This window comes from Ictidomys tridecemlineatus, chromosome 3 (assembly GCF_052094955.1).
Source record: "Ictidomys tridecemlineatus isolate mIctTri1 chromosome 3, mIctTri1.hap1, whole genome shotgun sequence".
Lineage (NCBI taxonomy): Eukaryota > Metazoa > Chordata > Mammalia > Rodentia > Sciuridae > Ictidomys > Ictidomys tridecemlineatus.
This window is the reverse complement of record NC_135479.1, coordinates 190,522,297-190,666,475: the sequence shown is the minus strand read 5'-3', so window position 1 is coordinate 190,666,475 and position 144,179 is coordinate 190,522,297. Positions and strand designations below refer to the sequence as shown.

General features: G+C 35.5%; 1 protein-coding gene across 6 annotated transcripts; it reads left to right on the top strand.

The window, feature by feature from the left end:
* Window positions 1-43,075: 43,075 nt before the first annotated feature.
* Nrip1 (nuclear receptor interacting protein 1) lies at window positions 43,076-125,463 on the top strand. 6 transcript variants are annotated; one of them, XM_078044472.1, is made up of 5 exons: window positions 43,076-43,214; window positions 60,947-61,028; window positions 80,601-80,718; window positions 110,929-111,133; window positions 118,205-125,463. In XM_078044472.1, exon 5 carries the CDS (start codon window positions 118,547-118,549, stop codon window positions 122,018-122,020), a length of 3,474 nt encoding a protein of 1,157 aa, XP_077900598.1. In that variant the 5' UTR covers window positions 43,076-43,214; window positions 60,947-61,028; window positions 80,601-80,718; window positions 110,929-111,133; window positions 118,205-118,546; the 3' UTR covers window positions 122,021-125,463. The 6 variants fall into 6 exon arrangements, with proteins under 6 accessions (XP_077900598.1, XP_077900597.1, XP_077900596.1 ...); XM_078044471.1 differs by lacking the exon at window positions 110,929-111,133 and adding an exon at window positions 88,828-88,947; XM_078044470.1 differs by lacking the exon at window positions 110,929-111,133 and adding an exon at window positions 65,171-65,241.
* Window positions 125,464-144,179: the final 18,716 nt, after the last annotated feature.

Here is a 144,179-nt window from a genome sequence, read left to right as displayed (position 1 = left end):
GCTGATGTACAATGAATAATTGCTAAAATATTTAACTTCTGTTCTTTCTTCTAGATTTGTATGTGTTTGATGTTATGTGTATTTTATTCTTATTATTTGAAATTCATCATAAGTGTGTATTAGACTTAGAAATCAGAATATCAATTTAAAAATCAAACCACAACTTTCCCAGATGCAAATGGAATATTGTAGAAATGTTGACAGAAGCAGTAAGGGAGGAAGAAGAGAAAAGAGCCAGGATTAAGAGCCAGGATTTTGTCTAATTTAAACAGGGTATATATGGCTGTATGAACTCTGTATTGCCATTTTTTACTACAGCATGAAATTTTCTAATGTCATTAATTATTCTTTCAATACTTAATTCCTTTTAAATTTGCTTTTGGATTATTTCTATTTTTATATATAACAAATAATGCTTCAACAAATAATCTTATATAGAATTCCCCCTCTCTCATGCTACAGATTGAACCCAGGGCCTTAGGCATATCAGGCAAGTGTTCTACTACTGAGCTACACACCAACCCTCATACATAAATGTTGTCTATATTTCTAATGATTATCTTAGCAGGAATTTTTTAAAGTAGGTTTATTGGACCCATGGATATAAGATGTTTTTAAGAGTCCAAATGACTTTTGGAAAGAGTAGGCACAAATGAAACACTTGTCAAGTACAAACATTGAGCACTATTACCTCCAAACACTGAGCACTATGACCATTACGTAGAAGAATTTTTGAAAGAGATCACATAGAGTAATGATACCGTAGGTCTTTCCACTCCATCTCCCTCTCACATACTTCAAATTTTACATTTTGATATTTTACTGTTACATTTAAATGCATTAATAGATTTGATTGGGCATGTATGACTAAGACATGCAACAATTTGATGTCCATGAAGTAAGCCGTGTGACCCTAGTGCTGTAGCAGGAAATCAGTCAAGAAAGGTATGGCATGATGACAGGCTTCCTGGAAGGATAAGCTCCAGCTGTACCCTAGAGGACTGATAGAATTCAGGTTGGTGACAGTCTAGGAGCAGGAATTGCATAGGCAGAAGCCCTTGAGGTTCAAATAAGCATCATATCTTCAAGAACCATTATATTGTTAAACTGAGTTAAGTCAGGGCCGATTTCATTCTAATATCTCCTTGGTGGTTTTGCACTCTCATCTTGCATTTGGTGGCAGACCTTTGACTTGGCTGAGAAATCTCATAGCCTGTTAAGCTGTGCCTGCTGATTTAAAGAAAATCCAATGTATTCATGCTTTGTCAATTTGTTTTTCTTAATCAACATACCACTAGGCAAAACCTTCCTTAGGTTGCAGAATCTGAGCTGATAGCTTTCAATTTGGTGCTTCCGATAAAATTCTTATGCTAAATATAAGTTTTTTTCTTAAGTGAACAGAGGGAAGAAAAGTTTTTATAAGCCTGTTTTTAGAGTTATGTTTTAATGAGCTAGCTCAAGTACAGAGTACCCCCAATCCATCTGTAAACTAGTATTCAAATCTGACCACTAAATTATGTGCAAACAGTTAGATTAAAAAATGGAAAATAAAAGACAGCCATCTGGATATCTGATATAACACCAAAATTGAAGAGTCCTTAAAACACTTTGTGTTTACATTCAGTTTCCTCTTACTTATTTATTCATTCGTTTTTTGCACTTTTATAGTCTACATCCAGAAAGAATTTGGGGCTTTGCATGATCAGGTCCCCAGCACACCTCCCTTTGTGACCAGAATTTCCTTTTTCTCATTTCTTAAAATGAATTAGGGCACATAAATGTTCATTGTGGCTTTGTAATACCCACAAACTAAAACTAGCCCAACTGTCTTTTTTAAAATATTTATTTTTTTAGGTGTAGATGGATACAACACAATACCTTTATGTTTATGTGGTGCTGAAGATCAAACGGGGACCCAACTGTCTTTTGAAATGTGAATGATTCAATGCTGAAGCATCAATGGGATAGAATACTACTCAACAATAAAAAGGAGCAAATTGCTGGGTGTGGTGGTGCATTCATGTAATCCTAGCGGCTCAGCAGCTCCAGAGGCTCAGGCAAGAGGATTGCAAGTTCAAGGCCAATCTCAGCAACCTAAGCAACTTGGCGAGACCCTATCTCATAATAACAAAAAGGGTGTGGTTCAGTGGGGATGTGATTCAGTGGTTAAGTGCCCAGGGTTCAAACCCCAGTACCAAAAAAAAAAAGGAGCAAACTATTGATAATACAACTTTGATAGGTCTTAAGGGGATCATGCTTGGTGAAAAAAGCCAATCTTTTTTCATACCGATGATTTTAGTTATATAACTTCCTTGAAATTAAATACTATAGAGATAGATAGAGAACAAATTAGTAGTTACCAGGGAATAAGGACTGGGGGTGAGGGATTGGTGTGATTCTAAAGGCTAAGCATGATGAGATCCTTTGGGGTGATAGGACAGTTCCACATCCTGATTGTGATCGTGAGTACATGAATTTGGCATGAGATCAGATTGCATAGAATGAAAGCACATGCATGTGTGCTCTCACACACATACATACACATAACTGCCTGAAAAGGATGGTGGAAACAGATCAAGGACCATAGTCTAATTACTAGTATTGTACCCATGTCAGTTTTCTGGTTTTGATATTATACTATAGTCATACAAGATTCCACCATTGGGAGAGACTGGAGATGAATTTTCTGTACCACTTTCTAAGAGTATATAATTATGTCAAAGTTAAAGTATAAAAAGAGCCCATCAGTGTCTTCACCCGGGTCCTTCCCTCTGACGGCACTGTCAGTGTCTTGTCTTACCCTTTGATCATTGCCGAGAAAATCTGATTGGTTCTCCAGATTAGCTTCTTCTCTCACTGTTACATGTTTTCATGGCATGTCCTATTTAATACTAACAGCATGGCTATTAAAGAATTCCACTGGTGTAACATAGGGTTTAATACTAGCCTTCCTCACTCTATACATACTTTTAAAAGGCACCACTCCGTGTTCAGCAGAGCCTCTTTAGCTTTTCATATTTTCCCTAAAACAGAGAGGTGCCCAGACAATATTTCCAAGAATGACACAGCACATGAGCAATCATTTCTAGAGTCACAGATGAGGATTTAAGTGGCAAAATATGAAGACAAGGTCATTGAGAAAGTCAGTCCAGAGCCAAGAAGGAATATGTTGTATTTCACAAATGTATCTAGGACCACTAGAAATATAAATATTAATTCACACCTCTCAAGACAATCAAAAGTGGTTATTGGATTACTTCCATCTTGTCAAGAAGAACATTTCAGTTATTTTGTTTGACCTTGGTACAATGCAGTGTCTATTCACGTTCTCCTTTCTCTGGGTAGTTCCCCAACAAAACATGTTGGAACAAATTCTGAAAAAGAGGACATTACATGTAGAGATAGTGGTATTTTGGTTTTCAGGGGCTTTCACAATTCTTACTGCTCCCAGGGCCTAGATAAAACATCAAAGAGATAAGAAATCATTGACACTGTGATACCAAGTTTGTTTTCAACCCTGCTCCAATCTTGTAGAAATTTCATTCTCTCAACTCAAAATACTTCACTTCTTTATGCTGGCTGTTAAATACCCCCACTGTGGCATGCATATGCATGCTTTCTTGCTGTCTGTCAGTCTGTCTCTCTCCCACTTCCTTTTCTTGTATCACCACCAAATTTCAATTCCTCAGTGTGAGGTAAACCTATAGCAGGAAAGAATCTGATGACACAGATTAATGAACAAGCATAAACCCCTAAAACAATATGGAGAAGACATTTTGGAACAGGGGTGGTGGTTATCTAATCCTGATTACTATCCCCATTCCCCCGTCAGTTGCCAGAAGAACAGGAATGGGAGCATGGCAGCTCGTATCTGAAAGTTTTCCAATCCTTAAAGTATAAATCAAATGAAAAGTGTAGGAGACATCTGGACCTCCAAAATTTTGCAATGCTAATGTGTATGTTCTGGAAGCGACTACACAAAAAGACGGGTATGAGATCCCAGTCTCTTTCACAAAATTAGTTCAGGCAACATAGTGAGGAAGTCTAGTAGCAGAAAACAAATGCCAAGCAGCACCAGAGAAATTCTATAGAAAGCCAAGGGTGGCGCTGAAATATTTCTAAAATAAGTTCTTATGTAAGAAAACTTGATATTACTTTATTGGTAGTTTAGTCTGGAGTAGCTAGATAGAAGCGGGCTTATACCATTGCTTTCTCAGATATCCTTATTGTAACTTTGTAAATTGAGCATCTTATGATATTTTTGGTTTGCATGTGAAAATTTCAAATATTTTTATTTTCTGCTATTTGAATTCCCAATTTAGACAGTGGTTGATCCAGGTAAAAGGCTAATTTTGAATCAACAACAAAGTTACTCCAAACATTGTGAAAGAAAAAAAAGTGAAAGCCAATTTTCTAATTAGAATTTTCCAGACAATTCTTTTCTCATAGAATAACAATCAGCCTTTTGTGTTTCATTTCTCACTTGGCATTTTTCTTTTGAATGAGACAAGGATTATATTTTAATGTGCTGCCATGTACTAACCCATTGTGGTAGCAAATTATCAAGAAAGAGATAGACCACTTTCCAACTCTCTTTTGTTCTCCAGTTTAGATTATATGCAAGTCTCTTTACTACAATTTCAAACCATGTTCTGGAAAATTAGTTTATTTTCAAGTATAAACCACCCATCTGTCCCTTTTGTTCTCCTCTAAGACATTTTGGAACTTGCTATTAAAAATAAAGTTACTAGCTTAAACCTATATAATAACTATCCGGGGGGGGGGGGGAAATGAGCATAGGACACATAAAGAAAATGAAAATTTCAACATCTGTTCCACCACTTTCATGACACTCATTATCAGAAGGAGAAAATTATAATAACAATAATACAAATACAGACTCCAACCAGCAAGTGAAATGTGCTCCCAAATGTTATCTGCAAGTGGGTTGCTTCAAACATTAGCACGTATCATAGAAATAGTGTTCTACATCATAGTTAGGACCCTCAAGCATTTGCTAAATCCACCTAGGATGGAGTCACGGAGACCATATTAGATAAATGCACAGTGGGGCCCAGAAGAAGGGAAAGAAAGGAAGAAGGAGTGGAACGGGAAAAGCTTATTCCCATCTATTACAGGTTCTTATTCCAAAATAAAAAAGCTCACCTGTGGCTTCTTCCCTCCTTACCTGTCACATTCCTTGCCTCTCTTTATGACCTTTAACTTTCAGTTTTTAGGTATTTTCACCTTCATATTTCCCTGAAAACCTACATTATAAAAACCCAGACAGTTTGTTCTCATGGACCACGTGTTTCATGGTGAAAAAAAAAATTTACCTATCATTTCACAAAATGTCATTCTTTCAGGTAATTTTTATTCACTATTATATCCCTTGCATCTAGAATAATGCCTGGTTTACATTAAGCAGGCAATAAATGCTTGTTTGGTAAATAAATCAGCTATAGCTGATATCATCTCTAAATGAAAAAAGAATTTCTACAGTAGGGAGAACCTACATTTTCATTGGTTCAGAGTTCCTAGATTTGTTGGAGTTTATCCATAATTACCTTTGCTCTCACTGCATTTGTGACAAGCTAGAATAAAAAGTAATTCTGTTATCCACATGTTAAAATGGAAGCCTAGTGTCTTTCTCAAATTCTCTTAAAACAAGACACTACTAAACAATAGTAGAAGGTAACAACACATATACCATGTGCCTGGCACTGAAAGTGCTTTTCTTTCTTTCTTTCTTTTTTTAAACATCAGAAATTTATTAGTTGCTCAAAACATAACCTTCACATAAATCCTAGGAACATGTGTTAGCATTACTCTTATTTTAGAAATGAACAAACTGAGGCACAGAGAAACTTTCAGAAAATACACAACTACAATGTCTACCACACAGCTACCATGGCTAGCAGTTAGGCTCAGTTTGAGTTCTGAGCTCCTTTGCTATCTTTGTGATGGTCTGATGTCCTGTTTACCATTATTCATTCTTAATATAGAAGTTTCTTCATTTTTCCATTTTGTTTTTGTACTGGGAATAAACCCTGGGATGCTTTTCCACTGAGTTACGTCCCCCATCCCTGTCTTTTATTTTTTATTTTGAGTTAGGGTCTCATTAAATGGCCCAGACTGGCCTCAAACTTAAAATCTTCCTGCCTCACCTCCTAAGTTGCTGGAATTATTGACATCTCCCACTGCACACAACTATTAAAGTTTCTTAGTTGAAAAGGGATCATATCATGTAAGTAAACCTTTCTGGAGATGACATCATCCATGCATGGACAATCCCAAAGCAATAAGAAAAAGGGAGAGTGGAGTCACATGCAAAGGGACCATGTCATGCTTTTTGTATTTTAGGTTTCTCAACATTCTTCTCAACACTCATCAGAATGAACAATTTCTTGTTAATTGATAATTGATATAGGAAGTTTTTCTTTTTAAATGATACCTTTAATATTGTGTCATCCAAACCGGCAGCCTGGCGTGATAATTCTATTAAGTATTTTCTATACCAGTGTTATCTTCATTATTGGACTAACATTGAGAGAGCTGTGTCTTTGGACTTGATTAGCAAAACAAAATCCAATCCTGTATGTGCAATTACTACACATTTTCAATATATTGTTTCTTTTGTTTTAATCTTTGATCACTTATGTACTACACAAAGAAATCGAATAATAGTTTAGTGGAATCTCTCTTGAAAACATAATGATTTGGTCTCAAAATCTAGAAACCATAGAAGCTATTTTCCTATTTTGTGATACATTCCTTTATGTTATCTAAATCACAATATATTGTTTGAGTCAACATTTCAATATCTTTTGGTAGCACCCATACTGCTCCTCTACTGCTACCTTTATCTTTATTTTGCTTTTCTGCATTCCCTATTAAAGAAAAATAGACATCAACTCAAACCCAGTTTTCTACCAAACATATGGAATTTCATCTTGGTTCAATAATTAGCCTCAGCGACTGCTACTTGACACTTTTTAAAGTCACAACTCAATTTTGTTCATATCACCCCTTGTCTTTCCTGACAGATTCATACCAGTTTACTTATTTTTTTCTACAATATAATTATTCTTTATGTTTGAAGCAAACTGACTTGTGAATTCTTTCAAGCAATGCCAAAATGCAAAAATAAACAGAAAAAACATATTCATAAGAGAAATGATGACCCTGCCTAAGGCCTTGTGAATCTCCGTTCACAGAACTAAAGAAGAAATTGCATAAGTTCAAGATGGAGTCAGAGCCAAGGGACTTCCAGTACTCTCTTGAGTGATACTAAAGGAATATTCCTTTATCTTTTTGCTAATATTGTAAGAAAACCAAAACTATGACAAATACCTTCCAAGCAAAAATGAAAAAGGAGGACCCATGCTAAGTCAAGTAAAGGGAAAATTCTAGCTCACCCTGTTTCTTTTACCTTCTACTTCTGAAAGGCCAAGGAAAGACACAAAGAATACATTTTATATGACAAAGACCAAACCTAAAATCACACACAGTACAATATTGACGTTTACTTGATGACATCAGTATAGATACATAATCTAGATAAGTTTAGTGGTTCTTTTTTTTTTTTAAAGAGAGAGTGAAAGAGAGAATTTTTTAATATTTATTTTTTAGTTCTCGGCGGACACAACATCTTTGTTTGTATGTGGTGCTGAGGATCGAACCCGGGCCCCACGCATGCCAGGCGAGCGCGCTACCGCTTGAGCCACATCCCCAGCCCAAGTTTAGCGGTTCTTGTTCAGGATATTTATCATCCAGAAATTTACAAAATCCCCACTACACCTAATTTAAATGGAAATCAGATAGGATCCTCATATATTTTATTTACTCTTTGAACTCATGGATCTTTGAGCCTTTCTCTACTGGTACTTAGCTGGCAGCACTTTTGCATTAGTTCTGAGTATTAATACTTATTGCATATTCACCATGACAAATGAACATGTGAAAGATTAACTGTGGACTGATCACAGCATATGACTCGTATGGCTTCTGTGGAGGGGTTTAAAAAATAAATCACTGAGAAGAGTTTTCTTTGTCAAATGCAGGATAGAAGTTCTAACTATGGTTTTCTGATTAATCAACTCTGTGCCTAGAATGATAGGTTGGGTACCTTTATTTCAGTCAATGAATCTTTGGGTTGTTCAATTTCGGGTCTGTTTCATCATTAAGCAGTGACAAAGAGACTATTGTCTATGGAGAGGACTGTGGCATTTCTTCAATTTAGTCCAAGAACTAAAAACACTACATGCTTCTAAAGAGTAATTTAATAATACATAGAATTTAAAAATCAAATTGGAAATTTCTGTGTCACTAAAATGTTACCCTGTAAAGAGCGTTAACTTGAAGGCATTAGACCTTTAAATAGGTGTGAGTATTGGTTGTTACGACAGACATTGGGTTTTTATTGCTGCCATGTGGACAACAGCACCAATCTGTTGGCCTGGACTTTGACCCTGGCCCCTAGGGACTCATGTTCTAAATGTATAACTCTTATAGGAAAGTTTGAGATTAGAAGCTAAACATTGTAAAATGAAAGTCACAAACTGGGTGTTAAAGGAAAGAGATGTAATTTCTCAGTGTTGAGTTTATAAAATTGGCTTCTTTTCCCCCTCATTACTGCCTCATGCCATGAAAGGAAAAACAAATATTATTTTCTTATAAGATACTGAGTATTGAGCTTTTTCCTTTACTTTGGAGATTGTGATAATAATATGCTGTATTAAAACAAGTGTTTTAGTACCTGAAAGAATGCAAGTAAAACATGAATAGTTTATAGGAATTCATAAATTCCACATTAAATGTAAAGAAACTTTTGAATGCTAGTATTTACCATTGTTAACTTGCATATGCAGTAAATCTTTTTTCGGTCTTTTGGGTTTTACTTCGTAGACTTGGTTATAAAATGTAAACTGGGCAATTTAGAAATACCCAAGATTCTTTTTCTGATATTTTTTCCCATCCCACAATCTCTGTAGTTACTATGTTTCAATCATGAAATTGAAAAGATTAATAGGAAGTATAGTCAAAGATACAGCACAAAAGGTTTTCCTAAATTGACACCCATACAATTTATTTCATTTGCTACAGTGTAATTTGTAAAGCACTTCCATTAGTATGTTGGGCCAGTCTCTTTCCTATTTGATCTAATGGAAGGCACTGGGCAGATATTTGATCCTGCAAAGGCCTACAATTTAGTTCCACAGCAAGAGATTGCATCATGTATCTAAGTTTTGTAAATGGGTGCTGTTATTTGCAAGGTGGGGCTCAGAGAATGTGCATGGCTCAAAAAGGTCCTCAGCCGGGTTGTTAGGGTGGGGTATACACCGGGCAGCCTCCAGGAGTGTGGGTGTTGGCAAATACTTGTTCATATCTCACTATCCACTTGTCAGCTTGAAGACAAAGTGACTTTTTCTAATTTATCCACCCAGCAGAACACCTTCTTTTTTGAATGGTCTATTCAGGGGTCAGATGTGATATCTTTAATAATACAAAGATATCTTGTCAATCATGACTGTGGCTAAGTACAAATGACTATTTCTACTGGAGAAACGAATTCAAAATGCATGTCATGAAAATGAGAGCAGCTTCTCTTCTGCACTTAAAATATTCTAAATTTTAGTTATTGTTGAAAATTTAGATAATTAAAAAAATTTTACAATATACCTAAGTGTCTATTACATTTGCCCACATAAAATACATAAAAATAACAACATATTAAATGGAAATGAAATGTAATTTTAAAGTTAGAACAGCACCTGAAATATTACTACTCAGGGCTATCTCAACACAGAGAATAACTGAACTGTTTTTGTTTTTGTTTTGATTTTGTGTCTTTGTTTTTTAGTTACTTCTTGTTTTCCTGATAACTCAGTTTGTATGACACTGTTTCTTCCTCCAAAGAGTTGACATTTGCATCATGCTGGCCAATCAGAATACTCTCAATCAGAATACCCTATACTCTGTGTATTGATTCTATGCATAATGATTGGTTTAGAGGTTCAGAGCTTTTATAGGAGCAAACCACTGTCAATCAGAGAGGGAGAGAGGAACACAAAACACAAAACAAGAAATACCCCTCATCTCTATGGGTAAAGGTTGATTGGATTAAATATCAAATTGCCTCATACATATATTATAAACTGATTTATCTAAATTTTATTTTTTAAATTTCTTCCTATAATTTTGGGGATTTCAATAAGCATATACATTTTATAATTCTCTTTTAAGGTTGAGAAAAGGACTGAAAAAAAGGCAAATGTATAGTTTTTACAGAGCTACTTTTGGAAGGTTGGTATTTGGGGGAGAAATAACTTGGGAAGTAACTATGGTTATTATTCTTAAATCTCATTTTTCAGGTAACTGAAACTTGCCAGTCTACCCTTACACTTAAGTGAAAGTTTCTTCAAATTATATATATTCCAGGAAACGAAAGCTTGGGGTTCAGCATCTCTCTGTAGGGTGTGATTTGGTCACAAGTGAGGTGACTAGCTAATTTGGCAAATTGCTGTTTGAGCTGATTTTCAGTTGAACTTCTGCTGAGAGAAGAAAGAACAAGCAGGCGAGCAGAGAACATACTATATGCATCACTGAAACTTATTGCTTATCTTTATTGCATTTGAGTAAATGCTCTTTTTTTTGCTGTTGCCAAGTAAGTCATCATATTTTAGTTCTGCACTGAATCCCTCGGTAGGAGATGAGATTTGAATAGATCCAGAGTGCAGGAAATAAAAAGAATGCACATTTTGGCTAAAACGCTGCTCTCCCCAGGCTCTCTTCCACCTCTTCACTGGGAATTTGCACAATTCATACTAAAACTGCATGAACTATTTTATAGAAACAATAGTGGACTTTTTGTTAAGGTTTTTAGCTAATCACAATTACCATTTATTGTTCTGATGAAAAATAATATAAGCTCATTATTCAAAAATACAAAAATTTATAAGGAAAAGAGGAAGATTTATCTGAAGTTCCATTTCTCAGAAACCTATTGATGTTTCTGTAACCATCTGTTAATGCTTCTGCATGTATATAGACCTGTTGTGTTATCATTTAAATATAATCATAATATGATTTTTAAATCCCATGAACAATTATATTTGATTTACCTCCTCTCTTTTTTCCTTCGTTCTTCCATCCACAGCCTTCTCCTAATCAAACGTATGTACTCATATAAAGACTGCTATCATACTCCCCAAATGGATCCATTTTGCTTATACTTCTCTGCATCTTGATTTTCCCACCTAGCCATACATTATTGAAATCATTCAAGGAGTAAAATTAACACATTCTTTTGAATGTGCAATAAACCTCATCATGAATGTACCACAATTTGCCCAATAAGTCTTCTATTTATAGGTATTCAGCCTGTTTTCAGTCTTCTTGCTAGCTCAAATAATGATGAAACAGACACCTTCGGATGTTGGTACTTTTGCTTTTATAGAAATGTGTCTCAAAGCAAGAATGTTGAAAGAGAAGTACAAATGTGTGTGTATAAACACATACATATTTGATGTTAATAGATACTGCCAAAGTGCTTCACAAGGGAGCCTAACAGTTCACACGTCTACAGCAATGTATAAGGGCATTCTTTTCCTCACATCCCAAACCAGCAACTGAACGTAAACTATTTGTTTCTGTAATTTGATGGGCCAGCAGTGGTATCTCTTTGTTGCTTTGTTTTCCATTTTCCTTACTACTCATTAGACTCATGCAATATATTCTCCCATGTACTCACTGGCCATTTTGGAATTCTAATCTGTAAAATGCCTACTCATTTCCCTTGCCTGTCTTCCTCTGGCCTGTCTTTATTTTACATTACCATTAAAAACCACAAGGATGGTTATTTGAGGAGTCTGAAGGATCCTGTCTGTGAGCCCCATGTTTGTCTTTGCTGATATTACCCCAAGTTCTCATCTCTCCTTATATATGGCACCATTAACCAACTACCATCTCTTAATAATTATGTTTACTCCTTCACTGAGGGTCCTGAAAACTCTCATATTGGGACAGCTTGTTTGTGTTAAAATGGTTTACACTCTCCTTGGCTTTGGAGAATACTGCTAATGTACTAATTATCACAAGTAGATTATAAGCCTTTGGGGAAGTAAAGGACTAATTTCTGTTTTTAACATGTTATTTCTTATTTACACAGCTATTTATTTATAGTATAACCTAAAAAAAATCTTTCTCCAAAGCCCTAGAATAATCTGTGAATATTTCATTGATCCATTCCTAGCTGGCCTGGTCTGGTGGTCTTCAGAGCTGTTATTTGCAAATGGGCTGCATAGATCCTATTGCATGACCTTGTTCTTTTAATTTATCCCAGGTCATTGCTAACCTGATGAATTCTAGTTGGGTAGAATGTTTACTTTCTGTGTAGATTTGGGTTATGTATCAGGTACGTAGCTTTATTTGTAAGCATTAAATTTCTCAGTAAAGTGCGTAAAGGTTGGAGATTTTAAGGGCAATAGAAATATGTGTATATTTAGCTCTGTTCTGGAAAACTTCAGAGCACAGGCCTGGCTATCTCCACTCCCAGCAATATGTGACTAGACTTTACCACGCGTCTGATCAGATTTGACTTTTCACTTACCTAGCAGATACCTCATTCTCATTATTTCACTCAAGATGGGCCTCATACCCAGTTCCCTACTGACAGAACTGACAAGGTGGCTGATAAATCGTCAGTGTAAATGGCAGATTCCAAACAATATAGCCAAAAGAAGTACGTCAGAGCTGGAAATACAATCTGCTCTCCCATTCTCAGGGCTCTCCTGTAAAAGGTGGTTCCCACATGCTGACAGCAGGAGAACTTTTAAGAAACCCTGTTCAAGATCTTTTAAGATCCCTGTTCAAGAAATAAAAAGGGACTCTGGGTTTCCTCAGAGGCGCTCAGATACACCCAGCGACATGCAGCATGTGGCACCTGAATTGCGAAGCTCTCCTAATTTACTCATAAATCTTGCTTTTTTTTTTTTCTTGAAGCAATTCTTTGCCTGGAAGGGATCTTTTAATTACCATCCTCTGGACTAACCAACCAAGCTGTAAAACCCTTAAAGCAGCTGAGAGAGTCCTCTTTCCAGTAGTCCTGCAGCCTCAGCAGGTTTCCCTGCCTATGGAAGCAATTTCTATCAGCCACTTCCTGCCAAAGCACCCAACTGAATGGAGTAAGTTGTTTCAGATGCCACTTCATTATCCACGAGAAAAGAAAACTCAACAGAGAACATTATCAGAATGTGAAAATTAGCATTAGGCTCTTATTTAAAATAAAACAAGAGATACCACAGGCTGATTTGGGGTTAATAATACCAATTCTTTTCAGAGGATATTTTTTTTCTTCTCTAATGTGGTATTATGTTACCATAGGAAAAGTCAAATATGATTTTTTTTAATGCAGAAACAACCACAAATTTTTCCTCTTCTTTCCCCAAGATGATTGTGCAGCCCTACCTAAGTAAAGGCATAATACAATTATAAAAGGCAATGAAATAGTCACATTCCTCTATTATTAAACTTACTTTCATTAGCACCCTACTGTAACCCTCTGAGCAACCACCACGTTTCTGCTAAATATGGACAAAGAAAACATAAATAAATAAATGTGGGTTGTGCATTTTTTCAGGCTTTTGTCAGTACACATTAATACTAAGCCATACTGTCTATCAATGAGATATAGAGTCAGCTGGATCCAAGCCCCATCTCCATTAATAAACTTGCATTAATCATTTGTAGGTTTAAGCTTAATGAAAGGTTATGATTAGAGTATGTAATAATATGAGTCACTACACTAAACTTAGTCATGAAATAGTAGAGCTAGAAGAGGCTTGTAGACAAGATCCAGAGTTTCTGTCTGTCTCCATATTAGGTTAATGAAATCATCTGAGGCTTGGTTTTCCAAAACGTATTTCACAAAACACAAGCCAAGTGATATACTCTGCCAGAAAAAAAAAAAAAAAAAAAAGAGGTGGGGGAGGAGGAAATGAGGAGGAGGAGGAGAAGGAGGAGAATGGTAATCTGGGAAGCCAGGAGAGTGACAATAAATATTACACTGTTTAAAGCTTTGTTATAATTTCAGCATAGAATATGATTTAACTTGGCTTAACCTAGTGTTTCTTGAGAAAATTTGACCACAGAATCCTTTTTTTAAAAAATGTGATCCATTTGAACATCCCATGCAACCATGACTACAGAAACACACTTTGAGCAATGTTGGTTAAGTGATTGCAATTGCTAGGAGATCTCCAGAAAATTATAAACTGTCCTTCAGAGATTTCCATCATTCTCTTGGAAACATTGAACTTTATTCTTGGTTTCAAAAGAAGTCTTCCTTTTGGTAAATTGGCTTATATATCAAGAAATGGGAATCTTCTGGCTCTTGTACTTGAGGGGAAAGCTGTCATGCTTGTGTCTCAACTCACTATAATTTCTGCAGACATCAAAACCCTGGAGCTACCCTTCCTGGGAAAAAGCACTAGAGGACACTTCCAGTCTGTCCCTCTGTGTGTCTTTCTCTCTCTTTTTCTTTATTACTAATTATCTTATTGGCTATAACTGTCACAAAAATCAGTGCTCTGGTTTGGTCTGTTCTCGTGGTTCTCTGTTCATTGAACTACAAGTAAAGCTGACGCAAACATGCATGGGCCAGTGGATGTCTTGCCTTGTAGACTCAACTCCCTTTGATTGGGCTCTAGGTTAACATGTGTGGAGTTGAGCAGTGAACACAGGATTGAGAGTGGAAGAAAGAAAGTAAGCAAAGTAACAGAAAACCTTACAAGCCCTCTCTAACATGAGAAACCACTCCTGTTAAAAGTAATAAAGCTGGTTCTGTCGGTGAATTCTCACCCTATTGTTTTGATCTATTCTCAGCTTGGTTCTAGAAATTTGGAAATAGGAAGTGAGAAGAAAAATAATTAATTGGCACCCTCAGTCCCCGGCACCTATTATCCTTATGATACCCCTTCATCAGTTGAAAATGATTATGAAGTCACCCTGCAGCAATTTCTCCAGATCAAATAATTCCAAGTTCTTTCCCTTTTTGTTCCCCATAGCTCCATTTGCCAATACTAATTATTTTTGTTGCTCTTTCCTGGTTCATTTCCAACTTTCTAAATCACTTAAAAAATAGATATATATCCCCAAATGGGACAAAGCCTTCTGGGGGCCTGGATTCATCTGAGCTGAGCTTCTAGATGGTTTGCTGGCCACTGCAGCATTTTACACTTAGTGGTGGATGCGAGTGCATCTCATGTTATATTAGCTTTCATAACCACACCAGTGACTCCATTGGTGGCTTGCTATAATTTTCCTTCCTGTTCTGTAAGGATGCTTAACAACCCTGATATGATAATGGTGGCTCTAGCTAAGCATTTCTCCCTAAATATTGATATTGCTCACTTTTTTTTTCTAAGCGTTTTACTTGGTAGGTTATTCTTATTGGATTCTAGTGAGTTTCAAGGTGTCTCCAAAAATATTGCTTGTTTTGACTTTTCCTTGAGGTTTTGCCTAGAAAAACTTGTTCATTTAAAAACCTCCAGAACATTCTGTCAAATTTTCAAATTCACAAACAATCATTATAATCTGGAACTGATTCAATTTCTACATGTGGTTTCGCTGATATATGCTTAACGATAAGAGCTTTGCACCTATAATGTAAGGAATACTTATTTTATAGCACTTCCAGTTTCTAAATTGCTTTCAACAGTACATGTTCTTTATTCATTTACTGAAGAGATATTTATTGATAGTGTATCAAAAATTGTGCTGGGCACTAGTGAGATAAAAGATAGTAAAGTGCTATAACTGACTTCAAGAGGTTTGTAGTCAAGTGGGACCAGTGGGGACACACAATTGCAATACCACACGGTTAAAGCTGTGCAATAGGAGACAATGCTTTTCACCTAAGTCACTAGAAGAATTTGCAGGAAAATGAGCAGGTGAATGAGAGTCACCCAAGAAGTGGACTAATGAGCTGCAGCTGAGGAGGCACAGATTTTAAAGGATTTCATATGGTGAGTGTTCATGAAGCATACAGATTCACTAAATAGACTGTGCCTTATCCCCCAGTTTTACATTACACAAACCTGGAACCCAGAAGACACAAAAAGTCATCACTAAAAGAAAGACATTTTCTTGAATGTTGACTCCTAGAGCATTTTCCTTCCTACATGAGATGTCTGTTAAAAATGTTTATGATTTTGGTATTTTTCTAAACTTTATTTTTTTTTATCGTGTACATTAGAATGTGTACTTTAAGGACAGTTGTGAAATAGAAATGTATGGAGAGCAAATAAAAATTATAAGGTTAGCATATTTTATTATTTTCTCTATCATTTGTATATATAAACTTACATACATATTTTATAATATTAGCAACGTTATGTATCTATTGTATCCTGCTGTTTTCTTTGAATAATATGTATTGAGAATATGTTTCAATAGTGTAATTTTTAATGGGTGCAGAGTATTTCATTTTAATGGTTGTAGAATATTCCATTGGATGCTTGTGATGACAATTTGTCCATTTTACAATTACTCGACATTGAAGCCATTTCTATTAGTCTGTACTATGAATAACACTGTGTTAACAACTTCTTTGTATATCTGATTCTTTCTTTAGGATTATTCACTAGGTCAGATAATACAGTCTTTTAAAAGCTCATGACACTTATTGGTAAATTGCCCTAACTTTCATTCCCAGTAGTGGTGAGCAAAGTGCCAGTTTCACCACTATTGCCAATCCAGTGTATAACATGACCTCTTTCTGCCAAGAAATAACTTTTGTGTTTGATTTTTTGCTAATTTTGGGGAGGAGGACATGTGTCTTAGAGTAACAGGTTTAGGACTAGGAGTGATAGAGCAGAGTGGGATGAACTTTCCAGCCACCTTGGTACTAGATGACTATGACTCTTCTACTTCTGGCAGGCCTAGGGCACGTAGGAGATGTCCACTTGGCATTATTAGACATCAAGCCAAATCTGTATGATTTACGCCTTCCTTTTGACAAGTAAAATGTCAGAACACAGATCCTCTTCAGCTATAAGAAGATGCACCCTCCCTTCAGAAGTAATTTCTGAGAACCATTAGTCTGGATTCCCTGCCCCCACAACCCATCACCCATCATCCACCAAACCTTCTCAGTTCCCTCCTTTCTACCCACCTCCCCCCAAGAAACACTGTATTCTTTTAAATCTAAATTTACACTCTGACATTTTATAGCAGACTTTTTAAATAAATATTCAAGGCATATAAAAATGATAAAACAGTCAAACATGCATAAAACTACAGAGATTAGTGTAACTAATAAAGGGGTTTCTCAGGATCTTTGGGGATTGGTTTCAGGAGCCCTACTACCCACCCCATCTCAAAATCCACAGATGCACAAGTCTCATATAAAATGACATAGTATTCACCAATAACCTACATATATCCTCTCATGTACTTTAAATCATCCTTAGATTACTTATAATACTTAATCCAAAAATAAACTACATATATAATATGATGTGTATATCTACATATATGTTCATATATGCAAATAAACAATATGTAGATAGGAGTTGTTTTGTATTTATGTATGTGCATATATGTTTATATCTTAGAAAAAGGTCAGGATAAAAAACAAACTAAAGTATGGTAATTTAAGTAAGAGATACAATTAAATTTTGTTCTTCTTAAACTTTCAAAAATTTTGTATAAAGTTGTAGAAATATTGTTTTAACTTTAAATGTGTGCATGTGTGAATGTGTGTGTGTGTGTGTGTGTGTGTGTGTGTGTAAGAACGAAACAAAGCAAAAGAGTAGTTGAATGTTTGAATGTAATTAATTTATATATGGAATTTTTTCATTCCTTTGGCAATCTGAGAATAAAACAGTTTACCTGAGAATTCCTGGTCTGTGGTCATAAAATCCAGAAAATTTTTGGAAAGTTTAAATGAATGGATGATGGATATAAAGTGAATCTTTGTCCTGCATTCATGTAGAGGAAGTCCTGTGTATGCCAAATAGCTAATTGGGGATTTCAATTTTTTTTTTCACTGAATCAGGCTGAATAGGTTACTAATATGATCAACTGCACATAACTAAATGATCTAGATGGCAAAAAAAGAGATTCAACTAAAAGTAATTGATTCAGTGCCCACATGTAGACAGAATCAATTTCAGGATCAAGATAATGAGAAAATCAAGGTAAATATTTGTTTTGTAAAACTTATTCAAATAGGCTTGAGATCAATAATGGATAGTACTGATTTTTTAGGACAGCAATTATTCTAATTACTTAATACTATGTGTTTATAATGCTTGATGGCTGATAATGTATTTTTAAAGTTGTCATTTTGACAGGTTTTTAAAACTTCATTCATTCAGTTTTGAATGGCTGTAGACTGCCAATCAGCAGACAGAGAGCATCCCATCTTTCTTTCTTTCCCTACCATACAAGCCGTCATATTTCTCAGCTGGATCACAAAATGCCAGGTCCTAAAAATTTCCTGTGAACAGAAAAGAAGCTACATTCTTTCATTTACATTGCTGTTGAAAAAAAAATCATTCACAAAACTTTAATTTCTGATAACTGTAAATGAAAGACTAGATTAGTTCAAATGGAGTAGAAAATTTTTTTCTTACACATATACATGCACAGTATATGTGTTAAAGTTAAAACAATATTTCTACAACTTTATACATTTGCATTGTTACCCAAGATAAGATCACTTTTTTTTTGACTTTCAATACACACATGGCCACCGCTCACATATTAAGAGATATTAATGTGCATTAATAAAATCATAGCTTCTTCAAGGTGAGAAGGGAATTAAACATTGTCCAATTCAATTCCCTTCTCATCTTTTTAGATAAGAAAACCAAGGCCCAAAACAGTGACATGCTCAGACTGTGGCCAAAGATTCTTGAATTTTAATCTACTCTTTCCAAAACAAGCAAACAAAACACTCTTCCAAACAGTTGTGTGTGATCATCCTTTACATTCAATTTGCTACTGAGTCTTAGGTAGGTAATGCCAAGCAGATGCCACATTAGAGGAGCCAGCATGTTTAGGTGAAACAGACACCTCTCTGCATGCTTCTCTAACCAGAGGACCTTCCAGCTATACAGTCCACACTGCAACAGACTGAGACAATTTAGTTTGGACAGTAGGTGAATATGATGATGTAAAAAAAAGACATCACTTAAAATCCAATTTCTTTCAGAAGGGCTTCTTTAATATTGAAGTCCACTATAAAATTGGTGATTATTGTATGTCATTATAGGACACCAACTTTTATGTGAAAGATCTATTTTGTTGATTAAATGAAATTCTTTCTTGTGTCATTGGGTCACACATAACATATGTCCAGTCAATTATTTTAGGAGTAGTTGAAGATTTCTCTTTTCACTGTAATAGTTTTTTTGGCAATCAATAGGGCTTTGAAGAACCATTTTTCTTGATAATGACCTACATCTTTTCTTTAGAAATTTTCCCCCCCAAGATGGATAGAGCTGGGTCATGGGAAGGGGTGATCAAAAATGCTTTATTGTAATTTTTCCAGAAAGATCAATGGTTTTGCATCCTGAAATGATAGCATAAAACAATAGTTTTTTAATAACTTAGAATGACTAAAAACAAATGTGGGTTTGACTTGACAGATGTCAAATAAAAATATTGATACTGAAGAAATAGCCATTCTTTTTCCAGGAAATTTCATCCCTTTTTATCTTACTGGATCAATAAGATAAATGTAAGCTATATGGTGGTCAATAATCTAGCCAGGTAAAAGACTCAATATTGGATGTTTGAGAATTTAGTTTCAGGTCTAATTCTGATGCACTAATATTTTGTGGAACAATCTTTAACTTTGAATCTCTTCACAAGTGAACTGTTGGCTTTTAGCTACCATTTATATTTTATGAAAAAAAAATTACCAAAAGAAGTATTTACATTATAGATGGTTTGTGCTCAACTTAAAATAAATAGTTCAAGAAATTTATTGATCTTCTCCTCAGTCTGTACATGCAATTTACACTAGTGACACTTTGTTCCCCAAGAGTTGAAGGTCTTACACTAAATGGTTTAACTAGCAGGCCCTTGTTGACATAAAGAATACTATTTACAATTTGCTTAAACATGTCTACCAGTCCTGTTCGAATATCATTGCCCATTCTGTCTGTAACGTAGGGAACCTTGCCAACCCTAATGTACCTTGGACCTTCCTCCTATTCTTCAAGCAAGTTACTGAAGGTTATAGCTGATCTTCATACTTGGTATGTAGAGACTGTGGCACTAAAAAACAAAGTTAAAAAGTTAAAGACTGTTGGCTGCAGCCACTCCTAGAATAGAAGTGGTCAAACTAGAATAATGGGCTACTTTGTGTGCATGCTTCCAATCCAAAAGCCACCCAGCTTACTGAGGAAAGGAGCAGTCCAGACCCTGTTTCATACCTCATCACAGCCCAAGTGGAGAAGAGGAGCAAATGTTCTGAATCCCATGGAATTAAAGCTGGAGGGGAGCCACATCCAATTTTGATCCTTGATGCACTGAGAGTCATGAAATAACTACTTTTGGCAAGCACTGATCCAATGGACCTAGCAATTTTTCTAAAACAAATCAATTCCCAAGTGACTAGGCAATGCCACGGGGAATCCAGTTTGGGAAATCTGATAGCACAAACTTGCATGGGATCACTCTATGCTGGTGATTTTGCCTCTCACATGAGTGTCTCCTTAGCATGTATATTAATTTTACATATTCAAAGGCATATAGAAAACTCATGAGATCCCATGTCACTACTCCTTTTGAAAAGGAAAGATCTGGTCATTTACCACATCTGCCATAATGAAATCCTTACCTATATACTAGGACCAGCTCTATGGTAGTTGGGGTCATTTGGTTCTTTCTGATTCCTGAGGTTTTACCAGCCAAACCCTTGATCTGAGAGGATGACAAATGGATGATAATTTTTCAAACTTTTTATGCACTGTAATTCAATTAAGTGTTCCAACAGTTGACTCTAAGGATTCTGGACCAAACAGAATCACAAAAGTTGACACCTTTTGTATACATATCACTGAGCTTTCTTCAGGTTCCTGATTGGGACTGTTGAAAACATTCTATAAATAATCTCTGCACTAATATCAATAATACAAATTGAGCAGTTTGGAGGTGGATTTCCTAGAATGGCACAAGTATAACTAACTACTCACAGAAGGGAAGAAGAGTTGAGGGTCTTACAATTTCTGTGGGTTTATAAATATGAACAGCGGTTCACGCCCTTCCTTTTTTACTCTACAACCCCAGTAAAGATCTCTTCAGGAACTGAGATGGGTAATCTGTTCCAGGGACAAACCTGCAGCATTCCAACAGGTGTAAACTCTGACCCTTATGATGATATCATCTAACCTTCCACTAACACTGCAGCTGATGCTGCAAGAGCATCCTAACAAAAGACATCTCCATGCCCACATTTCTAGAAACATACTTCTCTGAAATCAACACTGCTTATAAAATAGGACATTCTAGCAACAGATGACAAATTCCAGGCAAGTGATGGCAAGACACCTAAACACTGTTGCTTAAGAAACCCAAGGAAAACAGAATTCTTATAGATAGGTGAAGGGGCTTCTTTCTTTAAATGCTTCTACCTGCATATTGTCTCACTACTGAGTAATCAGTACCAAACAGACACCAGGTCACAAAAAACAGAAGGGCCAATGAAACACAAATCTCTCTAAATACTCCTCAGACCTGGGGACCTTCTGCCCAGCCAGACCTTACTGCAACTGACCAGAACAATTCAGTTTGGAGAACATATAAATGACTGATCACATCAGTGCCTGACCAAGGTACTACTCAGAGTCTTTCCCAGACTTTGCAGGATCCTTATTATCTTAGAAAAGTGACAGTGTATCCCAGCAGAACCATTAACAACAGCTCCTTATTCTAGGCATGTCCTGGATTCCTGCCCAAGCCCTGATCTATTGCTCTGCTCTTTGTCTCTCTGGCTCCATTTTCTAGCTCTGGTATCTATAACCCTTATCATTTGGCAACTTTCCTTTTGGCATTTTGGGCCTTAGGTTCATTCTCATTGTAGAAAAATGAGGGAAGGAAACCAAAAGTGAAAATAATCCTACTTTTCCTTTTAGAGATAATAACTATAAGCATTTCTGTCACATATTCTTCTAGACCTATTCCAGGTCTGTTGGTACACACACACATCCATACGCACACAGCATCTAATTCTACGTGTGTGTGTGTGGATGTGTGTGTGTGGATGGGATCACACCTGACAGATGTGTTATAGTGACTGGCACACACTAAACATTCAGTAAACATGCTCTGTTGATATATTTCTGATTGGTAACTTGGTTGCATCACTCAGTAACCTATAATGAATAGCCTTCATGTTGGTAAATATTTTTTATGTCCTTATTTTTAATGGATATATAGGATGTGCCAAAAAGGAACACTTACTTGTTAGATACAAGTTGTTGACATTATTTTGCTGTGGTAAACACAGCTACAATAAACATTACTCTAGTTAAATTTCTATAATGCAGGATAAATTCCTAACAATAAGATTGCTGATTCAAAGAGTTTGTATAGTACAAGTGATAAAGTATATATAGAGTGATAAAGAGTATAGAGTTTGATGTAAAGGTGATAAACTCACAATGAGCTTATACCTGTTTACACTCGCCTCAGCTGCCCATCCAGAATATCAATTCATTTATTTATTCTTTTATTTCAGGATTATGAAAAGTGATATCAATATTTTTGGAACAAAACATACAATATTCTTGCTTTCTTGGATAAGAGGAGAAAACAGACATCCAATCAATAACACAATAATCAATTAAAAAGTTCAAATGGTACCATGACTATAAAAAACAAATTACTTGGGGCTGGGTTGTAGCTCAGTTAGCAGAGCACTTGCCTTGCATGGATTCAATCCTCAGAACCACATAAAACAACAAATAAGCAAAATAAGGCATATTTTTTAAAAATTTCCTATTGGATGGGTATTGCATATATATCTGTATGTAACAAATTACCCTAAAGCATAGTGACTTAAAACAAAAATTATTTTCTTACCATTTATGTGAATCAGGAATCCAGTGCAACATAGACACATCCTCTGGAAATATATCATATATTTACACACACACACACACACACACACACACACACACACACACACACATATATATATATGTATATAATATGTATATACCTTGTAACTTATACATGAATATATATGAAAAACATGGTGAGAATTAAGGAAAGATTAAATGTAGATGGAACAGAGATAAAAATCACAAATGATTCTCAGGTTTCAGCAATTGACCACAGGCATTATAGACTTTATTACTGTTTTCTTGATGTTATTCAAATTCATCAAGCTTTTTTGATAGCATATATATGTATATAATACGTATATATCATATATAGTATATAATATGTATATTATATACATATTGTATATGTGTATATATGTATATAATATGTATATACATGCACATATATATATAATATGTATATGCCATGTAATTCATATATGAATATATATGAATGACATGGTGAGAATTAAGGAAAGATTAAATGTAGATGGAACAGAGATAAAAATCGTAAATGATTCTCAGGTTTCAGCAATTGACCACAGGCATTATAGACTTTATTACTGTTTACTTGATGTTATTCAAATTCATCAAGTTTTTTTGATAGCTAACAATGATTTCTTATTGGGTTTTAAATTTGTATTTCTTTTCGTATGTTTATTATTCAACAGGTGTTTTGGTTTAATTATTTTATGTCTACTATCATAGCCACTGTAATGTTATTTTTCCAAATGTTAGAATTCATATTAGAAACTTGGTCTTTGTTAGTAATTTAACCATTAGAAAATCTTAATAAATACTATTATGAAAGTAAGGTATCATAGTGTGCTTATAAGTACAAATGTAATAATACATTTATGTTTGTAGATGTACATATATTTGCAAATGCTCTGATTGTTTATAGTAGGATACTTAAGAAACATTTTTTCTGTAGATAACTGGGTATCTGTAGACAGATTTGCTTTTCTTGTATACTTTGTCTATCTTTATATAATATTACATACAGCCATGATGTTTCAAAAACTATCTTACTAATAATAGGTATAGATGATGGTTTGTTTAAATGAATGGGACACACTTTATTACCCATTTTATTCTTATCTAATGGCTATTTTATCAAGTGAAAAGTAAAACTATATCCAAAGGTTTCCAGACAAATTCATTTTAGATCATGCATTTTTAGAACCATGGATTGTTTTATTTTAAGAACTGAATATAAAAAGTCATTATTGGTGGATGGTAGCAGGCAACAATAGCATTTTGCTCTGTGTGTCCGTGTCCTCTGTTTATGTATTGTATATACCCATGTATCAATTATTTAGCACTCACTATTGAGCTTGTGCATTATCTAGACTCTTTGATTCACATCCTTAGCTCCTCTGCCACCTGCCACTTAATCATTTTCCTACTCATTAACAGCTCCAGTGGGCATGGTCATAAAGGGGAGGCAAAACTCAAATAAATTTATTTGTTATTTTTAATTGCACATATAAAAAAGGCCTTATGAAAAGGTTGAGTGTAGTGATAAAAATGAGTTGTTCTAATAAGTATAAGTAATTATTATTCTTTTCATTCTAATTCTTTTACATCAATGCATTCTACTTACTAATAAGAACTGGCTTTTCTCCTTTGCTATCTTCCCAAATTATTATCTGCAAAAAGACTACTTAGATGCTTACTGGCCACTCATTCAACTTTCTAACTTTTATCCTTGAATATGGACAATAAAAAATGAAGAAACAAATGCAATAGCAGGTGTTGAAATGTGGTCAGGACTCAGGATGTTAACCAAATAAACCAATAGCCTCAAAAAGGCCAGATGTAAGATGACTGCTCAGAAGCAGTTAATCCAAAAGAAAAATAGACACAATTGTTTAATGTGCTTTTTAAGAGAGTTGGAAAGAGAAAATATCCAAAGATATAAAGGAATACAGTGGATAACTGAAATGGTACAACAGTGGGTAACTGTTGTTTAGTAAGTGCTCAATACTTGTTCAACCCATTTTGATTACTGTTTCCTATCTGGATAATCTTCTTCATGTCTTCTTATGGTTTCTGTGGAGAAAATGAACCCTGAATGCTGAAGTTGAATGTGACCAAGAACTGGTCTTTTAGAGCATCACATTTTTTCTTTTATTTCCTGTTTTTTGGGTTTTTCTTTAATAGGATTTTTATTAGTGTGGGGCAGGTAAGGGGTGAGGCCTAGGGCATCATGGAGGGAGTCTATTTTTTAAGCTCTGTCCTGTAGGTATTCAGGAGAAGGTTGCTTTGAGTTTCTCCTTCACTTTGTTTAGTGCCTGGGAAAAACAGTTCCAGGTCTTGGCAGGAATGTTGCTATTTGATGTGGTCCATGGTGCCTGGGCCTTGTCTTCAGGGTATTTCCAAACTCCTTCAGCTTATCTAGGAAGTATTCCAAGGTGCTGAAAAACTCGAGGGCAACCTGGGCTAGGGTTGGCCCTTCCAAGACCATGGACAGGACTACCATCAGAAACGAGGGTGACAGGAATGAGCCTTATAGTGGCTGGAGGGGCACTCTGGTTCTGTGATGGGATGGCTGGGGTGCCAACCCAACAGGAATTGGTTCCCAGTGAGCTCATGGCACACGTAGGCCAATCAAAGCTAGTTATACAGATTTTAGAAAATTTCTGTTGAAATTTGAGGAATGAGATTAGCTCTTTTCTGTTGGACTAGGAATTTGGGGACTTTTAAGTTGGACTCTGTTTCTTCCATCTTGTCTCTGTGAATGAAGCTGAGAATGAAGCTAACATGATGAAGAGTTGGGTCTTGCCACATGTACCAGAGAGAAGTAAGAATTGCACAACTCTATTTGAGATCTTGGTGAAATCAGCCCTACTTGAGCACATTCCTACTCCTGGACTTCTCAGTTACATAAGCTAATTAATTAAAAAAAAATTTTTTCCCCTCCTTTCAGCCAGTTTTGATTGAGTTAGGACAGCGAAGAGTCCTAATAAATAGATTTTATTCACAGCAGGCACTGAGGGAAAGAAAGATGATTTTGTTTTTATCTAACAAACTAGTAGATGTAGATAGGTTAGTGTCTTATGGAGGTAACTTGCCATTTGTTCCCTACACACAGCCTAGCTCTGTTAGGGACATGGGAAGCAGTCCTTTATATTGGGCAATAAAAATTAGTGGTTTTTGCTTTCAACTTTATTTCTTTGGGATCTCTAAAAAATATCTGACATTGACTTATTTAAAATTGGGGGATAGGAAAATATTGACATGTGGAAGAATGTAGATTCTAGACTAAATAAAAAGGTGAATGAAGTTGGGATAGTGCAATGAGATGTGATAACAAAATTCTGTATAGAAGTGTGGGAAATGTCAAATTATTTCCACCCTTAATATTATTGAAATCTCTGTGCAGGCAGTGTAACTGATGCCTGGAAAACATGGTAAATTTCACTGTGACATTGAAACTTGCTGAACTGAAACACTTTGCTTCCATCACACTTTGAAATCACCGTCCTAGACTTGAACTCTTGGGAAAAGTTGAACAAGATCAAAAACTCTGAGTCACTTGTGTGATAACTCAATGCCAGGAAGCGATGACCTTTTCAGAAAAATGGGATGGTGACATCAGTTTGCAATGGGTCACTAAGTATTGCTCAGGGTGGCAAGTTTTTGTGCACTATCCTGTAAGATGCTTCTTACATGAAATATGAGACCTCTAATTTTAACAATGTTATAAACAAACCTGTGCAATTAAGGCCTAGAACATGACTGGAAGCAAAGATAAGCTAATAAGATTATGAACCAACTAAATAGATCCTGAAGCCATATGATGACATCATGAAATTTTAGAAGATACAGCTGGCTTCTAGTGATATTTTTGCCGTTGAAAATATGTAGCATCTGGTGTTTCGCTTATCATTCTTTGCTGAAGTAGTCGTCATCTTAAGTTTCTTTTTATCATGTAGATGTGTTAAGTTTAAAAATAATGTTGGAAAATTTTGATAGAGCATGTCATCCAATTTCAAGTAAAAATAAGCAAAAATTAGTTACTGTTTCATTAACAAATTGTTTATAAGGATGGGCAGTACCCTGGGCCCTGATTTTTGCATTAACCAGCTTTGTGTCCTGGAAACACCATTAACCTAGAGAATGATTGCCACTTATCACGTGTGCAACATTCAGTCATTCATTTTTGTGTGTTCTCAGTATAATGAGGTAATACACTATATGGGTAAAGAGCTCTGGCACTGGGTATAGGTTTCTTTGGCTCAAATTCCAATTTCACCAACTACTTGCTATGTAACTTTAAACAAGTTATTCAGTCTCTCAAGTTCAAGTTCACTTATCCATAAAATAGGAATGATATTAATAATACTATTAAATTACACAATATTTATAAACTATTTTGCACTATGTCTGATATATATAAAATAAACCCCAAGTAAATATTACTTGTTATTAGTCACTCACTTAACAAATGTTTATTGAAGTTTACATGGGTCCTGGGCACCATGTTAATCCCCAGGAATACTTGGCCAAAAGGAAAGAAATAGTCATTTAACAATTAACTGGAGTGTGGGATATTCTCTGAGATTTTAATTGTTTGAGTTCCTGTTCCTCAACTAAATAGATTCATGGGAAATTAGTTTTCTAGTTAGGATGAGGACAGATTGATACAAGGAAATAATGTCAAAGTGTAAACTTTAGTAATGCCTCTATGACAGTATAGATAGATATAAACGTATATGTGTGTGTGTGTGTGTGTGTGTGCGTGCGCATATATATATTCTAAAGATATATAATTGCATGCTATAATCCAAAATTCTATTCTAGAAGTTGGCAGTGATGTGGAAGGAGACATGGAAATGTATTCTAGCATCTAAATATGTTCTTAATGCTGAGACCTAAACCAGTGTCACTAACTGCTCCTTTGACTCCACTTCTCTTACATCTTCTTTGCTTGATATTCAACACTACCCCCTCTACCATAGCCCATCGCATCTCCATTATGATACCCCAAATGTTGCCTTCATTATTTTAGCTTTTTCCGAATCTATCAAAGTTCCTGACTTAGAAGTGTAGCAACTGTTCAAAGTTAGCCTCAGCAACTTATCAAAGCTTTAAGTAACTTCCAAGGCCCTGTCTCAAAATTTAAAAAAAAAAAGGGCTGGGATGTGGCTCAGTGCTTAAGCACACCTAGGTTCAATACCTGGTAGCAAAAAGAAAAAAGGAAAAAAAAAAAAGTTCCTGCCTTCTATGAGCTTACACTCCAACAAGACAAAGGGCATACTAAATGTGACCATATTTAAATCAATATGAAGCTGACAAAAAAGTTTAGGAGACATTATACAGAAAGGAAAATCTTATGTAGAGATGTTATTTGCACTGACTCTCCAAGTAGAAAAGATCTTTAGAGACAAAGAATAAAAGGAAGACCATCTCAGGCTATGATAATGGCAAAAGCTACTAAATAAGGTCACCAGTCACCACTCTGCTCTTCTTTTAATAGTATAAAAACCCAAAAGCAATGAAGGCTTTCAACATGACACCCTAGCTGCTCTATCTTCTGGAAGGGCAGATGCAGGTCATTTTTTTTCATACTTGTTCATGCAAATGAAGCTTTAGTTTTACAGAGTGGCTGAGAAGCTGAAGGTATGGCTTTTTATTTTTGTGTTATTTGTGTATTCTAGCTACTTTCCTAAGTTGCTGTGAATGTTGGATATTGACAAAAAAGCAATTTATAATATGTGTGTGGGGGGGTATGCTATGTGTACATACACTGATATACTCAATTACATATACATCATAAACTTTAAACAGTAGTTCGGAAATGAGAACATTTTGATTTCGAAAACAGTCTAATTTTTTTTTTTTTTTTTTTTTTTGCAGGGAGGAACTGGGACTTGAACTCAGGGGCACTCAACTACTGAGCCACATTCCCAGAGCTATTTTGTATTTTCTTTAGAGACAGTTATCACTGAGTTGTTTAACACCTTGCTTTTGCTGAGGCTGGCTTTGAACTTGCCATCCTTCTGCCTCAGCCTCTGAGTTGCTGGTATTATAGGCATGTGCCTCTGTGCCCAGCTACAACAGTCTAACTTTTACAAAATAATAGCATATTGTGACAGTGTAGGTTATTTCTAATTTCTACTGTTTGTTTTATTTTCCTCAGGGGCTCTCTACTAGCAAGCCACCTCCCCAATCCCTGTTTACTTTTTATCTTGAGACAGGGTCTTGCTAAATTTCCCAGACTGCTTTTGAATTTCTGATCCTCCTGCCTCGGCCTCCTAAGTAGCTGGGATTATAGGCTCTACTAGTACTGTCTACTGGATTTATTTTGTTTCACATCCTAGAAGTATTGTGTTTGTATATGAACTACTACAGGTTAATTCGAAGAGCATTTACACAGTATATGAACATTAATTACTGACGTTTTTGATGACTTGATTAATATCATTAATCGTCATTACTCATCTGAGTCATGGTGCCTTTGATCCAGAAGGTATTTAGAAACAGGGCATATGGAATAGGACAATGCAGGCTCATGGCATTTAGATATGCCAACAAGAAACCTTAAATACCGCGACAAGGATGTCACTTATCTCTCTTCACCAGAGTAGAACACAAGAACAGATCATGAGAAATGAATATGCCCAGGTTTCAGCAGAGTCCATTACCATATTAGACTTAGTTGTGCTCAGTTAACTCTGAACACTCAAAATACAGGCAAATGATTCGCTGAGTGCCCTTTATTTCCAAATGTTGTCCAAATTAAAGAGATTATTTTAGCAAATGTTTCATTAGTGTTTGACTTAACAGACAAACCACTATTTTCCCTGTGAGCATGTTTTCATCAAAATGGAGAAGGAAACAGATGCTGTTTGATAGTTTTCAAATCTATACTAAAATTTCTCCCACCCTCAATGCATTTCAAGTCCTTTAAAGGTGATCTTAAGTACTCCTATGCCTAAATTATACAGCTCAGTTCGCTTCAGAGCTTTCTTGCTATTTTATGTCAATTCTTTTTCACATATCATTCAAACAGGATTAAATTATACATGCTTTAAACATACAATGCGTAGAAGTAATAAGAGTCATTTCTGGCTTCCTGGAAAGATTAATTAAGTGTATCAGCTCTTTCCTGGAGAGGAAAAAAAGTAAATTTGGTTCTTTGATACAGGATTGAGCTACTCTTTCCAAAATGGGCTGAGAAAAGTATTGATCACAGGTAAGCCAATCTTGAAATTAGAATGTCTTGTTCATATTATGTAATTGAGGAAATTTGAAAAAAAAAATGGCTGGCAAGAAATAACCCCTCCATTGTCTCATAGAATGTCTCAAATTTCTACTTTTCAATTCACTCCTTATGAATTTTCTAAGGACTCTTAATAAGGACTCTAACATAATAACTTGCCAATTATTAGCAGGGATTAGTGTATCTGAACCATTGGTATATCTGTTAACCTATAAGAGAGCAAGCTTCTCAAAGAGTAAATGAAAGCAAAGGTTTTAATTTGTTCAAGAAATAAAACAGTTGTAGCAAAGCTTCTTCTATAATATCCTGCATTGTTGCTCTGGTCAACTAAAAATAACTATATGGGTTGTTTTTTTTTTTTTGTAAATTTGATAACAGGTGAAACAAGGTTCTAGTATCATAAAATGGTAAAATAAACTAGGATTAAAGAAAAAAACATGAGAAAAGTTTGGTTTAGAAAACAAATAGCTGATTTCTGCCCCTGGGAGAAGATAACTATTATTTGATCTTAAAAAGCAGAAAATCTCGACACATTTATTTAGATCATAGTTTGTGAAGTGTTATATTGCACTTTTCAATAGGTAGGAAGTTGAGAATTGCAATGTAAGCTCTTTGAATTTCTAAGACAAATAATGACAAGGATCATACATATCATGAAAGATACTTCATAGTGGAAAGAGGCTGGGTATAAGTAAAATGCTCCAGTATTAACAAGTAAAATTCCAGCTTTATACATTAACTTGTGTCTATCACTGGGGCAAGTTACTTACTTTGGGAACATTCAGCACTTCATTTGTAAAATGATAATCAATGTCTATCTATCTATCTATCTTACACTATTATAATGAGACTGAAGAGGCATAATGTACACAATGTGCACAATAACACTTTGGAAGTATTATTTGATGTCCCTCTTTGATTCTATGTCACATGTTATTGACTTATCATTTGATTTTTTTTTTTTTTGATGGTGGTACTAGGATTGAACCCAGAGGTGCTCTATCACCAAGCTACATCCCCTTTTTCTTTTGAGGAAAGATTTCACTAAGTTGCTCAGTCTGTCCTACCTCAGTCTCCTGAGTGACTAAAATTATAGAAATGAGCCACCATGCCAGGCTAACATTTTATATTTTAACATCTTTGAAATGGAAATATATATTATCCTCACTGTCTGTTGGTGACATCTCATGTGCATCTACAAAACGTAACCAATGGAGGTCAGAGCTTGGAAAAAATTAAAATTCCAGAAAGAACAGCAGAGCACTATTAAGAAAGTCTCTACCAACAGCATTTTTTTTTTGATGGCACAAATAATACAATTATGTTTAAAAACAGTAGACATTGATGAATAAGTCAAAAAGTGGTTCTTAGAAGACAAACTCCATGTGAAAATGTTTTAAGAATACCTTTAAGAATGTCTTTTACTTATATTGTCTTTTTACTTTTACATCAGAGTGATATAAGATTAAAAATCTCTCTGAGAATAAGTTTAAGTGAACTTTTCAGTAAATATAAAAGTAGAATTATATGTGACAAGAAATTACTGTGTTATTGTTTAAATGATTGCAATCTCCTTTCTTAGGAGTCCATGAAAAAATTGGTGGTATGTTAGCAACAGAGAAAATTTGGTGCATAAATGTACAATGCTATCATGAAACCTCTGGGCATCTAAAAGAATGTTGCACAAACAGTGAATTAGAAAAATGTATATATTGATATTGATGGTAATGTTGTCACATTTCACAGCTTTGTCTAAGACTAATTTTGATACCATGGAAGAGACCATGGACATAACAACAACCACTACTACTAAAGACACCTGGAAAGTTCTGATGTGCATTAAGTCCTTGGGATATTAGAAAATCAGGCTGCAAGCCATAGGAGGGATCTGAATCTGCTTCCTATTGATCAATACCATTCTAGCCCTATATATGAATACACTGAGAACCATGAAACTTCCTGGAAGGGTAATAACACCTGAAAAATAGGATTTAATAATAAGATGTTATAATTTGTGTATGAAAACTAATCAGCAATGACCATAAGAAGAAGAAATGTGGATAAACTCATCATACGTGATTTTGTTCAAAAATCATTTCCTCAAAGGAAGAAACTTTTCCTAGAATTCCCAAAATGTGAATGATGCTTCCTTTCTCTCTAATACCCATCTTTACTATATCTTAATTTAGAAAAATCAAACAAAATATTAGCTATCTCTACTTGCAGGTTTTTTTTTATTTGATATCAAGAGAACTTGACCTAGTGTTTTTAGTAGGTAATTAGTAAATAACTGGTGAAAGAATAGGCATGTTTAATGTATTTTGTATACAAAAGCATAAGCACTAATTTATAAGCTGTTTGTAAATAAGATTAATGATGCTGTTACAGTGTCACAGTTTTTAATTGATGTGGTGTAGAAGGTAATGACTGTACCCGAGACATTAGTTTATTGATCTCCCACACCCATCTTACCCTTCTAGTTTTACTGACCCTATTCACAGACTTGGGAATGTCAGTCCTTTGTACTAAGTGAACTTTTCCTCACCTCCGCTGGGATGGCTGATGAGACCAATCTGGACACTTGCCCATAAAATAAGAATTCCATTGGCTGGGCAAAGTTCAATCAAATTTTCTTTTTCAAGTACTAACCAATAAACAGGGTCTGAGTAAATAAAGAATCAAAGTACATTATTGGTGGAGCACCAGGGTGAAAAGCTATGGTCTCCTAAGTACTGATGGGATAGTATTTCCTTCACTTCCATGAGTTTTATACCTTAAAAATTATTATTTTTAAGTAAATTGGCATTAGCCTCACTTTCTTACAACCCAAAGAGCCTATTCCAAGAAAAAGTATATTTTTTGTACTCTAACAAGATCAATATGTAGTATACTGACTAACAGTGTTAGTCAACTTTCCAAGAGCTAGAATACAATAAAACAAGTTTAATGCAAAATTTACCCAAATTTAATGGTCCTTAGGTGAGTTATTGTTTTTTTACAATCTAAAATAATACTTGCTTTGCTTTAGAAACCTTAGATCTTCTTCTCTCTACTGGATACTTGACTTTGCATTCCCCCTTGATTTTGACCCCATGTTTAGCTCCAAATGAAATTTTTCTCTTGCCATCAGACAGTCCCGATCCTCATATATACATATCAGCTCCACTATGGCTCCACACCATGGTTTACTCCTTAGGTCTCCCCTGGGGAAAGCTTGGAAGAATGGAATGCCCCTTATTAGAATAGAAAGTATGGGCGTGAACTGAGCGGTTCATTTACCTGCAGGAGGGAATATATATCAAGCATTCTTGAAATGTTATTAATGGCTTTAAAATATAAAGGTAAACCAAACAAACTGCAATAGCAACAACCCCCTCCACATACACAGAAAATAACAACAACAATAACAACAAAAAGAACAAAATGAATCCTAGATGAAAGGGGAAATATATTAAGTCAAACTATTTTACGTTATTTATTAATTTTAGTATAATTGTTTTCATGATTTCTTCAAATTTTAGTATATTAATTAAAATGTAATTAAAACTCAGAAATAAACCTTTTGCCACTGTGACAGATACTGCAGAATGACATACTGAACAACTATCAAAGCTCTTCTTATCATGCTTTCCTGAGAACTGGCAAGCTGAATGTTAGAGACTGGCAAGCTGAATGTTACATACAATCCTCACACTTAGTTGAAACTAAGATTCTTTTCAGGGAAACTGATTTCCTTCAACCAGAGGCACATACATAAGAGTGTGAGGCAGAATCTATAGCTCTGTTTGGCAAGTAAGATGGTTGAAGTTTGGGGTTCTATTGAATTGTAATGCAAGTCTCAGTGTCTGTATCTTCATTAGTTCTAGGTGACACATGGTTGGTGGAGTTTCTACTGGACAGACCCTTTCTGTAGCTAGACTTTTCTCCCGTGTTTAGTACAAGCCTGATTGTTGGGTCCCAGCGAAGTTATATATCTATGATGTTATAATAATCCCATTTTGGTTTTAAACTATCAAGAAGGAATTTTTTTTTTCTTACAGCCAAGAACCATGGCCAATGTAGTAACTGGTACCAGAAATGGGATGCTTCATGGTACAAATACCAATGATTTAGTGGAAACAGTTGGGCAGAACATGATGAAGGTCCCACTTTTTATGTGGTAGGTAGTAAAATATTTAGTTAGGCTCTTACTTGCTTACCTTGAAAAACAGGCTGAAAGATGCTATAATGCTAAGGAAAATAGTAGAAAACATTTGTAATGTTGGTAGGTGGGAGTTCACATTTGCTATTTTCAGCAGAATCCTATGAGTTAGATGTACTCTTACTATCCTAGAAGCAGAGGTGGAAGGAAGCAAAGATTGGCAAAGGAAGGTATTCTTCCTGCTAACTATTCTGATGGAGAGTCCAGTGATTTGGGCCTTGCAGTGTTAAAAGTTATCTGCTCTGTACCTAAAATTGAAGACATTTTGAGCTGTGGCCATGAAACTGCAGGCTTAGCAGGTGGTAAGACTCTTGCCTTGTCATAAAGCAGCAGTGATATTGCTGGCAGGAGGTGATAAATTGTATTGCTTCCCCCCGAAGCCTATTATTTCAGATGATCTCAAGGTAGCCACCATTAATTTAAGGGCCAGAAGGATGGGTGGAGTACAGAAACTATTAAATAAAAACTGAGAATCTGCAGGCTTCAAAACCATGTCTGGCAAGCCTTGCAACAATGGTAGCTTGTACATGGAATGAAATGGAAACAAATCAAGCTTGCTACATGCTTGAAGATATTGGCTTCTCTGAGAAATCTCAAAGTTTGTCTGCAACAGTTGGTGATTGTTAAAACAATCCTGTGTTGCAATATTTCAAAATCCTTGAAGAAAGTTATCCTCTCCTGTGCCTACCTTCAATATATTTACTGAGTCAAACTGTCAAGTTGAACTTCCCAAGGGCAGATCCAAGAATGACAATGGGAAAGCAAAAAGAAAACATTGAAGAGAAAAATATCAAGGTCTACCAGTTTGGTCAACCAAAGAAATTCATGCAACGCTAGGACAGAGAGTCCTGGGCTGTTCCTGCTTAGTAGGTTTGATAATTATTTTGAAATGGTGATTAGTTTCTCCCTATCCCAAATGGACAGGTTTAATGTAATGATTCTGTTCCTTCTTCACAACTGAAAATCTAAATGTGCTCATGGCTGAAAAAAAAGGTAGTTTATTGGTTGCCAGTCTACAAGGAACCTCAATCTGGGCCTCTTGGAGAGGATTGCATAAGCACTCAGGAATCTTGGGCAGTAGATTTGATGATATATTGGGAAGAGACTTAGATCTTCTTCCCTTGGAGAGAGCAGTGAACCTCTTCCATGTACAAAAACATTGTATGTTCATTTGAGAAACCAAAGAGGGAAGACAGAGCACCAAATGCTAATAGTCTTTGTTTTGTTTTGTTGGTAGGGGAGATTGAACTCAGGGGTGCTGTACCATTGTACCACATCTGGAGGCTTTTCTATTTTGGAACAGGGTTTTACTAAGTTGCTTAGGGACTCACTAAGGCTGAGGCTGACTTTGAACTCAAGATCCTCCTGCCTCTGACTCCCAAGCTGCTGGGATTATAGGTGTGTGCCACCATGCCCAGCTTTTTCATATTCTTGATGGTATTCATTAAAGCTCAGATGCTTTATGTTTAAGTCCAGTATACCTATTTTTTTTTTCTTTTGCCACTTGTGCTTTTGGTGTCATATCACAGAAGATTTTGCCCACAAGATAACAAGGACTTACTGCTATATATTCTTCAAAGAGTTTTCTAGTTCTTATATTTGGATTTCTGCTCCATTTTGAGCAAATGTTTGTACATGGTAGGAAGGACTACAGTGGTTTTGTTCTTTTACATGCATGTAACCGGTTATCCCTGCATCATTTGTTATAAAGCCTACTCTTTCCCTATTGAATTGTATAGAAGTTAGGGACTGTGAGTGCACAGTTCTGTGTGCTCAAGAATATGTATATGTGTATTGAGGATAAAGATAATTTTGGCTTGATGTTGTGAAAAGATATGTAAAATTTTTATATTTCTTAAACAAATCTAAAATAGGTATGTCAGTGTCTCTATTTTTCAGTCAAACAATTTCACAAATAGTTAACATATACATTATCTTTCTCTATAGCTGTCTTCTTTATAGAATTCTGAGTAATTTGGAAATGCAGACATGTACTTTGCTTTAGTTGAAGACTATCTGAAAATAATCTTCAAAAATCAACAGGATCATGCTTTTACTGAATTGATTCATTATATATATATATTGTTGAAATCACACACCAAAACAACTTTGATATTCGTTTTCAATTTTTTTTTTTTTTGTAGGGGGTGTTAGTAGGAACTGAACTCAGGAGCACTCAGCCACTGAGCCACATCCTCAGCCCTCTTTTGTATTTTATTTAGAGACAGGTTCTCACTGAGTTGCTTAGTGAATCACTTTTACTGAGGTTGACTGAATTCTCCATCCTCCTGCCTCAGCCTCCTGAAGGGCTGGGATTACAGGCATCTGCCACTGTGCCTGGCTTGTATTCATTTTTGACAAGACTACTTAATGAGAGCTACATGCTTCATTTCTACATAGAAGGTTAAGGTCCATGTAATATTTATGTTCACTGGTTTGGACATGTTAAACTGATATGTCATCAGAATTGACAGATTTTCCTTGCTTCATTGGGATTTCTTGGCTTTTTGAACTCCTTAACCATTCTGGATATTTCCTTGTTTTGAGAAGGAATGAGAAGACATTTGCATTTCATTGAAGTATCTGTTTTTTTTAAAAAAAGTTTTTTTCTTTTTTGCAACTTTGAACTGTTCATATGCAATCATTTTCAGACTTTTTTTTTTGAGATCTAGTTTTTTTTTTTTTTTTTTTTTTTTTTTGAGATCTAGTTCTAGTTTTCAGGATTTGTTTTAGTGTGGAAATTGAGTGCCCTGGTTTTGCCAGTCCTTGGCATTCAAGTCCTGCTGAAAATAAAAAGGCTCCAATCTCATTAGGGAAATTGCACAGTAACCTGCAGAGCATGTGTTTAAATATCTTCATTTTAGTTCCTTAGACCTTTCTCAGTACTGAGAGAGCTGCATGTGCCTTACTGCTATAGCTTTAGATAGGTGACTGCCTCAAACAAAGGCCGGGTGGATTTTTGTTGTTCACAATAAGTGGCATGAAGAAATTAAAAAGCAATTCCCTGGGCTTCTACAATTCGAAAGATGCTCAACAGTAACTAGTATAGAGGTAGTTTTGTGTTTTAGGACTTTTTTTTTTTTTAAAGCTTATTCAACCCAAAATTTATAGCATTTTATTTCTGCCATAAAGACAGTTTACATTTACAGTCCACCACCAGAGTTAATAGAGATGGGAGTAGTTGTAACTACAGTATGGTTAATGAAGACACAGTACATAAAATGTAAACTTTGCTGATTCTCTAATTGGTATAAAAGCCTACATTTAGTAGTAGGGCACTCGCCTAGCATGTGTGAGGCCCTGAGTTCGATTCTCAGTGCCACATAAAAAATAAATTAGTAAAATAAAAGTATTGTGTCCAATTGTAAGGGTCCGGCGAACATCGGAGGAAGAGACCACCAAGAGACCGACTCATGAAACAGCAAAAGGGGATTTATTGAGGATCCAATCCAGCACGCTGGGGCTCCAGGCTCACTCAAGAAGGGAGAGTGGCCAAGAGCCCCGAGCAGGGGTTAAGCAGTGCTTAAGTACACTTTTGGGGGAGGGTGGGGGCTTTGCATACATCAGAGCAAATCATCATGATGTGCGGGAAAATTGAACAACAACTCTCAAACACTATTAGTCCATTCATTGGCGGGAACAGGTCAGGAGGGGGTGATAGGTCAGTCCTAAAGCGGGTGTGGGGGGTACATTCAAACTGATTGGTTTGGGCCCTGAATGCCTACGTGCCAAACTGCACAGGGTCCAGGTTATTTAACAACTAAATGGTCAGTACTGGGCATTGTCTTAACTGCCTCAAGAATTTCAGGTTCTGTGTGCAGTTCAGAAACTTTAAAATACCTAGTCCTTTACATTTTAACTCAGGCTTTGCAGTTTAGAAACTTTACCCTTTCACAATTTAACTAAAAAATAAATATTAAAAAAGTGTGGTCTTTTTAACATAGTATAGTTAAACACTGGTTTTGGACACCAAATTTACTTTATAAGATTCAGATTTCATTTTTAAAAAATTTTGACTATCCCATTTCAGATTTCATATATTCTTTATATTATTTGGAGCTGCACTACTCAATATGGTAGTCAGCAAGCGCATATAGCTTCTGAGTACTTGCATACTAGTCTAAATCAAGATGTTCTGAGTATAAAAGACACTGGATTTTGAAGATTTAGTCTTCTAAAGAATAAAATAATGTAAAATATCCAATTAACTATTTGTATGTTATAAACACATTGAAATATTTTGACTATATTAATTAAAATACACTATTCAGATTAACACTACCTATTTCTTTGGACTTTATAAATCTGGCAACAAGAAAATTTTAAATGATGCATGTAGCTCATACTTGTGGTTCACTTTGTTTTTATTGAGCAGAACTACTCAAGAGACTAATGATAGCATAAGTGTTATGGGGTTACTGGGGTTCCATTTGCATACAATCAGTCATATACATCTTTTACCCTCAGGTGTCATGGTTCACTCTACAGTGTATAATGTGGGTTCAATCATTTTCAATGCATAGTTTTATTTTCTCATACCTTTCTACTGTTCAATGGTCTATTTTCTGTCTAGAGAACCTCTTTTTCACTTTGTCTACTTGGAAAATTCTTACCTTTTAATAGCCAGCTAAAGCATTATTTTCTCTATAAAATGTTTTCTGAATTCCTTCTCTGCTGAAAGCCATTGCCAAGTAGGAATGACGCATGGCATGACCCAGGTCATTTGAAGTGACATTGCATGTAAGATGACCTTGCTCAAGGACCAGGGCGGATCCAGGTTTAGGGCGGATCCAGGTTTAGGGCGGATCAGGGTTTAGGGCGGTTCCAGGTTTAAGGTGTATCCTGCTGGGAATAGGGCCTATCCTGCTGCCTCAGGAACGCTGGCTCCTTGAGTTCCCTTTGAGTTCTCCCGGGATTCAGAGAGTATTTGGGGATACAGAGCCCAGTGGGGGGTGTGGATTTCCCCAGAACGTGTGTGTAGAGTGCCGGTGACAGTTCGAGAATAAAGAGTTGCTGTTTGAATCTACAAGGTGTGTGGTGGCTCGTGATTTTGTGCCCAGCCAGACTGCAGCACTTCTCCCCACATCCATACTCCAAATAGCAATACCCTGTCCTCAGGGCTGACAGCATCTTGGCCAATATCTACTGAATATCTCCGGTTACAGGGATATATGGTTGGAGATATCCAAAAGTGAATAAGAGAGAAATGGACCCTGTGCCTGTACTACTCACATTTTAGACTGGGATGGGATACTGACAAGTAAATACAGTTTCAAATGGTAAGGAAAATGCCATACAGGAGAGATTTAGAAAACACATCCAAAATATATCTTTCTCAGACTCTTTGTGACAGGCATACTGAACCTGAACTACATAGCATCTGATCTCATAGAAACCACAGGCTTATAACAGTACTCACATATTTAAGTATACAAACTGAGTGGCATCTTTTTCACATCACAAATGGTTCAAATGGGAGTTGGTTTCAAAATACAAACTACTCTCTAGGCATTCTTATATTACATATATGTCTAAACATCTTTGCAGTGATTCTCTTAGGCTGGAAAGTTAGATATTGATTAAAAAAAAACAAAGACAAAACAGTCTCTACACAATTAACATGATTAAATTAAGATGAACTCTGCAAGGGGTATACAATTTACTTAACACTAATGTACTATCAAAAAGAGCTCAGGATTTCAATGGTTGTATTTCTGAGAGGTTGAGAAGATAAATTAAAAAGTGAGCAGCTTTGGTAAGCCTTCTAACATATGGCAGTAGATTTTTAACACTAATGTTGGAAGGCGGTACCAATACTTGGCTTGGTGGGCAATCTCAATGATCCAAAAGTAGGTTAAGAGGCAAGAATGCTCTTACAATCAACATTTGAGAGTCCAAATAGTCATCCCAATGTCTATCCACCACGCAAGGTGCATAGACATTGGGATGACTATTTGGTGAGCACTTCATTCCCTTAGGTGGAATCCATTCATTTTACTTTAGATAGAATGTGACAAGTGAGGCTATCTGTATTATCAGAGTAGAAGCTGCCAATGCTAAATGCAACAATATTGTTAACAGAGAAAGGACAGCAGATTGTCAGTCAAGGGGTGGAGATGGGGAAGAACTACAAATGGCAAAGATCATCAGTAAGTTACAGCATCTTGGAGTTCTTCAGTGCAGCAATTTATAGCTTATATACCGCCTGGGAAAATCCTTCACACTTGGGAAGAAGCCTGATATAAAATAGGAAATCAAAGTATTTCTTGAGTCCACGATAGCCTTTAATTACTTTTAATGAAATTAACACTGATTTTTCAAGAAAATGCTAAATAAAATCCAATACACTGTGTAAGAAAATGTTAACATTTATAATATATCTTTGTATAACGGTTAAGCTTTTCTTTTTTTAAAAAAAGTTTGAGACCCCCATCCCAGAGGGCCGAGTTCTAATAATGCTGATCATTTAATTGGACTAGTTTGCTTTTTATCAATCCTAAATAAATGACACACTATAAAACAGCAGCCTTTACTAATTTGCCTTAAGCAGATTTCGAACTGTGATATATGCAAATATGCTATTATATGAGGTTTAGACTATATTAGATGGCAACAGATTGCATAATTGAATCACTAGGATGATGTAAAAAAAGTGTTTAAAAATGTGCCATCACTATTAAGTAAACTATACCTACCATGTGCCCAGCACTGTGCTAGCTAAGCTAAATTTATGAAGAATTAATTTGAAAAACTGCTTTCATGATTGAGAAAGCATTCCAAAAATCATTCATATTTTTAGAGGTTAAGTGAAATGTTTAATGCACAATACAGCCATTACATAACGGGCATAGAATACAGTTTTATGACTGGATAATTTTTGTTTTTTAAGTGCATTAGCAACTCTTTATTTCCGAATGCTACCAAATGCTTAAGGATATGAACACCTATTAAGAATGGAGCGCCTCATCCACTCGTTTTTCTCCTCTAGTAAGTGTTTTAACACAGGCATGCCATTTCAGAGTTTGGGGTGAGACTAAGCTGTACTTTATCGTTTTGGTGTGAAGCAAAAACAATTTCGGCAACGGAACTCATTTCCCCGGGTAATTTTTTTTCATGGCGAGCTACCAAATGCTAGATGTTAGCGTCAAAAAGAAGCCTGACATCTGGGAGGTGTTGGGGGGTGGTGTTAATAGTTCTACTTAGATTTGGGGAGGGGGGCGCTGAGGATACGATTTTTAAAACTGCAAATACAAGGAGAAGAGGAAATTATGGTTTCTTAAGATTCTCTCCTCCCTCCACTTTCTCGCTTCACCAATCCGTAGCCCCCTCTCCCCCCAATTTAGAGGCGGGTTCAGCGAGATCAGGCTGCAGGAAACCTAGAGGCTTCTTCGCAGCGCAGACGCCCTGGCCTCGTGATGTAATTGTTATTTCTTACTCGGATACCGAACCCAGAAGAGCTGCTGAAAAAGTAGCAGCCCTGTTCCTTTTGCCTTGTCTAGTTGGGTCAGATCCTTCCCGGGGATGGTGTAGATTGGCTGGCAGACTCCGCTGGAGGTTTCGCAGTGACAAAGCAGCAGAAGATAAACCCTGCTCCTGGGTCCTACGTCCGTCCAGGGAGCTTGAGCGGGCGCTCCTCAGGTCTCCTTCCTAGTTTTCCTCTCCGAGTACTCCACGTTTTTTACTGGGTGCCTACCCGGTGCTGTACGTGGGGACAGAGTGACCTAGCATAATAGTGCCCGTGTACCCCAAGAATAAAGCAGGACACAGATTACAAGAAGAGGGATTTTTGTGGTGGGTGAAAGGGAGCCAAGAGAACGCGTGCTGTGGGGTGAAATGGGAGGAGGGAGACACTTAAGGCGCCAGCACCCAGGCGGGGAGGGAACCTGGAGCGTCTAGGGAGTCCAGATCCCGTGCCGAGCTCCAAACGCGTGCCTTGGGGCTTGGGTAAGGAGAACGATCGCTGGCCCCCAGGGAGGAGCTGTCCAGGCGGCTGGACAGAGCCAGGACCCAAAGAGGACAGCTCGGGCGCGCCAAGCACCCACCTCTCCCGGCCAACCCGGTCCCCTCGCTGCCTCTGGGCCCTGAAACCATGGCCAGCCATCCGTGGGGCGGGCGAGAAAGAAGAGGGAGAAAAAAAAAAACAGAACAGAAGGGGTTCCCCAGCTCACGCGAGCTGCTGGGACCCGAGAGGCTTCCTCCGGCCTGGGTGACAATGGGAGGGAGGGGAGAAAAAGGGTTAAGAAACTTGGCTGAAGAGCTGAATGGCGTGGAGCGGCGAGGGGAGGGACTGGGCCGCGGCGGACTCGGCGGCGGAGGGAGGAGCGCGGCTGCGGGCGGGCGGCGAGCGAGGCGCTCAAAGTCAGCCTCGCAGACATTGCAGCAGAGCCCCGAACTCGGGAGGCGGCGGCGGCGGCGGCGGAGGCGGAGGCGGAGGCGAAGGAGGAGGAGGAGGAGGAGGCGGCTGCGAAGGCGGAGGGACGACCCGGCCCCACACCCGCCCGCCCGCGCGCACCCGCCAGTGGCCTCGCGTCCGCTGCTGCGCTCGGTAGCGCAGCTAGTCGGAGGGAAGAGCTAGCCGGGCGGCGGGGAAAGACGGGGCGGCGGGGCGCCTTCGTGGAGTGAGCCTGACGGAGCCGGAGGCTTGGAGCCGCGGCGGCCTCGGGTGAGTGGCGACCGCGACCGGGGGGCGGGGGACTCGGAGGAGCGGCGGCCGGCGCGGCCGGAAACGGCCTCGGAGCGCGGCCCGCGGCGGCGCTGGCGTTGGCCGGCAGGGCCGCGGGGGCGTCGGGGCGGCGAGGGCAGCGCGGCCCGCGAGGGGACCGAACGCTGGCGGCGGGGAGGGCTCGGCGGCGGCGAGGAATCGTTGGCGGGGAAATCCCGCCTCTCCTCCCGGGTCCTAATCACCCCGGGAACTCGGGGTCCGGGCAGCGGCGCCGCAAGTTGTAGAGTTAGCCCTGGGTTCGCCTGCCCGTGCGTGCCAGCCCTGGGCCCAGGGGCCGCCGCCGAGTGTCGCTTGCGCCGTGCGCGGGGACGACTCGGGTGGCCGCGCCACCGGGCTGGGGTCGCGCCCCGCTCTGCTGTCCCTTTGGCCCCAAGTCCGGGCGCTTCTCGCCGCGCGGCTGCCGATCCTGCTGCCCAGCAGCGTCCTGGGTGGCGCCGGGCACAGCTCCCCGCCTTTCGCTCGGGTGCCTTCCTGCCCTGTGCCAGCCGATTCCCGGCCAGAAAAAAAGTGAATAGGAAAAGGGACATCGCTCCCAGCCTCAGGCCCGGCCTGCCGGCACTTGCTCGTCGCCTCCTGAGGGTGAGGCTCCCTGGACCCGAGGCCTCGGCCCTCGTTCTACCCTGGAGCCAGGAACCGGCTCGCGTGTAGGGTGAGCCCGGTGGAAGTCCGGGAGGCTGCTCCTCTCTCTCCCGTGTCCTCGCTACTATTTGAGTATTGTAGTTTTAGGAAGGGTTTTATGGAAAGATTCTACAGACTTTCCATCCTTTCCAAAGTAGTTCTTAAATTTTAATCAAGAGTTGGTGTCCAGTCTGAAGGAACAAAGGAATCAACTGTGTTTTAGAGGCGGACAGGCTGGGAGTCTGTGACACATGTTGATCTCTGAAGCATTCCATGAGTTTCTATGTTCTATAACGTTAGTTATTTAATTGGATGCCGAAGGTAGTTAGAAAAAATAAAACCAGAATTGCAAATGCTTATACGTTAAAAAAAAAGTTTTTAATGGGACGTTTTATTTTGGGAAAAATTAAGACTTAGGTTCAAGAACTTTTAACTTGGTGGAACTTGGGTGGACGATTGTCTCCTGTAGTGCAAATAATTAAGTGTGGGATTGTGAGGGGAAAACTTCTAGAGTAAGAGAGGCTATCTATAGGTGTCCAAAGTAAAAATAATTATGAGGTTACATACACCTATGCTGAATATACTTTCTATTTCTTGGGGGAACTTGTGAAGCCAGGGACTTTGCTAATTCATTATTTATGAATTGCACTGAACCTGCTTATTAGTGAATCATGGGTTTAGCAAGTGGGTGGCATCTTCCAGATGAGATTATTCAGTGTTTAATCATCAGTTGCTACCTTTGTTGAAGAGACAGTGAAATGAGTAGACTTTTTAAACAAATGGTGCTTCATCTGACTGGCCCCTAAATATGAGTTGCTGCCTGGAGCTTGTTGAAATGTTTCAACTTCCAAGTCAGTTCTGGTTTTGACCAGGGGATTTGGTAATGTCCATAAGGTTTATATGTTTTTAGGGAGTAGTGGCTACATCACCAATAGTTAACTTTCTCTGTTTGGACTTAGTTCCTGGAGACAAAGAAGGAGAATCAATCAATGAAGCAGCTACTACCCTTCAGGCTATAGGATTGGTTACTTGAAGCTGTTTCATACTTTGGTGAAGAAATGCTGCTTTCCAAATTTACCCTTAGAAGTGCCCTAGATGTGTGTACATGCAGGTCTATATTTTTTAAAAAGGATTTTTCCTTGTTGTTTTTACACAAATGAGTTCTTACGGTGCCTTTGATGTAGCTGAAAGTCAGGCTTAATGCCTATAGGAACACATGACTGATTTAAAATCACTTCTTAAATGCATCTTCAAACTCTGTAGAACTTGCATTTTCCTAATTTAAACATCCTAAAACATGTGAGTTCACAATAAAGACATGTGTAGTAGAGGCTAAAGGCTCTTCTGTCTCTTGCAGATAGAAGAGCAAAACAACGTGATAAAAAAATAACCTATACCACCACCTAGAGTCTGTTTGTTAGTTTATTGCTCCTGAAGTTTGTTTAAATTGACACGTCTCTTGTGGTCTGATATAGTAAAAAAATGATTAGGAAGTGCAGGCTTTCAAAAGGCCATCCAAGAGAACAATTATTTAAGTAATAAATAGCAAGTGCCAATTTGAATTATCCATGCCACCTTTAGAATAGAAAAGTGTGACATACCAAGTTGAGTGGGCTATTCTCCAAAAGATATTAATTCAAAAGAATTTAAAACGGAATTTTCAGCTTGTGCTCCAAGGTAGCTCTGACTGCTCAAAAGATTTTCTGTGTTGCTATCAGGTATTCAAGAAATCTTACAAATTAAATGCCAGTAGGTCTTTCTGAAATCCAGGTAGAACAAAAGCTATGATAAAAATACAGGGAGCATTATAGCTACAGATATTCTGGAAACTCATAAGGTTAGAGAGAATATAAGCTATAAAGAGTTATGGTTCAGAGATTTAAGAGTGAAATCTGTGTTAAATACAGCAGTTATCTATTTTGCTGGTAGTTGATGTGTAGTTAAGCAGTCCGCTAAATGGAAGACCTCTGGGAGGCAGTTTTGTTGCCCGAGTGTCCAAGGAGGAAGTAATGTTCCTCCTTTAGAGTGTAGTCTCAGAGAAAGATGGCCTCCAAGATCTTTAATTAAATGCCAGTTGAACAGAGAGAACTAGAGCACTGTATTAATTCTGTCAAACATCACTATTTTAGAACATTGAGGACAACTAAAAATGAATTAACTCATCTCTGAAAGCAGAGTTTTATGAAAGGTGACAGATGAGGCAAAATATGTCAATCTAATGGAACAAATAGGAAGATAAGGAGATATGCCATTCCTTGGCTTGCAAGAAAGATGAGTGGGAAGAAGTTTATTATTATTGATCGTGTCGATTCCATGCATACTGGCCCTAAAAAAGGCCATGATGGACACGTAATTTTAAATTATAGTGGCATAGGATATATGAATTTAAAGGGATTAGTTTTCTAATTTTAAAACATAAAGATTATTTTGAGTGTTCTGGAAAGAATAATAATTTTGTGTATCAAGTTAAAATATAATTCTGTTCAAATTAAGTTTAAAACATCTAATTTTTATCAAGAAAATTGTTTAAATTGCGATAGGGTTAGTTTTGCTTTTTAGACTTTAGATTGTTTGATACAGCTTTAAAGTGTAGGTTCATAGTGAAGAGTTTGGTTTCTTTTGCCCCTTCCCTCTCCCACCTTCCCTTAAACAGCTTCTTTGGATGTTTTCTTCTCTTCTTTGAAAATTGCCTTAGTTTGTAGCTTTGCTTTTTGTCTGTGGTGGAGTGAAGTTTCTTACTCATGTGCTTTTTTCATCTGCCTTTTGAGGTGATTGATACACAATCAAGAGTGGATTTTGTTTTTTGGGTAATGACCAAAGAAACAGTATTTGCTATTCTTAATAAAGACCTGTGTACTTATTTCTTCCAACTGGAGAAATGTTTTTATTTAAAAAAAAATCTTGACTACTATGGAAAAGATAAAGAAAACATTTTCAACAGACTACAATAGGGTGAATTTCAGGATGTTGGAATTTTAGTCTGGTTTGAATTGTTCAGGATTCATTTCCTAAAATTGCAGTCCTTTCAGGGGACAGTCGGGATGGGAGAGGAGCAAACTCATTCAGTAGGATTTAGATAACACAACTATCAGAAATATAATACCAGGATGATCACCAAGACTTTAGAAGGTGAAAACCAGGAGTGTCAGATGATGAAGCCTACAGAGCAGTAGAATGGAGCTGAGGATTATGTCGAGAGGTTGGACTGAACAAAAAGTAAATGGAGGAGAGAGATCTTGTTTCCCTATCCTGTTTGCATCTGATGCTGAAGCGGGGACATGAATTGCTGATGGTAATGGATTCCTGCTTATGGGGCCAGCAATAGTATATAAATAATGGTTGTTTGAGGGAGAGAAACGACAAGTATCCCACTAGTGCATAGCACACTCTATTTTCAAATATCTCAAGTATATCCAACATAGAGGATAAAAAATGGGTACCACAATGAAACCAGGAGTTGGAAAAAGATGAATGAATATTAGATCACCTTTTGTTTGATCTGTTCTTTTAAGATCTGTAGTTTCCCAGGGATCTTTGTCAACATGGAAAACAGTGGTAGTGCTGAGGTTTGGGTAGTAAACTGGATAATTCTTTTATGGGACCTCTGATAGAGATAATTTGATAAACAACTACAGAAAGATCCTTTCTTTAAGAACATTATCTTATTATTCAAGGTAGGGGGAAAAAATTAAGACCTAAGAGACCCGGGTCTTATTGTGTTTTCTTGAAAATATTTATATCGCTGTACACCTATTTTTTTCTTACTTGAAATTAAGTTTTCAATTTGATGGATACTGAAATATGTAGGGTTTTAAAGATTGGAAGTTTATTTAGAAGTACACTTTTATTTCATTTTGCTACAGCTATGAAAGTTAGTTTTAAGTTTTCTTTCAGGCCTTGAGAGGAGTAGAAAGTTACATTAATTTCTAAAACTTGTTAACAGTAAATACTCAAGTCATAGAACCTTGAAATTCAAATAGAACTAATGCTTTCTTGCAAATGTTACAAGTATTACGAAACTTATGGTATTATGGGTTATCAATACAAATGAAACATAATTTGCCTTAAATTCATAAAACAGAAGAAAAAATTTTAAAGTGTGATAATATTTTACAATTGTATTAGAATGTTGTTAAAATAAATACCCTGAATTATGCAAAGGATATTTAGCCTGGATCTTTAGCAGTAATATAATAAGAAATAGATTTGAAAAATTTCAAAAGTTGGCAACTTAAAAATGGAGGGAAAAAAATCACTCACTGGGGTTATGAAAAACTGGTCCCCACTATATCCTTAGTAGTCTTAAATTAAAAAAAAAAAAAAAAAACTATGCCAGGTTTTAAGATGGTGTGTTCTTGAAGATGATAGTATAGATCATTATTTGTTAAATAAATTAAGATTCATTTGTTTGGTTAAAGTGATTTTTAGAAGAACATCAGCATATGTTGAAACTTGACTAGAAAAATGATTATGACATTTGTCCATTCATTTATTCTCCCTCTCTCCTTCCCATCCTTACTTCTACTCTCAGTTAACAGAGTTGGGGCGAAAAGGGTTTTGTTAAGACACTGGGAAATAGAAATAAATGCTTCTTTTATAGGATTAATAGTTGTATTTGAAAGTACAAGCTTACCATGGTTCACTGTCCCCAGAAAATTTTTAATTTCTTATATCTCAGGGAATAAAAGCTCTGAATTAAAATCCATCTTACCTCTTTAACTTTTGTGTTATTTAGCACAAATACCTTTAAGGATGAAAGGAAGAGATCCTTATTTGCCTTATATTCTGTGTGACTAAGCCTAAGGTTTCAAGAAATATTAAACTAGAAGCCTGCTAGGAATTTGAGTCACCAGCTTAAGATACCACTGGGACAGAACAACTCTGATTGACCTGATGCTGGTGTTTATTCAGAGCTTTGGGGGAAAGGAGTCTCTCACCCTTGGACTTCTAATTAAGAAAGTCATTTCTCAGTCACCTGTTAAATGATAGTCAGGGCTACTCCTTGTTTTCAAACCCGGAATTTTCTTCTCCTGATTGAGGGCAACTCAGGAACTAAGGAGTTTAGAACTTATGTTGTTAGTAGTTTGTGTTGGTTATTTTACTTTATATTCTAACTGGCTGTGTGAGGGAACTGGATAAAGGCTGATGATTAGCTGTAGACAGTAAGAGAATAGCTTAGTTAAGTCACATAATGGCTAAACTAGCTTATGGTTATATGCTTTTAATTGTTGAATTTGCCTATACATATGTGTAAACATGTTCCATGTTTCTGCATTAAAAAAGCCAGATGCCAGTGTAACATGGCAGTAGTAAGATAGAAAGTTATGTTTACAAACAGCCTTAAATGAGAATAGTATTGTAATGTTGTGGTGTTTAATGACCCAGTATGGTTGGATTCTGGCACATCATGGGGCACTACTAAAATTTGAGAATCAGAAGTTCAGAATAAAAATGGGACTTCTGTCTTGAGAAATCTTTCTAGAAATGGAGAGATGAAATGTTTAAGAGATGGTAACTGGATGGTGAAAAGCACACTTCCTTAAATTTTTTTCATTCATGAATTTATGAATTCATAGTAAATCTATATTAGAGGGGTAGACTTACACATTGGGGAAAAAATTAAGGGAAAGAGGGAGGGAGGACAGAAGGAAGTGGAGGAAATCAAGAAAACGTATTTGGAAATATATGAAACACTCCCAATGGGAAGTTAGAAATATTCTCAAAGGGAATTAATCCCTGTTGCAGTTTTTTCCCCTAAAGGGAATATTTGCACAATGGGTCATGTAGGCTCAGGTTTGATTATTGAAAAACATTTTAAATATAGTTGTTTGTGGGCTGGGATTGGTGTTCAGTGGTAGAGCACTTGCCTAGCATGTGTTAGGCACTGGGTTCAATTCTCAGCACCACATATTAAATAAATAAATAAATACATACATACATACATACATACATACATAAATAAATAAATAAAGGTTCATTGACAACTTATATATATATATATATATATATATATATATATATATATAAAATAGTTACTTGTGTTTTGTTATTTCATGATTCTTTTCCTAGTTTAGGTTCTGCTACAAGATCAACATATACATAAAAGGAAAGTCTTTTTATCTCTTTGGGTAATAAATAACATCTGTAGAATGAGAAGGGTAGTTTCCTAGTATCATTTTCTCTAGTTTATAGATAAACCCATTCTGAAAGTTCCCAGAGTAACTTGCCTGAGGTCACACAGCTACTTTCATTCATTTGATTTTCTATGAGAATATGCCATCCTTTGAAAAAAGCAGTTCACCAACTGATTTTCAGGAAGTCATTAAAAAACTTTGCTTCCCACCTGATAGCCACAAAACTCGGGCATCCCATCCAAGCTTCCCAGCCTAGATTCTCAAAGACCAATTTCACTGGGAAGGCACCTTGTTGCCAATTGATGATTCAGCAGCATTTTAGTTAATTCTAGCAGAGAGCTGTCCTGTCTCCTGTGCCTGTGTGTCACTAGAGGAAAACACGGTCACTAAGGGCAGCTGTAGGGATGTTTTTTCCTTCATTGCTGGCTCTTATAAGGTATACTACAAAATTATTGCAGTGTTCTTTAAGGCAGTGAAAGCAACTATGTTTCTTGATATAATTCATTAAAATAGCTTGCTGTGGTCTTAATTCAGGTGTTCCCAAGGCTAATTAGGTTTGTCCACTTCAAGAAACAGCAATTCAGAGCCATAGCTCTTCTGTTGAAAAGGTACAACTCTTGACTTTTACCATTGTCAGCATGATTATTTTTTATTGCCCTGTCTTCACCTATAATAATTTTGTTAAAAACTATGCTATCCTAATAAACCAGTCTATACTACAAAGAAGAAATCAATAGTGCATTTGTGAATAGTGAAAGGAAGCACAAATAGAAAACTGAGGAGTAGTTGGCTTTCTTTGGGGAATAGACCGTGATGAGGAAGGAGACATTTGAGTTTAAGGAGGTTAGTGGCACATACTGTATTTTTAAGTACACACCAGGTATGTGTTTTTATTGTTGAGGCCATGAGAAGTGGAGTTATAAACCTCCCCACCTCTTTTTATTTGCCTCATTTAAAATTTATGGAATTTAGAACCCTAAAACCACTCTATTGGAGTGGTTCCCCAGACCCTGAAAAATACAAATTGAAACTTTATTGTAGACACAAGTTGAATAAGCAGGTGCACACATAAGTAATATTTTCTAGTATGCTTTATATTTTGATTTGGCAAGTGCATTTTGGAAGAAAGAATGATTCATATGAAAGCTGCATAGGAAATGTTTTGCTTCAATCTTTTATTAAGAGAATATATTATATTTTTGCCAAATAAAAGAGATACTGTCCAAGTGAACAATATAGGGAAAAGTCTTCTGTTTCAGATATATATTTAAATGTGTATTTATATTAATTCCCTAGCCAGTACATGCCTTTTTTAAAAAAAATTAAATAAACTGAATATACATGATGCCAAACATAAGGGTTGAAATGATAATTTTAATTTACTATCTATCTGGTTCTTTCCCAGTGTCTGTCTGGTTGTTTATTATTAAGGCACAACCAAGGTTGTGCATAGTTCTCTTGGAAAGCTGCTCTCTGGTAATACTTGGTGGAACTGGATCAATGTCACATTTTCTTTATTTCCTTTTTTTTTTTTTTAAAAAAAAACCTTGAACTTATTTTGCTTGAACTTTCATAAATTGAAGTAATTTTATAGAATCTTTTAAATTTTTCCAGTTGGAAGAGAAGTTAATAAAAGCTCTGCATCTATGAATTTAAGTATATTTGTCTTAGAGGAATCCTGTCCCACTTCCCTATTATCAAACAAGTCATTTTATAGAGCCATCTTGCTTATGGAAAAGTGCCCTTAGTATATATTATAAATAAAATAGTGCTAAAATGTTAAAAAGTACTTAGAACTTAATGCACCATTTTTTCTCTCTTGATCCTTCTTCTTTCTCTATTTTTGTTTCCTTTTTAACCCTGTTTTTAACATTTTTTTTAATTGCCAGGGGAATTCATGTGATACAATTAGGTGAATGATTCATTATTTTCCAATAGTTTTTGTTATTGTTGTTAATCTAAGATTTCCCAAACAATAATTATATGCATTTTACAAAGGAGAAAATTAAGTTGTTGAGCTAAACAATTAGGTAGACCCAGAATGAGAAGTCAAATCTTGATTGATTTCATATTTGTTTATTTTGGTTAAGGCTGATTTAGAAAGAAAGGTTTGTATACCAGGTGTTAAGGAATGGTTAATAACCTTTCTGGTGGATCCAGCAGTAAATCCAAGTTAAGCCTGGGGCAGGAACTCTAATAATTGGTACTGAGTCTTGAGAAGCAGGGTGAGAAGGAGCCTACTCCATCACCCCTGTTCTTGTACCTAATTTTCTTCTTCAGGTCTCAAGAAGTCTTAGGATTCATTTCATAATTCTGGAACCTAGAACTGCGATATAATTTCTAGGCTGAGAATTTTAAAGGGGAATTTTATAGTATAGGTGTATATATGAATTCTGTTATGTGTTCTGTACATTTTCAGTTCTATTTTGAAAGCAGTGGGGGAACTTCCCATTTATAGATTAATTCAGTCAGGCACTTACAGATTATTGGAGTGACCAGAACACTTGCAGCCAACTCTACTTATTACTGGCAAGTAATTTTCTAAAACTATCAATGGAGAGCTTGGTTCTTTTGGTTCAGTTGATAACATAATGCCTGCATTATCTTGTAGAAAGGTATCAATAAGATGAGGGGACACCACTATGTAGCACAGTGGCGATAATATGCCTTGAACCAAGTATATCTGGGTCCACACCCCTAGGAAGGGAGCAAAAGGAAGGAAACCTAACTGCTGCCTTTTGTATGGGCTACAGACTGGTCATGTGCCTGACCTTGGTGAAGCAAAATGACAGGAATATTATTGCTCATGGGGCAATGGGCAAGAATTTAGAGGCTTACTACAGTCTCCAATCCTCTTAACAAGATCATGTTTTTCTCTCAGCTTCATGTGCTCCCTGATTGTAGCAGTTATAGTTGTATGTTTGATTTCCACAGTAGACTGTAAGCTTGGTGAATAGGAGCTTATTCAGCAGTGTAGTGTCAGTGCTCAGTGCCTAGTGGGTACAAGGCTGTCTATAAACATTTGTTGAATTGAACTGTACCAATCCTAATTATTGGTAAAATCTGGCTCAGGGCTAGAACTTTTATATATTTTTATATAATAGCTATTGTTGTTATGTGCAACTTACAAAGGAGCTCTTCTACATTTTTCTTTAGTCTATTTAAATTAATACTTCCAAAAGGAATAATAATGCTTCCTTAAAATTTATCATTGTCTTTCCAGTCATTAAATTTTGAGGAAAAAAGTGAAACTGTTGGTAACATTATAATTAATTGGCGCTTGAAATCATTTGTCTTAAAATAAATGTCTTCAAAAGTAAACCAGTTATATTAGATAATGTGTTTAGCAAAATCTTTAGGGGCAATATTAATTGATTTATTTTTTTCTTTTTGGGTAAGAAAATGAAACAAAACATTTCAGAGTCTTCCAAAAAGTTTCCCCAGTTTCACAAGTACCTATTAGCTTGGTCCATTTAATTGCATTGGATTTGACTACTTAGGAAGGTGGGTGGAGACATCTTAAAATTCTGTCTAGAATTAATTTTGGTGTTCAGTAACCTTAGAAGTTAGAGGGTATCAAGAAGAACTGATGATTCAAAATCTGTTATGTTGTAGGACTTAAAGTAGTATATGAAGCCCGTTAGTTATATTTTGAAATTCAGAATTTGGCCTTCACTAGAGGTGAATTTCCTGACTGTTAGAATGTCATCAATTTCAATTACATTAAAATATAGTTGGTAGGAGGCAGAAAATAAATTTATATTGAAACGGAGCTCAGAGATTTCTAGGTGAGATTTCTTTTCAAATGCTAAAAATATAAATTATCTGGATAAATACTTATGGCACTGATTTTAACAAATGCTTTTAAAATAAGTTAGCTTTCTGTTTTGTGAAGACAAAGATTTTCACCAAACATTACCTTATGTGTCTTTTGTAAACTTGAAAAACATCTCTCATGGCTCATATTGTTCTATGTATTCACATGCTTATAAGTTATAGCCAAAGAAGAAAAAGCTAATGGACTAATGTTTAAAGTAAAAGGGTAGAAAAGTGAGCACATTTATGTTTTGTGGTGTATTCTACCTTGTGCTTTTACCAGCTCTGGTGCTGAGTACTGGAGCTCCTTTCCCTTCATTGTTCATTAGTATCAGCTCATATGTTATGAGTACATGAACTTCTGTGTATTAGTGTGATGTTCCTACCATTGGATTCCTCAGCAGGCACCCACATTTAATTTCTGTTTTATAAAACTAAAACTTATAACTAAGACAAGATATCTCATTAAACTACTTTGTAATGAAAAAGGTGAATGAGACTGAATTTGTGGTTGCCCTTGTACAAGTATTTGTTTAGCTCTGGCCAGTTATCTATGTGCATCTTTCACATTGTATACATCCTTGTTTTCCTCCTGATAATGTCAGAGAATGCTTTTATTTAAAGGTATCATTCTAATAACATGAATTCATTCACCTAGATTTTAAGCTCGTGTACTCTATCTTTCAGACCCTAGCCACACCAAAAAATGTATTATTTTCTCTCTTTGGGCCTATTCGTTATTTTAGCACAATTCTAGATGATCTTGCTTTTGCAAAATTACATGTTCCATATAATGGGTAAGTACCTTAAACCTGTAAGGTTAAGGATTGTTAAAAGAAAAAGCTGACAATATAGGTTAATACTGACAATAGGTAAAAATGAGCCTTTGGGAAGTCAACAAAAAAAGATAAAAATTAAAATCTTACTTTAAGCCTTTTGAAAATCTAAACTTAATATGCATTTCCTCACAGCAGCCATATCATTTTTAAATTTTATGTTATGATTCTTAAGTTGCTTCCTGTGTCATAGTAAGAATGGTAAAATTTTTTTTAACTGGTTGTATGAAGTAAATGGAAAGAGAAAAGAATAGCATACGATATTATATCTCTGTGTTAATAACATGTTTTCACTATATTTTATAGTGAATGTTAATTATTTTTTTAGTTTTTGTTTTTTTCTATATACAATCCATGTGTATATAGGTGTAAAAAAGACATATCTTGGAAATATGCACCTGTGAATTTGTCCTATGAGAAAATAAGTAACAAGCTGTAATTGCTTTCTGTAGCTTCAGTGAAACACCAGAAAGAAAATAATTCTGTTTGTACATATTGCCTTGTGAATGTTTCAGGATTTAGCAGTTTTTAATGGCTATGGTTATTTATTTATTTTTAAAAATTTTTTTTAGTTGTAGATGCACACAATATCTTTATTTGTATTTAATAATTTTTTCTTTTATGTGGTGCTGAGGATCGAACCCAGGGCCTCACACAAGGGCTTCACTACTGAGCTACAGCCCCAGCCTGGCCATGGTTATTTTTAAAAAGGGAAAAAGATGTAGTGTGGGATAGAAAGTTTTGGTGTGTGGGAAGAGAAAGGAAAATTTACTTGTAAACTGTATTGAAGTCACCATTTATTTTGTTTTAAGCTTATTTGTGTAATGTATTCTAAAGGATGCTGAAAGTTAATAATTTATGGTAAAAATATTAGCTCCTTAATGCTGGGTGGTTGAACTGTTAATCCAGAGATACCATGGAGAATAAAGAATTAGAGCTAGGGATTAGATAGGTTTTAGCATGGCTTTGTTGTGGGAAAGCTATGAAATGGGCAAGTCATTTAATGTTTTCTGGCCTCAGTTTCTTTTGTAGCATAAAGAGGTTGAACTAAAATGACAATTTGGTTCCTCTTAACTTTGTACAAATCAGCATTACTGTAAAACTGAGGGTTTATTTTCTATTGCATTGAGTATCAGAGTGCATAAAACTTAAGGCTGGGAGGATATCCCTTATGATTTTTTGAGCTTGCCATTTAATATTTTACAGCAAAGTTTTTAGTTTAACATAATTGAACTTGTACTAGATAGGGTTAATAGGCTAGAACAAAAGGTCAAAGCATAAGGCATTAGGCTTAATTAAGGGAGAGCAGGAGTGGCAGGAGTGTGTGACAGTTAAATGGGTTTCCCACAGACTAATGTCGGTTACAGTGCAACCATGCCTCAACTTAAGTGGGTTATTTTGTGCAAAGGGCAGCAGTGATTAGCAGTTTGACATGCCAGACACTTCTGGCCAATCCCATCTGTTTTAGAGGTTAAAAAAGCACACCTTTATGAGCTGATGGATTGATTTGTGTGCCCGTCTGGTAAAGATTAGAAGTCCAAGGCCAATGCAGTAAATGTCAGTTATAGAATATTGTTCTTTCTTGGTTGGCTCATTGTTGTAACCGTCGACTGTTTTATAATGGGGGATAACTGCTGTTTATAGAGTTGAATGCAAGACGGGTAGGGGAACAGGTGAGGGAGGAAGAAAAATATTTCCCAGATGAAATTATGCATTAATATACTCTGTCGCAGGTGTTTCAAATTCTGTGGAATCTTTTTGACCAGTTCCTTATAGTTTGAGTCACTTTGTTCTTTTATGTTATCTGAGCAACATTGTCAGTCCAGGATTTAATTTTCTGTACAGAATTAATAAATTTATTTTATTTTATTTTTTGTTACTGAGGGTTGAACTTAGGGTTGTCAAGCTGATGGATACTTTAACTTCATATCCTTACATACATTTAAAAGGTGTAATGTTCAGTTACCACCTGGGAAAGGGAAATGAGGAAATGAAGAGAGACTTGCACATACAGGCTCATGTGTGTGTACACACACACACACGATTCTGTGTTCTCTGTGGTTATTCAGGTGCAGTCACAAAAGGAGACACAGAGACTCAGAAAAACAAAGTTTATTATAATTTCTGGTCCTAGACAGTATGCATTCCGTGCCATGCAGGGTGACATGGAAAAGCATTGGTGAGGAGGCACTAGGGAAGAGCCCAGGCTGTGTCCTTTATTGGAATCTCCTGGAAGAGTGAGGCAGTGCAGGATCATCAAATTTAGGTTTTGACTAGTTTGAATAAGCTATATGTAAATGATAATAGTAATAAAATATTAGCATATAATAATAATACTTTTGAATAACTTACTGTTAAACTAATAACTAACAGCTAGGTGTGGTTCATATTTTACTTGGTTCCTGGCCCTTGGATGCTGTGAAGGCAAAGGAATATTGCCCCTTAGGGTGTGTGAGCCAGAAGAAAGAGGTATGGTTTGGACTGATTAGTTTGCATATCAAAGGCATGCTGGGGGCTGAGTCCTAAGAATTGTCTTGCCTCCAAAGGAATAGTCTCTACCCAGCCAGGAAGGTCTTTCAGATGTCAGAACATCATAATATACAAAAAATAAGAAATAAAATATATTAACAACACACATGCATACTTGCTTTCTAGGTAGGATTTCCTATAGTCTCCTGAGATTGAAATGTAGCTGAACCTAAATTTAGGCCTATTTCTTTCTTCTTTGGAAGCTGTGTGATGCCATTAAAACAGTTTATTTCAGTTAAAGATTGTAGCCCATTTAAATATACTCAGAGACTTGATTGTGGCTATAAAAATTGACTTCAGATCTTCTAATATGCAAGGGAAAAAATCATGATATTATGTGGATGAAGTAGAACTTTAGAAATTATCGTAATTGATGAACTCAGGAAAATATATAAAGCACTCAGTACCTTGGGGTAGGCAAAGAAGTGATTGTAAGAAAAAGAATATTATCTTTATCGGAAGAGTATCTTCAATCTGAGATTTCAGTTCAAATAAAAATGTAAATAGTAACATTGAAACAGCAGAGGAAGCTTCTGGTTGGCTCCACAGGTTCTTATCCTTGTCAAAGAATGTGAGCCAGGAGTTTCCTCTTATATAGTTACAAAGTTCCATGTCTGATTCTGAATTGCTTCTTATAGAAAGAAAATTAAAATACCTAAAGAAGATGTGGTCACTGAAAGTTGTACATAGATAATAATAGTAACTAATATTTTATTAACTATATGTATACATTTATTTTGAAACTAAGCTAGTTCAGAGTGTATTGGCTTGGTTTATAGGTAGAAATGAAGAGATTTGGGTTCTAATTTTAAAAGGACAAAATAACAAGGTATTGGAGTTTATTTAGGAATATGTTACTTAAATATGTATTCATACTTATTGTTCTCTGGGAAGAAGCATCAATTGAAATGATTTTTGTATAATACATAGTTACTTTGCAAAAGTCTTGCCTTTTCTGTAGGGAGAGATGATGAAGAAACATAAGTTTTATAATATCATTGCTTCTCATTGACTAAATCATTTTTAAATTGCAAAAGATTGACTTAATTAATATAAAAGTGCTTGGGTAGTAAATTAAATATGGAAGATGCACCTAATTTAATGGACAGAGCTTCTTCAATGAATCTCCTTGTGATGTTATATTAAACCTAAAATAAATCCTTGAAGTTCTATATTTGTGTTAATACTATAAACATTTTTAAAGTACCGAAGATCATAGATCTTATGCTTTTTTGGTGTCCTTTCTTTTTCTCCAGTTCAAATGCCAGTGATATCTAGTTTGTGTTAGGATTGAATTTTATTAATGGTAACCTTTCACGCGGTTAACTTGTTTTTATGTGTTTTAATATATTTTGAGATTTCGAATGCACATTGTCCTCTGTGACACATTGCAATTTCTGTCAATCTGTTGTATTTTCTTTTCTTTTTTTTTTTTTTTACTAAGATGGTATTATTGGATTTGAGACATGTAAAGTATGCTTCTCTAAGCCAGTTCCTTGAACATAGGATTCTGTAGTCATACAAATGAAAGCAGAAATTCTTAATATGTTTAACATCTTGTGTTTGTAGTGTTTCCCTAAAACTGTAGCCTTATAATCTCAGTTCTAGTTTTTAGAATTTTTTTGTATGACAATGGAAAAAATAATAGCCCTATTTTGTGTTTTGATCTTAAATGCTGTAAGGGCATATTTTTTGCTTCTGTTTAGGCAGATTAATAAGAAAGCCATAATGTATATTATCTACTTATTGAAATATATTCTTAATGTACATGTTTATTTATATCTTCTCAATGTGTATGTAGATTTTTGTGTGTGATATATTTTAAATAGAGATGTCTGCACCTGTTGATTGCATTAAGCATTTGGTATCTCCTAATGAGGGATGGAAAAGGTGCTTCACACTGTGAAGTGGATCATTCCTCCTCCACAAATTGCATACATTCTACTTTTTTGTATTCAGTGACCTTGCAGTCAGTGACTTCAGCCCAGAATAGTTTCAAAGTCATGTAAATGAATGCAATTAAGGTATTGCTTATCATCTTACATAGTTCAGATGGAACCTTATTGGATAGAGAGAGTTGTTTGCTTTATGAGGAAGGTCAAAATAAGGTTAAATTTTATTACATAAAATGATTTGGTAATGTTTTTTATTTAGCTGCTGAAAATATAGTGTCCTAATAGGAAATGATAGTGCTTCCCCCCTCCCCCAATCACCTGGATGTCTTTTCAGAGTTTCATTTTTTTTTTTTTTTTTTTGTTTCTAAACTCTTTTTAAGGAGATACCCTTTGTCTACTTCTAAGATCTTGGGAATATTCTGCTGTTGGTTATGATTTTGGGAGTCTTTAATTTACACATATAGGAAACATTTCTTGCTGCTGATGGAAGATGTCTTTGGCATTGCTGATATAGGTACTTGTGTTTATGATTTATGTTAATGTCCAGTAGCCACACCAGGTGGTACAGTATCTCACACTGGTACTAGAGTCCAGCATCATGTGGGCAGAAGGGAGACTTGCCACATAGTCACTGTTGGGAGAGCACTGATGTAGATACTTGAAATCTTACTAAAGAAGAACTGTAAGTGAGTGGGTACTTATAGGAATGAAGTAATTACAATAAAGACAGTTATTTTTCATTGTTGTTGGTCCACATACTTCCTTCTTTTCCTTTTGTGGTAATTGTTTTTACTTAAGCATGTTCTTTTAATTGAATTTTGCAGACATTTAGTAAGCACCAGCTATATGTTTTGCACCACAGTAAGTATTGAGGGAATCAAAGAAGAATAAGGCTCAACAGTCACAGGGAGAATAACAATCAGCATGATACAGAGCAAGCAATTTAGGTTGAAAAGCCTACTTGGCTGGGATGTTCAGAGAGCATAACTTTAAAAAAAAAAAATTGGTACCTCTCTGTGATTTCAAGGAGACTGAAGGGCCCTGGTAAAATGAAGTGGTAATAAAAAATGGCTATTTTGGGAGGTTAGATTCAGTTTTATGGATTTATTTAGTCAAAGCTATAGTCCTTGAGAACTGATCATGGGTTATGGGCTAAGAATTTAAGAGTTCTAGCAGAGTAGTTAGTACAAGCTCAAGCAAATGGAGTGTGCTATAGAGAGATCAGGGAGTGAACTGCATCACACCTTCCTTGTCACCAGCTAGCTTTGCTGTTCATTGGCCTTTGATCAAGATAAAGATTCCTCAGCCACCACAATATTAAAGTGTAGACACTGTCTCTGTCTGGACAAAAACTTTCATCCATTCTTTTTTTTTTTCTGAACATGTAAACTTTCTTATATGTCAGTGTCATTCTTTATCTAGGAGGTTCTCATTCTGAGTTTGATATTTTCTTGTTCTTTTTGGTCTAGAGAAGAAATGTGTTTCAAACACTGTGATGACTGTCAGATAATCTGGGGACTCTTTCTCCCAAAATCCTTGAGGGAAATTTCTCTTTATTCTTGACATTAGCTTCTCATATCCTTGAGAATAGGTGACAATTTTTACATTAAGATAAAGACAGTGTATTTTTATGAATAATTCTTATAATACAGGTTGTTTCATCAGATGCAGTCAATAACTGTGCTTAAGGAAAGCATGTATAAGAATACTTTTTATCTCGAAACACATGTTTTTTAATGTTTTTTGTAAAGATTTGAGTAATTAAATTCCATTTTAAAATGAGCTGTTGAAATTCTTTGAGATAAGATTCACTTGAAGTAATGCATATTTCTCTTCATTTTCAGGGAATATTTGGATTGTGAACTGTTTCAGAACTTTGTTCTCAGGACCTATTATTTTAACATTTGGGAGAAACACATCCAGAAGGTATTGTATTTTGTTTTATTGCTCCATTTTTAAAAATTCAGTAAAGCCTTTCCAGTGATAGGAAAGTAAGACTTTTATGCCATATTGTGTTATTTATTTTTCTTTAGCTTTCAGTTCTGGATAAACTAGTTTGACATTTGTCACAGAGAAGAAGAATGTATTTTAGTCTTGACAAATCTGAATTTTGTGTAAGCAAGTAAAAAAATTCTGATTTAGATCAAACCAGTTTTATCTATTTTAATCATCTAAATTGTTTATATTTTACCTACACTGAAAAGTATAGAACTGGGATTCCACCTTTTGGGTCCCCTTCTTCCTCCGGGAGAAGTCTTTTCTTCTGTCCTTTAATAAATTTTTAATCTCAAAAAAAAAAAAAGAAAAGAAAAGAAAAGTATAGAACTATTTTAAAGAATGCCTTGATGCCTTGATTTGAAAATGAAATGTGTTAAGTTTCTTTTAAGATTGTATGAAGTATGTATTAAAACATTTAGGCAATCTTAGAGTCTTCCTACCCACAGTAGCTCTACCATGTAGTGTAGGGATCAGCTGCTACCTATATGCCTATAGATCTATGTATGGGATCCATGGACAACTCAACCATGCCATTTGTGTCTGCTTCTGAAGATCCATGTACTAAGTTCTCTCTTTGCATTTTCTCCATGTTTAGATTGATGTAGCCTTATAATTGATCTTCTTGTAGATCCTGTAGTAGGTGACACGTAACTGGGAAGAAAGGATATTAGGTGGATTGCTGCTGGGTCCAGTGGCACAAGTCTGTAATACCACCAACTCAGGAGCCTGAGGCAGGAGGATCACAAGTTCAAAGCCAGCTTCATAATTTAGCGAGGCCCTAAGCAACATAGACCCTGTCTCAAATAAAAAAATGAAAAGTACTGGTGATGCAACTCAGTGGTTAAGTGCCGCTGGATTCAATTCCCGGTACCAAAAAAAAAAAAAAGAAGATTGGTAATCAAGAAACTTACCGCTTTGTGCTTTTGACATTTGTACTTTAATGTGTAGGCAACTATAATAAAATACCATAGACCTGTAGCTTATATACACTAAAAGTTCATTTCGTACAGTTTTAAGTTTATTTCTTATAGTTTAAGAGGCTGGGAAGTCCAAGATCATAGTGCCAGCAGATTCAGCGTCTGATGAGGGGCCCACATTCTTATAGATAGCTGTCTTGGCAAAAGGGGCCAGGGACCTCTTGGGGCCTTTTATTTTGCTTTCTTTTGTTTTATAAGGGCACTAATGCCATGAAGGCAGTGCCCTCATGATCTGATTGTCTAGTGTTTTCCTTTTTTAAAAAAATACATTTATTTTTTACTTATTTATTTATTTTTATGTGGTGCTGAGAATCAAACCCTGGGCCTTGCACATGCTAGGCGAGCATTCTACTGCTGAGCCACAACCCCAGCCCGTGCTTTCCTTTTTAAAAACTTAGGCTAGCTGTCTTGCTTGGAATAGAAACAGATGAAGACAAGAATCATAAATTTATGTAATAAAATAATATATTTATTAAGGTGGTAGTTTTTACCTTATTGCCTGAATATTCAGGATTTATATTCACATGAAATAATACAAATCAGTTTTACAAATTTTCTTAGTCACTTGTCAAACGGTAAGAATTTCCAGGATTAGATGAACATAGGTTTTCTTTTCATCTTCCTCAACATATTGTTTTGAATTTTTAGAATAGAAATTGTCTTTCATGTTCAAGATTTTTCACTATTGGTTAAACAGCACTTTCTTTTCCCTCTTAACAGTCATAGGAGAAAGATAAAAACAAATAAGAAAGTAAAATAAGCAAATTAGGACTATAATAGAACTTGTAGATTAACCCCAAATATTAGTTGAATTTCATTTTTACAAATGTATTTGATTTGTAAAGAAATTATATGATCAGAAATGCTGGATTTTGTAGTGTTTAAAGTTGTCTTTTTAAATTGAAGGTAAGTATTTAAAAGGTAAACATTAAAGCTCAGTTTTGAAGAAGATTGTTACACTTTTAAATCCAGTGTAAATTATCCATTTATGAGTTTATCATTATCATCTTAGAATTAAGAGTATTAAATAGACAAATTCTCCTGTCTTTAAGTAATTCTTTTGGAAATATAACGTGTAAGACCCTGTAAAAATACTTAAAAAAAAAAAAACCTTTTATTGAACTGTAAGTAACTTTATGTAGTCAAATAGATACTCTTAACTGTATGTAAGTTTCAGTTATTATTTTATTTAAGTATTCCTATATATTTCTATTAAGGGAAAAAAGCATCTTACAGCATTTCTTGGAAAGTCATGTATAATTTAAACTTAGTCTGGTGACCACACAATGCTATTTTTCTAGGTTTTAAGCCTTTAAATAGTGTAACCTCTTCTTACCTTGGCTATTGTGAAATGGAGGTATCATGCTAACTTTCTATTTCTTCTTCTTCTTCTTCTTCTTCTTCTTCTTCTTCTTCTTCTTCTTTTTGCAAATCAAGAATAATTTTGTACTTTATTTCTAAATTTTTAAAATTTCTTCTAATTAGTTATACATGATGGAATACATTTATGCACTTTGATAAACATAAACGGAGTATAATTTCTCATTTTTCTGATAGTACATGTTGTAGAATTACATTGGTCACACAGCTTATGTACATAAGGTAGTAATGTCTGTTTCATTCTACTGTCCCTCCTACCCATCCCCCAACTCTCCTCTGTCTAATCTAATGTAACTCTATTCTTCCCTAGCTCCCCTTCCCTTATTGTGAATTAGCATCTGCATATCGGAGAAAACATTTGGACTTTGGTTTTTTGGGGATTAGCTTATTTCACTTAGCATAATATTCTCCAGCTCATCCGCTTACTGGCAAATGCCATAATTTCATTCTTCTTTAAGGCTAAGTAATATGCCATTTATATATTCCATTAATTTATATTATATAATTTATATATACATATATAAGTTTTATATATATACATATATATGTATATGTGTGTGTGTGTGTGTGTGTGTGTGTGTATACATATATATACTTTTTAATTTGTTCATCTGTTGAAGGGCACCTAGGTTGATTCCATAGTTTAGCTATTGTCAGTTGAGCTGCTTGTAAACATTGATGTGAGGCTGGGGTTCTGATTTAGTGTTAGAGTGCTTGCCTAGCACATGTGGAAGCACTGGGTTCCTCAACACCACGTAAAAATAAATAAAGGTATTGTGTTCATCTACAATTAAAAATATTTTTTAAAAAATTGATGTGGCTATGTCACTGTAATATGCTCTAAGATTTCATCTCACCCCAGTCAGAATGGCTGTTATCAAGTTACAAATAATAAATGTTGGTGAGAATGTGGGAAAAAAAATACACTAATACATAGCTAGTGGGACTGCAAATTGGTGCAACCATTATAGAAAGCAGTATGGAGATTCCTCAGAAAACTTGGAATGGAACCACCATTTGGCCCAGCTATCCCACTTCTCACTTTTTACCCAAAGGTTTTAAAATCAGCATGCTGATTTTCTTTTATAGCATAACTTATTAAATGAATACAGTAGTCCCCACAGGGAATATATTTCCAATCCCCGCCTCTGCCCCAGTGGATACCTGAAACTGATCTATGTGTATCTTGGGATTTTTTTTTCCTAATATATACAAATTAAATGCCTTTATCTTAACTAAGCGCTTCTCACGCACTGTGGCCATAATTTTTACAGCTTGAGGTGCCATAGCAAACCTGGCATGAATTTCTTTTTCCTTCTTCATGATTTCATGGATAAAAAATCTGTTCTTACTATGCTTCTTAACAACCTCAGCATATGATTGTTTTCTTCCTTATTAAGTAGAGAACTTTTTCTTTGTCACTTAAAAAGAATTACTTTATGGTTTCTTTGACATAAACAAATTACTTGCACTTTGGGGCCGCTAATAAGTAAAATAATCATTACTTGAATACAGGTACTGTGATATTTAGTAACTGATCTGATAAATGAGAGGAAAACTGCATGACTAATGAGCAGCTGGTACATACAGAGTGGATACTCTGGAAGAGGGGATGGTTCACATCTCACATGCAACAGAGTGAGATAGATTGAGATTTCATCATGCTACATACAATGACATGCAATTTAAAACATATAAATTATTTATTTCTAGAACTTTCCATGTAATATTTTTGGACTTCAGTTGACCTCAGGAAACTGGATCCATGGAAACCAAAGCTTCAGGTAAAGGGAGTCAGTGAGTCACCCCTCATTATCCAAGAGTGTCCCTTCTTTAGAATTTCAGATACTCAAATTCCTCATATAAAATGGCATAGTATTTGCATATGACTTATGTGATTCCTTATATTCTAATTCATCTTTAGATTTCTTATAATACCTGTGTAAATGCTTTGTTAAATAGTTGTTACACTCTATTGTTTAGGAATAATGACTAGAAAAAGAAAGTCTGTGTATGTTCAGAACATACACTTTTTTTCTCAAATATTTTTGATTCAGGGATGGTTAATCTTCAAATGCAAAACTCACAGATTAGAGGGCAGACTAGACTGTTTCTGTCTTTAACTTCTTTTGTAGACACTAAAAGCAGCCACAATGATAGCCACAGTTTAATACAGTTTATGCAAAATGCTGACATGAGAATACTAAGATTATTTGAGCCCTGGATCTCCAAATAGACTGTTACCATATCATTTAGCCTAGGCTTCAGTTTCCTGATCTGTAAAATAGCGCACAACATACGTCTTAGGAATATTATGCTAAAAAAAATAAGGAAATACACAAAGTATATTATTATCATGGTACTCTTAGAAAGATAATGTGTTAATGACAGTATTGGTAATTTGAATGCATTTTTAAAAGAATCAAAATAAGTTTTTAAACTCAGTAGCATAGTCTTCTGTAAGTTAGGACTTTTTCTTCCACTCATTTTCTGTTTTTCTTTCTTTGCCTCTGCTTTTAAGATTTTTCACAAACCCCTTGTCCATGCTTTCGAATTCAGGTTTGAACCAGTTATGATCTGCCACCCACTGACCCAATTCTCCATTTCCTCCAACTCTTCTCTCCTCCTATCTACTTGCATATTATGTTTGTTGGGTGATTAAACTGGTTTTCATTGTATTTTTACAAAGATCTAGATCAGTACAGGGTCAGGAACAATAATTTCTGAGTTTGTTTGCACTACCAAGCAAGGGGGTGCATCAGGGTCAGTAATACTATTCATTCTTTCCCCCAGGGTAAACTGTTTTCAGGGAAAATAATTCATAAAATATCACACAGACTCATTTTACCTCTCATTGTATGGCAGTTAATAGGTTATATAAGTGATTTCTACCCACATATTGAGGTTTTAAAAGTTTTTAATATTAAGAGTGAGTTTGGAAGTGACTCACCACATATGGAACTACTTCAAAATGCATGCCCTTAACTACTATTTGAATTTTTATAGGTTTGAAGTTTTGCTGACTGCAAGAAAATAAAATGCCCAGTGCCAGTTCTTACTGGGTCAAGATTTATTTTGAAGCATCAACATTTTCTCAGCTTTTTGAAACTTAAAATGTCCTGAAGATTTTCCTGCAAAAGGTTTTCATAGACTTTATTCCAGTAAGGAAAATTCACAGTGTTTATGCCCTAGTAGTAACAAAAGTTATGTATTTGGTGAATTTGGCACTAGAAACTGCCAGAGGCTAGACTACCCTAGAAATATATTTTTATTTAGAGAGTCTAGTGAGGTCAGCAAGGACTTATAATTATATTTGTGTCTTTAGAATAGCCCTAGGCACGGATTATCTGACCAATGATTTATAAAGAGACTGTCCATTTCTCATGAAATGATCAGGAATCTGATTACCAAAGCAATTGGTATGACACTGTGAAGGCTTTATTGGGTATTGTTTTTGGAACGTGTTTTAAAAAAAACAAAACACAATGACCTGCATTTGAATCCCAGATCTACCTGCAAATTACTCAACTTCTCTGAGCCTCCTCTGTGAAATTGATTAATATCTGATTTATATATATAATGACTTAATATGATAATGTTTGACTTAGTACTAATATTAATAACTGGTATTTATTTGCATCTGCTTTATAAAAGCTAATTATAAAAACTGCAAATAACCTACCATGTAGTTATTTTAAAACTTATATTCCATGTTGCATCATCATTAGGGTACAGAAGTATATTTGAGGCCACTTAGTTTTTAGGACACCACATTTGAGTCAAAGCAATGTTATGTGTAAGTGGACTAAAGTTGACAAGGACTGAGACATTGTGGTGTGGTGGTTTTGAACAGACCAGACAGTTTAGGTGTGATCATAACACTTCCACTTATTTATTGTTGATAATAGGCAAATCACTTTACCTCTCTAAGGGTTCTCCTCCGTAAAGTGGGGACAACTTCATAGGATTGTTTGCGAAGTTTCTGGCCCATAGTATGCAGTAGTTTTTAATTATTTTTGTTATTCTCATATCGTACACATGCATAGCTTTGACTGTTTTAGTTATTATTTTTTTGATGTCATGGTTACTGATAAAATGTTGGAATTAAATACTTTTTTTTTAAAAAAAATTGAGTAGTGCTTATTCAGTTGGTTTACATTAAGAGAAGGAAATTCAGAGACGTTCAGTTTAATTTTTCAGCTTTCCCTGTGACCCGTTTCTGAATTTCTAGCAGTCACAGAGACCAACTTATATGTTATAAAAAAAGATTTTTACATCACATATATTTTTGGACATTCTGTGGCTTTAAACTGTTAATACAGGCTTAACTTATACATCTTCTGTGCTTCTGCCTCATTTCCTGTATTTGTAGAACCCCAAAGAAGAAGCAAGGAGGAGGTAAGGACCAGGAGGAGGTAGGCTTATGCTTGAGATCAGTATATAGTCAACCTTAAGATGATCAGGTATCCTCTCTGAACTAAAGTCTCAGGTAAATTGATCCAATGACTGTGTTTGAAGAATAATATTTATTGCTTTCACTTACTGTTGGAGACGATGTAAAATTTCAAAGGAAAATCTTCCCTTTTCTTCTGTGCAGAGGCACAGAAGATGTATAAGTTAAGCCTGTATTAACACTGTAAAGCCACAGAATGTCCAAAAATATATGTAATGTAAAAATCTCCTTTTAGTAAGTTTTTTTCAGAGCCATAATTCATCCAAATAATTTTTAGAAAATAATAGCAAATAAACATTGATAATTATTTACCATATATATTACAGATATTAAGTGTATTCTGTAGTTAAAATTTTTAATATTGTTTATTTTTGTCCTGATATTTCTAGAGTAAGTTATTCAATGATAGGAGCATTTCATTAATAAATTTATAAGAATTTTCAAATTTATTGGACTTTCATGGAAAGGCATTATATCGTGTTAAGTTATACTGGGAACTTGAAGAGTTACAGTTTTAGACATTTACAGTTTTGACTTTGTTACTAGTAGTTTGAGTTAAAAATCAAAACCCTTTGACTTAAACCATCACTGACTCACTAGGACTAGGATTGCTTCAGAGTTGAAGGAGAATGTCTCAAGTGAATGGTATCCCCTAACTGCCTTCTGGAGTGTATACACACACAAAGGGAACATAATTACTTTTGTTTAATTCATCATCCTCTGAGTTTATTAGTCTTATACCCCCTTCCTCCCCATTACCATCCAGCTTTCTTTCTCCCTTCTTCCTCCCTTCTTTTTTTCTTTCTTTTGGATAAGTATTTATCATTCTGCAGAGCATTGCTAGGCACATAGTGGTTTGGAACATGATTTTACTGTTTAAATTATTTTAAACTTCTACACTTGGCTGCATTTGCTTTGGTCATATATTTCACTTCTTCCATTAAGAACAGCCACACTGTTCATAACATTATTACTGTCAGAAAATAGCTCAAAATACCTTGTTTTTATTGTGATATGACATATTCTATAGGCATACAGCATAAAAAAAAGCGGTGGGCAAGGTAGAAGCACCTGACTTCCATCAGGTGAATGAATCCACCTTCAGTTTATTTTGACATAACACATTAAAGGAAACAGAATGGTTGAACAGTATTTCTATGTTAGTTAAAATATAAGTAATAAAAGATGATACTTAAATAGTAAGTAATGTATCATCTTACCTACCAGAAGGTTTAGGTACAAACAGTTAATTAATTGTCATAATAGTGTTATCAGGACTGACCCACGGGACATTTTCCCTTGTCCTTTGCTTGGCAGTGGCACTCTTCATTGTTGCAAGGTGGGCATTTTCCCATGCTGTTTTTAGTTTTTGTTGTTGTTGTTGTTTTTTGTTTTTTTTAAGTGAGAAAAACATTTCCCAGTAAACTTCACTCGACAAAATTATGTCATATGCCCATGCCTAAGCCCCTTTATGGTTAGAGTAAACATAACTGGTCAAAATGAGTAATTTGACCTAATCAGGATTCACCTCCTGAGGGAGAAGAGTGAATGTTCTGCCAGCAAATAAGAAAAGGGCTGAAAAAGTGTGTCTTTGAGGAGGCCACCACAGTGTCTTCACATAGCTATGTTAATTGCTGGAAACTCTCCTGTGAGACCATGAAATGTAGTCATGAATGACGTGCCTGCTATATTCCAGTTATTCTTCAAGGGCCCTGGGAATAAAATACTGAGTAAAAGAGTGGTAGAGGAAGCGTTGCTGCCCTCCTGGAAGCTTAATTTTATTGGTGAGATAGATACAATGAAGCAGTTCACTTTTATGGTATCTTATTAATGAGTGCTAATGAAAATGGAAACAGAGAAGGTGGTATGGAAAATCTGTGGTAGGGGGCATGAAATTTTAGATTGTGTTCAGGGAAAGCTTCACCCAGAAGTGAAAACTGAGTTGGTATGGGAGATAGTGATGTAGATGTTTGAGAAAAGGAAGTATTTGAGATCCCTTTGGCTGGTGGGGGATGAGTGTGAAAGAGCCATAGGAGATAAGGTTAGAGGGTTTAGGATGCTACTAGACAGTTTTGAGCAGAAGAGAACCCAAAAAGAACCCCTGTGGCAGTTGTATTAAATAGATCAATGGGGCATTAAACATAGAATGAAGAAAACCAATTAGGAGGCTATTTTAATAATCCAGGAAAGATGAAAATGACATGAATAGAGGCAGTAAGAAGTAGTTGGATTCCGGATATTTTTAGATAAAGCCCTGAGAATTTGCTGTCAAATTGGATACGGGGTGTGGCAGTCAGGTTTTTGGCCTGAACAATTGGAAGACTGGGGTTGATACAATCTGAGATTAGAATAAACAGGGACTCAGTTGTTGGTAGGCTAAATTTGAGATGCTTTAGACATCCAAATGAAAATATCAAAGAAATATTTGTTTATATGAAATATTTTTGATGTTAGAACTACTTATTTTCAAAAAGTATGACAATGACCATTAATGATAGAAAATGACTTTTAATAGAATACAAATTAAAAGAATAATAATGAGAATAGAAAATAGATTAAGTGTTACATGGATTGAGTATTTTGTATTCCATTTAACAAATAGGGGTAATACTGAAAGTGATTTTAAAGTGTTCAAAAAAGCATTTATGCTGAATATATATTTAGTGGTTATTTTATTCTAGTCTTAAAATTGCATATTGAATATATTTATTCTATGAATTAATGCCTCAATTCTGAAGTCTTAAAGCTTATAAAAATATAGTAAATAAATACACCATAAAACCAATGGTATGGACTTCATTTTATGTTTGTCTTGACTATGGCACGTTGCTGTCACCCTTCTAAAGGATGTATGCAACTGCCAACTAGATGATCTACCTCACCTAGCTTTCTAATATTTTGCAGCATATTATAGCATTCATGCATATCATTAAATAGGAATCCAAGCCAACAAAATCAATTCAACATTTTTATGTGTGTTTATCAAGAGGAATTGCTTTTCTCTGACCTTTCTTTTTAAATAAGAAATTTTAACCAGATTATTGTACTGCTTTGCATTTGATAAGAATGCAGCATACAGCTACGATTTTTCAATCTGTGTGTAAAGTACCTTTCAGGTGCTAGTTACTCATGAAATACTTAAATGGAAAGTAGATATAGAATATCATTAGCATTTCTAGCTATTTTTAAAGATAATTGTTCTGTATTCAGTAATTATTGCTTAATAATATGTCCACTACCTATAAAGCAGGGTTGTTGGTAAAATTGAATTGTAATTGTTTTTTGAGACAAAAGTAGTATATAATAAATATAAGAGGTTATATTTATTGAATATAATAAAAGGAAACTTTGCTCAAGATGATTAGGCATTTCTCATCACACTTTGGCCAGTCATGGTTAGCTTATAATTACTGGCCTGTTTGATCAACTAGGAAGAAAAGCCTGTTTAGATTTATAGAATAAATGCAGTTCATTAAGAACCTGAAGCATATTGAATTACTCTAGCATACCTATTTCTCACCTTAAGGGGTTTTTATGAAATGACCCTTTTCCCATGAGACCATTCTAAAATTTGTTGGCAAGAAAAGTAAGCAAGCATTGGCGTTAGTTTTCAGGCCAAAATGATAGTAGATAATGAATCCTCATTCTTCTAACAAGCTATATAAGTTTTTCTCTGCAAGTCTACTTTCAGCTTGAGTATATGTCTGTATGTGTTCTCCTTTGTTTTTTATTTTAAAAAAGGAAAATAAAGAAAATGTATTGCCTAGCAGTTAGCATTTGTTCATATAAGAAAATTACTGAGATGCTTACCTAAACAAGATTCTTACCAAGTAAAGCTCCTATTATCATTATTATTATTACGTAACACTTAGTGTAAACAAGAATATACTTGAGTGTCACCTCTATGAATCTTTAGATTTTGGAGTTTCTTGCATTTTGGACTATTTGCATAAACATTACCCAATTGAGCATCCCTAATCCAGAAATCCAAAAATCTGAAACTTTTTAAGCATCATGTCAATGCTCAAAAAGTTGCAGATTTCGGAGTCTTTAAGATTTCAAATTTTCAAATTAAGGATGCTCAACCTGTATTTAAATTGTGAAGCCCAATATTAAATTGACCCTCTAAGAACCAACAGTAAACACAGAATCAGAACTTCACTAATATTGCATCAAATTGTGACTTTTCTTTCGAGTTTGTTTGAACCTGCTGCCCTCACCAGTCTGACCACTTTCTTAAAGTTTATGTTAGTCACTTATTTTCTTAATTAATACTTTTTTCTTTCACGTGTATATTTGAGTAACATTATTTAATTTTGTGCTTTTAAGTTTTGTGAAAATTGTAGTATTCTGTATATAGTCTCCCAAGATTTGCTTTTTCATTCATGTTGGTTTAAAAATTATTAATTTTTTTTCTTTTTACTCTATGGTTACAGTTCATTTATTTTAATTGCTGGATAATATTTCATTGTGCATTTATTTATTCTTGTTTTAATGGACATATATTTTTGTGCTTTTGTTGGTTGTTTTGTTTTTGATTATCTGTATTGATTTATTTATTATATATATACACGATGTACTTACATTCATATATGTATATATATATTTATACATACATTAAGTCAGCATTATTTCATATGTGATCTGCTTCACATGTGCAAGACTGTAGAATATATGCTCAAGAGAAGTGTAGAACATATTCAATTATATGAAATAATGCTAAATTGTTTTCCAAAATCAATGAACTTATTTACATTTTATTAGTAACATATCAAAAGCTGCTATATGATAACTTTTCTCAATTTAATGGACCCAAATGGCAGCTTTTTATGATACTTAATTTGTTACAGGGTGATTAATAATAAAGTCAAACATTTTTTCATGTGATTTTTTTTTTCACCACTGGCATTATTCTTTTATGAAATGCTTGTTCATGTATTTTATCTGTTATGTCCTAAAAACTGTTCATTAAGTACTGTGCATGCAAATATGTAGTTTTTATATTTTTAAAAATTTAAAACAGAACATACAGAAAAATTTAAAAATTAGAGGGCTTGATCTCTCTCTAAACCCTGTACCATACCATCTCTTCCACTATGAACACCTGCTTCATGCTGCTTGAGTCTGACACCTCTTTTAGAGTGACCTTTTGTGCATTTTATCTGCTTTTCAATAAAATGTTATAGAGTACACATATACATTAGATATATTCTGAATATTAAGGGTTTTGTGGGAATGGCTACTTGTATTGTGGTGTTGTAAATCATCTTTTTATTTTTCTTGTTGATGAATGGAAGTTTTCCATATTAATGCATTTGAATTTATTAATCTCTTGCTTTAAAATTAGCCCTTTTATGTCCTAAGAAAACCTTGCCCTGATATATTCTTGTTGTGCTTGGATGCTATCTCTGTAATGGGCTTTTGCTGCTCCATGGATGTTTTAGAATCAACATATAGATCGTCTTGAATTTTGATTGGTATAACTCTAAATGTAGTGTTTCAATTTGGGAATATTGTCCTTTTTTTATTACTTTATTTAAATTAGATTATATGACAGCATAATGCATTTTGATTCATTGTATACAATTGCAGTACAACTTTGAATTTCTGTGGTTGTACACAATGTAGTGTCGCACCATATGAGCAGTCACACATGTACGTAGGGTAATGATGTTGTCTTTTTATTTTATAAAATATTTGTCATAAGAATGGCATGTCATTACATTTAAATAGATTGTTTAGGTTCCTTTGCTAACATTTCCCAATACATTTTCTTCATATAGAACATTTAATATTTACATATTTTTGTTACTTTTGTTCCTTAGTATGTTTTAATGTTGAATTTTTAAATGTTATTATGTTTGTTAATGGTATATTAAAAATGCTTTACTTTTTAAAAAGTTATTTAGCTGCAATTAATTGAATACTTCATAAACTATTGATAAATGTGAAACAAGCTCAAAAACAAAATCAGAACTCCAGTTTTTTACTCTGCAAATTACTTTTTTATTTTTATTTTTATTTATTTTATTTATTTTTTAGTTTTCGGTGGACACAACATCTTTATTTTATTTTTATGTGGTGCTAGGGATTGAACCCAGTGCCTCACGCATGCTAGGCAAGCGCTCTACCACTGCGCCACAGTCCCAGCCCCAAACCTTTTTAATAAAAGTTTTAATAAATATTAGGTGAATTGTCTTCTTTTTAAAGTTTACTGGTATATAATTCATATATATATCAGTCATAAAATTTATCCATTTAAACTGTTTAGTTCATCATTTCTGGCTTTTAGATGCAACCAGCACCATCATCTAACTTTCACAGTGTCTTGATCCTTAGAAGGAACCCTGTGCCCATTAGCCATCAATCCCCATTCCCATCCTTCCCTATCCCAATTCTGGGCAACCTCTGATATATCTGTGTTTATTTGCCTGTTCTGTGTGTTCTAAGTAAATCAAATAATGCAGTACATGGATGGTTATTGGTAACTGATTTCATTCAGCATAATAGGATTCATCTGTTGTAGCATATATCAGTACTTCTTTGCTTTTTATGGCCAAATAACACTTTGTTGTGTGAATTTATCTCACTTTGTTTTCTCATCAATCGATAGATACATCTTTGCACCTTTTGATTATTATGAGCATATGAGTTTTTATGTGACATAAATTTTCATTTCCCTACCACATATACTTTAGGATTGAAATGCAATACAATGATTCTGTGTTATTTTTTAAAAACCGCTCAGCTGTTTTCTGTAGCAGCTGTACCAATGTAGTGCGTTCTACCAACAGTATATGAAAGAGGTGAAGATTCACGTGTGCAACCATTGTCACAGTCCAGGTTTAGAACATTTTGGTCATTTTAAAGAGTTCTTTCAGGGGCTGGGGTTGTGGCTCAGTGGTAGAGTGCTCACCTAGCATGCAGGAGGCACTGGGTTTGATCTTCAGCACCATATTAAAAACAAAATAATGTGTTCACCTAAAACTAAAGATATACATAAATAAATAAAAGAGTTTCTTCATGCACATTCACAAGGTCTGCTCCCATCTCCTGCAGATCCTGGAAGTGATCTGCTTTATCCTGCACTTTAGCTTTTCTAGATATTTTATATATAAATGGAATTATACAATATTGATATGCTTTGTTATTTAGCTTCTTTCACTGAATATTATGTTTCTGATATTTGAGTTTTTTATGAATAGTTTATTCCATTTGTTTTTTTGTTTGTTTTTTAGTTGTAGATGGACACAATACCTTTCTTTATTTGGCTACCACTTTATGTTCTTTTACTAGTTGGTGGGTATTTGGTTTGTTTACAATTTTGGCTATTGTGATTGATGGAGATATCACCGTCTGCATATAAGTTTGGGGAATGTTTTTATTTCTCTTGTTTAGCTATCCATGTGTGAAATTGTTGGGTCATTATGAGTGTGTGTGATATATATTATATATAATATATATCACACTCATATATATAAAATTATATTTTATTGTTCATATTATATATATTTTACATTATATATATATATATATAATTGCCTAACTGTTTTCCAAAGTGGCTATGCCATTTTATGTACACACCAATATTTAGGAGGGTTTTATTGTAAGTGAATAAAATCCATTTCTGTTGCTAACGTATACATGAAATGCTGTTGATTTTTGGTTTTGGATCTAACCAACCTTTCTTTCTTAACCTTTTTATTAATTTTAAAAGTTCTTTTTTTAAAAAAAAATTCCTTCAAAGTATCAGCCCACAAGATATTGTAAATCTATGTGTCTTTATATTTTTTGCTTTATTATATTGAGTAAGCTTCACCTCAGACATCCATGTCTTTTTTGTGATGTTAGGGGGAAAGCATTAGTCTTTCACTGTTAGTGTGATGTTAGGTAAAGGCATGTATCTTAGAAGGGAAGAGTTGCTTTAACATGGAAACTGTTAATATACATTATTGTTAGAATAAAGGACAAAAACCACATGATCCTGCATCCCAGTAGATGCAGAAAAAGAATTGGGACAAGAGCTAGCACATTTGTAATGAAACCAAATGAATGAATTCCAAAACTAGGTGTAGATGGGAATGAAAAACTACAGCTACTACCATAATTATAAGTAAAAGACTGAATATTTCTCCCTAAAATTTGGGTACGATGCAATATACTTAGACCACTTTGATTCAGTACTGGACTAGAAGTTCTAATCCTGTTTTTTTCTTCACTGTAATATTTGTACAACTGAGTTTTGGGATGTGTGGGAAATACCAAGGAACAAAAACAAAACTATTCATCGAATTAATCAATTTTTATATATTTTTTTCTTTTTAGTACTGTGTGTATACATGAGTGTTCAGTAACATACATGTAACATAAAATGGATTTGAGTTCACATTTTATGCTTACTCTAATCTCATTTCTTACCATTTTCTTCCTTGCTCATTTGCTACCCACTGAGTCATCTTTCAGTTCTTAGAACAGGCAAGTACCATCCCCCATGTCTTTTGCACATGCTAATCCTTCTATTGGAAGTTTTCTTCACTGAATTTATTTTGTTTTTATGGTTAGGGTTTCAGATATTGAGATATCTTAAATGTTATTTTTTGGAGAAGCTTTTCCGTATCTTTTTATGTAAGTTAGCTTCCTTTCTGTGTCTTGTTTAAATGCCTCTATTATTTTCTTAATTTTCTGTCTCCTTGTTTTTGCCTGTTTCTCATGGATGTACACTGATTGTAATTCCAGCACATAGTGCCTAAGCTTCTAATTTGTTTAACAGTAAACAAAAGTGAATAGTGTCTTGATTTTTCAACATCATATTCTGATTGTTTTGCCATATCATTTCTATGATATAAGTATGACAATGTTATTTAAACATTTTCATTTCATAGACAGGGTTTCTATTGTCATGATTCAAAACACATCTAACACATTCAGTTTCATTGACTTGTATGAGAGATTAAACTTACCCATTTATTAATTTAAGAAACATTGAAGTTATCTGTGAGAGTAGTTTATTCTATATTAACTTATGTTAACTTTTATTACGTAAATATTTGTAAAACTTATATCTTCATGAGGTCATACATTGAGCTTAAAGGGGAGGGGGTATAAGAGTGCTTTAATAAAGACAAACTATTAAATCCAACAATTCTAGAAAGTGGCAGAATAACAGGCACAAATTGTGGATATTTTTAGAATATTTTTAACTCCGTAGATGGAAAATGTAGACTAATGAACTTCATCAAATACAGGTATCTAGTGTTTTTTTTTTTTTATGTACCATGTAAATTGAGACCATTGTATATGCATAGCACTAGAGAAAGTCGGTTATTTGTCTTTCAAATAACTGCTGAGCCTGCTGCTTTTGTTTTTTCTTGCCAAGTAAAATATTACCAGGGTTTGAATTCTACTTCAGCCTCTTACTAGCTTTGTGATTTGTTGTAGCTTAAACTCAATTTCCTCATCTATAAAATGGGATAATAATAGTTCCCTCATAAAATGCTTATTAGTATTATGTTTGGCACATAGTAACTGCTCAGAAGCGGGTAGCTATCGTTAGATAAATTTAGTAGTTCTTGGTCCTGGGAGTGTTTAAGAGTAGCAATTGTAAAGGTTTCTTAGGCTTCAGGGCCTTATCTGCAGGCACTGACCAGCTCTTTAATAATAATGTTCCTCTGAAGATGTTGGCAGCATTCTTCATTGAATGTGCCTGTTTACTGACTGGGTTTTTTCTATACCTATACCAAAAATGACCTAGCTGAAAGGTAAATCCTACAAGAGGTTACTGTTTGCAGCATTCTTAAATGTAGTCATGTTTACTTTCTTGTTCCAACTTTCATATAGAAGGTAATATAGCCCAGTGAACTGACAGAGGAATGTGATTCCAGCAACCCAGAGGCTGAAGCAGGAGGATTGCCAAGTTCTATGCCAGCTTCAGCAAATTAGCAAAAAATTTTAAAAAGGTCTGGGGATATAGCTCAGGGTTAAAGTCCCTGGGTTCAGTCCCCAGTACTGCCCCAAGATGATGATGATGATGATAATATTTTTCAATAAGGGAGGAAATGTCAGTGAAAATAGAACAATTCTAGAATTTCAGTTGTTTAGAAGATAATGTTGACAAGGGGCTTGCCTGGGGTTTGGCTTCCAAGGTTGGGGATTGGGGATTAAGGAAATTCCCAAGGTCCAGGCACATTCCAATAGGAGTACTAATATAATTGCAAACTTGGATATTTTTAAGTTCATATGTGAATCACTTCCTTCTAGGTATAAATAGAAAAGTGATTGTTTTCTACTCCTCTGAGAATTTCTATCAGAATTTGATAGTCAAGGTCCAGTCTGTGTCCAGGATCTTTAGTTTGGGTCCTTGCTTAGTGCCTATTTCCCTTCTATCAAATGGGATAATGCCTTCTGTGCTTATTTTGCTAAGTGACAAATATTCTTTGGCAATGGAAAAGCATGTAGCTTATTTAATGATTCCTCCGATTTTTTTCTGTTTTCCTGTAAATTTAGTAGATCACTGGTGGAGATGGTATGGTAGCCCAGAACTACATCTGTCACGTGTGTTGCCTCTTAGAGGTGTTTGTTTTAAATTTGTACGAAAGACTAGACACTATTAGATTATTGCTGTTCTCATTCTTTAATTTCTTTTGTTAGAAAACCAATACATGCTTATTTCAAAAGAATTAGAAACTATAAATCAAATGAATGAAAATATTTCTAAATGCATAATCACTGAATTTATTTTTTATAATTTTAAAACAATTTCAACAATGCTGAAAATACATTGTTTTCTATTTTAATCACTTTATGTATATCATTTAACCTAACTTAATATTCTTCTATATTTTAATGACTACATAGTATCCCATGATGTAATAATATTCCATGATTTACTTACTTATTAGTTTAATTGTTTTTACTTTGACATTTAATGATATTTCTGATTTTTTTTATTAGAAATGTTGTACATAATGAACATCCTTTTTTTAAAAAAAAAGAGAGAGAGCGAAGAGAGAGAGAGAATTTTTTAATATTTATTTTTCAGTTTTCGGTGGACACAACATCTTTATTTTTATGTGGTGCTGAGGATTGAACCCAGCGTTCCGTGCATGCCAGGCGAGCGCGATAACCCAGCCCCATAATGAACATCTTTATAGCTAAATATTTCTACATATTTTTAGTATTATTGTTTTTGTTTGTTTGTTTTTGAGACAGGGTCTCACTCACTTGCTTAGGGCCTCACTGATTTTCTGAGGCTGGTCTCAAACTTGTGGTCCGCCTTCCTCAGCTTCTTGAATCACTGGGATCATAGGTGTGTAATGCTGTAGTAAGCTCTTTTTCTTTTTCTTCTTGTTTTCTTTTATTTGGATAAATGATAGACTTAGAATTGCTATTGCTATATCAAGGAACATAAAACATTTTAAGGCATTTGATCCATGTTTTTATTGCTTTATAAAGGTGTAATTGACGTACAATAAGCTGCTCATGTTTATGGTATAAAACTGGATAATTTTTGACATATGCACATCCATGAAACCAACACCACAATTTAAAACAGCACATATTTCTGGTTCCCACCCCCTTTTGTACCTCCCTTCTTCAGGCAAAACCACAGATCTATTTTCTTTCACAATAGATTAATTTGCATTTTCTAGAATTTTTATGCAAACAGAATTGCAGAGGATATGTATCTTCTTGTCTGGTTTCCTGCAGTAAGGATAATTACTTTAAGAATCATCCATGTTTTTATTATCATTAATATAGCATAGTATATTGTTGTGGAATAGTAAAATTACATTGTATGGATATGCCATAATTCTTTCGCCTATTAGTGGGCATACATATTTCCAATTTTTAGCTATTAAAAATACAATAGATTTACTTCAGATATTGGAGTATGTCTTTGTACAGATATAAGGCATAAGGCATTTAATATTTCTTACCAGATTTTGTGTTGGAAAAGGTACACTGTTGGTTATTGATACTCTTTTCTCGATTTTTTTTTTTTTAAAGAGAGAGAGAGAGAAGAGAGAATTTTAATATTTATTTTTTAGTTCTCGGCGGACACAACATCTTTGTTTGTATGTGGTGCTGAGGATTGAACCCGGGCCGCAGGCATGCCAGGCGAGCATGCTACCTCTTGAGCCACATCCCCAGCCCTTTTTTTTTTTTGACACTGGGTTCCATGGTGTCTCCCAGGCATGTCTGGAATTCTTGGGCTTAATGTGATCCTCCAGCTTCAGCCTCCCAACTAACTAGAACTGTATACTACCATGCCCTGTTCCATTGCTGATATTTTGAAACTGAAAAAATATGAGAGAAACTATAGGTCTTTTTTTTCTTCCTTTTTCTTTTTTTTTTTTTTGGAAATATATATATTTATGACAGATTAAGGATTTTTTGAATGTAACAATTGAATTGATTTAACAGAACACTCTTAGAAATTTGAAATTAACAAAGGTTAATATGCAGAACCTAGGAACTATAAACATTTATTAATTAAGGAAACATGTTATCTGAAAAGCAAGGATCTTTTGCTCTCCTCTGATGAACTAATGTTCATAAGTAATTTATATTTTTCTGTCAAATGGCTCCTTCTGCATTGACTTGAACAAGAAGCGTTTACTGAACTTCACAAAAGATATTCCTGAATCTGGTGTAGAATAGTTTCCAAACTATCTTTTCCCTCTCCTTAAGGTGCACAGTTGACTGAAGGAGGACCTGAGAAGGCTCCTGATGACATCAGAGCTGCTTTTCAACAGCCTTCTTGATTTCCTTTCTCAGAAAGCAGAGGCTCAAACCTTGGAGACAAACGGTGAGAGTGTTTTTCGAGAGTCCATGGGGCTTAATATTATTACGACTTTAATATGTTTTACATATTTTTTTCTTAGTTGTACATTAGCTTAAAATCACCAGATATGTGCTTTATCTCTGTGAAGTACTTCACTAGGAAATGTGGTTAAAATCCTACCTTTAAGGAACTTACAAAGAAAGAATAAATGAAAATAAATAAAGGTAATCAAGAGTAAAGGAGGTTAAATGCCATAAAAATATATTCATGAGAATTCAGTGAGTGAATTACTACTGGAGAGAGGGATTTTGGAGCTTGAAAGAAGAAATGGTATTTGTGTTGATGATACTTAATTTGTTTTTACCAAATCCACAGAAAATGGATAGTCAATATAAAAACCTGAAATAGAAATCTGGTTTCAGATAAAAAGTTAATTATTGTTTCGAGGAAAAAGAAACTTGTTTTATTATTGTGGATTCATTGTCATGTAGGTGTGTGATTACTTTTATAATTATGTAAAGTGGTTACCTCTTACAAGGCAGTTCTGGAGAATGATAAAGCACAAGTAAGTGGGCAGTGAACTAGAGATGAGTGAGTAGTTAATTCTACTCAGGTTAACACGCCCGTTTTCTAGGGTAGCTACAACTTAAATAAATTTGTCAGATCTTACATTCTTGGACCTTAATGCTTTTTATTCCTGAACAGAAGCAATTCATGTCAGTCGGGAAAAGGGATAGTGGTTGTTTATGTTCCCATAATTACTTGTGCAGAGTTACCTTTTAACCAGCTAACTGAAATCTTTGATCAGAAGAGGGGTAACAGATACAGCATCCTAAAATTCACTGTTTTAGTTGACCGTAATGTTTCAAAAAGGGGATGGTAACTTTGAACCCAATTTGTTCTTCACCTGTAGCCATAATACGCTTGTACAGTGACAGAGCTCCCCTTTTCATTACTATCCTGAACTATCCTGATTAAATTCAGAAAACCCAATAATAAATTTGTGGGTTTTGTTTGTTTTGTTTTGTGGATTGAATCCAGGATTGAATCCAGGAGTGCTTAACTACTGAGCTACATTCCCAGTCCTTTTTATTTTTTGAGATGGGGTCTCACTAAATTGCTTAGGGCCTCAATAAGTTGCTGACACTGGCTTTGAACTTGTTATCCTCCTGTCAGCCTCCCAAATTGCTGGGATTATAGGTATGTACCACTATGCCTGCCTATGAAGTTATTGTAATTGCTTTCCTTAATGCTTATATCGTCTTATAATTTCACCAGAAAAGTTTTTAAAATATTATTTTTAAAAAGACTGCCTAAATCTACTAGTAATTATTTGGTTGGTATTTGCTTTTCAGATTTTCCTATATTTTTTCCTCTAAGTTGGAACTTACATTAACTAGGTTTATATTTGTAAATACTACAAGTTCATTGATTGAAGTATAATTATGCATTAATGACTTGCTGATAGTCTGAAATCTGCTTTATATATATATATATATTAATTTTTTTAGTTGTAGTTGGACACAATATCTTTATTTTATTTATTGTTATGTGGTGCTGAGGATTGAACCCAGCGCCTCACACGTGCTAGGCAAGTGTTCTACCGCTGAGTCACAACCCCAGCCCCTGCTTTATATATTTGATGAAACAGTGAATATTAATCTCTTTTCTCAACTTTAAATTTTGTTAAAGTGAACATTATAACAACATGCATTCCCATGAGTCGATATAATTAGTTTGTTCTTAATTTGTAATTATCTTTGTTTTACCAAATAACCAGAATGGTAACTAACAATCACTTAGTGATAGTTGGATAAATAAATCATAGATAGTCATTCAGGAAAGATATATAGCCAATGAGTTGCTCTTATAAAATAATCAAATTTAGATATTTCTTCTAGAAAAAAAAAGATTGTTTAAGACATAAAAATGAATTGATTTTTCTATATGCTTTATGTATATTCAAAAATTTTCAAGATTTTAAAAGCTATGAATATGTCAAGTGTATTTTTTGTAAAACGAATTTTGTTAAACGGTTCCTCATTTTGAATGAGGAGCCCATGTTCAAATAAGCATGGAAGATGTTGGGGCAAATATGTCTTTTCAGTGGGTTTTTTAATATTCAGTGAACCATGTCCCCAAAAGTAGGATCTGGTAGACTGGTTATGACAAATTGAAGACTTTGAACTAATGTGTTTTATTATGAGTTTTTCTATAGTTTATTGTATTGTTACACTCTAAAAACACTCATTTTTAAGAACAGTGATATCCTTTTGAGTGAGAGAACATAGGGGAGATTTGGGGGGAGAAAAAGAAAAGAATTTGATTAATGAATATTATAAGCCATATAAAACAAGAAGTGTTTACATAGCTTTTGAGTATCATAGGCAGCCAGATTTTCCTTGCTCCTTGTTAGCTCCCCTTGAAAGAAATAATTACCTGTCTAGTAACTAACAAAATAATTCTATCCTTTATTTTATTTTCATATTTTTTGGTGCTCTCTTTGTTTCAGTGTATAATATTTATTAGCCAATGTTGACAAAAAATTGATGACAAAAAAGAAGTGAATATGTTGGGTAGAATTAGATAATTGACCATGAATCAGTTTAGCTTAAACTCTTGAATATACTGATTTTTTCCCACTGAAAGGAGTTTTTATGGTTATGTGCCATAAGTTTTTACTGGGAAGAATTCCTTTTTGGGGGGGGGGTAATGGAGATTTAACCCAGGGACACTCTACCACTGAGCTACATCCCCAACCCTTTTGTGTTTTATATTTTAAGACAAGGTCTCACTAAGTTGCTTAGGGCCTGGCTAAGTTCCTGAGGCTGGCCTTAAATTTGTGACCCTGATTACAGACATGCACCACCACACATGGCTTGTTTGTATTGTTGATAACTTTTTTTTTTGGTGGTGAGGGGGAGGTGGGTACCAGGGATTGAACTCAGGGGCACTCAACCATTGAGCCACATCCCCAGCCCTATTTTGTATTTTATTTAGAGACAGAATCTTACTGAGTTGCTTAATGCCTCACTGTTGCTGAGGCTGGCTTTGATCCTCCTGCTACAGCCTCCCAAGCTGCTGGGATTACAGGCGTGCGCCACTGTGCCCAGCCTGTTGATAAATATTTTAACAAATATCTTGAGTGTTGAAACTTATGTTCCACATAGAGTTATCTGTCTATATAAAGATAAAAAATAACCAGTGACTCAACTGGCTTTAACAGTTGTGTTGCCACATTGGTTAAGTCAAGTAAATGAATTCATGGAAATGCTTTCCCCACACTTTAGAAAATATTTTTTCAAAGAACATGGGATACAATCCAGGCCCCCACTGGTTGTCTACAGCCACAGAAAATACAGCATTCTATACCTATAGTTATGTTTCCTATACATATGTACCTATGATAAATTAGTCACAGTAAGAGGTTAACAATAACAAGAGTAAAATTGACTAGTTATAACAATATACTATATCAAAAGTTACGTGAATGTGTGTGTCTTTCTCTCAAAATATCTAAATGTACCATACTAACAAGGGAATAAAAGTGTGGAAAGAAAACCACTGATAATTGGACTGTGTAAAATTATTTGTTTAAGAAATAGCACTTTTTACAGGGAAATTGCTTGGAAATGAAGGGAGACCCTCATTGCTATACAAAATTACATATAAGAGGTTGTGAGGGGAATGGGAAAATAAACAAGGAGAGAAATGAATTACAGTAGATGGGGTAGAGAGAGAAGATGTGAGGGAAGGGGAGGGGGATAGTAGGGGATAGGAAAGGTAGCAGAATACAACAATTACTAATAGGGCATTATGTAAAATTGTGGATGTGTAACCGACGTGATTCTGCAATCTGCATTTGGGGTAAAATTGGGAGTTCATAACCCACCTCAATCTAATATATGAAATATGATATGTCAAGAGCTTTGTAATGTTGTGAACAACCAATAAAAAAAATAAATTAAAAAAAAAGAAATAGCACTTTTTAGTGTTTAAACTTCTAACTCAGGTTTTCAGGGGGACCATGGTACTAGAGAAACCAAGATCAATCCTTAATCTTATTAAGTCACCTCAGTTGGAATTAATTGCCATAAACCAAGTTGGCTGTCTCATTGGTGTTTCCCTGGCTTCGTAGACAACCTTGGTAAGAAAATCTGGATGCTTGGCTGAAACCAAGTGTTGTCAATTTCCAACATTGCTTCCATCCCCTCCTAATTCCCTTTCTCACAGCCAACTGTCTTATTTCACAGCCTTGTGATTTCCTCTTAACTGATGTCCTTGTCCACATCTCTCACAGCCACCAGATCTTCCTAAAAGTCCAATTTATTTGAGTAACTTCTCTAATCAAAAATGATGTAATGCTTCCAGTAGCAAAATGCACATAGACAACAGGCCTTCCTTAAGTCAATCCTAACCTACTGTTACAATGGGAAACATTAACCTGATTGGCATTTCTTCACAATTTGGTATCTTTTAAAGAATGAACTCTCCTTAAGTCTTTTACCTAATATTTAAATTAATCTAACTACTATTTTGGGTAGAAAATCCTTACTATACCTTCATTATCAATTCATGTTTTTTTCTCTTTCATGAATGGTTTCAAATTCAATAATTTAAATAATTAAAAATTTGCTGATCAAACTGACTACTCACTTTCACTTCTTACATAGATCCTGGTCTTTCACTTAAATTAACAGTGGTAAACCTGATATTCTCCTCTCTGTACATTTGCCCTTCATCCATGTGGTCTGTGGTTTGCACATCTGAAATTGGTGTGATTCTAATGGAAGAGCTTATTATGCATGTTATTTAGGTAACTAGAATCTTCCCTTTCTGAATTAGAGATAAAAACATTGATAATTTTTAACCCCCATTAAAGTCCGTTTTTGCATTTATGTATAGGACTGTTCATAGTTACACCAGGGCAAACTTCTACCTTGAAACTTCTAACTTGAAATATCCTGTTGTTGCCACCCCACTCTGCACCCTCCCTGCTGTATTGCGGACTGTCTAAGTTAGTGCATCTCAAAACATCTGAAAGGAAGGTCCAATTTTTGTTTGCATGTTCTTATTTCATTATTTTAGTAACTCATTATTTTTAGTAACTTTTAAAAAGTACACTTTTACTGTACTTTTTAAAAGCCTCTATCTATGACAGATTGGGAATTAAGCAAAAGACATAGAATGTAAGTCCAAATTGTTCATTAAACTCAACAGACATCAAATTACTTTGTCACATTCCATAAAAGTTTCTAATTACTGAAAATTTTAGTCCTGTGAGATTATAAAAAGTTTCAATAGAAACTATGCTGCCATACTTCCTTTTTTAGAGTGATGCTCCTCTTATTATTCCCCAATGAATGCTAAAGCTTCTTTTTCAATTGGTGAAACCTTGATTGTTCCTCCAGTCAATTCACATGCCACCTCTGTACAGTATATACGTTAAAAACAGTTTTCTGCCTTGTCTCCTGATGTTTTTCTTAAAAAATTTGTGCTTCATTTGCTTTCTTCATTTTGTTCATGTCTTGGCTTAAGAAGTATCTCACTATGTTGTTGATTCTATTTTTTCCTGACAATATTATTAAACCCAGTAAACGCTAGTTTATCACTTATCCTTGTAGCTGCTTCTTTTAACAAATTTGTAGATTTGTTATTTCTTGTATGGTAAATTCAGAATAGTGACTGTGCAAAAATGAAAGCTATTTCAAGTCGTCCTTACCCACCTAATCTTTTTGAAAGGTTAAGTAGGCATGGTGGCACATGCCTTTAATAGCAGTGACTCAGAAGGCTGAGGCAGGAGGATTGCAAGTTTGTGGCCAGCCTCAGCAAATTAGGGAACTCCAAGACCCTCAACAATTGAGCAAGATTATGTCAGAGAGTGGGGAGGTAACCTTGATGGTAAAGAGCCCCCAGGTTCAATCCCCATTACCAAAAAAAAAAAAAAAATTCTTTTTTCAGCTGGATCCGGGGGACTTTTCTGTATTAAGAGCATTTATTATCTTCCATAGTTATAGTAGAAATTCATGAAATTGACAATTGTTTAAAGACAAACAAAATTATACTTCTTGATTATTAAATAGACCAAGAGCAATTCTTAAACTGTAGTTATGTTTACTTTCTTGTTCCAACTTTAATATAGAAGGTAATATAGCCCAGTGAAGTGACAGAGCAATGTGATTCTAGCAACCCAGAGGCTGAAGCAGGAGGATTGCCAAGTTCTATGCCAGCTTTAGCAAATTAGCAAAAATTTTAAAAAGGTCTGGGGATATAGCTCAGGGTTTTATTCTTAAATCATGGAGGATCCAAAAGCGTTTTTGTTTATGAGAATCATTACCTGACATTGTTTTAGAAATTTAAACTGAGAAAAAACTTTTAAAAATTCAAGAATGCACAAGGATGCATTTCATTAGCCATCAAAGCAATGACACATTTATAACCTCCGAATGACTGCACTGTACCTTCATGAGAGAAAGATACCAAAAGAGCAGATAACATTTTAGTATTCTAATATTCTGTTGTTGACCTCCTATGCCTCCTGAATGGATTGTGGGAATTTTGGGGGTCCCAGGACCTTACTTTGAGACTTGCTGTTTTATAGGAATTCATTTTTTCTAATTGTCAGCAGAATCTTCTATATTTTTATTTCAATAATCTAGCTTTTATGTATGTAGATTAGTAATATTTTTTAACATCTTCAAGCCTTATCTTATTACCCACTTTTCTATTAATGTCTATACATAGAATGTACTGGAACTTATTACTAGTGTTGGTTTTGCTTACTCAAGGAGAAGTCATTTTATTTGTGGATACTCGTAAGGTCATTCCTAGTTATGCTCTGTCAGTAACCCTACCTTTCAAGTGCTAGCCCTTTTTATGACTTAGGAGATCTAAATTCTTCTTTTGTGATGAGACTCCTTACTCCAGAGGTTTTGGAGCTTTGGTTATTTTTGTAATGATTTTACATAATGAAGTTGATATTTTCTTTTGGGGACATGACAGGCTTCCCTTCAAGTCTGCCTTCAAGTCTTTTCTTCTCTCCTTTGTGTGACCTTCCCCTCCACTTGCCTCAACCTGATCCCCAATGTTGGCACTCCTTTTCTGAGAGTACAGTCTGCTCTCTGGCAGATATTTACTTGGCCCTAGTGACTCCAGTTCTTTGTCACTCTCTACCCTTTTACCTTGGCTGATACTCTGTTAAATTCTTTGTGAGGTCTTAGCAGGACAGTCAGTCTCTAGGGTATTTAACGACTCTTCAAATTACATGGGTACTAGGTCTTCCCTGAGAGTTCTGGGAATGCATTGTGTACCTGTCAGCGGGATGGGAAAACCAAGATGGCTGCTAGTCAGACTTGATTTACTAACAGCTCTTTTTTATTCCTTGTCTTTTTATCATATGATGATGTCATGGTGTGAGCTGGAATTTCAGGACTTAGTATCACTGTAAGTGATAATCTAGCAGCCTGGTGCTTACAGAATGTTGGGAGTTTTTATAATTTAATTCTGTGTCCTAAACATAGTAGGCGCTCAGTAAATGTTTGCTGAATTAATTTTTTTCTCATTAGCATTGGATAAAACTTGTCTCTAGTGACTATATTATAACATAAGCCAGGCATCTTGCTGTTATAGCCCAAGGAAATAGCCCTCATACTATTCTGAAAAGGTAAATGTTGCTGTCATATTAGAAAACTCTCACTTAATACTTAATGAATATTGATACTTAGGATGTACAGAATTCAGATTTTAAATGGGACATGACTCTGTCTCTGTTAAGTACGTCTACAGTAATATTATTTTTCTTAAAATTTTGTATTAAATTATTTTAACCATGTTTTACACATATAGACTTGAGGTAATTGTTTTAATAATTTTCATCTTTTCCTTGTTAAATAACACCTCATTTAATAGCACCAACAAATTGCTTCATAAGTATTCAAACAAGCCTTCTTTGTTTCAGAGCTTTTTCTTCAACTTTCCTTCCCTTGCCTTATTTCAAATGTGATTTCTTCTCTGCATTAACTGGTTCACAATTTCTTCTCCTCTCTAAGCCATCAACAACCCCACAGCTTCTGTTTTTATTTTTAATATGCATTTAATCATATCATTACTTATAAGTCGTTCACTTCCCACCAGATAAAGATCAGCTCCTCTGCATGGCCCTGACTCAAAGTCCTTGGTTCCAGTAGTATTTCCAGCCTGATCTGCAGTCACATTGGACAGCCTTCCTTCATCACTCCAGCTCTTTTCTGTCCTGTAAGTGCTATTTCTATAGCTTAGAATAGCTGCCATTCTCTCCTGCCTGGCCAGCCCTCACTCTTCAACCATCACTCACTGCCACCTGAACCTACATACATGAACTAAAACCTAGTTATAGCTTACTGTGTTCCTAGAGCACTTTTTAAATACTCCATTCATAGCAGTTAGCACAATATATACTTCTTGTCCTTTTACTTGGTGACTAAAGAAGAGATCACATGAACTATGCATGCTCATGTATTATGTAGTCACTACATATTTATCATGCTACCCCTTTTCCTGTGCCATTTGGGAAAATATGTCCAAATAAATTCAAGTGTGTGAAAGTGATTGAAACTCAACATAATCTTTATTTGTTCTATTTTTTAAAGGGGAATATTTTGTAACCCATTGAACCTTAATAAACTCCATATCTTACACTAACTACTCTAAAACTACTCATGATATACTTTGCCTCTGATGGTAGCAAACTAATATTATAGATGGAGATGCACTGATTTTAGAATATTGCATATTAAGTATTAGAACTGTTTGTTTCACTGGACTATTTCTGAGAGTTAGGACTGTTTCATTTTAAAACTTCCCAACTATAGCTACTAAGTTAATTTTTGAGGGCTTGCAAGGGAAGAATCAAATACCCTTGTCTTAGTCTATTTTCTGTTATTATAACAAAATGCCTCATGCTGGGTAATTTATAAATAATAGAAGTTTATTTACTCATGATTCTAGAGACCAAAATGTAGAAGCATGGTGCTGGTATTTATTCAGTATCTGCTGAGGGCCTCTTGCATCATTGTAGAGGGAATCAGGTGGCAAAAAACAAGCTTGCTAGCCGGTTGCTCTTCTTCTTGGGAAGCAACTAATGCCATTATGGGGGCCTCTCTCTCCTGACTTTATCTAATCCAAATTATCTCTCTAAGGCCCCACCTGCAAATACCATTAACATGTAAATTTGAGATTAAGTTTCTGACTGGTGAATTTTGGGAAAACACATTCAAACCATGACAACTTTATTCTGGCAGTAATACTTTCTTTTGGCCCATGGGTTGGAACTATAAAAACATAATAAGAAAATTTCATTCTGATTTTTTAAATAATAAGAATGAGGTTATTTACTCTGTGGAGCTTCTGTCCACTTTTGATATTATGATCATTTTTTCCCTTTATCAATCTTATATATCCATCTCATCAAGAATAGGAAATTTAGTAATTATGTGATATAATTTTACTTGAGATTTTAGTAAATTATATGCAATATGTAGGAAATTCATGATTTTACCAACTAAAAGCTTATTTTTTTAAATGAATTCTAGAAATTAATGTTTATAGGAGTATTTCCTTAGTCTTAACCTGTCACTTTGCTACAGATCTAAAAGATACAAATAGAGCTCTAAGTTTCACATTCACTACTCTAAAATATGGTTAAGAAACAAATTCAACCTGAATTCTTTAATAAGCATAATGGAAGGGTTGTTTACTTTTGAGAACTAATAGCTGCCTCATCCTTTGTGATTGCTTGCTTACATAATTTGTTATGAAAGAATGCTTCTAGGTAAACCATCTCCCCCAAATGCTTGTAATTTGTTCTGTTCTGCTTGGGAAGGGTTAAGAGGAGACAACATCCTGTCAAAGACCTTGTTTTTAATTTTGCTTCTCTCACTGGCACAGATCCTGCTAAGAGCAGCCCAGATTAGTTCGGAAAACCTTTGAAGAGATTTAAGACGTCCTTCAGCCAGTTTGAAGGTTTTTGTCTTGCAAATCCAGTACAAGGGCGCCTGCAGGCATCTCGACCCTTGCTGTGCTGCTGATGCAGCTCAAGGTCACACTAACCCGCCCTGTGACATTCAACAACAAAAAAAATTATGCAGTGAAACTGCTTCAGTGGTTCAGCCAACCAACAACTTCCCTTAGTGAGGAACTGAGGAAAAAGTCTTTTTTTCCCCCTTCCCTCTTTTTCTTTTTTTGGGGGCTTTGTGCATTTTTGCTGTAGGAAATAATCCCGGATTTCTGGTGTGTGTGATGACAAGGTCATTTCTTAATTAGAACACATGTAAAGAACAAAGCTAAATGGCTTCAAAACAGCTTTGTAGTTGATGGAGAGGATTTAAATTATTTAAAGAGATAGTCACCCATGTATGATGGAAACTGAATTCTAAAGGCATTAACTCCTTCATTCCTGTCTGCTTGCCATTTCTTTCATGTATTTATGTCTGACTTTAAAGGGTGGCATTGAAAGCTTAAGACAATTTTTACAAATGCCCAGTTTTTACCAGGGTGAAACATAATTTATAAATCGAATTCTCAGATAAACTTAATGGAGAAGTTTTCTCCCCATAACATTTATCTCCTGGAAATTTAGAATTGACTTAGGAACTAGGAATTACAGACACATTTTCCCCCTGGCAACTGTGATTTATTTATAATGTGTGTGTGTGTGTGGGGGGGGTGATGAGTAAAGTTCTTCTTTATCTCTTCTTCTTCACTTTAACCAGTTGGTGATTTAGATGTCTAGTAGAGCTGTTTGGCCCAGCTTCATTAGAAATTACATCACATATCATTCAGGTTTCTGAGTTTTCAAAGAATTGGTATAGAAGACAAAGCTTTTTTCCAAGAGGGAAAAAAGCCATTTTAATTTAAAATAAACTTTTAAGAAAGTTGTTTCTGAACATGTGTGACTTTCTTAGGCATTATGAAACATGTCCATAAACACTGGATAGCCTTGTGGGCTCACTGTGCTGTGGGGCATGTTGTTCCTCTTGTTGCCTGCTAGTGCAAACTGCCAAATACATCCGTTGGATACAATCCAAGTGATTTAGCTTTCTATGCTTGAGACATAATGCATATCACCTCTGTAGGACTGGAGCTGAATAATCTGAGAGCTAACTTTATGGTTCATATTTTCTTTATATAAATTATATGTAAAAACACACTGCACTTATTTCTTTATACACAGAATCACATCATGTAGATAAATTTTACCTCAACATTATGATACTAGCCGAAAAATTTTCTCAGAATTCATACCTAGTTGTTTTTTCAAGTAGATATTTTCTGAAAATGTTATTAAAGTACAATTGGGTCAAGTACTTTGTAAAGATGTGTAGTATTTTAAGTTTGATTATTTGATATTTTAAATTCATGAGCCATATTTTAAAAATTTAAGTCTGAGATGATAACATGATGGATTGTCTAAGAATGGTTTACTAGACTTATTAGGAGGGATTTTCCTCTTGTCAAGAAACAATTTCTTTAGATACATAGAAAGAAAAAGGATGCATACATTAAGATATATACTTTTAGATATAGGTATTTTAAAGGTTTTCAGATTTGCAGAAAGGAAATGTTGAAGGGCAAATCTATATGCAAGAAAATGGTTAGTGTGACTCAGTACATCTTGCCCTTGCCTGGAGTCTGGTGTGCCCTAAATGTCATGTATGACCCAAGCTCACCTGCTAGTAATTTCTAATTTACTGTCCTAATTCATCGATTTGTTATCACTAATTGTTCTTCATTTACTTCTGTGTAGTTTCCAGTACCTAAAGGGTTGAAAGGTTGCTGTAATTGGCACCCGCAGCTGCTCTTTCTTTTGACAGGGGATAATTTTGCAGCCTATGCTTTGTGTGACAGCTGCCTAATTGGGCATTCTCCCCTTGTAGCAAGCCTGCCTCCTCCAGCCTCCCTGCTGACAAATGGTGGTGGATTACAGATGAGGACACGCTGACCCATTCGACCTTGCTGAGACAGCAGGGAGGGGCCTCCTGCTACTTGAGGGAAGCTTTAGGTCATTTAGAGGACAAGGTCATGAGCCAGGTGGAGAAATGACATGATATCACATGACAGTAGCCTGATGACATGGTCAGTGTGTCAAGGACAAATACATCAGTATCGATTAAACATTATTGCAATACTTCATTGAATTTCCTAGTATTTCTTAATTGTTCTAACCGATTCTATTTTTTGGTTGTTTTTTTTTTTGTTTAAGAAAAAGGAAGAATGCAGAATGAGATGTGTTATTTTAACAGTGGAAAGCAGTTGTTTACATGAAAATAGAGTTGGTCTAGGAAGCCTCCTAATAAGTTTCTTCAGTTAGAATGTTTCTAAATTATTGCTTAGTTTGCAACCTTTTAACTATCAGTACTTTTCAATAGTTTTTAATTTGCCTGTCTTAATTTCCAAAAATGAGATAATGTGTGATGTCAAAAAAATATTTAACTTTTCTCATCACACTACCTAATGATTGACATACCTTTTCATATTTTGAATGGAAGAAAAATAAGCCAAGTGAAATATCTAGTTGAAAGGAATCTCTAGATTTATTAGATCAAATATACCATTGTTACCCTAATTATAAAGTATTAAAGATGCTTTTAAGATCATTTTAAGACCTGAAAAAAAATTTAAATAGCATAAAATTACACTTAATGTAAAAACTTCAAGATAAATGGAAACCTTTGTGTATTTTTTATTAGTAGTAATGAGCGTGCTTTTCTTGAAGTAGACTGAAGCTTTTATGATACATTTTTACACGTGAAGTCATAAGAATACATGCTGAGTCTATTAACCCTATATTCATACTTGAAAGCATAAGTCTATAAGAACTGTATTGAAAATTACAATTGATACAAATGTCTTGTTTTAAAAATAGTGAATGTTTAATTCAAAGAGTCATGATTCTCATTTTTGGAAAAACAATTGTTGTTGAGTACTGTTGGATCTAAGTCTTTAGTTCAACAGGAGGTAATTTTATGCTTCTGAGATAAAAAACGAGGAGTAGTAAACTGTGATGAATTAGTTCACTGAAGTAGACCCATCTGTATTTTCATGGCATGTGTATGTATGTGTGTGTGCCTGTTTAATTTTGACCATGCTGTGCATGTATTTAGCTGCTCTCAAGACTCAAGCTTGGTGGAGGTTTAATCCTGTGCCCTTGTACACGTATACTTGATTAGTAGTTGTGGTTATCTCAGCAGAAGACACACCGCCCTCCTCCTTGTATTGGTCGGGACCTGGGCATTGGGGAGTCAAGGCAAAGGAGAAAGAAAAGAGCTTTTGCATTAGTATTCTATGAAAGCCTTACTGTCTGCAGAACAAATTGATTGCTCCGGTGTACCTGTGCTTGGCACCACTGCTGTGAAAGAAAGGTAGGGCTGTAATCTGTTTTATTGTATTACATATTGTGACACTCCAGGAATATTTAAGGTGCACTTTTTCTATGGCACGTGCTCTAACTCTAAGTAAAGAAAAAGGAAATAAATGAATGAAAAGTATGTCAGCTGTGGGCTACAGCTTTGTTTACTTTAGTTCATGAGTTCATTTGAATAAGATAATTTTGCTGAAGGCGTCACTGGGAACATAACCTGATTGATAACGAAACCCTATAAAGTGTTCTGAGGCACTAATCTGCTTCCCTGCTTGAAATGTGTCAAACAGAGATGAAATTCATGCTATTATTGTAAGATTTAAACTACAAAATGGGAGATGTCGTGGAGGTGGTTATGGATATAATTAGTTTAGGAAATCATTTCAAATTATTTTTGTCGTATTTTTAAAGGTCCTATGTGGTACAGAGAAAGAAGAGATTTTCATTAAAAAAAGAATAGAGGTGGCCAGTGTACTACTTTAAACTATATTAAGAAAATTAATAAATGTGTTGTTTACTTTATTTGTTGGCTATTTTGATTTGTATAAACCCTATATATTTTATTCTGTTGCAGTGAAAGAAATTGCATTCTTTTTTTTCATGTAGTTTTTGTTTTTTTTTAATTCTGTGGATGTTTTTCAATCGTGTATAGTTTGGGATTGCCTATTATGAATTGAATAAATATTTTAACATTTTACACAATAATTAAAATACTCGTTGTTGGAGTTAGACTCTTTACCATTTTTAGGATTTCTTGAAAGGTAATTGTAGCAACACTTTTCAGGTTGCATGTATATCTGTGCTGTGAGGAGAGAAAGAAATTCCTCTTGTCCAAGCAAGCCTCCTACCACATGTGAACTGCAGGTGCCCTTTGCTGCCTGTCCCCATCCTTTGATTACAATCAGAACACTTGATTTAAGAGAAAGAGCAAAATAGCTCATATTAGTATATTCATGGAATTAAAGTTATTTTCCATTGTTTATTTTTATATTTAAATTAATACATAACTGTAAATTGCTTAGATTAGATTTTGCTTTCATTTAAGCATGCACATGACTATTCGTTACAGAGTAATTATAAAGATAGGATACAGGTTTCACATAAGTTATGGACATTGATCTAGACTTACTCATAGATAACTTTTGTAGAAAATGGGCAAATAGAGGAGCAATTTAAACATTGGTTAATAACAAATACAAATATGCCAACCCTGACATGAAGCAGTGATTATAATTAAGTATTTCAGGTCATGGTATCTATGAAAGATCTGGGTGTTTCAAAGAACTTTTGAATTCCAGTGTTTCATATTGAATATAGATATAAATTTATTAGTAATATTTAGATAACTAGTTTTATGAGGTTTTTTTCCTTATTGGGGAAAAAGTATCAGAAAATGTGGAGGAAAATAGACCATAGAACTAAGAATCAAAATATTTATTTTATAAATAAAAATTATTAAAATCTTTCCATTTGTTTAGTTTTTAATTTTTAAAGTTACCCTAAAATTTTGAAAACCTTAGGCTCTTTCAACCTTTCAAAAGAAATACTTGGCATGTGTATTTTGTGTGTATATTTGTGTGTATGAGGGGTAAATTAACTAGAGAAAATAAAGGATAGAGAAAAATTTATATTTTTTTCTGGCTTTTTTAAAAATTTTGTGGGTGCAATGGGAGATGTTTTTAACAGACAAGGACTTTATTTGGTTTACCAAATTACCTACAATGCTTGACCCTATACCTGGCATATAATAGTTGCTCAGTAAATGTTTGTCAAAAGAGTGAATAACAGATGCTCACTCCTCTCCCCACATTTCTTTACCCATTTATAACTTCAGCTTGTGCTGTGTGCATTTAAGTGAATTATGGGCATTAATGGAACAAGAATTCATTTTTTTAAAACCAATCTGAGAACCGGGTATGTAGACTTTATTTTCCAGAATAGTTAAGTGATTGAGCTTGAAATTGTTTTTCCTCCAAAAGTGTACCTTAAGAGTTCTGCACTTTCAGTTGCCTCCATTCTTTTTGCTCAGATGCTGATCTGTGAAGCTGAGTTTTTTTTTAAAGCTATGAAATCTGTTTCTTACATTTTCATTTTGTGACGTTCGATCCATTATGCTAACAAACCAATATCAGCAGTTACTGTAACCATTCGAGAAAATTGTATGTTAACATTAGTTAGAAAGATCTAGGTAGATTGAGTTTTGGAGAGATAAAACAAATATTTGATACGTTGGCAACTAGTAATCCATGAAGTTAAAGTTACCCATAGATAACAACTGTATGTGGGTGTCACTTTTTAAGCAAACTTTTCATTGTTTATTATTCCACATTAGTTAGGCTTAAACTGGGATCCTTTGAGCAGTAGGAACATTGAAAACTAGCATCAATAGCTCATTTAACTGATGAGAACACTATATAGGTTGATACTTAGCCACTTTTATAAAGCTGGTTAGTACCTGAGCCAGAGCCAAAACAGAAACTTCCTGGTTTTAGGGAAACAAAGAAGATTATTTTTTCCTCATAGTATCAACTATTTCATTTAAAACTTCTAAAATAACATTATGTTAACATTACTCAACCAGAACACTTGTAGAATTTATTATACACACACACAGAGTTGTGGATTGTTTCCTATGGATGTGGGCTCAGTATTCTTTTGTGCCAAGAATGAGTGACAAAATATTGGATAATATAAAAATTCAAAAGATTTTTATATAGAATTACATTGTCTAAAATAAATTTATGAGTAATGCAGTCACAGATAACTACTTTAGATACTTATATCTTAGGGCAATATTCTCTTTATTAGTTTAGCCATGACTAGACTAAGGAAGGAAGCAGCTAACCATGGGGACCTCCCCGGGTGGCGGGGGGATACCAACTGGGCTTGACCTCTTTCAAAGTTAATTAAATGCTGAATTGTGAAATTCAAGAAATATTCAGATTGCTCAGAGAGATTGGACTTCAGAGGGTAGAGTGGTACTTGCAAGTATGTCCCAGCAGAACATTTCATATAGGTATCCAAGGAAGTTGATCCAGAAATCTAGTGCCCAGTTCAAGGGCTGACAAAACTAGTTGAGTGGCTCAAGCCTTCATCCACCTGGGCTGAAATTATGACTAGATTTTATTTCCAGGGAAGACATGAATAAGGAGCTAGGGATCCTCTTAAAAAACCAAACCGAGCAAACATGGAGGCTGTGGGGAAACTAGTGAACAGTGGAAGTGTGGATTACAGGTGGAGCTTGTCTCATGTTCACAACTAAGTTTATAAGCTTAACAGGCCATAGGGATGGGATGGCAGTTAAAACTGTTTCTAGCCCTTTCTACCCCATTAGTGAAAAAGATATCTCTAGCCCTGACCCTTTAGTTCAATAGTGGACCACAGTTTACAAGCAAATTAACATTTCTATAGTGCAGTTTCTCCATATTCAAAATAAGGACGATTGCTATATCTACCTCTTCAGGTTTCTGAGAAGACACATGTAGTACCTAGATCTATATGACAATTTTTTGTGGGTTCATGTGTCTGAGTATAAGGTAGCCATCTCCCTCTTCTGATGTGTTATTTTTCCTTTTATTAATAATAGAGGATTTGACTAAGTCACTATAATATGATGTACTAGAGGTGTTTTGGCATTTCAGAATTGTTGATACATTCTTTCCATCTTATATTTATTATAGCATGGTAAATAAAATTCTTACTCCTGTTTTGAACCTATTAATTTATTCACAAGTTTTAACTTAACAAATGCTCTGTGGTTAATAATATGATTTCCTCTCCCTTAGTATGTACTATCTTGGTTAGTTATTTAATTTTTATTAATATTGAATTTATTTGTATTAATTATGAAAATATGTATCAAACTGCATATTTTTTTAAAAAAAATTTTGTTCTGTTTTGTTTGCATTACTGGGGATTGAACCCAGAGGCACTCGACCTCTGCGTTGCATCCCATCATTTTTAAACTTTTAATATGAGACAATTATCTGAAAGTCACCCAGGCTCCAGTTGAGCTTGTGATCCTCTTGCCCTAGCCTCCTGATTCACTGGGATTACAGAAACCTGTCCCTGTACCTGACTCTGCATAATTTTCGTTGTTCACCTTTTCACCTGAAAGGGTAAAATGTCTAAATGAATCATGACTCCTTCTTTAGAATATAGTAATTGATTTGGAAAATGAGAGGCCAGAGCAGATAGGGTAAATTTTTAATTTGTTTAAATTTTAGCTAAACTTTTTTAGCTTTCTTCAAGTGTCACTAGTTGTTTCCATATTTTGCTTTTTCCCTTTAATTGTAGAAATTTCTTGGCAATTATTTTTATTATTATTATTATTATTTATTTTTTGTAAATCTTTATGACACTGGGGTGACCTGACTTCACAGGAGAAAATGTCAAATGGAGTAACAGCATGATGATCTTCTCTGAAAAGCAGAGGAGGGATATTCAACATACCTTGTGATTTGAATTGAGTTTAAACAATGTTTTAACTTTTTCATTAGATAACACTTATAATTTTAAACGAAGTACTCATTTCTTTTGATATTTATAAGACATATTTCTTAAATATAAGGATTTTCAGTTATATCATATAAGCATTTTTATTTGGTTTACATAATTTATATATATGAATTGTATGTGTATGTGTATGCCTGTCTGCCACTTGTTTCCCAGAATTATGTGTATAAATAAGTGGTCAGACAAGGAACATGATTAGACGTGTTATTGAGCAAAAAGTTAATGGCTCAATCATGCTCATAGTGAACAGAATAAAAGTAGTCCTTGTCCTCATGTAATAGGTATTACAGTCTATTGGTGGAAGATAGGTGATAAATATGTTTTTTTAAAAAAAGGAAAGAAAAGCAGGTAAACAAGAAAAAATACTTACTGAACGAGAGAAGTTTTGTGTTCTCTGGGTGCTCTGCAAAGAATAAACAGGAGACTGGTTTATTAAAGACCATCGGGAAAGGTTTGTCGTAAGTGACATTTAAACTGAGTTATGGAAAGAGGCAAAGGAGTCAGTCTCAGGAAAAGCCAAGTATATACATAGGCCTGAGAGCACAAAAGCTCCATCCATGTTCTGGGATCAAAGGAAATCTAGGTAGCTAGAGCTGTGCCATTCAGGACAAAAGCCACTGGCCACATGTGGCTTTCCCTACCTGAGCTACACAAAAGGGTAAAATGAATACATGCCAGTGTACAAGAGAAATATAAATTGTCATGAAAATTTTATATTGATACCACCACATTTTGGATAAATTGGGTTAAACAAAATATACTTTAATTTTACCTTCTTAATTTTTTTTAAGTGTTGCTACTAAATATTTAAAATTGCACGTAGGTATCATTGCATTTCTGCTGGGCATTGCCTGACTAGAAGGGTGTAATAAGCAAGAGACTGGATGTATGAGATAAGGTTGGTCAGATTCACTGGAGACATTTAATGCCATGCCTTCTAGACCTTAGGCTAGAGAGGAATTCAGACTCGATTCTAAGTGAAAAGGGAAACCATTATGAGTTTTTAATCAAGGGGTTCACCATTACAAATAGCATTGGCTACAATTTGGAGACTGTGTTGGAGGGGAGCCAGTTAGGAAACTGGTACAATAAAAATATAGACACAGCTAAATGAGTGATCACAGCAGTTGTCAGATAAAGTAGTCTGTCTTTTTTGATAGAATTTCATAAGCCAAGGGTATATGCGTTGGTTTGGGTTTATATATATGTTAAGAATTATCTTTTATCATATTCATGAAATATTAAAATTCTTATAAAACATTAAATCTCTGCCAACCATCTAGAACACTATATTTCATGGAAATAGTAATACTTTAAAAATCATTTATAACTTTAAAGATTTAATTTAAGAGTTTTGACAAACTGCAACAGTTTTTAATGGCTTGGTTCAAGTAATTATTTGGTATTTTGTTGTTAAAGAAACTTTGTCATATAGCCCAGCCTCTAATCCTTCCAACTCTTCTCTGCAATAGGGTTTATTTTTATGTTTTATGGAAAAATAAAACAAAACAAAACAAAAAAACTTTGAGACTTTTAGAGTAATTAAGCTAAGGTGCCACAGTAAATATTTTAAGTACTGATAGACCCTATGCTAAAACTCAAATCGTTCAAGTTTATATTAGGATTTCTGCTTATCTGAATGCGTTTCATATAGTATGAATGTATGTATCTGTGTACATGAGTGCGACTTAAATTTGCCATTTGTTTATTTGGATCAGAGGCTGTATTTATAGTACCACCACTTAATTTAAAATTGGAATAACTGTTAAGTCTTCGTTTTTTGTTGTCGTTGTTGTTAATTACACTACTCTGTGATGATACAAGGTTTTGGATTACAGTAGTACACCCCAATCCACAGTTTTGCTTTCTGTGTTTTCAGTTACCCAAGGTCACTTATGTTCTGGAAATGCTAAGTGTAAAATTCCAGAATACTTCATAAGTTTAGATTGCTCATTCTTCTTAATAGTATAATAAAATCTTATTCCTTCCCAAGTGGGACACAAATTGTTTCATTGTCCAGTGTGTCCACATTGCATACCCTATCCTCCTGTTATTTATTTAATAGCCATCTTATTTATCATATTGTCATTGTGTCACAGTGTTTGGGTCCAAGTAATTCTTATTTTGCTTAATAGTGTTCCCAAAGCACAGTGATGCTAGCAATTTGGGTATGCCAAAGAAGATTTAAAGTGCTTCCTTTAAGTATAAAATTGGAAGACATTGATTTTAATAAGGAAAGGAAAAAAATCATCCTGAGGTTGCTAAGATCCATGGTAAGTTATTATTATAGATAACTTATTATAAATAAGTTATTATTTATAGTGCCTAACTTATAAATTAAACTTCATCATGGATATTTATTTATAAGAAACTACCAAGGGATAATAAAATATATAACATGGTTCTAATTTAGATATCAAATTAAAACAGTTAAATAAATCATTATAGATATCACAGATATAAGTAGCAAAATGAGGCAAAAAGTGAACTACTTTTCAAGGACCACTGTATTGGATGTTGAATATACATTTCATCTTTTATTTTTACAACTTCTCTATTAGCAAGTTGATATTGTACATACTAAACTGAAGTTTAGACAGATTCACCCAGTCACAAAGCAGGGGGTGAGTCCCATTGTTAGGTTTTTAAGCTCTTGTATCTTTTAGAAATGAAAATGTGAGAATTTTTTTATAGTGAAAATTGTTGGAGAGAATAAAATGAAGCTATTTCAAAAGTGAATCGCAGAGTATCTGAATTGTTAGATTTCAATTTTAAATTGACAATTGGTGGATTATAGTGATATCTAGTCCTGTGAGTAACCAATACAGTAAAATAGTTTTATGAAGTCAAGTGTAAAGAGTTTTCTCAGCCCCATTTTTTTTGTTGTTAATACTGGTCTTGATTTTGTTATTTCTCATCTTTTGTCTCTAGGCTCATCACTGATAACATAAAGACATAAATACTTAACAGTGCCAAATCCAGAATTCCCCTCTGGAATTGCATAAGTGTTTTTCATATCAACAGTTTTATAATAACTAAAAATTGATTGTTAAACAGAGTGGGTTTTTTTTGTTTGTTTTCTTAAGGATAGTTAACCAATTTTTTTTTTACTCTTCTCAATTATAATTTTGCCAAGTTTTGGCAAGTAGCAGCTATTTGCTGGCCCTTTTTAAAAAATTATATAGTTAAAAGTAGAGATCCAAGGAAAATTTTAATTTATGTGTGTTCTGATCTCATTTTTGTTCTTCCTTTTTTTCTGATTACGTAGAACTCCACTTAAGCCTTTTATTCTGAACAAAGGCTCCAACCAGTTCTACTTCATAATGTTTATGCTATTAAATATATGTGAAAGAAAAATATTGCCAAATTTAGGTATTTCTTTTTAGTATATACTGTAGATGTTTTTAACATATCAGGTAGTAAGTAGTTTTTTCTCCCCTTTGTGTCATGCTTCCTGTAATACACATACTTTTTTCGAGGGAAGGCACCCTTCTTGATAAATCAACTTTGCTAATTATTTTGTGGCAAACCCATGATTATTACTGGGATATTTTTATTGTTGTTTTAGAAAATAGTTAGCTTTTGATTGTGAAAATTTGAATGATACTCTTTTATGTAAGTGGAAGGCAGAAACTTATCAACCATTTCAAGCAATCTATTATAAACCACACTCAAAACTGAATTTATGGTTTTGTTGTTTAAATGATATCCTTACCTCTGTAGTTTATTTAAAAAATGGGCCTCCTTTAGGCTCTGTAAGACCTTCAGAATAGAGGAGAAAACATAGTCAAAGAAGGGAAAAAAGAAAAAAGTTATTGAAGGAAAAACAACTTTTTTTTTAATCCTAGATGTGGTTTCTTACCATCTTAAATGTAAATGGACAATATTTTTATAGTCATCTTCCAGTTTCATATTGGGGGTTATCTTTGTGAATCTTTGTCATATCTGAGCTCTTGGGATGTTGTAGGGTAAATACAATGGTGAACCCCTTGTCTCCTTTTATTTTCTCCTTTCCATAGAAAAGTATATTACTTTTATATCCTGTTTACTTTTTGAAAATGTGATTGATTTAATGCATATATTTTAATTAATTTCTTTTCATTACCCATGGTAAAAAAACAAATGCAAATGAATCTGGAGTGACACTTGAAAATGTCTTTCTTTTTGTAGAGAAGAAGGAAGTTGAAGTAAGACATTTAAGTCCATCTACAGAGGGGATACATACTTAGTCCTGCAAGGAGCATCAGTCCTAAAAGGTAGAGCAAAGAAAGGCAGAGTGATTAGGTTTAGCTGTACTAGGAATATTCTCAATAAGGTCTTTATAATATGGTGGTAAAATAACTGTAATATGGAGGTAAAATTACTGGAGCCCAGGATCATGCAGCAGAATCTTAATGAGGATCTTGCTGGGACGTGTGCATTCAAATGAGTAGAGTAAGGCACAAATAGAAAATCACATGCTTTTTTTTTCCTTCTTAAAAATCCCTCACAGCTTCAGAGTGCCAAGAGTTGGACCGCGTGGCCAGATTTCATCTTTCCTCTGTTGATCCCATCCCCATCCTGTTAATGACAAGAGGAAGGAACTGAGTGAGAAGTAGTTGTAGAATTACAGGAATAGAAACGCCTGCCTTTTTTTCTTGATTATTCCACCATAGAATAATTAGTATTTCTGACTCCTTCCTTTAGGCAGTTGTTCAAACATTTTGGGCTAGGGCTGTAATGTAGGACCACGATGGCCGGAGTTTAAGAAGAATTGGAGATGTGAAAACGCAGTGGTTTACAACATGAAAAGAAACAATAGAAGCACTAGAGGGTTGGGTACAGCTGACCTCTCCTGACTCACTGAAAACTTGGATTCTACTCTGATGGCAGGCTGCTTACTATTAGATGCTATGCTCATTTTCTACTAGAGTTAGGGGCTAGGGATGGAAGAAGTTAGCTGAATCAAGATTCACGTATCTAATATTTTGCAATCTAGCCCTCTGAGAAAGTACCATCCTGTCTGTTTGCTGGCCAGCTTCAGCATTCTCCCAACCCACTTAGTAATTCATTTCCCATAACTGCTCACATACTGGCATAAATACTGACGTCTTCCTTAAGATGCAGTCATCTCTTGTATGGTTCTTGCTGTTGCTTCCTCTCATAGACCCTTTTCTTCTAATTGGTTGACACAGTACTGAGGTTGTTTATTGAGTGAAGGCGTTCTCTCTGAGTTTGCTTTTCTTTCATCCATTCATGCTCAAGGTTCTCTTGAACCCTGTTCAGAGCTGTACAATCTATAGCTGTCTGATCAATCAGCTCTGACTCACAGGCATTTATAGTGGTATTGTTTAAGTGCAGTCACACCATCTCACTCCACGGTACCATTCCCAACATAAAGAATTTGGCCTTCCTGACAGTCAGAATCCTTTGTAGTTCTGAATACCTGAAGTGTTCATAAGTAAGAGAGGTAGAAGTAATTTAAGCCTGAAGAATTAAAAGATGGACAAAAGAAGAGGAAGAAATCAGGAAGCAAGAAGGAATAGTAGGGAAAAAATAGCGCTATGGGCTGGAGTGGCTCTTAGGCTAGTGGCACTAAAATCATGTTATAGATGTGCATCTGATTCTGATGTATAAGAAGTATTCTTGAATTTAGTAGTCCATTAATAGTCAATTAGCAAAATTACAAAGTGGGAGAAGTAAAGAAATAAGGTACCTGTGCTGCTTCACAGCTTATTTTTCCCTTGATTAACAGGAAGACCATTATTTTGTTGTAGATCCCGTGTGTAAGGAATTGGTTTGTTTCTTTTCTATTGGCCATCATCTGAATTGCCCTCTTTTTGAATATGCAACTTTTTTTTTTTTTTAACATTTCAGCCAGGTGCAGTGTCACAAGCTTGTAATCCCAGCTGCTCAGGAGACTGAGGCAGGAGGATGGCACATTCAAAGCCAGCCTCAGCTAAAGTGAGGCACTAAGCAACTGAGAGAGACCCTGTTTCTAAATAAAATACAAAATAGGTCTGGGGATATGGCTCGTGGTCAAATGCCCCTGAGTTCAATTTAAAAAAAAAATAATAATTTTTTTTTCAGACTTCATCTCCCCAGCACCCACTCGTTTCTATGTACACACATGCACCCATGCTCAGACCATTTCTGTTCATGTATGTGTAACAACTTCATAATCAGTGATACTGCCGGCTAATATTGGAAATAAAAATTTATCTACATTTAAATTTAATAGAATAGAGGGAAAATAGTACCATAAAGTTCTTCAACAAGTCCTCAGTAAGTTTCACACAGCTGTAAGGATAACTTGACGAAAGGACATGTTCAGCCAGATGGCCTGTGCTGGCCTCCTTCCCATTCCTGCAAAAGATATGTTATTCACTCCCAGGGTAGCTCAGGGAAAGAGCTGATTATGGAATTAAAACAACCAATGTCCAATTAACCCCTGTTTTGGTCAATGTTTCCTACACAGTTTGGATAATTGGCATACTTTAGTTCCATCAAGGGAAGCAGCTGGTTTATTGGTTAGTGCAGGCCCCTGGGAATAAGAAATCTGAAATTCTGTTATCAGCTCTGCCCCTACAAACTTAAGAATGACCTTGGGCATTTTATTTACCTCTTCATGAGTGTTAGCCTACCTCCTTTGAAATTCAGAGATACATGTTGCTCTTTAACCATGACATGAAGTTTAGTATAGAAAAAAAAAATAGAAAAAAGAGCATTGATATTTACAGAGTTCTTTAGGACCATGAATAAAAGGTGCAGTTTAGCATGCATATTGTTAGTACAGAATCTTAGTGATGTTGTGATGACATGGTCAGAAGCCCCCGCAAGCAAGCTTAAATACTAGGGGATATAATAGAGGCATGCAGCAGTCCCTTGACAGGCTTGACAGGAACCCAGTGACAGGCACCCAGTGACAGGCTTGCTCTGCACCTCCTTGAAAGCAGTCTTCGCCAGTCACTTGCTGCTCTTCTCTCTTTCATTTGCCCTCTTCATCTCTGCTTCTCACTGCACGCCTGCTTTCTTCTTTCCTCTCAGTATACTGATTCCTCTCTATCCTGTCTATGAAATGTCTCATTATGGCCACCCTTAATGAAGTCTTCTGTCTTTCTCAGAATTTCAGTTCTAAGGCACAGAGACGACTGGTCCGTTTCAGTCAGGTTCGCAAGGTTGATACAGTCCCCTGAGGGTCAGTGAACAGGTTCTTTGAAGTTATTCCATGCTTTAAGTTTCTCTGTCTTATAAGATTATAAAATTAAAGATTTAGCTAGATTCAGTAAATTATTTCACATGCCCCAATTTTTTTTTTTTAAGTTTTTCACATTATACACAGAGTGTACTAAATACTTAAAGTATCATGCATAGGAATACAAAGACAAAAATAGGCTTAACCATCGAGGAACATATAGGATGACAAGCAAGCTGAAATATGTTAAGAAAACTCTTTCATCTAGTTCTATGTCTATAAATAACAGAATACTTAAATTTCATTAAGTGCTTAGAAAATGCTAGATATTATACATTTCATTTAATAAAATAGGTTTATGGGTAGATACGATTATGCCATTTTTACAGCTAAAGAAATCGAGTCCCAGAATGGAAAAGTAAACTGACCAGAATCATTCATTGGTGATTGAAGTGTCAGGAATTCAGAGGTTGTTCTTGTAACTACTGTACTTTGTGGCCTTTCTAATAAAAACAAGAGACTTAAAATAGCAGAGACAAAATTTTAGAGTATGAAAAGTAATCTAAAATTCTCAAAGTTCTCCAAACGTGTGTGATCTTATCAAATGTTTTCAAATCCATTTTTATTATTGTCTGTGGCAATTTAATAGGAAAGACTAAAATTCAGAAGATCATGATTTGGTTTTGGATCAGCTACTTACTGGATGATTAACCAGTCACTTAATTGTTCTGACCGTTAATGCCCTTGTTTGGTAATGAGGAGAATTTAAAAAAAAAAAAAAAAAAAAAAAAAAAAAACCATGGTATTTCATTTGAGGAAGGGTTAAGTTTTAAAGCACCCACGAAAAGGCAGAGCTTTCTAAGTGCATAGAACATTTAGTAGGAGTCAGTAGTCTATGCAGAGAGCCCCCAAGAGGTTTTATAACCAACAATTTATATCTTTGCAGCACCTACCACAGACTAACCCAGGAACATTTGTCTTCTTTTGTTTGCCCTTTGCTAGGCTCTTTTCAACGACGGGGTTTTACTGTCTGTCTAGACCTTATGGTGGTGTGAGAGCCAGTTAGTGGAACACAGCACCTATGTTATAATGTTTGAAAGGCAACTGAAGGATTTGTCTTGTCTCCTAACTCCCCAAAAGGACCAATAATCAGACTAAAGAGACATTGTAGTTCTGTCCAAGAAAGACTTTTATATTGTTACAGTTGTACAAATATAGAGCAAATTCTTTGAACGAGGGACAACCCTTATTAGCACTGTCCTGTGCCCAAGCTGTATAAATATGGTCATATGCATTCCCTAGATGGTTGTATGAAATAAGTGTTCATTTTTGTGCACCTATAGATGATAAAAACTTTAAGAGTGATTAACTTGCCCAAGTTAAAGTGATTTAGTCAATAATAGAAAGAGCCAGAAATTGAACCCAGAACCATTTTATCCCAAGAGATAACCACCTTAGAAGACACTTGATGGTCACTATAGGTTTTCAGAAATAAACTGGGCAACCAGAGTTAGCAGATAGGTTATGAAGGGGAAAAAGCATCATTTGAAATAATTGATTAATAAGAGATTGTCTTTTACCTCTCATCTAAATGGTGTGCTTTTGTCATACTGGAGAATCATTTAGTAAGCCATAATGTTATGAAAATGATAGGTGACGATAGACCCATTAGAGGAAAATAGATTTCACTCCATAAGAATTAGCTCTTCTACTGGGCATGGTGGGCCACCTGTAATCCCATCGGATTCGGGAGGCTGAGACAGGAGAATCTTAAGTTCAAAGTCAGCAACAGCAAGGCACTAAGCAACTCAGTGAGACCCTGTCTCTAAATAAAATACAAAATAGGGCTGGGGATGTGGTTCATCAGCTGAGTACCCTGAATCCAATCCCCAGTACCAAAAAAAAATAGCCATTCTTAAATTTTATACAAGTCCTACGAAGTTGTTTATCTAGTATTCTGGAGGATGGGATGTTTGTTTAGCTTTAAAAATGAATTATTAATCCAAGTGAATAAAGTACTTACAAATCCATTTTATAATGATAGTCAAGGAATATTGATTTGATAGCCAAATGCTTAAAACAAATGTCTAAATAGCTTCTGGAATACAATAAGAAATGTTTTGTTTTTAATACATATTAAAGAGTGTCTTGCTATACATTTTAGAAAACTGAGTTTTCTCAGTCTTATTCATATCAAAAGTTAGATCTCTTCCAAACCCATATGACTTCTTAGCTTTCTCAGACCTGAGAAACACTAATGTTTAATACCATGACAAAAACTAAGAATGCATCTGAACTTTAATCTTTAATACAGGTCAAAGAAGTGGTTTCCCTGGTTTTATATTTCTGTTGATGGCAACATGCCAGCATGGTAAGAAGTAGTACAAAAGGCATGGTGATATGTTGTCTTGTCCTATGTTAGTGTTCAAGGCAGACCTACATGGATTACACTTGTTTTTGTTGAATTTGGCTTGAGTCTTTCAGGTTTAGTCTTCAAAAAATAATTAGGTGCAGTGGCTCACACCTGTAATCTCAACTATTTCAGAGGCTGAGACAGGATTACAAATTTTAGGTGAACTTCAGCAACTTAGTGAGATCCTGTCTCAAAATCAAAAATTCAAAAAAACTGAAGATGTAGCTCAATGGTAAAGTGCCCCTGGGTTCTCAGTCTTTAGTATTTGAGGGAGAAAAGAATAAAAGGTAATTTGATTACTTTTACATATTCTAATTGGATCACTTTAGTTTACGTTTATTTTTATTTAGCCATGAAATGAAAGCTTATACTTGATGTCAGCAACAAATGTGGGTTCAAATGAAAAATAATCATGCTAAGAATAGCTTTAACTAGAATTTATCACATAATATAAAGGATTGAAGATCTTTGGTGCACAATTATTACCTGCTATCAGTTGTGGTTAATACAGTTTAAAAAAAAAACAAAAAAACCTTTATTTCGTAAAGGCTTACATTCCTTGTTTTATTATAATTATTTTTTTAAATATGTTTGGTTTTAGGGAATAATATATTTTGATGTGATATTTAATTTCTTAATATAACTCCATCAAAGGAAATCTTCACAAGATAATAATATTTCAGTGTTAAATAATGTGTTACCTGTCTTCTTTATAGAGGAAATATATGAAAAATTTAATGGTAACAGTATTTTGAAATATACATACTCATTTTTAAAAAATTTTTTTATTTGTTTTAATTAGTTACACATGACAGTACAATGACCGTGACATATCATATGTTTGAATCAGATGGGATATAAATGTCTTTGTCATTCTACTATCCTTTCTATCCCCCCATCCCCTCTCCTCATCTTGATACCTTCTCTGTGTATACTAGATCTCACTAACCTTGACTGGGAAAACAGCAATTAAAGGAACTAAATGAATATAATTGATCCTTTATAAACAAATGTTAAAATAAATGTCTCTTATTACATAAACATATAAAATCCTTTAAAATATGCATTTTTAAAATACAGAAAATCTTTTAAAAATATGTATTTTTAAAATATATAAATCTTGTGTTTTTCTACCAGAATGTTAGTCACTCATGTTTTCTAAATCCACAGAACTTCCTGTAGATTAAAAAAGAAACTTTATTACTCTTTAATTTTGTACATTTTTGTTAGTTTTTAGTTAGGAGAAAAACATATCTTAAGTTTAAAAGCCAAACATTAGAAATAACGTCATATCATAGGTAAGTCAGAGGTGGTGGCACATATCTATAGCCCCAGCTACACCCTGAGGCAAGAGAATCACAGGTTTGAGGCCAGCCTGGGCAGCTTAGTGAGACCCTGTCTTAAAATAAAGGGGCTCCGTGGTAGAGCACTTGCCTGTCATGTGTAAAACCCTGGGTTCAATCCCCAATACCACTCACACAGACAATCTTGAGCTACCTTAGGATCACAACCCCTCCCCTCCACACCTCTTTTGTAAACTAAGGCTCCAAGAGGTTGAATTCCTGCATGTTCTACTGGGAATGCTATGTCACCTGTCCTGGGCTGTAAAGATGACAAAGACTTATTTCTTGACCATAAGGAGTTTACTCTGTAGTCAGGAGGTAGGCAGACAAAGACCAAAATGCACTTTTGTAAGTGGAATGATTGAAAGATTCCCTGAATGCTATAGAGGCACAGATAATCTACCCCTAGTCTATAGTTTGGGGAAGGCTTCCTGAAGAGAGGATGTGTCCTCAGCCAAGATTTAAGAAATGAAAAAGACCCAGCAGCTCAGGAGGCTGAGGCCAGAGAAGCGCGAGTTCAAAGCCAGCCTCAGCAATGGTGAAGACGCTGAGCAACTCGGTGAGACTCTATCTCTAAAATAAAATACAGAATAGGGCTAAGGATGTGGCTCAGTGGTTGAGTGACCCTGAGTTCAATCCCTGGTACCAAAAAAACAACAACAATAACCTAAAAAACCAAAAAGGATGTATCTTAGCTTGATTGTAAGTGAATGGGATTTAATATATCAAATCATGATATATTAAATCATTCTCTAAGCATTTTTTGTTCTGATATGTTTCATCAAATGATGATAATGATAGGGATTAGATGGACAAATGGGAGGAAGGCCAGTAAGTAAATGAGTCTACTTCTTCATCTGTATTACCCTATTTCTCTCTTGTTTCTTTCTTACATCCTTATACCATTAAAATATCTAGATATAAATCTAGATATTCATTTTATACAAATGCTATAATTGAAAATACGGTAAAGAGCAAATGGCAAAACAAGGTATAAACAGAAAGAAATTGATACAAGGATTTAAATAATTGATATTGAGTTAAACTAAAGTGTATATACATATACACTATACTCAGTATAGTGTATATGTATACTTGCACACACATATAAAGTATATGTATATGTATACTTGCACACACCATCATTCTATCTCAAAAAACTAACCAACCTGGAAAAGCGATGCGAGATTTCTGTAAAGCTAAAGTATTTAGTTCTTTTGTATTAAAATGATTTAACTTTATGAAATTATATGAATAATAGATACTAAGTATTTGTTTTTGATGATTTTAAGTGTTCAAGAAAATGTTGTTCTGAAGTATTTTTGGTCCAGTGAAGTCAGAAAAGCCCCGACCTATGTTACTTAGACTTCTGCTATTCCTGTTTCTCCTCCAGTTCACTGGAGTCCTCCTCTTAAACTCCCAACTACCTCATCTGTATCTCTGTGTTGTGGGTGCCATGGCAAGACCTGTGGCAAGCCATCACTGCTGTAGGGAGTGAACACGTCAGACCTGGACACAGCAAAGCTGGATCTCTGATTAACAGTAACTTCTTCAGTTAAACTGAGTTTATTACTTGAAACACTTGGTTATATACACAGGTGAGCAAAAGAAAGGTCAGGGGAAAGTGTTCATGAAAATTTCTTAAATAAATGTGAAACCATTTAAAGTAATGGCCCAGTGATGGTATACCAGTAGCTTTATCTTCCTAATTGAAGAGCATATTTTAATATTATCTGCTAATATGTAAATATACAGAACTTGTGTGTATAAGATTATTTGGTTTTGTTTATTAATTATCTGTAGTGGGACCTTGTCATTTTTATTGACTTTTTCCCTTTACAGATAGTGTTGCTGTGCCCATTTGTCCATGGATTATGTCTGTAGAGACACTTATCTTCCACATCCTGCTGAAAGTTTTGATCTAAAAATCTGTTCTGAGCCAGTACTGGCAAGAGTGATGTCACATAATGTTTATCATTTCTGGAAAATCAAAGTACATGGTCCATTCATAGCAAATCAGCATTTTCACCCAAATAGCAGCAAGTAAAGAATATTTTTTGTCAATTGATAAGTGATTCCTCGAATAAAAACTTTAATATAGTGTATTTTATAAAGAATTCTGTTTGTTTTCAAAAAGAATGTCAGTGGAGTTTCTGATCAAAGTTCAATGTACAGATTATCATCCATTTTCCGTAATTTCAGTATACCCACAGTCTACTTCTGCATAGTAAAGGACGTTTCTTTCTCATGATATTTAATTTGGTAATTCGATTTGATATTTTCCTCTTTATTTTGAGAACATTTACATGTCCATGTGTCATAGGTAATTTGCAAATTCCTTAAAATATAGCAGGTGATAGTTGTTTAACATGGAAAGCTTTTATAGTATAAATTTGCCCCAACAGTATTATTAATCCTTAAATAGTTTCTTTATATCAGGGGATGCAGCTCAGTAATAGAGCATCTGCTTGGAATGTGTGAGACACTGGATCCTATCCCCAGAATCATAAGAAAAAGAAAAGAAAAAGGAAATGATTTCTTTATCAGAATGCTTCAGCAAGAACATTTATCATACAGTGCAACTTAAAATAAATTCATTATCTTGTTTGAACACTGCAACAAAGGCATGATTTTGTTAGCTAATTGAATTCTTCAATAATATATTCAGTTAAAATCACTTATTGTTCTTGATCCCTTGATGATAACTGAAGTTTCTTCCCCTATGTGTATGGTTTGGAAATTGTCATGGAGGACTATGGATACAGCATAAAACTTTCTGGTTGAACCAGGACTTTGTAGTTAAATCTGTATGTTTAGGAAGAAGTTGTAACATACTATTACTTTCAACCTCAACTGGAGCAAAGGCTTGAAGATGTGAGAGAGTATGGTCTATATCCTCTACAGATCTATAAATTACATTAATTTCAAAATTACAACATGGCCAAGAGTATTTATTACAAATATGCAGATATGGATAGCATGCACATATGCATAGCATGCATACATACATACATAGACACACATAAAAATTCAAAATTCTAACAAACACACAGGTCTCTTCTTTGTCTATGATTCCGTACTAGCAGAACTCACATTATAATAAAAAGCAATGCAAATGTTTAAGGTGGGTGGAGTATTTTTAAAAACAGAGTGTACCCTATAAGTAAATGAGGAGTGTCTGCTAAGTGTACTAAAAACCCTAGGAGCTTTGATCAAATGCCAGCTGTTACATCAGTCTGCTGGTAATCTTTCTTGATGATCTGTGACCTTGACCTTGGGCTTCTATCTGTATGTCAAAATCTATTTTAGGGATAGGGAAACCATAGTTGAGGTTAATTGGATTTATTCACCATTCAAAGGATGTCCCTGTATGTATATACTATAAACACTCAAAACAATTCCAATAGAAGAAAGAACCATTTTCCATTATATTTTTTATTTTAATAGAGACTAGAAAATACTATAATTTTGAAACTTCATAGAAAGAGAAATTATTGTTTAAGAAAAGAAAACAATGAATAGACACTAATGCTAATGATGAATCTCATTTCTTTGTAAAAATTAGTTTTTTCCTGGATTTAAAAAAATATAGTTAAAATTAATTTAATTCTTTTAAAGAAACTATAAAGGCAGAATAAAGCAAATAGCATATTTTTTGAATTTGTTGTATGTACATAAGCCTTTTGAGACTAATTCAGAACAAAGAGGCCCTCTCCACTTTTATTTTGCTATGTCAACTATAAGGATATTTGTTTCTTTCACCAGGACAATTATTCCATCTTTCTTTTGCATTTATCTATGTCCTTAAGGATCCTAATTCTTTACTATTTCCTTATATTTTATTCAGTATACAGTCCTTATGAAGTAAGCAAAAGTACCAGTTTGACTTTAAGTACATATTTAGCTTTTAAATAAACATGTACTTAAAATTTTATGACCTACTTTAAAAAAATAATGATGATAAGTAACTTTTGGAGGATTGGGCAGGTAAGGTCTATGGTATTACAAAACCAGTTGCTTCCTCTAGAATTCACTAAGAACACAACAAAACAGATTGACGAGGGTTCTTTCCACAACTCTGACAGTATATCATCTTTCTGGTTAAAATGCTTGTCATTTTTATAACTACAGTTTGCCAAATTGGAACATGGGAATAAAATTTTGGAGTTGAAGAGATCCTTATGTGTTTTTGTCCCTTTTTTGAACACTTAAGTCAGTCAAGCAGTGGTGTCTCCTTGTCTTTATTACTAGGTTGTGAGTGGCACTGTGTTACTCCTGTGGTAGCAGCTGATAAGCAAGTTCAAGCTGATGGACTTGAAATTTAGAAGCATATTTTCCCCAGGGCAAAATTATGTAAGTCCCTCAGGTTGGGATGGAGAGCAGTTGTGTGGCTGCCTTACCTGTTGCAGCATCAGTCAGTGGTTTCCGTGTTACCTTCTCTGCAGAGTATTTATATACCTAAAATGAGAGCCCCTGGGAGAGGGCAAGAAACTTTCAAAGACTAATTTTTTATTGAGACCCTAAATTGAGCAGAATGTTTCTATATTAGTTAGTTGGCCACAATACCTTTATTTTATTTATTTAGTTATTTTTATATGGTGCTGAGGCTGGAACCCAGGGCCTTGAACACGCTAGGCAAAGGCCCGGCCACTGAGCCACAACCCCGGCCTGAGCAGAAGGTTTTTAAATAGATTCATTTTTGTGGTACCCATTAAACTGTAAAACCACACATTTTACTTTTGATGAAGGTAATACTGCAAAGATAGTTAATACATTGGAATAATTCAAATTCTATCAAAAGACATACTAATTTTGATTTATTTTTTCAAGAAATTAGAAATATATTCTAATAAATGAAATTTCAGTCTTATTCTTTTGCTCATCTGTTGTGAGTCTGTTGAATAAGGAATTCACTGTAGTCTTCACTTTTGGGGGGGTGGGGGTAAACAAGGATTGAACTCAGGGGCACTTGACCACAGAGCCACATCCCCAGCCCTGTTTTTTGTATTTTATTTAGAGACAGTGTCTCACTTTAGTTGTTTAGCACCTTGCTTTTTGCTAAGGCTAACCTTGAACTCACAATCCTGCCTCAGCCTCCTGTGGGGATTACAGGCGTGAGCCACTGCTCCTGGCAGTCTTCACTTTTTAAAGAAGCTTCAGAGTCTTTATCTAAAATGTTACTTTTCCTTTCTTCTAAGAAATTGAAGTATTGTTTTTTAGGTATTCTAATTTTTCAAGTCGTTTGGTTTGGAAAGCTCATTCTTCCATTTGGGTAAAATGTTTGGTGTTATATCCTGCTGTTAAATTAATCTTGAGTTTGTGTTTCCTGTTCAGATTTTTTAAAACATCAACACTAGAGAACGCTAAGCATTCTCTAAAGTTTTTACCTGGATCTCTATTATTTATTTAAATAAAAAGTTCAATAGGTAGGACTTTGGAATCTTCTTTATACTTTAATATTTTCCTACTAATATTAAGTGAAATCTCTCAGTGTCTTTCTTATATATAAAAGCATTATATAAAAGCCATCCATGAAATAATCCACAGTGATAGGTGGGTACTAGGTTTAATGCCAGTCCTACCCCCCGCATACACACACATATAATATGTAATATTGCCCAATAGGAGTTATTATTGAGTGTCACAATTAAGTGATCCTTCTGATTTTTTAGTATTTTAAAACTAAGAATCCAAATGCTCCTGAAGCTGCATTGCTGAAATCCCTTTAAACTTATTATGCAAAGAGATATTACCTGATAATGCAGAAAAAAATTGGGGAAGATTTCATGGAAACAATTGGAAGTCGTGAGATATTCCTCAGACATTCCAAGTGACATCATTTAAATGTGTTTTTAAGGGAGAATTTGATTACAGGTAAGATTGAATCCAAAAGCAACTAGAGAAAAACCTTTGTTATTATTTACCTATTCTCAACCAAAACCAATCCCACATACAGTAATTCTGGTAAATGCATCTTTCATTTATCTAAGTAAAATCTCATTCCTTAATAAAATATTTCCAAATAGGAAATAGTTGAACTAGTTTAAAGACTCATAGGGCAACAAACTATTGATATGCAGATTACTTACGGGTTTTTTAAAATTTTTACACTCCAACGTAATTTTATACTTTTCAAGTGCATATTTTTCATATTTTTAAGTGCAGCTGGATGGGGTGGCTGGCATTCGTATAATCCCAGCCACTCCAGAGGCTAAGAAAGAAGTATCACAAGTCCAAAGCAAGATAGGCAATTTATAATATCTTGTCTCAAAAAAAATAAAAAGGACTTGGGATGTAGGTTAGTCATTGAATGGTTCAAATACATACCCCCGGACATACAGAGCACCCCTGTGAAAAATACACTCTTGTAATTCAAGCTGATTACAGGATATTTAAGATTTAATTTCTTTAAACTAATCTGTGTATTGAACTTAGATTTTCCTAGAATCTGTCTATATATGGTCAAGATTCCATAGAATTCTTTTATTATTTGGTTTCTTTAATAAATGTCTCACCAAACATGCTTCATGCTAATAAATCAGTAAAATATCAGTTTTATAAAATTTAAAAGATTTTTATGCTTATAATTTTAAACTAATAAAAGGATTTAGTTTATAATTTCATATTGTTAAGTATTTAGAGATGAATTATCAGGGTTTCTTTGGACCTTGAGATTTTAAGAATTTTTAAAGAGAACATTTCTAACTGGTAGGAAAGATCATATTATGTGACTTATTTTCTTTTGAAAAATTGTAGTGAATGTGTTTTTAATAGAATAAAACATTGTATCTTGTTATTACCATATATATCAGAACATTTTATAATTTGGAGGAACTTTATGGAATTTTAGTGGTCTTATTTTTCTTATCTCTTTAAGCCATTTTACTTTTTTGGGAATCAGTCCATCACTTATCTCCAAGTGCCCTAAAACAGACAAAAATAATTGAAGTGTCTACAAAGATGACATAATAGTGAAATAAGTCCTCACTATGATGCCATCTTCACTGTTCTTTTTGCATATTTTACAATGCTGCATCAACTTTCAAGAATGTAAAAATAATATGGAGGAAGTCTGAATTTTGTTTTTATTAAATACAGTTGAGTATTCACAAATTTTCATTTTCTGTCCAGAATGTTAGAGAAGAAACTTGACATGGGGAGCTGTTTCAAACAGAAGGTGAATGCAAAGAGACTAATAGCTCTGTAGACATGAATGATGACACTGCCATTGACTTGTATAAGCAGCATAGCTACGTCTTATCTTCATATGACAGTATTCTAAATGGATTTTCTCCAATTCAAGAATGAGTGAGAGAACAGTATAGGGTTTTTTGTTTGTTTGTTTTAGGGGTTTTTTGTTTTGTTTTGGTTTGGTTTTGAACCCAGGATTGAACCCAGGGGTACTTAACCACTGAGCTACATTCCCAGCCCTTTTTATATTTTATTTAAGAATAGGGTCTCACTAAGTTGCTTAGGGCCTTGCTAAGTTCCTGTGGCTGGCTTTGAACTCATGATCCTCCTGCCTCAGACTCCCCAGTTGCTGGGATTATAGATGTGTGCCACCATGCCCAACTCTGATTGCCCTTTTTAACTTGAATGATGTATGAAATTATTATTATTCATCCTTTATGTTGAATACCCAAATTTAAGTGAATCTGTTCATAAGTACAAGTACTGACAGCAGGTGTAAAGAAGATTGTAAAGAGAGAGGTGATATGGAAACAAAATAGTTCTTGGATCTATCACTGTAATTGATGTTCATAAATCTAAAAGTGAAAAATATTTGGCAATTACAGAACAAAGAAGTCTGTCCTCTCTTCAATGTAAACTATGATCTCATTTTCAAAAGTAATGTATTTTGAATTTCAAAAGTATAAAAATAAGAAACAGAAAAGCTAGACGCTTTTTGTTAAAAATTGGAACAAAATTATGGGGTTGTGTATAAATAATTATGTAAATTATTTGTACATTGACTTAAGTATTAATAAAATATCTGTTGGACCCAGACATTCACTGGTTATGTCTGAATGAGCTTCTTAAGAATCACTCTCTTTAATATTAAAGTCATGGTAAATACTATAAGTATTTAAACTTGTGATTATATTACAATGTTCATGTATATGATTTAAGACTGTCATAAGTGCACAGGCCCACAAAATAATCTTCAACTTCTTAATGCTTCCTTCTTTTTTTCTTTTTTTGAAAAATTCTAAAAATTAGTTATTCATTGTCTGGTGTGTTTGGGGAATAATGTCAGAAGTGAATGTGTTCTGTTGGCCTCAGCCACTCATCAGACGTATCAGATGAGTCCATATCACATACATCTCTTTCTTTTTCAGCACATTTGCTTTTGTTTCTTCCTAAGTGCATAGTAAGGAAACTAATTCTAGCTCCCTAATGGAGGTATAAAATTGTAAAGGAAACTTAGCATTCATATTACTTTGCAGAAAGGTGCGTATGAAAAATCAAAAGCTTGGTAGACTTTAGAAGACAGTTATAAAACACTGAAGCATTAATTACTAAAGAAGCAACTATAATGCATATATGTGCATATTATATATGTATATGTGCACATATAAACTTGTAAATGCTATATTCTTTACTTATAGGTATTATAGCATGACCCTATCTTTGCCCCTACTTAATGATTTTTATTTTTATTTTTTTAGACTACTGATATTTGCATTTAATGAAGAACAAAAGATGAAGATGGAAAAGCAATATATTCACTAAGAATTGTCTGCTTGCTTGCTACTACAGACCTGTGTATTGAGGAATTTTGCTTCTTAGAAGTTGATCAACTCTGGAGAGACTGCATTGGAATTTACCTGCCTTTTATCTTGTCATTGCCAGAAGAAATCTTGGTCAGAATGTAACAGTATCTCTCTACCTGATTGCTATGGAAGGTGATAAACTGATACTCACTTATTAAAGTTGAATCTCACTCACCTACAGAAAATCATCCTTTAAAGTAAATAGAAACCAAGCCCTTGTGAACACTTCTATTGAACATGACTCATGGAGAAGAGCTTGGCTCTGATGTGCATCAGGATTCTATTGTTTTAACTTACCTAGAAGGATTACTAATGCATCAGGCTGCAGGGGGATCAGGTACTGCCATTGACAAAAAGTCTGCTGGGCACAATGAAGAAGATCAGAACTTTAACATTTCTGGCAGTGCATTTCCCACCTGTCAAAGTAATGGTCCAGTTGTCAATACACACACATACCAGGGATCTGGCATGCTGCATCTCAAAAAAGCCAGACTGTTGCAGTCTTCTGAGGACTGGAATGCAGCAAAGCGGAAGAGGCTGTCTGATTCCATCGTAAATTTAAACGTAAAGAAGGAAGCTTTGCTAGCTGGCATGGTTGACAATGTGCCTAAAGGCAAACAGGACAGCACATTACTGGCCTCTTTGCTTCAGTCATTCAGCTCGAGGCTGCAGACTGTTGCCCTGTCACAACAAATTAGGCAGAGCCTCAAGGAGCAAGGATATGCCCTCAGTCATGATTCTTTAAAAGTAGAGAAGGATTTAAGGTGCTATGGTGTTGCATCAAGTCACTTAAAAACTTTATTGAAAAAAAGTAAAGCTAAAGATCAAAAGCCAGATACCAATCTTCCTGATGTAACTAAAAACCTCATCAGAGACAGGTTTGTAGAGTCGCCTCATCATATTGGACAGAGTGGAACAAAGGTCATGGGTGAGCCCTTGTCATGTGCTGCAAGATTACAGGCTGTTGCAAGCATGGTGGAAAAAAGAGCTAGTCCTGCCACCTCACCTAAACCTAGCGTTGCCTGCAGCCAATTAGCATTACTCCTCTCTAGTGAAGCCCACCTGCAGCAGTATTCTCGGGAACATGCTTTAAAAACACAAAATGCAAATCAAGCAGCAAGCGAAAGACTTGCTGCTATGGCCAGATTACAAGAGAATGGCCAGAAGGATGTAGGCAGTTTCCAGATCTCTAAAGGAATGTCAAGCCATCTCAATGGTCAGGCACGAACATCAAGCAAATTAGTGGCTAGCAAAAGTAACGCTACAACATTTCAAAATCCAATTGGTGTTGTTCCTTCTTCTCCCAAAACTTCAAGCTATAAGAACTCACTGGAAAGAAACAACATAAAACAAGCTGCTAATAATAGTTTGCTTTTACATCTTCTTAAAAGCCAGACCATACCTAAGCCAATGAATGGACATAATCAGAATGAGAGGGGAAGCATTTTTGAGGATGGGAGTACTCCCACAACTATTGATGAGTATTCAGACAACAATCCTAGTTTTACAGATGACAGCAGCGGTGATGAAAGTTCTTATTCCAACTGTGTTCCCATAGACTTGTCTTGCAAACACCGCATTGAAAAACCAGAATCTGACCAGCCTGTTTCTCTTGATAATTTAACTCAGTCCTTGCTAAACACTTGGGATCCGAAAGTCCCCGATGTAGATGTCAAAGAGGATCATGATACCTCAAATAATTCTAAGCTAAATTCACACCAGAAAGTAACACTTCTTCAATTGCTACTTGGCCATAAAAATGAAGAAAATGTAGAAAAAATCACCAGCCCTCAGGGAGTACACAGTGATGTGACAAAGTTCAATACTCAGAATTATACAAGGACTTCTGTAATAGAAAGCCCCAGTACAAACAGGACTACTCCAGTGAGTACTCCACCATTACTCTCATCGGCCAAAGCAGAGTCTCCCATCAATCTTTCTCAACACTCTCTGGTCATCAAATGGAATTCTCCACCATATGCCTGCAGTACTCAGTCTGAAAAGATGGCAAATACTACATCTAACCACTTGATGGACCTTACAAAAAGCAAAGAATCACAAGGAGAGAAACCAGCTCAAAATGAAGGTTCGCAAAATTCTGCAACTTTTAGTGCCAGTAAACTATTACAGAATTTGGCACAGTGTGGAATGCAGTCTTCCATGGCAGCCGAAGAGCAGAGACCCAGCAAACAGTTGTTAAGTGTAAACACAGATAAATCTGTGGGTATAATTGATAGATTAAATAGCCCTTTGCTGTCAAATAAAACAAATACAGTTGAGGAAAATATAGCATTCAGTAATCAACCAGCAGTTTCGGAACCAGGACTTTCCGGTTCTGAAATAGAAAATCTGCTAGAAAGACGTACTGTTCTCCAGTTGCTTCTGGGAAATCCCAACAAAGGTAAGAGTGAAAAGAAAGAAAAAATTCCTGTAAGAGATGAAAGTACTCAGGAACATACAGAGAGAGCTTTAAGTGAACAGATATTGATGGTGAAAATAAAATCTGAGCCTTGTGATGACTTACATATTCATAATACAAATGTGCACTTGAGCCATGATTCGAAGAGCAGCCCATTCTTAGGTATGAATCCCACCACGCAGAGAAGCGCAGCTGCCTTACCAGTGTCTGAGGACCTTAAATCAGAGCCTGTTTCACCTCAGGATTTTTCTTTCTCAAAGAATGGTCTGTTAAGCCGATTGCTGAGACAGAATCAAGAGAGTTATCTGGCAGATGATCTAGACAAGAGTCACAGAAATAGTGAACTGACACCACTAGAATCAAAGAATCTTTGCATGGTCCCTAAGAAAAGGAAGCTTTATACTGAGCCATTAGAAAGTCCATTTAAAAAGATGAAAAATAACATTGTTGATGCTGCAAATAGTCACAGTGCTCCAGAAGTACTTTATGGATCCTTGCTTAACCAGGAGGAGCTGAAATTTAGCAGAAATGATCTTGAATTTAAATATCCTGCTGGTCATGGTTCAGCCAACGAAAGTGAACATAGGAGTTGGGCCAGAGAGAGTAAAAGCTTCAATGTTCTGAAACAGCTGCTTCTCTCAGAAAACTGTGTTCGAGACTTGTCCCCACACAGGAGTAACTCTGTTGTTGACAGTAAAAAGAAAGGACACAAAAACAATGTGACCAATAGCAAACCTGAATTTAGCCTTTCTTCTTTAAATGGACTGATGTACAGTTCCTCTCAGCCCAACAGTTGCATGGACAACAGGACATTTTCATACCCAGGAATGGTAAAATCTCCTGTGAGCCCTCCTTTCCCTGAGCACTTGGGCTGTGTGGGGTCTAGAGCAGAATCTGGGCTTTTGAATGGGTGTTCCATGCCCAGTGAGAAGGGACCCATTAAGTGGGTTATCACAGATGCGGATAAGAATGAGTATGAAAAAGACTCTCCAAGACTGACCAAAACTAACCCAATACTGTATTACATGCTCCAGAAAGGAGGCAATTCTGTTACCAGCCGAGAAACACAGGACAAGGACATTTGGAGGGAACCTTCATCTGCCGAAAGTGTCTCACAGGTTACAATCAAAGAAGAGTTACTTCCTGCTGCAGAAACTAAAGCTTCTTTCTTTAATTTAAGAAGCCCTTACAATAGCCATATGGGAAATAATGCTTCTCACCCACACAGTGCAAATGGAGAGGTGTATGGACTTCTGGGAAATGTGGTAACAATAAAAAAGGAATCAGAATAAAATGAATCTGCCATCAAGCTTTGGATCTTTTTAAAACTACTTAGTATGAACTTGAGATCTGTATAAATAAGAGCATGATTTGAGAAAAGCATGGTATAATTGAAACTTTTTTCATTTTGAAAAGTATTGGTTACTGGTGATGTTTAAATATGCATACTAATTTTTGCTTAACATTAGATGTCATGAGGAAGCTATTGAACTAGCAAACTGGTTGTTTAACACTTCTGTATGCACCAGATAACAACTGTGAGTAGCCTATGAATGAAATTATTTTATAATCATAAATAAGAGGCATACATTAAAATGTAAAATTCCATCCATAGTGGATTAATGCATTTTGCTGCCATTTGCCTTCATTAGGGTACTTTATTTTGCATTTCAGAAGTCAGCTTGCATAACACATGTTTTTAAAGTTCAAACTCTTTAAAGGGTAATTATTAAATAAAAAAAAGTGATGATTCACACCTCATATCCAATTCAAAAGTAAGTCAGAAAAAATATGCTTACATTTTTCACTTTTTGCTAAAAAAAAAACATATTTATTTTTAAACACTTAGAAAGGGTTTTGCTGCCCCCACCCAGACCTTTTCAATATACATTTCTTTAAACCTTGTACTATTTAGTAAAAATTGATTAAAATTGAGGGAAGTTTGATAGATCCTTTAAAAAAAAAGGCAGATTTCCATTTTTTGTATTTTAACTACTTTATTAAATAAATACTCCTTTTACAGAATTAGGAAAGTTAACATTTATCTTCAGGTGGTTTCCTGAACAGTTGACTATTTAAAAATTTTTTTTAACAGAAGCAAAAAATGGCTTTTCTTTGGACAATTTTCGCCATCTCTTGTAAAAGTTGATTCTCACCATTTCTGTGGTACCTATGAGTCTTATGACCAGGATTTCTTAAAGCTGGACTCAGACCACCTGCATTAGAATCATCTAGAGCACTTGTTTTAAAATGCAGATCCATAGGCAGCGTCTTGGACCTACAAAACAAGGATCTCTGCTGAGTGGACTTGGGATCTTCCATCTGCATCTTAACATGCTCCCTAGATGTTTGAGAACCATTGCTGATGACTTTTCTCAGAACATGAGTCTGTAAAGAAACTATCTGATGCCTATATTTTCCCCAGTAGTCATATGTCAACTCAAAATTTGCAATATTGTAGTTCCTATATTGCCGTTATGTCTTTGGAAATCGGGTTCAGAATACTTTTTATGACACAAAAATTGGGTGGAGGGGAGAACTTTCATATCTGGCTCAACATCTCAGGAAAATCTATTATTTATGTGTTCTAATGAGTAACATCTACTTAATTAGCCTTAGGGATGGAATAACAGGGCCACTTACCAAACTCAGGTGATTCCAGGATGATTTGAAAACTTCTCCTGAATACATCCTTACCTTCTATAAAAACCATTGTCCTAAGAACAGTGCTGACAAAGATGAAAACATTTAGTTCAAACCCAAGAAAGGATTGACTTATTAGCAAAAAAGTACAAAAGGCACATATCCATGAAAATGTACACAATAACTCCATTGGATTTATTTGTTATAAATAGTAATTAAAAGCAGATATCCAAAGGGTTTTGGAAGGACTTAATATGTAATTGAGCCAATGGGATGTTAGTCTTAAAACAAGTCTTATTTTTTTTTAAGTTCAGTTTTCATAATCCACAGTTCATTCACCAGGTAATATTTTTTGTTTTTAGTTGTGAGCCAGGTTAGCAACTAACCCATCAAAAATTACTGTATAAAAACTATTAATTAGAAGGAAATATATTTGAACTTGTTCTACTTGAAATTGTTTCTAAAATTTTTGTATTAAAAAGGTTGTTATTTCCTAATATGTTCTAAAATGCTAAAATGATTATTTTTTTCTCAAAATGATTTGTAAATAGTTACTGGATATATTATACAGTAATAGGAGCAAATATACTGCATCACAAGGAGATGAAGGCATCTGCTTATTCCGACATGAAGATTTCACTGGCCAGTGAATATAGTTAGTCTGTTCTGTATCCGTTCTGTGACAATCTCATTGTCTACACTTAGAAACAAACTTTTCAGCAAGTCATTTTTCTCAGGCATTGTGAAAGGTCTAGAACATTAGGTGTATGTCAGAAAAAAATGTTAGTATTCTCTCTTAGTTAGGGAGAATGGACTTTTTACAAGGGAGTGACTTTTAGGTCAGGGACAAGAGCATCCAGAGCCAGCATTGTTGTTTTTGTTTGTTTGTTTGTTTTTTTGTTTGGTTGGTTGGTTGATGGGTTGGTTGTTTCTATTGTTGTTAACAAAGGAATGAGAATATGTAATATAGAAATAAATATGACCACAAAGAACACTGTTCTGATTTACTAGAGAATGTCCCCCAATTTGAGTTTAGAATGATTTTAAAGAAGAGCAGTAAGAAAGGGCATACATCCATAAATTCAATTTATTTATGCATATATAGATACAAGGATGCACATATACACATTTTCAAGGACTATTTTAGATATCGAGGCAGTTTCTTCCTAATAAAGTCATTTGTGAAAGGGTACTACAGCTCCCGTTGACATCAGTAAGGTAGCATTACCTGTTTATTCTCTACTGCATCTTACAGAAGAGTAAACTGGTGAGAGTATATATTTTATATATATATATATATATATATGTAATATGTATATATATATATTGACTTGTTACATGAAGATGTTAAAATTGGTTTTTAAAGGTGATGTAAATAATGATTTCCTTAATGAAAAATACATATTTTGTATTGTTCTAATGCAACAGAAAAGCCTTTTAATCTCTTTGGTTCCTGTATATTCCATGTATAAGTGTAAATATAATCAGACAGGTTTAAAAATTGTGCATGTATGTATACAGTTGCAAGTCTGGACAAATGTATAGAATAAACCTTTTATTTAAGTTGTGATTACCTGCTGCATGAAAAGTGCATGGGGGACCCTGTGCATCTGTGCATTTGGCAAAATGTCTTAACAAGTCAGATCAGATGTTCATCCTAACATGACAGTATTCCATTTCTGGACATGACTTCTGTGGCTTAAGCTTTGTGAAAGAATGTGCTTTGAATCCAAGGGTCTTAAATTTTTTTTTTTTTAATCGAGTCAACCACTTTTCAACATAAAGAATTCACGCAACTACTTTCATGAATTTTTAAATCCCATTGGAAACATAATATTATACCAGGTGTCTGCCAGTGTTTGTTAATACTGGAATACAGGCACATTACCGTTTATGGTAAGAATCTGGGGTTTACACAGCAAGCTTTGATGCAACCTGCTCAGTAATATAATTTGTCATTTTTATTAGAAATTTAATTTCTTCATGTGATGTCATGAAACTGTACATACTGCAGTGTGAATTTTTTGTTTTGTTTTTTAATCTTTTAGTGTTTACTCCTGCAGTGAATTTGAATAAATGAGAAAAAAAAATGCATTGTCTCTGATTTGAAATGATTGTTATTCTGTTGACTTTCTCTGGGTTTTAGCTTTTTCCCTATACAGAAAAGTTCCAGGTCATGAAACTGACAGTAGGTCTTCAAAGATGTTTTGCCCTTTTTAGAAAACTAAGTAGAGAAAGAAGACAGTGACTGGGAGGTTAGGGCATTTAGAAACAGGACAGTTAAAGCACACCTCAAAATGACAATCAGGGGCTGAGGTTGTATCTCAGTGGCAGAGCACTTGCCTAGTATATGTGAGTCACTGGGTTCGATTATCAGCACCATGTATCAATAAATAAAATAAAGGTCCATTGACAACTAAAAAAAAAAAAGATTTTTTTTAAAGTCAATCAGCCTATAGCCTCCCATTATCCGATATCTGAATGATCACTAGATATTTTTAACCAGAAAATAATTTGTACAATATTTAAAAATAAAGTTGGTTAGACATACTTTGTTTTAAGATAAGATTTTATCAGATGGCTTTTATCTAATTTTCAGAGTGTACAATTTTTTAAGTAGGAGAAATAGTCTGTAATAGTTTTCCAAAATGAATGTGTGTGTGTGTGTGCATGCGTCTATGTGCGCATGCGTGCCTGAACATACATACACATATATAAGTAATGGAGACTGTTTTATTTAGGGGGGAAAAAAAGCCTGTATACATGCTCTGATAGCTTAGGACCTTAATATAACAAGAGGAAGATGTCCCAACGATGAATTCCATTTCCTGGCATTAAAATAGTCCCGTTATAATCCATGCAGGTTTTCTCAGCAGGTTTATACACATCTAAAATATGATCAAATACACTGGGGCTATGGCTTGGTGGGAAAGCACTTGCCCTACATGTGCAAGACCCTTGATTTGATCCCTAAGATCTCAAAAAAATAAAATGTCCAAGTAATAGAAATATAGTCCACTGTGGTACATGTTGGAAAATTAGATCCTCATATGTACATATGCACCATCAGAATGAGGTGCACAACTATATTTTATTTATATGATAAGGAAAAAACATGACAAGTACATCAAGTAATGCATTTCCTGTGAGGGATTTTTAAGGAAAGAATTAACAGCAATTTTTGACTATAAAAGTGTTATTGACTTTAATATGCAGAAATTTTAAAAATCAAATCAGATAATTCCTCATGCTATGCAACCCATTAATCCAATGTGGGGATTTCATCAACAAATACTGTCTTCTATTTTTTGGGATCACTAAACCTTGACCTGTTTGACTCCAGAAAATGGGTTTGAAGTGCTCACTTTTAGGAGTGGTTTACTGCACAAAGTTTTAAGACAAGGTTTCTAACAATTCTTCACCTTTTAAATATTAATATTAATAGCATTAATTTAATACTCCAGTTCTCTTAATGGTTGATTCAGTAATTTTCATATTTTCAAGATGCCCTCTTTGTGGTAAGTTTAAGACCCCTGCTTTAAAAAAAAAAAAAAGTGTACTCTTGAGTTGGTGGCAAGAACAATTGGAAATTAAACCCCACAAATTCTATTGTACTTTTAAAGCCATCTCATGCGTGTCTACAATCTTTCTATCAGTAGCTAAAATGGAATAGTTCAATAGAAAAGGATTTTTGATCCATTTTAAAATATTTTTACAGATTCTGTATTGACAAAAAGACCTAGTTTTTAAAGCTATTTTTCCTCTTATTTTGCCAAACTTAATCACCATGGGCTCCAAACTTTGAGAATCCCTTTGGACCTTATGTTTTGCTCGTTTTTGCAGAAAAATGATCACCTCTAAGAATGCATGTGGAAAAGGAAGTGCCTGAGATTGTATATTATTCCCTTAGTTAATTGATAAGATAATACAAGGGATATAGTAGGACGATTTTCTTGTAATTAGAAAACTACAATTTTCTCCCACAACTGAAGGGCTGCCTCTGTAGCAAATCAAGCTGAAGTCCTTGGCCAGCCATAGGGTGTGCTAGCCAGCCCTACCTGCCATTTTGCCTCTACCTTGATCTAGTAAGTTTTCTTACTACCTTGTTTTATATCCCCAAGTGTCACCTCTGTAAATGTGTTCAGCTAAACCTTGAGGGAATAAGTGGGAGACATCCTTTTTCCTCTTCATAACTTTATAATCCCCTTCAAAATCAAAGTGTAATGTAAGCATTTCCTCTGTTCTAAGCTATGCTCTTCCTTTTAATTCCCTTTCTTTTGGGGGAATTGTCATCCATTTAAAAAGAGTGCTGGGATTTAAATGTGAATACAACTGGGCCCTTTGGGTCTGAAGAAATAATACCAGTGGGAAGAACACAGCAACTTATTCAATAAGCTCTAGATTTCCAGCTAAGGCCTTCCTCCATCTTTTCTCTAATTGGGTGCTTATTGCTATTAAACATTTACCCTCACAATCCCATGCCTTTCCTGCCCCACTTCTACAATAAAGTGTTTCTTTAGAGGTATAGTGGTCTTTCCATACATCCATTAGAATCTGGCCATTTATTCACAAAGACGACAATCATGATCTTCCAACATGAGCATGCACGGGAGGCTGTGGAACTGCTTCAACCAGCTCTTTCTATTAAGTCGGGTCCACCTGCCAGAGTAGCTGGCTCCCTGAAAGAAAAATTTCTTGCTGTAGTCCACTCTGATGTGTCTATTTTGGGAGTAGAGATGCTCAACAGTGCTTAAAACTTCCGACCTATCTTAGTGTTTTGCTGGAAGGTATGTAATAAGAATATAACAATCACTAGAAATTAGATTTGCTTAAAAAATGGGCAAACCTGAGTCAGAATTGGAGCAAGTCCTGCTACTACATTCCCTTCTGGCCTGGGTAAGTCACAGACATGTGATCTCCTTGTTTTTTAACCACCCAATATCTTCGAGTCCTATTCATAATGCTACATTCCTATTGTCTCCTAACAAGTTCTTTCACCATAACTCTGTTCTGCTATTACAGATCCCTCTTCTTTCCATCAACATCTTTGGCAATACAAGCCTGTCTTCCCACACCCCATACTTTAACTCATATTCCTTCTATTTATCTAAGTGTCCTTTTAACTGTCCACTTTTGAATTTTCATCCTGTCCAACTACAATATCTGAATTTTAACTTGTCCTAATTTTGAATTTAGTACACATTCCTCCTCCCAATTTACTTCGTGTTCCCTTTGTTGGAAGGTGCATTCATTTCTAAAAATTTTTGGTCCTCAGCAGACTTTATTATGGTAGCCACAATCATCTGTTGCAAATTTCCAGCTCATCTGTGCCTTCACTCAGAGCTTTATCGTACCTCACCTCTGTTCTTGCTCCACATCTACTTGCCCCGCCTGCCTTTTGTCTCTCTCCTCCCCAGTTGTAATAGACACCATTGTTGGAATAATCATTCTAAAGTACAAGTCTGCCTCAAATTCTCCAGTGACTTTTCATTGCTTATGAAATTCACACTCAGATGTCTTTCGAGCCTGATAAAGTAGTAAAATGTGTAATACTTATTTTGTAAAACTGTAGGAAATGATTGATCTACACGGAGGAGCTAAAATTATTCTAATTAAAAAAACAACAACACTGATATGTTACTGATGTCTAATTTGAATTCAGGCAGTTAATTCCATGTTCTCCAAGGTCTTCTTGCTCTGCCTGCATGTTCACATTTTCATCTCATTTCCCACCCTCTAATACCCTTCTGTCCATCATCCTCAATCGTGCAAATAAGAACCTTTGAATAGGAACTCACTGTTTTTGTGTACACCTGCATTCTTGACGTGGGTGCCTTCAGTCATGCAATGTTCTTTGCCTGAAGTGCCTCCTTCCTTTGCCTTCCCTGTTCCCATTCTCGGCTTAGTAAACTTCTATTCACTTTTAAGATCTGACAGGTATTAACTCTTCAAAGAAGTCCTTCATGGCTCACTGCTGGAGAGCACAGTGCGTTGCTCAGTCCAGAGTTCCATAATGCTTGTGGAAGCCATTCTTATTACACTCATTAGAATGGATAACAATTACGGTATTCCTTCTAAAGGTAAGAAGGATGTCTTCTTAATCTCTTTACACTCAGAACCTAGTACATGTCTTGATTCACAGCAGTTTGTAAATGGATGTCCAGAGAATAAAGAAAAGGTGTTGTCTACTCAGTTAAAAAAAAAAAAAAAAATTCCCAAACTCTCCTTGGTCTGCAAAAGGAATCAAAGTAACTTATCTGGATTCATCCATTTTCCAGAAACAAGACCAAATCTCCCCAGCTGCCTCTAGCCTGGGCCTTCAAATCTACCTGGGTTAACACAGGTATTCTCTCTTGCTTTCTCAAATCTCCTGCAGAAATGCAATCTTTACTTAACATTTCTGATGAGAGGTGCTGGTTCTTGAAAGAAGAATGGGAACTTTGGAGATTTTGTCCATAAATATCTAATTACCTGCTGTATCATTCTACAAACAATAGCAAGAACATCTTGCATGATTTGCCCTCAGCAGGCAAATACCAACCTTTCCAACCACCATTGTGCTGAGAGGCCTGAAGTTAGAATTCAGGGTCACTCTTGACAGTTGGCTTAGTAATATGTCATGTTTGGCAGTACTGCAGTTTCTCAAATGATCAAGAATCAAATTCAGGTAGAATATACTTTCCTGGTGAGCTTGGTAAAACTCATTTCCTGATAGTAAGACCCTAACCATTGTTAGAAGTTGAAATTAACATTAGGCTATTTCAGATCCCTAAAGAATATCTAGGTCCCTGAGGGTATGGAAATCCAAGAAACCAGTACCAAATATTAACTAGGTGTCCAGTGTGAGCATTCATTCATTAGAGGGCTATGAACGTATAACTTACCTACTTTGACCAAATCACCAGGTTTTGGTGATTAAATGGATTGAAAGTGGAAGCTCATCTGTTTCTTATCTGGGCTGATAGGATATGATTTTCTTTTATTCTGATGCCACCAATTAATCACAATAAACATTTGATATTTAAATTATTGCATTTTATTTACCTAGGGAAAAAACTCATTTCTTTTTTTGGGGGGAAGGATTGAACTCAGGAGCACTCACCCACTGAACCTTATTTTTTATTTTGTATTTTATTTAGAAACAGGGTCTCACTGAGTTGCTTAGTGCCTCGCTTTTGTTGAGGCTGGCTTTGAACTCACAATCTTCCTGTCTCAGCCTCCCGAGTCACTGGGATTACAGGTGTGTGCACCACCACAACTAGCTAAAATCTCATTTCTTATCCCTATCACCCAAGAGATTGGTTGAAATCACTCTTGTACTCTAAATCTTTTAAAATGGCAATGAAGATTTTAAATATAGAGCCTTTTCAAGGTAAGGAGATTGGTTGACAATGGGGATGAAATAGTCCTTTCCCTAACTGAGTAGTTCTGATAAACATGACTCACTGTGATTTCTACCAGGTATAAGGCTACGGGAAAAAAGGAATTTAGGGCCTTGACTTTATCAAAAAGCAGACATTTTTTGGTCTGTGGATATAGCTCAGTTGGTAGAGTGCTTGCCTTACATTCACAAGGTTCTGGGTTCAATCCCTAACACTACAAAAAAAAAAAAAATAGCAGACATTTTCAAGAGGGTATTTATTTAACTAGAGGGTCTGTGAAAACAGCTAGATGGATTTCAGAGGACAGGGAAGTTTGAAGTACAGTGTCTTTATTTTTGCTGAGGGTAAAGGGACTCCTAAACTATTACATTTCTGTAAGTACCTTTCCAGCTTGAGAAAACCAAGAAGGATCTAATCTTAACGACATAGAGGGTAATCATACGTTGAGTCTCACCATAACGAGAAGGAGTTTGTGGTGAGCCTAAATATTTCAAAACAGATTTACTTCCAGCATCTCTTCACACTTGGATAAGGGGCAGACTTGCAGAACTGTGATGTGAAACCACAGACTCTATAGGAATAACAGGCTTCAATGCTATAGTTTAGATCTAGAAAGGGTCCAAAGGCCTGTGCATGGTTTGGTCACAGATTGGAACAATTTGGATGTGGCAGAATCTTTAAGAGGTTTGGCCTAATGAGAGGCCTTTAAGTCCTTGGGGTCATACTCTTGAAGGAGACACTGGGTCCCCAGTCTTTTCCTCCCCCTACCCCCGCCCCGCACAAATGAGCACAAATGAGGTATACGGTTTGTCCACCAAATGCTTTCACATGATGAGCTGCCCCAGCCCCAAAGCAATGTGACTGACTGCTCCTGGGCTGAAACCTCAAACTATGAACCAACATAAACCTTTTCTTAGCTTTCCATTGCTGTGACAAAAATGTGCCATAGACTCTCACTTTTTCTTTTTTGCCAAAATGAAGTACATTTTTTTTTCTGATAAAATGTTTCTTCAGTAGCTGTCCGTCCTTAGGAAGTGTTTTCAGTGTTGTGTTTATTTTTGTTAAATTCTCATCAATTACCTGTTACTCATTGGAATGGATTTGCTGGACTCCTCACACTTCCAATTTCAGAAGTGAATCTTCCCTGCTTGTCTCATTGCTGATCACCAAATAAGTGTATGCTCAAAGCCACATTCCTCCAGGGCTACCTGCTTAAGCAATGTTGTGATTTGGCATTATTTTTATCCATGGACTGGCATATTTCTGGCTTTCTGATCTAAATCACATGCTACTTTTAAAGCCTATTCTTCCTCCATCTTATCACTATGTGTTAGTTCCCTGAATCTTCTGTTCTCCTTTGCTCAAGCATTTTGTTCATCTTTTCATTTGCTCTCCTAGATAATATTCAGATTCATAACTCTTTGTGCTCATCAAACATTTCACAGCTGAATGCACCAGATCCGCTCTCAATACAACAACCTACTGGTACTTAAATATTCACTTTGAAAATTGTTCTTTGTTATTTAGTACAGTGAAAGCATTCTTTTTCTTTTTTTCCAGTTTATAGAAAAACTGAGGAGAAAGAGTAAAAATCTCCCATACACTGTTTAGTTACTCTTGTATTATTAATATCTGGATTAGTGTGGTGTATTTGTTACAACTGATGAGTCCATATTAATATATATTAATATACTAATAACTAAAGTCCATTGTTTACATTGGGGTTCTCTCTTTATATTATACTTTGTGTGGATTCTGAGGAATGTGTGATGTGTGCCCTCTGTTAGAGCATCATATAGCACAGTTTCACTGCCACATAGCCCTGTGTTCCACCCACCCCTGCTCTGACCTACCACAAGTACCTGCCAAACATTGTTCACTCTGCTGTCACCATAGTTTTTTTTTTTTCTTTTCCAGAGTGTTATATAATTGGACTCCATCAGTTCACTATGCAGCCTTTTTGGAGGAACTTCTTTCCCCTAGTGATATGCATTTAAGGTTTCCCTGTGACTTTTTGTGGCTTACTAGCTCACTTCTTTTTAATTGCTAAATAATAATCCATTTATGAAACCCATTCACCAAGTGAAAGCCATCTTGGTTGCTTCCAAGTTTGGGCTATTATGAATAAAGCTTCCACAGACATTATTATGCAGATTTTTGTGTGGATATAAGCGTTCTTTTCTTTGTTTTTATCATTTTTCCCCCATGATTTAGACTTCCCAACACTCCTTTACTCAAGAAAAGCTTAACCATCATTTTCGAACCCATACCTTGCTTTGGTTGCATCCCTCAGGATAGGCTGTTACATTGCAGTATCACACAGTAAACTCTCAGGGAGAACAACAAGGTTTATTTTATATTCTCAGATCTGTCCATCTTGAGACCATCTGGTCCACCTCATCCTCACTCTGTCATCCAAGAGGGTGGAGACCCCAGTATCTGGACATGTTTATCATTCGAGCGGGGAAAGAGCACTGGATTTTGAAAGACTTAACATTTCTCACATCACATTAATCAATGGAAATGTCATTTTGGAGTATACATGGAAAAGGAAGAATCCAAAATATTGAATAGCATTTAGTATTAGATTCTTGTAATATCTGATTTTATGGCACAGAGAATGATGATCTTTTAATCAGTAAGTTATACAAATTATACAAGTGTTAATATTTGCCCTCCCTCCTCAGACTATAGACCATAGGTTGCAATCTAAAATTAACTAGTCTTATTGATTCAAATGATATTTACTAGTCCAGAAGGAAAGGCTTAGTTTGTAATCTCTATAGAGTTACTGGAAAGAAAATGAACAGGAGGTCTAAGTGATTGCTAGGGTTTGTTTGGCATTGCTGACGCTGACTGAGGATGAGTTGTTTTCATCTAGGTTCCAGTGTAAGACTATTACAACTATACATATCCATTTTATTAATTGATTTTATTGTTTTACTTTATTTGATTATTTATTTTATTTTATTTCCAAAACAGGATATTCCATTTGAACCTAAGCATATGCTGAAGCAAATTAAAACTCAGAATACAATTTTGGTTGAGATCATTTTAATTCATTTAATTTCTCTTGCATTTTTAAACTAAATGGACACTCTTTCTTCAAGATTTCTCTTCTTCACATACTTTTCTGAATTTCCCATAAATTTTATAAACAAATATAATTTCTGTGACTAAAAATCCCACCTTCTCAAAATTCTATATTTATGGATGAACAGCTTCTGGAACTAGGTATTCACTTCTTGAAGAGTCCATCTCGAGAAACTTCCTTGATTAAACTGTTGACTGTGAGAAAAATTGTTCTTGCTTCCTTTTTAATTATTTATCTTATCTTAGTGTCACTGTGGTCAACAACCTAGACCCTACCAATACTATTTGAGCCTGTACTCAGCAGGACTCTGAATTGTCCTGGTACTCCTTATACTTAATACTTGATGAGAATTCTCCAAAGTTCCTGTCTCATCTTTCTGTATTCCTTGTTGTCTGTCTTTCCTTTGAGCCTTTTCAAAGGCGTCTCCAGGGTTTTTCATTCTCCCTCTTCTCAACACCTACCTCTGGGGGAAAAAAAAAGAGGTGGCATGAAAATCGAGAAGGAATCCTCTTTCTATGACTGTGGGATGAGGAACAAGATGGCAGAAAAGATTGTCCAATATAGCATGACAACAGTTTCCAACCCATTTTTAAGGAGAAACCACGGAAACTTGAGTAAAGTAGAAAACAAGACGTTGGAATCAAACTCCTGGCACTTAAGATCCAGATCCACTACAAATCAGATGTGAGCTTGTCTGAGTCTCAGTTCATGGTCTGAAAAGAGAGTTTAATACCCTCATTGACTGGATTGTGGCAGGGATCATATGATGGGTTAAATATGAGAGTGTTTTATAAACTACTATTCATATATCTCTTTTCTAAAAAGTTTGTTTAGATTTTTAAACCACCACAACTACATTTGCTCGTAAAATTTATGGGAAATTCAGAAAAATACACAGAAAAGGGAATAAAAATGTTCTATAGTTCTACTTTTTAATTTTTAAAAAAAAACATTTTACTCCCTCCCCTTTTCAATATTTATTTTTTAGTTGTAGTTGGACACAATATCTTTATTTTATTTTATGAGGATCGAACCCAGGGCCTCATATGCTCTAAGCAAGCGCTGTACCACTGAGCCACAATCCCAGCTCAGTTATGTTTATTAATATAAAATGCTATTACTACTTTCTTCTAATATTCTAACAATTATTCATTTGTGTTTAACATTGTCAGGATTATGGTCTGTATGTAGTTGTATCTTTATGTGGCAGGTTCTATTTATACAAAAATGGCCAGCCACTATTGCTAGTGTCAGAACTTTGCCTCTCCATACCAAATCAGGTCTTATTTTTCCCTCCACATATAACTGGTCAGACTTTGTGATTGTCTTGATGAATAGAATGAGGCAAAAGTCACATTGCCAGTCTCCTCCAACTAGGTCATAAAAGGTGATGTGGCTCCTATCTGGCTCTCACTCTTAGGAGACTGAACCCTGGGAACATGGCCTTGGTCTCATCAACTGGCATCAGAGGCTGTACATTTCAATGAGCTAGCCTTCAGCTGCTTTAGGTGATGTCAACTCTAGTAGAAATGAGTGTCTCAAACAAGCCCTGACAAAACTGCAGATTTATGAGTAAAACAGATATTTCTATTACTTCACTGAGGTGCTATATGTACATTTTTCATGTTTTTAGTAATTTTATATCAACCACTTGATCAAATTATGTTATGTGCATGTACGAATATGGCATAATGAATCCATAATGTATAATTATAATCTACCCAAAACACAAAGAATAAAACCTTAATTTTACATCAATTTTATATGTTGGAACATCATACATATCATAAATTGTCAATGTTGTTCCATATTCAAGTTCTTTCTTCCCGTCACCTTTTATGCTATGGTACATGTTACTAAAAACATCTTTGCACACACATTTTGAGTTTGGCACTTCTGATTATTCCCATAGAATAGATTCTTAGAAAACAAAAGCAAATGATTTTAGGCTGGGATTGTTGCTCAGTGGTAGAGCTCTTGCCTGGCACAGGTGAGGCACTGGGTTAGATCCTCAGCACCACATAAAAATAAGTAAAAGGTATTGAGTTCAGCCGTAACTAAAAAAAAAATTTAAAAATTAAAAAAAATTAAAAAGTAAACAATTTATGTACCTCAATTCCATTTAATGAGCTTCATTTAGTTTTCTAGAGTAAAAATCATCTTAAGTATTATTGTTTCTCTAGAAAAGGGACCTAAAATCCAAACTTGAAACAACTGACTCATAAAATTTAGAACAATTATTTTTCAAGTCCAGGAACCACTCTCCACGTTGCTTTCTGGATCACAAGCTCAGCTTGAGATTTTTATTGAGCATGATTCTCTTTAGCATAGCTTGTGTCTCTCATCTTCGGTTTCCTTTGAGTTGCTGCACTCCGGAAGACGTTTTCTTTCACATGGCCTTCACCATCCACAGTTGATGGTCAAGGCAAAGGTTCACTGTGGTCCAAGTGGACGTCCATCTTCTAATCCCTGCAGCCTGTGAATATTACTTAGATGGTAAAAGATAACTAGTAGATACGATCACATTTAGGATTTTTTTTAGATGGAGGAGATTCAAATGCAATCATAAGTCTTCGTGTAAGGAAAAAGCAGTAAGTATACAACCAGACATATGAAAAATTGTGCTCTATATATGTAATATGAACTGGGTAATGCATTCTGCTGCCATATATAACAAATTAGAATAAAAAATTTTTAAAAAAAGAGAGAAGCAGTGAGAAGTTGTGCCAGCAATCAACAGAAACTGAAGACAGAGTGTCCTAGAGCCCCCCCCCCCAAGGAGTGTAGCCCTGCTCACACCTTGATTTTGACCAACTGAAACTAACCGAGGAAGTCTGTTCTCTAGAACAGTGTAAAAATGAGTTTCTGTTGTTTTAAGCCACAGTAAATTTCTGTTGTTTGTGGCGATATATTAAAGAACCCTAGGAATCTAAAATGTTACTTGCTACTACGTAGAAAATAAATGAACTACAGAGGAGTCCATTTTAATGCTCCAAATATCTTCCTAGGGCTCTAGGAAACATACACAAAATATATTGGACATATTTTATCTTTTTTTATGTGTGTGTAAAAATTTGTTAAGTATCAAATGTTTACTGTCCTGTGGAGAATAATAAAGCAAAGATATGATCATTGTGCTTGAGGTGTTTATATTCTAAGTTGGAACACATGCACACATGCCATGCACACACATACACACTCTCTCTCTCTCTCTCTCTCTCTCACACACACACACACACACACACACACACATCTATATCCACAGCTGGAGCAGAGTACAGAGCTTTGTATTTCCTCCAAAGCCTCCCTGTGAAATGCACTTTGAAATATGCAGGAATTCAGAGCACATACACATGAAAGTTTAGTTTGAGTCTCCCCCCTTTGGAGGTATAATTGTAGTCATGGAATGGAAAATAACAAGGAGTCACAGATAAGAGAGTCCCAAAGATCCTAAAGAAATAGGTTAATCTCACTGTGGCTCCTGGCATGTCATAAAACATCAGTGTGCACTAGCTTCTCTTTCCCCTCCTTGGTTAAAACTGTCCCTTTATTGTCAAGGTCTAAAAAAAGGCAAGACATAACGAATGAATCTGCAGTGATGTTTGAAAAATATGCCCTGACACATTTGGAACATACCCACTGTTCAAAATCTGCCAGCTAAGAGAAGCTGATTAGAACCCCCGATGGCCCGTGGGGAGCCCTGTCCAGGTGCCTGTTACCTGCTGCTGTCAGCTCTGCCTTGGGCCAGCATGCAGCCAGAATATCCAGTTGCCTCTCATCTTTATGTAAACATCAGACCGGAGGCAGCACTGCTGTGGATATAAGCATGAAGGGAAGCCTCTGCTGCCTGGTCATGACGAGATACTCTCTTGTCCTTGCCTTCAGACTTCAGTTAGGCCTCTTCAGAGATGAAGGCATCCTCATTTCCCTTGGAAAGAGCTTTGATTTGGGTAGTTTTTGTGTATCTCTTCATTTGGAAGCAAAAAAAAAAAAAATATCTACTCCGCACCTCCCCCTTGAAGCTTAGAACCAGAAGACACTTTAAATGACCAGCTCTGTTGGTGTGGGAATTTAAAACAAGAAGCACAACTCTAAGGTTGTTATTCTATCACCATAGGGTGTTATTTATAAGTGGATACTCCCATTTCCTTCCTGAGTGTAAAAAAGTGTGTGTGTGTGTGTGTGTGTAGGAGGAACCTGCCAGATTTCATTTAGCATATATCATTTTTAATACTTCAATACATTCTGAAATAAATCATTAATGTGATTATAAATAATAAAGCATATGAAAAGTTCTCTAGGAATGAAATAAGTCAAAATGAAACAAATGATGTTGTAAACCGTAGACAAAGCAGCCATGGTCCGTGATGTAGAGAAATTCTAGTTAGAGGAAAAGCAATTCATACATATATTCATTCATTTGGAGAAAAAAAAATTACTAGCACCCACTCTATAACAGCATAGTGTAAGGTTCTAGAACTACAAAGAATAAGACAGATCTGCTAAATGTTCTTAGAATTTAAAATCTGATTTGTTTGCAGATAATAGGGAAACTTGGCATGGTGATACATGCCTACAATTTCAGCTCCTTAGGAGGCTGAGGGAGGAGGATCACCAGATCAAGGCTAGCCTCAGCAATTTAGTGAGACCCTGTCTCAAACAAAACAAAACAAAAACTGGGGATGTAGCTCAGTAATAAATCATTCCTGGGTTCAATCCCCAGCACCCACCCCATAAGAAAATAGACTAATGGTGAGAGAAACTGCCAATTTGTGCTCTGAAAGGGTGTGGTAAGAAAGCATCTACCACCCACACCTGAGTGGTAGAGGAAATAATATTTTCCTTAGAACTTTGAGTATGGAAATATTAGCAACCATTTAGAAGCAAGAGAGAACCTCAAACATTAAAATAACTGAAATCGTATTCACAGTGCCTGAGATATGAGACTATAAAGGTAAAAAGAGACCTCTTGACATGAATCTTGTGGATAAAGACCATGAAAATTATTTGTGTTAGTCAGCTTTTTTGTTTCTGGGACAAAAATCTCTGAGAAAAACAACTTAGAGGAGGAAAGATTTATTTTGGCTCATGGTTTCAGAGGTTTCAGTCCCAGGTTGGCTGGTTCCAAGGCAGAAACATCATGGTGGAAGGGTGTGGCAGATGAAAGCTGCTCTGCTCAGGGCTGCCAGAAACAAGGAATGAGAGGAAGGGACAGGGAGCAAGGCCTCTCTTTCCAGGTTGTGCTCCAGTGACCTACTTCCTCCAACTAGGCCTCACTTCCTGTAGTTTCCACCACGTCCCAACAATACTATGGATATGACCCCTCAAGGGATTCATCCACTGATGGGTTTAGAGCCCTCATGATCCAATTTCTTCCCTAAGCCCCCACATCTGAACACTGCTGCCTTGAAGACCAAGCCTTCAACCCACAAGTCTTCAGGGGAACACTTCATATCCAAGCAATAACATTATTAAAGGTAGAAAGCAGGTTAGTAGCGTAATCCGATTTATTCAGAATAAAGCTCCTTGATTATAAGGTAGGAGGCAGCTATTGGAACCAGAGATGAGCAGTGGTGGTGGTAATGACAGTGACGGTTAAGGTGCAGACAAGTGGATAATATGGGATACTTAGGAGAGATATTTGTCAGTCTCAATGATTGAGAGAGAAAAAGTTGTGAAATAAGAAAAGGATTTCAATCAGGATGGCTCCACGTTTTCCAGATGAATACACTAGGAGGTGAATGAAGTTAATGAGCTCAAGTGGAGACAATTGTTCAAAGCCAGCCTCAGCAATGGTGAGGCTCTAAGCAAATTGGTGGGACCCTGTCTCTAAATAAAATACAAAATAGGGCTGGGGATGTGGCTCAATGGTCGAATGCCCCTGAGTTCAATCCCTGGTACAACAACAACAACAAAAAAAAGTGTTAAAGAAATGAATTCAATTTTAAAGGTTATATTCAAGTTTGGAAAACTATTTCAAATATGAATTAAATTTGAATTTATGAATTGAGTCAATAAACAACATCTCGCAATTTGTACTCCTTCACTTTTTACCAATAAAACCTCCACTGGTAACATAAAATGACAAAATCAAAATAATTTCTGTTTCTTTGTCTTTACAATCTCTGCACTGTCATTGTTTATTTTGAATCTACTGATTAAACATGGGATATTTACTGCAGGATTGTATACCACAGGGTTGGAGACAAACTGTGTCCAAAGCCAACTTGAATGACTCTGAATCATTATTAATGTACTTTTGAAATGAACACATGTAGCCAAGTCCCTGTGTTTCTAAGGGTAGACTGTGAATGCAAGTTCCCAAAATTCACTTTCAGGTGTATATTATGTTTATTCAGGGAATAATAATAAAAATGTGCGTATTTGAAATTTTCATTTATGTATATACTCGCACATACATATGACATACACATATAATAATATTCTTAAAATGCAGCAGTAACTGTAGTGATTGCTTAGAATATTGATCCACAAAAGAGTTTTGGGAAAGAGTTTTTTATACTCACGTTGGAATTGCTGGTGTATTGCAATCAAAAAAAGGTGATCCACTTTGTTAGTTTTTATTATTGCTTTTAAGATATTTACAGACAATGCACCCTGATATTGGCTGCACCCAAGATAGACTGTTCTTGCTGCCCAAACTTTGAGTATAACGATGGTCTAAATGATGAGAAAAATTAAGCCTGAAAATGGCTCACATAGTCACCAGAATCAGGTCAGCAGTAAGCGCGACCAAGGACCAAGGGCATTGCCAAGGAGTGGAGGGGGTACAGCATGTCACCCCCAGAACCAGTGGGCGGATGAGCGGTCCGGACAGAGACCTGCCGTACTAGTCTCAGTTCCTCCTACTCCCAGGTCACCCATTCATTCCCTCCAGCCCTGCTGGTCCCACTCTCTAGGCATAATTTCCCACTCTTCTCTGGGTGCTTCACCAAGACTTCCAATGCTAGTGTGCCTTTACGATTTCCATCCCCTGCTTGGAATTCCTGTCTTGCCTCTCTACCACTTCTCAAGGCCAATGACCCAGCACAGCCTGCCCAGCTCTCCTGGGTAAAGAGACACTGGACCTGCAGTTCTGCACGGGACCTCAGGAAGGCTAAGTGGATTGGCGATGAACCACAGTCACAGGTAGAGTTGGTCGTGAGCAGATGATTAACTAAATCTGAAAAGTCATAAATAACACCATTAAGTAATCAACTGTGGGGCTAACTCAGACCTTTAGACTCCCAGTGCCTTCCTTACCTCTGCTGGATTTTCTCCAGCTACTCTAGCACCAAAACCAGAGGGGCATTTTAATTCTGTAGGTGAAAGGAAGCAAGGCCAGGGTTCTGCCAGAGCAGTTCTGTCACCTCCATCTAGAAAATCAGTTGAGCAAAGCAGGAGTTATTGTTGCCTTATTCAGTCCTACTTGTCCAGGAAAGGCTCTGCTGGGTTGTCAAAATGAATGAGTCAGAGGCATCTCGGGATTTACATTTGTTTGGGAAAGACTGGAGATTTCAGGATGTAATTTGATATATACCTTTTCCCCTAATACCTAATCTTTCTTTTCCCTCTGCTTTGTTACATGGTCAATGACATGTAACCAGGTGGCACTTGACACTCTAAAGAGCTCTAAGCAGGTCATTGTTGGCTCCAAAGTCAATTATTTGCCTGAGGTCAGGAAGGAAAAGTGGGTTGTGATTTCATTTCCTAACGCTTGAGACTTAGGGCTTTCCTCCCCCTTCTCCTCTCCACCTTCTTAGTTGATGAGTTACTTCATTTGTTAAATTTAAAATGGGGCATCTCCGTGTTCAAGCACAGACCATGTGAATTTAGAGTCTGGTCGATAATGGAACTGCTTGAGTCTGGTGTCTCCTAGTTAAACTGGGCTCTTTATACTGAATATTTGCTTTCAGACTGTACCAGTGGAGCTCCGAGCCTACTTAAGCTGACTCACTTTGACGCTAACAAGAGCCATTTAAATATTTGCAGTGCAGTTCTCTTCAATGAGTTCAATTGAATGAACAGTTGAATAAATAGTGAAATATCAATTTCATTGGAGGAACAGTAATGCTCAATAATATCTTTTTTAAGTATAGCCACCTTTATGACTTTCAAATATTAGAAATCTTAACAATGTACAGCTGGCAAATGAATGTGCCCTTTTGATAATTGAATATTTTTTCTAGGAAACAAAGCTCTTTATTCAACAGCTGTCCCATCAACAGTGAAAGATACACTCAGCTGTGTAGACACTGACTGTTCTTAGCCAATCCCCCCATGAGGGTGTTGATACATGTCTGAGCACTCTTCTTTAACATGGTTTATCCAAACCTTGAATAAATCTTTGTTACTCATTAGCAACTTAGCTAGAGTTGCACACGATAAGGTTAGGATGAAAATAATAGGATCTTGTTATTTGGTGATAAATATTTGGCAAAGGAGGACATTCACTTTAAAATGAAACTCAGAAAATATACTGATGTCATAGAAAGATCTTGACTTTTCAATCCTGTCTTAGCCATTAACCCTATCACGTAGATTTAGAGAAATTTAGAGTTAACATCTCTGGGCCTCAGTTTCCTCATTGTTATAATGCAAATATTGGGATAGGGCAAAGGTATTCAACTGCACTCCTGAAAGCCTTAGAGTCTGTGGGGAGATATTAAATGACATGCATTTTGTCTTCTTGGTGCAGCTTAAATTTTGCAGCTTAAATTTCCTTAAGGGCTGGTATAAAACACTTTGCCTCATTTTATTTTACTATTGCTGAGAGCCATTGCCAAGTAGGAATGACGCATGGCAATTTCTTTGTCAGCCTACCCCATGTTGCCTAGAGGAAGGACTCTCCATGTGGACCCAGGTCATTTGCAGTGACTTTGCATGAAAGGTGACCTTGCTCAAGGACCAGGGCAGATCCAGGTTTAGGGTGTATCCTGCTGGGAATAGGGAGTATCCCGCTCCTTGGGTTTAGGGTGGTTCCAGGTTTAAGGTGGACCCTGCTGGGAATAGGGCGTATCCTGCTGCCTCAGGCACGCCTGCTCCTTGAGTTTCCGTTGAGTTCTCACAGGATTCAGAGAGTTTTTTGGGATACAGAGCCTAGTGGAGGTGTGGATTTCCCCAGAATGTGTGTAGAGTGCCGGTGAGAGTTCGGGAATAAAGAATTGCTGTTTGAATCTACAAGGCTGTGAGTGGCTCGTGATTTTGTGCCCAGACAGACTGCGGCATACTATGTCATTGATCAATTTGAATTTTGTCTCTATTTGGTGGTGTTGATTTCTCTCTTTTACCCTCGCCCTACTTTCAACCCCATGTCCTTCTGACTTGGCTTCCCCAACCCAAGGACAAAGTCAAGAACAACCTCTTCTGTGACACCTTATATTAACTATCTCAGACTCATTGCTTTTTTTTTTCTTTTTTCTGAACTTCAATGCGATAAACACTTCCTATCCTCTTTCATAACATTTTATTTCTCTCTCTGTGTGTTATTCTTAGCTCAATGAATAGATTGCAAGTTTCACAGTAGAAGACTAGGACAGCCTCTTAATTGTCTCCCCACTGTTGTCCCCTTAGGCACAACTTAGTAGAAACCTTGGTCCTGTTTTCATCTGAAATTTAATTCCTGAGTAGTTTAAACCAATTTGGGGAATGCTCTTGCCCTTTCTCAGGCTCTTTGTAACTGAGGTTGACCCTGAGATGGAGTTCCAGTCAGTGAAATTTAAGCCATTTGGAAGTCTGCAGGAGAATTTAAGGGAAAGAAAGTATTTATTTTTTCTTGGGCAAAACTGTCCTTTCTCATTTCTCATTCTTTCTGCCCTAACCACAGGTAAGATACCTGGAACAGCAGCAGCCATATTGCAGGTATGAGGCAATGAAGATGAGGGGAAGAACAAGAGAATTTCACAAAATTAGTGACATCAACCTACCTGGAGTTATGTTTTGTGAAAAATTTTAAGTAATGGTTAGACTTTTAATACGTAATAGGTCATTGTCATTTATTCATTCATCAATAAATATTTATGATGTGCTGTAATATCCCATGTATAATGCATGAAATATATGAGAAAATCAAAACATAAGAAGTTTCTATCCTCACAGAGGTATACTCAGTAGGGTAGTAAATAAGATAGAAAATTATCACTAGCCTTAAAAATAAGTAAATTATAAGCAGTATTAGAAAATATGAAATTCTTGGGAGGAAGGAAGAACAGATATAAGGACTAGGAAGTTCAGTTTGGGGACTCAAGTGAAGTTGCAAATCGGAGAGTAAAGTTTGAGAAAGCAACGTATGAGCAGAAACTTAAAGGCAGTGAATCACATGGTAATCTAAGG

Bases quoted from the DNA above. Each gene is read 5' to 3' on its own strand.
- Nrip1 (XM_078044473.1), top strand. From the start codon at position 118,547: ATGACTCATGGAGAAGAGCTTGGCTCTGATGTGCATCAGGATTCTATT.